The sequence below is a fragment of the Neolamprologus multifasciatus genome, chromosome 16 (genome assembly GCF_963576455.1).
Source record: "Neolamprologus multifasciatus chromosome 16, fNeoMul1.2, whole genome shotgun sequence".
NCBI classification, from domain to species: Eukaryota; Metazoa; Chordata; class Actinopteri; order Cichliformes; family Cichlidae; genus Neolamprologus; species Neolamprologus multifasciatus.
The window spans coordinates 22,407,116-22,551,294 of record NC_140454.1 but is presented as its reverse complement, the minus strand read 5'-3'; the positions used below and the strand labels follow the sequence as shown (position 1 = coordinate 22,551,294).

Genomic DNA, 144,179 nt, shown 5'->3' with positions numbered 1-144,179 from the left:
TACTACAGTAACTCCAAGCTATGAGGATGAAGAATGGAAACAATGTGTGTGATATCCCTGAATTGTTTGTAATGGAATCCCCACATGTGTGACTGTCTCATTAGAAGACCGAGCTGTCTAATGGGGGGCCAATTGTCTAAACACTCTACATGGAACCTAATGGGTACAGGGTGGGAATTAATAAACAATGCCCCCTGGCACATGGTCGGACAATTAATAGTGCTTAACAAGAAAGAATATAAATCACCCAACTCTGTCAACTCAGGTCCATCACCAGCAGCCCTCTTGGCTGCTGGTGATGGACCTGAGTTGACAGAGTTGGGTGATCAGGGCATCTCCTCTATCACACTGTTAAGGCAGACACATAACTTCACTTAGGGGCGAGAAGCTGAGGACAGAACGCTTAATCAGGAAGCATGCATTGGGGAAAATGCAGAGAAAAAAAAGCTTATTACACTTGTATATTATTTTAGGTTAAACTGCATCAATCATACCTTCTAGCTTGTTTTTATCCACATAGTAAGATGACTGTGTATCAAGATTAAGAATCTCTTAGAAACTTTCTTAAACTTCACTTTAGGCTGGTAAAAAGCTTTATGACACCATGGCATTTAATAGTCATTCATTGCTTTGTGATCCAATATAATAGATCTAATTCTAATATAGCTTAAGTGTAGTTATAGTAACTTGTATGGTTTTACACTGGTGCATCATATTGCTTCCTAGGGCATTTGTTTTCATTTGTTTGCTGCATCCGATATACATTTTCCATACTGCAATGTAGGGGAAAAGTTTAAGTTGGGGCACATGAAGCCCATTCATATTCATAGAGGAGGGTGAAGTGCATTACAAAATACAGAACCGTCTCTGAGTTTGGTGATTCAGCACTGAGCTTGTCTCTATCAGATAAGATGACAGACTAATATTGATGGGTCCTGTCCTTGCTCAGCCTGCTACTGTACGTTGTACACAGATGTTGTGACACGGCATTCCCCCGGGCTTCTGCTTGGCCTTGTTGTGTAGCCAGAGTGACAGCCAACTGCTCCAGGTGGATAATCCTCTGAGGAGCAGAACAGAATTAGTAATGAGATTCGAAGCAAGAAATGTGGCCACTGTGTTTAAAGCAATAATAACCAAGCACATTTTTCAATTACTGACCTGATCTAGGATCAGGAATAGGGCTGCAGTCTGTGATGAGTTGAAGCTTGTTCTATTTAATACAAAATGGAGAAGATTACACGCTTGCTTGATGCGAACTTGTTTACAAGAATATTGGCAGAGTGACAAACTGGATAACTCTTGAATTGATATGTGAAGAGATTTTTTTCTTCTCTTATTAAGGAAAATCATTTTTAAAAAATGGTTATGTATGTTTGTGCTAATCAGAAGATTTAATGACGCCACACATCATTTTGGGATTTGCTCTGCAAAATATTGTCAAACTCTTGCTTTCTTTTTCATCGTGAATGCTAGGGTAGTCTACTCAAGCCCTCTGAGAACAAAAAAGTCCACATTTACCAACAATTAACCAATTAAGCCAACTTAATGGGTGATGCTGGGGCAAACATGCTGACTAAGAACATTTTTTCTTCTTCCTCATATATACTGCAGCATTTAACACACTAAGCTGTGCTTCACTTCTGACTATCTTAAAGCTAGTGGCTATGTGTAGTGCAAAATCCAATATGTCTTCCAATAAGATCCTCTGAAAAGCCATTAGACCCACTGTGCTCCTTCTATCGAAAACCCTAATGGCCTTCTGCTTGGGACAGGTGCTCCACAAATTGCTTCCTCTAAATGATTAATGAGAGAAGATTTATAAGAGGACCAGTCCAACTGTGTGGGCTGTGTATGAGAGGAGTGGGTGTACATCAGTGATGATAGCTGACAGGATAGTGAGTATACACTCAAGTCTTTGAGTCGAGTCTCGATTCTTTTAAAATGTTGTAGTTCCATATTTACAGTTACCTTTTGCTCACCTTATTAAATATGTATAGTTCGTCCTACATTAAGAATAATGATAAAACCAAAGTTGTAACTGAAATATAACCTTTTCAAAGAATGCTATTCAAAAAGAATGTAATACAGTCAGGTCCATATGTATTTGTATAACAATGGTCAGGTGAGGCCTCTTCTCTTGGTATTTCATGACAAATAAGACAGATAAAATTGTTGATTCCAAGTGTTAAACTTGCATTTGGTAGTTCCCACTAGAATTCTGGATATATGGTCCAAAGAGGTGGCAATGTAAGTGAAGGAGGTCATTGTTAGACTTTATAACCAAAATAAACCTATGAGAGAGATAGGAATGGCCAAATCAACAATATGATATATTCTTAAAGATAATGAGCAGATAAATGAATAAATGCACTTACCAGCTCAACAGCACCAAAAGTGCCAAAAGAATTATTTCCTTGGTTAGGAAAACCTTCATCACAACATCTAATCAAGTGAAGAACATGCTTGGGGGGTAGGAGTATTATTGTCAATGTCTAAAATCGGGACACACCTCGTGATTGGAAATATACGGGGATTGCAAAGTGCAAACCACTGTTTAGACTCAAGAATAGAAAGCCCAGATAAGACATTACAATAAAACATCTGAAAGAGTCTGCTCTACGAAAAAACAAAAAATCTATGGACAGAAGAAACCAAGACTAACTTGCATCAGCATGATGGAAAGAGAAATGTATGGAGAATGAAAGAAATGGGTCATGATGTGAAACAACACACATTATTCATGAAACATGGTGAAATGTTATGGGTGGACATGTATGCATGTCCAGTGTCATGTGCTGGCAGAATAAGGTCACTTATGTTTATTGATGATGCCTATTACAGTTATGACCCAACCGCATATTGCTACGTAGCAGTAATTACATTTAGACATTGGTGAGCTTATCCTGCCAGGAATCTTCACATTACAATTTGACTCTCAAAAAAAGGCATTAAAGATAACACATGACACACAGTGCTTTCTCTTACTCCCTCAATAGCTGTAGGTCCAGAAACAGAGGCTATGTATTGCTGTCTAAAAAAATGTGAAATTAAAAAAAAAAGAAAAAAAAAGAATCTCATATAATATAGCTGTAATTATCTTGACCTACTATTCTCTTGCTGAGTTGGTTCTTGGGCACAGCGACATGTGGCCATAGTAATGGCTCCTGAATCATTTCCACTTTCACCACTGTCATGCTGAGATTTCAAATCACAGAAAGAAAGGCAAGGCACAAATTGTTTTGCAGATCAGCTGCTTATCCTGAACATCTTCCCTGCAAACTCCATGAGCACAAACCAGAAAGATAAAAGATTTCTTTGTGTTTATCTCAACAATGATATATAAAGGCCTACAAATTAAAAACATCCCAGTTTGAGATGCATTCATAATGGCTCTATTTTTCCTCAGGTGCAGCCATTATTGATTTGGACAGAAAGACTTTAAATTTTATGATAGAAATAAAATGTTATAAAGCAACATTACTGCTTGACTTTTGAACTAATTGCAACAAAGAACAACTGTTTGTTTGTTTTTTTCTTTATTATCATTATTTTTTTTATCAACATCTCAATATATTAAGCTTAGTAAAAGTTGGAACATTTTAAAATATAATGAGTAGTTTATGGATATTCATCAGAAAATCAGTAAGATCAGTAAAAATCAGTAAAAAAGTACGTTTTTATAGTAACTTAACAGGTGGGAAAGTCGAGTCTCATTTCAAGAAATGGGTGTTTCTTTGAATGAAAATGTGGAATTAATTACACACCTTAGTGATTTTGGTCTATACCTAATGGTTTCTTATTTGGAAATCCAGAGTGTGTGCACTATTTACTCTAAAAATTATTTGTTTAGAGTACTTGATTTGTTTTATACTAAGATTAGTCTCAGGTTTCAGTCAAGCCAGAGACTAAATCAGCTAACTGTATGTCTTGGTTGGACTGCTGTATCACCTAATGGCTTCAGTCTATCATGATTGAATAAACATTTATAATCAATTGTTTGGCGGCAAACCAGGAAATGATCAGACAGGAAAATCTGCCAGTTAAACGCAAAGCCAGTCCATCATCTTTCCCTTGGATTGCCAGGTCATTAATTCATCTTTAATCACCACTGTGTCCATTGGTTTTCCTCTTCTGGCTGTCAAAAAACCATTAGACTCTTTTTTAGATTGAGAGAAGTGACGTGCCCATCATTTGCACACTCACTTACTCCAAATGATTCACTGCTAAAAAGTGCTAAATAGGTTTCACCAAATGAGGCATGGATTGTGACATAATGACAGAATCTTTCCTCAAAAATTAGGTGTTGCACTCAGCATGTATTATACTGGTCTAAGGTGGTTTTCATAAAGCTACAGAAACATCAGAAAGATGTGTTGTGAAGGGTCCAGATGCTGGACAGAGACTCCAGAAAGCATTTTAGGTGCATCTATTGGTTATAGTCCATGCATACTGACTATCTGTAGTCAATATGTAATTACACTGTATTAGAAACATACAGTAAAGATTGGCTTACAGTTCAAAATGGTTATATTACCACTTGTTTAGAAGGCGTTTTAGAAGAAAAGACACACCAACAAACAAGAAAAGTGCTTTCTAGTTGGTCTAAGATTACAATAAATGGAAACTATTTCCTGATCACCTAGATGGCACTTCCCAAATTGCATGAATCATTATGTTGTTTTCTCTCCCTTACGTTCTCTGCTGGCTTAACCCCTGCTGCCTCAATGATTTTCCTATAGCAGAGGTCATCACCAGAGTTGAATGAACCTTGAGATTTTATTTTATTTTATTTTATTTTATTTTATTTTATTTTATTTTATTTTATTTTATTTTATTTTATCCATCCATCCATCCATCCATCCATCCATCCATCCATTCGCTTCCGCTTATCCTTTTCAGGGTCACGGGGGGCACTGGAGCCTATCCCAGCTGTCATAGGGCGAGAGGCTGGATACACCCTGGACAGGTCGCCAGTCTGTCTCAGGGCCAACACACAGGGACAGACAACCATTCACACTCACATTCATTCGCACATTCACACCTAGTGACAATTTGGATATATAATATACAATATTTTATTTTATTTTATTTTATGGGAAGACATCATATGTACAGGTTGTTTTTGTCTCATGGACATGCATGCACAAACACCAACATATTCAAAAGATTTCATTGATCTTCACACAGAGGAAAAATCAAATAAAGGCAGCAATACACAAGGAAATAGACCGAAGAAGATTGCAAGTTAACAGGGATGAAACTATTTGAGTGCAAATGCTCATGTTATGCTTGGCAAGTCTTTTATTGTAGCAACACTGCATTCAACATGCTTGTCTGTTACGTTTAATTCAAAATGTGGACCCATGAGGACCTGGATAAAGGCAGGTGAGGCAAACCGAGGGGACTTTTAATAAAATGTATTAAAGTAGAGAAGCAAAAAGCACTGCAGGCAGTCTAATAAATGTCTAAAAGATGATACACGCTGAGACATGAAGCTACGATGCTGGAAAACAGAGAAACTGACAGTTAATCATTGGAAGCATTGGGCTAAATACACAAAGATTTTAACTGGGAAACCAAATGCAAGTTCGAAAGAAAATGGGGAAGAGATTAAGAAAGGGAGAGAAAAAGACAGAGACAGATTGTTTTTGGATTGTCCACTTGTTCACAATCAAGCTTACCACTTAGCGATCAAGCCATTTTGTAGCATTGTTTGATTTCTCAACTGTAAATTTCCTCCACTTTATGCATGCATGTTTACAAATATCAGTCAGGCCTGCGACCAAACGTTCAAGAGTTTATGAATATATTCATTTTAAATTCTGAAATAAATACATGAGGGCATGACATTCCTTTAATTCACAGTGGTGACCATGCTTCAATTCATCTCACTGGTATCAAGTAAGTCAGTATATTTAGCACCATGTATAGGCCTTTAGTAATTAAAGAATAAAAAGACTCCAATAAATATGGAGATTGTGTGCTGTTTTTTTTTTCAGAGGTAATTATGAAAAGCTTCAACTACTGTCACTACCAAAATATTGGACGTCTTTTATCATAAATATAGAGTGAGTGAATGTGCAATCTTAAAGGGTCTACAGCCAGGTCGCTCAGCTAGAGACCATGTGTGGTTGTCTTCTCCCATATTTTCCCCACAGGCAGTTGACACAGAGTGGGCTCATCAGAGACACATATGACTGTGCCTGATGCCTGTGGAGTGGTCAGAAGAAAGGTCAGTAGGTTGACCCATGCTGGGACTGACCTAGGTGGGTTTTAGTGCCGGAAGCCCTTGTGTGCCCTGTGGGGCGTGTCCAGCACACAGTAGTTCATAACTGGGCATTGGCAGGATTGTGGCATGTGGTTTTGTACCTGCGGTATGCTCTGGAGATGAAGGTACCTATGCAGAGGTAACCCCATATTCTTGATAGATTAGCAGGCCAAATGCGCTACTGAGTAGAAAGGACATGGGCCCAGGGTGGCATTGAAGTATCCTTGAGTAACTGTCATCACGGTTTACCATGCATCAGCTGTCGACTCTGAGATGGTAAGTAGCGTGTGTTCAATAGGCCTGGGCATATCCACACACCGATGTGTCTGCATGTCGCACCTAAAGAGTGGTCCCCTCACCCTCATGCTTTGTCTGAAACAGTGGCACTGCAAGAAGATTGCAAAGGAGGTGGATTGTGGAGAAGCTGATGCATTGGCAAGGGAAGGCTTACTCCAAAGATAGTTCCCCTTTCACTGCAGGGATATCTGGACAGCTTATTTGGACCTGGTGGGTTAATCCTGCACTACAAAATATCAGCAAATACAAAGAAAGCAAAGCACTATTACTACAAAACTAAAGTTTTAGCACCTACACACAGATGGGAAAAAAATGTTGGTACTGACTAACACTTGTAGCAATTCTAGTCCAAACTTACCGTGTGGGCAACTGGGACACAACTTACTAAAATAAAACAAGAAACAACTATAACAGTAAGAAAAAATGTGCAGATTTATAACAGGAAGTCACAAACATGGAAGGACAGGAGAGAAAAAAAATACAAACTAAAAATACAAAGCTCAAAAAAATATACACAAGAACCTGAATTTTAACAAAACCTCCAAACCATGGCATTTATTACCTTCACCTCACCTCACCTCAAGTACCTAACTAATTAATAATTGAGGTGAATAGGCACTTCTTCTTTCTTTTTTTTACAAGTAGACTCCACAAGGAATCTATAACAACAATAGATAGGAAATAGTATAATGTTCTCTGCAGTCTGGACACCCATTTTGCCAAATCATTACTGATCTGTTGTTAAGATAAAATGTAAACTCTTCGATTCTGGGGAGGTCTAACATGACAAATTTAGGAGAGACTAATCCAAGTTAATAGCTTCCTAAAGGGATTTAGAGATTACAAGCATTTAAAGTAATCAGATGTGGAAAACAAAAATGTTTGGTAGCTGGTCATTTTTTAAAGAAGCTTGCAATTTTATATCAATGCCCCTTTTGTTTGCAGAGACTTGCTTTATTGTGTATTCAAGCTTTTAATAGCAAATATTAACAAAAACCATTATAGGTATTTAACATTTTATTATCACACCATCACACGTTTGTGATGGTGTTTATTTTATCAGTTTTTAATCTATTAGTTACAAGATTACAGTTTAAACAGATGATACTGGTGTACCTAATAGTTAGAGAACAATAATATATTCATTATAAGGTTATGCTGGTGTATGGTTGCCTTCAGTGGTACAACAGTCTTTATTCAGTGCTGTGGCTGTTTTATCAGAAGATAAATGGTTTCTGCAGAAACACTGGAGACTCAGACCCAAACTCCACAGTAAGTGGCAGCCCTGGACCTACCTGTAATAATCTGATACATCTACAACATGCAGGTGTAGTGTACTTTCACTGAGGAATGTAAACATGTAATGTAATGTAAATGTTTCTTATATTGTTAATCTGTTAATCTGTAGTGTTCAAGAATCACTGTCATCTGAAAATATTTTTCCCCAAATGAAACTCTTTTTTTATGGGGGTTTTTCTGAAAAAAAAAAATCAAAATGAAATGTGGTTGTTCAGTGGGAATGCTCATTTTCTTAAAAAAAAAAATGGCTGCAAACTGTGAAAATCTGTTGCTGAGAAACAGAGCGCTAATCTCATAGTTGTAACAATTTAATAAATTACACATTATGTGAGTTCATTTCCCTGTACAAATAACAAAATAGTGTTTTGCAAGTTTTTTTGTTTGGTCAGCATCAGTAGCTCAGAGCAGAAACATTAAAGTAATTTAAAACAATATGTTTGATTTGGAGCAGGACGGCGGTGCAGTGGTGATCACTGTTGCCTCACTGTAAGAGTTCAACTCGACCATCTGGCTGAGGATTTTGGGTGGGTTCTCTCCAGGTACTCTGACTTCCTCCCACAGTCCAAAGACATGCAATTAGTGGGGTTAGGTAAATTGCCCATATGTGTGAATGGCTGTCTGTCTCTCTGTGTTAGTCCTGCAATAGACTGGTGATCTGTTTGATGGGACTGAGTAAAATGGCCTGGATACTCTGCCACTTAAGCAATAACTTATGCATTAGTACAGTGTATAGCACCTCAACAGAGAGGGCAGAGATAGGTCTGTGATATTGAGCCATATATGTAATTTGCCGAGGTGAATGCTTTTTCTTTGTTTTTGTTTTTGAAGAAATGGTTTATATAATAATTGTGATCAGCAGCATCTTTCCTCCACAATGCAGCACTTTATATCCATCTCACAAGCTGGAATTTATAAACTGACACAGTCCTCCTTCCATCTGCAGCAACTACAGAAGTAAACAAAGCAGTGGGAGCTGTAGGCTGACAATGAGAAAATAAATAAACAACATATTTGTCCACCATCTTCACAGCTGCCACCCTCCCACACTGTGAATTAAAACGGCATGCAACATTTACAAAAGATACCAAGCATTCTGAAACACCATCTGCATTTACACATGTATGGCAGCAATTTTATAGAGTTATTAATTTATACAAATATTATTCTATAGCTTTATGAAATGGAGCTATGCCATAGCTCCATTTCATAAAGCTATAGAATAATATTTAATAGTCAGATGGACAGCATATCTACTTGAGTACAGACGTGGTTGAGAAAATGTGGGTTCAGAGTGTGGGTGATTCATGTACCCACACGAATGTGTGGCGGATGATTCATTTATGTCTCCCAGCAAAGGACACACTTTTACACTGATACATTAGTGACATTGAACATCTAACCATTTGAACAGCCATGCACACGTCTCATTAAGTTAAACACAGGGGTTTTTTTGGGTTTTTTTTATCTCTGACTGCTTTTCTGTCAACTGACTGGACTAGTGATCTAATTAGAATACCAGAAATGTCATAGCACTACCAAAAGGTGCATTAGATCTGACTGGAATATTTGCAGTACGTCAGACATCAAATAAACACTGATCTTAGAGAAGATGAAACATTTAATCAAAAAAGGTATATTACCGAGAAGGTCTTTCAGTTTACAATTGACAAGGACTACAATACAACTACACACAATAGAACTACAGCACAACATACAATTATATGGAGATGTTTGTTTTAATAAAGGTTTGCGTTAGCAAAATCTTGGTAAAATGTTAAAAGTGTTATCTTTTCTTGAAATATGAGCAAGATGATGTCATGTATTTTTTATATACAGTGGGGCAAAAAAGTATTTAGTCAGCCACCGATTGTGCAAGTTCCCCCACTTAAAATGATGACAGAGGTCAGTAATTTGCACCAGAGGTACACTTCAACTGTGAGAGACAGAATGTGAAAAAAAAATCCATGAATTCACATGGTAGGATTTGTAAAGAATTTATTCGTAAATCAGGGTGGAAAATAAGTATTTGGTCAATAACAAAAATACAACTCAATACTTTGTAACATAACCTTTGTTGGCAATAACAGAGGTCAAACGTTTACTATAGGTCTTTACCAGGTTTGCACACACAGTAGCTGGTATTTTGGCCCATTCCTCCATGCAGATCTTCTCAAGAGCAGTGATGTTTTGGGGCTGTCGCCAAGCAACACGGACTTTCAACTCCCGCCACAGATTTTCTATGGGGTTGAGATCTGGAGACTGGCTAGGCCACTCCAGGACTTTCAAATGCTTCTTACGGAGCCACTCCTTTGTTGCCCGGGCGGTGTGTTTTGGATCATTGTCATGTTGGAAGACCCAGCCTCGTTTCATCTTCAAAGTTCTCACTGATGGAAGGAGGTTTTGGCTCAAAATCTCACGATACTTGGCCCCATTCATTCTGTCCTTAACACGGATCAGTCGTCCTGTCCCCTTGGCAGAAAAACAGCCCCATAGCATGATGTTTCCACCCCCATGCTTCACAGTAGGTATGGTGTTCTTGGGATGCAACTCAGTATTCTTCTTCCTCCAAACACGACGAGTTGAGTTTATACCAAAAAGTTCTACTTTGGTTTCATCTGACCACATGACATTCTCCCAATCCTCTGCTGTATCATCCATGTGCTCTCTGGCAAACTTCAGACGGGCCTGGACATGCACTGGCTTCAGCAGCGGAACACGTCTGGCACTGCGGGATTTGATTCCCTGCCGTTGTAGTGTGTTACTGATGGTGACCTTTGTTACTTTGGTCCCAGCTCTCTGCAGGTCATTCACCAGGTCCCCCCGTGTGGTTCTGGGATCTTTGCTCACCGTTCTCATGATCATTTTGACCCCACGGGATGAGATCTTGCGTGGAGCCCCAGATCGAGGGAGATTATCAGTGGTCTTATATGTCTTCCATTTTCTGATGATTGCTCCCACAGTTGATTTTTTCACACCAAGCTGCTTGCCTATTGTAGATTCACTCTTCCCAGTCTGGTGCAGGTCTACAATTCTTTTCCTGGTGTCCTTCGAAAGCTCTTTGGTCTTGGCCATGGCGGAGTTTGGAGTCTGACTGGTTGAGGCTGTGGACAGGTGTCTTTTATACAGATGATGAGGTCAAACAGGTGCCATTCATACAGGTAACGAGTGGGGGACAGAAAAGCTTCTTACAGAAGACGTTACAGGTCTGTGAGAGCCAGGGATTTTCCTTGTTTGAGGTGACCAAATACTTATTTTCCACCCTGATTTCCGAATAAATTCTTTACAAATCCTACCATGTGAATTCATGGATTTTTTTTTCACATTCTGTCTCTCACAGTTGAAGTGTACCTCTGGTGCAAATTACTGACCTCTGTCATCATTTTAAGTGGGGGAACTTGCACAATCGGTGGCTGACTAAATACTTTTTTGCCCCACTGTATATATTTAATGTTCGCCCTGTGTATTTCATGTTTTGAATCATGGTTCAGAGGCAGCACTAAGTCAAATAAAGTGAGTCACTCTTGCATGGATGTAGGTGTAAATTTTGTGATTGACCTGAGTGGGTAAATTATAGTTATGAACAACAATAGGTAATGTTCTTTGGAAGCTCTCGACAGGCTGTGATGCAGTATTTTTGGTTTTGTTCCTAAAGCAAAGGGTTTTTGTTTTGTTTTTGAATGTTTTTGAAAATATAGCTGTTTTAGACCTGTTCAAAATAAAGTTGTTATAGTTTATTAGGTTAAAAAAAAAATAAAACTACTTACCTCCCTCTCACCTCCTGCCAGGGTTTATGTGTTACTCCTTAAAGCTCTGGTTCTTTATCTGAGGCCTGTGAGTTTGATGGTTATTGTGTAGTATCTTAGCTGTTGAAACTACACCCTTCTGGAAAGAGACCTCAAATAGGGTACCTAAAGTCTGGAACAGCTCTCCCAGCTAGGGTTGCTCTCCATATCCTGGTGCAAAGGCAGAGTCAGAGGTGTTACTATGTAGCTATACAACATGCTCCAAGAAAGATTGGATGGCCTGTTAGCTACTATTTGCAGTTATTATGAAATATAATAACCAAATATTTTCTCAGGATGACATTACACTGACATTTAATATCTTTTAAGTTACACATATAAGCCACTTTTTGGACTGCATTTTTCATCTGCACAGTGTGGTCAAATTTAAGAACACCCTAAAATTCTACTCCATGTATTTGTTGTTTCTCTGCTGGACTATTCCAAGTATATTCTCAGCCCTAATTACTTTCCGAGAAACCTCCAGTTGAAAAGGCTGCAGTGATAGTACTGACAGGACATAGAAAAGACAGATCACATTTCTTCCATGCCTCCTCTTCATTGCTTCCTTGTAAAATCCATCAGACAATTTAAAAACCTTCCTGTCACACACACAAAGCCCTGAATCATCATGCAATCATATCTAAGAGAGCTGGACCATGTTATTCCAATAAAGCTTTGCTTTTAGAATACAGACATATTTGTGGTTTCTACATTTCACAAGTACAATGGCAGGCAGAGCCTTCAGTTATTAGGCTTGTCTTTGGTGGTGTCAGTTTAGGTTTGGAAGGCAAGTATCTGTAATTTTAAGATTAAAGGTTTTGGTAACACTCGATCAGGTTATGCTGAACAGTCCCTGTGTTAGTTTGCTATAGAGCCATACATTTATATACTACTATCACATCTCATTAACATATTCTCTCTCCTAATAGTTTGTGCTTAGTCCTGTCTTTCATCTCTCTCACCATGAATCTTTCTAATGATATCTCTGGGGACAGAGTTTCTGATCATGTTTCTGATCTGCGGTTGCTGTCCATCCTGACCCTGAATCTGCTGCGAGTTTCTTCTGCAAAGATGATAATAGTAGTATAGACTGGACTGAGAGAGATGAGAGAGGACAAACCAACAAGCAGAAACTAGCTCAGCATAGCCCAGCCTCAGTCTTTTACCTTTTACACAGCCTTCACAGCCTTTAACTGTAAACAAAACTTAAAAACTAAAATAAAAGCTCAACCACTGCCATTAAGTGCTAACAAGATCTATAAATTCAATTCAATTCAATTCAATTTTATTTATATAGCGCCAAATCACAACAAAAGTCGCCTCAAGGCGCTTCATAGATACAGAGAAAAACCCAACAATCATATGACCCCCTATGAGCAAGCACTTTGGCGACAGTGGGAAGGAAAAACTCCCTTTTAACAGGAAGAAACCTCCGGCAGAACCAGGCTCAGGGAGGGGCGGCCATCTGCTGCGACCGGTTGGGGTGAGAGAAGGAAGACAGGATGAAAGACATGCTGTGGAGAGAGACAGAGATTAATAACAGATACGATTCAATACAGAGAGGTCTGTTAACACATAGTGAGTGAGAAAGGTGACTGGAAAGGAAAAACTCAATGCATCATGGGAATCCCCCGGCAGCCTATATCTATTGCAGCATAACTAAGGGAGGATTCAGGGTCACCTGGTCCAGCCCTAACTATATGCCTTAGCAAAAAGGAAAGTTTTAAGCCTAATCTTAAAAGTAGAGATAGTGTCTGTCTCCCGAATCCAAACTGGAAGCTGGTTCCACAGAAGAGGGGCCTGAAAACTGAAGGCTCTCCCTCCCATTCTACTTTTAAATACTGTAGGAACAACAAGTAGGCCTGCAGAGCGGGAGCGAAGTGCTCTAATAGGGTGATATGGTACTACAAGGTCATTAAGATAAGATGGGGCCTGATTATTTAAGACCTTGTATGTGAGGAGCAGGATTTTGAATTCAATTCTGGATTTAACAGGAAGCCAATGAAGGGAAGCCAAAACAGGAGAAATATGCTCTCTCTTTCTAGTCCCTGTCAGTACTCTTGCTGCAGCATTTTGGATTAACTGAAGGCTTTTCAGTGAGTTTTTTGGACATCCTGATAATAATGAATTGCAGTAGTCTAGCCTGGAAGTAATAAATGCATGAACTAGTTTTTCAGCATCACTCTGAGACAGGATATTTCTAATTTTAGAGATGTTGCGCAAATGGAAGAACGCAGTCTTACATATTTGTTTAATATGTGCGTTGAAGGACATATCCTGGTCAAAAATGACTCCAAGGTTCCTCACAGTGTTACTGGAGGCCAAGGTAATGCCATCCAGAGTAAGAATCTGGTTAGATACCATATTTCTAAGCTTTTCAGCGCCGAGTACAATGACCTCAGTTTTATCTGAGTTAAGAAGCAGAAAGTTAGTGGCCATCCAAGTCTTTATGTCTTTAAGACATTCCTGCAGTTTAACTAATTGGTGTGTGTTATCTGGCTTCATGGACAGATAGAGCTGGGTGTCATCTGCATAGCAGTGAAAATGTATGCTATGTCTTCTAATGATGCTGCCTAGGGGAAGCATGTATAATGTAAACAGAATTGGTCCTAGCACTGAACCCTGTGGAACTCCATAATTAACCTCAGTGTGTGAAGAGGACTCTCCATTTACATGCACAAATTGGAGTCTATTAGATAGATATGATACAAACCACTGCAGTGCAATACCTGTAATACCTACAGCATGTTCTAATCGCTCTAATAGGATATTATGGTCAACAGTATCGAATGCTGCACTAAGGTCAAGAAGGACAAGCACAGAGATGAGTCCACTGTCAGAGGCCATAAGAAGATCATTTGTAACCTTCACTAAAGCTGTTTCTGTGCTGTGATGAACTCTGAAACCTGACTGAAACTCTTCAAATAAACCATTCCTCTGCAGATGATCTGTTAGCTGTTTGACAACTACTCTTTCAAGGATTTTTGATATGAAAGGAAGGTTGGAGATTGGCCTATAATTAGCTAAGACTGCTGGGTCTAGAGATGGCTTTTTGAGTAAAGGTTTAACTGCAGCCACCTTGAAGGCCTGTGGTACATAGCCGATTATTAGAGATAGGTTGATCATATATAAGATCGAAGAATTAATCAATGGCAGGACTTCTTTGAGCAGTTAACGAGCCACCAGAAGCAAAAGCTGCTTTATGGAGAAAGCTGTTCGCGATCAGATGAATTTAAATCATTCTACATTTAAAAAAATGTCACTCAAAGTCGAAAGTAAATGACTCGCAATGCTCCAGATTTGTATCCTTATTTCTTCTAACACCTTCAAATGTCATACCGATAATAATTTTTAGGAAGTGCAATATTACATCCTAAATTTAGAAAACAGTATATGGTAAATATTAGGAAAAAACAAAAGGCCACAGGCTGGATAATGAAGTACTATCATACACCAATCTAACAAACTAGAACACAAAACATGCAAACAGCAGTGTCCCTTTGCATGTTTGTTGAAGCATAATGACAATTTTTCAGGAGCTTTCATTTTCCGTTGACAAATATGTCTTTTCTTGTCTGACGGATGGATCATTGCGAGTTAGAAGACAAAGTGAACTGGGGGTTGTGGGGAGAATGATGACTTTTAAAGGATAATAAAGAACCTCTAGGGGACAGCTCAGTAGAGTATTATTCAAAAGCATTTTAATTTATAGGGTAATTCTAAGGGAAGAGCTGTCCTTATCAATGAAATAGCTTCAGTCTGACTGTGAGCCTTCTGGCATTTAATTTAGTTCCCTTGGAGGTTCTTTGTTTTAAATAACAGCAGTGGCAAAATTCTCAAATATTATATTACTATCATGAGCAATATCACAATACCCTCAGTGAATCTTGACACTGATAACAAATTATTGCCCAAAATGAATAATTTTATATTTTATATTTATTATTATATAATAATAATAATAATAATAATATATAAAATCATATATATTACTTTATTTTCACATAGTTCATCTGACACTGATATTATTCACAGCTATATTTATTTTGGTGTAGTGCTTTGGTCTCAAACTGTCACCTCTATTAAAAGGAGATATATTATATAGGTCAGGTAGTGGCTAAATAACCCTCCAGGAAGGTGTTTCTGTTTAGCAATCAGCATAAAGCATATGAAGAATGAGTTGCATGTGGACATCAAGTGTACTGAAGCTTTCAAAACTTTACAACAGGATGAAAAAGAAAGAAAGAAAGATGCAAAAGAAATTTGCATTTTTATGGGTGCTCTCCATTCAGCATGACAAAAACACAACACAAGCCAAAGAGGCAAATGAAAAGCAGGAAGCGTAAAATCTCTACTGTATTTACAATATCTCTAGTCACCCCAAAAAGTTTTAAAATGACAAAGAAGTAACTGAAAAGCAGAGTAACTGAAAAGTAATTTAATTAAATGTTTAACAAACTCTTTAAAAAATATCATGTTATATAATATACTGCAATTTAGTTTTCTGAAGTCGGTATGACAATAACGCAACAGTTAGCAATTACAAATGATTGATATATGCACTGATGAAAATACTGAACATTCTTATTAATGTATTATACCATCTGGATAGTATAATACATTATGCTACTGCATTCTACTTCCTGTACTAAAGCAAGGTAGCATTTTTATGATATTGAAATTGACTGTCATGATTCTGTGGCATTTCTGAGCCTGTGAGCAAGCATGTTTCAAAGAAAGGACAGTTTTTATGAAAACTATTGGTGCTATGGCCAAAAATTGGCTCTTTACTTTTCAAGAACATGGTGACTCCTTCTTCTTTTACTCTATGAAGAACTACTCCTAACTCATTAATATTTTATATTCTACCTGTCAATCAGGTATAGCATGGAAGAAGGAAGCACTTTTCCTGTGATGCAACGCTAAATGTGCTTTTAGTGTCATAAATGCTTTCATAGTCAGCGGGTGACTGACAGTGACCTTGCCACAGCAGAGACAAGTATAACACCACTCAGAATGACAATGCTCACCACAGGCCTAATTAGTGATGTGCAGATGACAACTCTGAAGGAGAGGTCACTTTGGTGGTTAATGTAGCAAATACTTGGCAATATGGTTAGGCTCTCCTAAATATCTTTGCCTCTGGGAGGAACAAGATCGCATGACTTTCTATTATTCAAAGCTGTACCAGCCTTTGACCTACCTTTCATTACTGGAAGTACTGGAAACTTCCCACAATGTAGACGAGAGGAAGTGTGGTGGAGGTTATGAGATGTATAATGCCTTTCTTTTTTTCTTTTTTTTTCTTTTTTTTGTATGGTGACAAGCTGACAGTATTTGGCCTCCCCCTGATAAATGGGAAGACCATAATGCAGCAAGATACTGACACACTGATTTGACTTTTAAGTTATTTTAAATATCTTTTCAAGGTCTCTTATAAAGATGTAAAAAAGAAACAAAAACATATTTTAGAAGGTTCCCTTTTTTACCTTTCCCTGAAATTTTCAACATACAGCTTCAATCTTTAAAGATTTCACAGAGATGAGGTGAGACTCTCATTCTACAGAAACATCAGCATCAGCACAGTGGGTAGAGACTGCCGGGGGGTAGAAAAAGGGCAAGAAGAACCAAGTCCCTAAGTTTGTGGCATGAAAGAGAATGGAAGTTAATGAGCAGCTACCTGGATTTAATCTGCTCACTCAAGTTGCATGTTGTGTTTGTGCACACCAGACTTTGATGCCTTACTAAAAAGAAGTAAGACGGTGCTTGACTTATAAACAACATACAGTCAAGCTCTTTCAGGCCTATACTGAAAACTGCATCTCTTAGGAAACTAATTAAAATCAACTTTAAATTAACTTCCACTAGGGCAAAGTGAAGTTTATTATGTGACATGTATTATAATTAATGAGTTTGCTGTATGAGATCATTTGTCATGTCCTAAGTTCAGCTTTGAATTACAAACCTATTTCCAAGGACTTCTGCATAGCTTCAATTGGTTTTTTTCCAAAATTTTAATGTTTATTCGCCTCTGTCAGTGCGCCCCAGGGTGGCTGTGGCTACAATGTAGCTTGCCATCACCAGTGTGTGAATGTGTGTGTGAATGGGTGGATGACTGGATATGTAAAGCGTATTGGGGTCCGTAGGGACTAGTAAAGCGCTATATAAATACAGGCCATTTACCATTTTACCATTTATTCAATTCCATCCATATGTCATCCGATCTTTTGGAAAATAAGGAAACTATAAATGACGGGGAAATGACAGAAAGAAATATGAAGGAGTTGGTTGTAATTACGCCTACAGATTCTAATAAACCATGAGATAATTGCATAATTAATCCTCCATCATTCTCAAGTAAGCTTGTCCCTTTCTGTGACTGCCTCACACTTCCATGTTTATATTAGCACTGTATGAAAGACAAACCCAAAAATGTTCAAAGCCACTGTGTTAGCATGGAATAATTTCCAGAAAGCTCTGAAGAAGAAATAAATACCAGTAGCATCTAGCAAGAAAAAAAAAAAACCTTTTCAAAGTCAATATAATGCACAGGCCAGTGGAACACTTTCAAGAGCACATTCCCGGTAGATTAATTTCTAATGCAAAATCCACTGTTCCTTGAACTAACTTTAATGTGTTCCCTATAGGGTGCAGTAAGTGTTTCTGTTCTTGATGTCAAAAATGCACCAATGGAACGAATACAGGTATCGCGTTATTGCGCGTCTGCTAATGAAACACAAGCCTGTGAGTTATTAATTAGCAAATTAGACCAGTGTATAAATGACACCATTACTCTTTCCTTTAAATGTTCTGTGCTTCCTGACAAGAGGTCGTAGAGATATTATTGTGCCACAAGCATACTTCAAATTTGATTGCTTCAGCGGGAAATGAAATAAAAACATACACCATCAAACAGCATGTGATGGTGTATGGCTAAACATTAAATGCTAGGAAGAACTGAAATCTGAACCTTATTTCAGTTCTTTGCCCTTAACCATTTTAAACCTCCCTATGTTTTATACAAGGTCACTTTTCTTAAAACCTAAGTCAAAAGTTTTGTTCATAGAGTCTAAAAAGTTTAAAGTTCTCAGTCCTAATAAATTACGTCTTTTGGCTTGGTTGCTTTATTTAACCTACTCTGAGCTGTTTCAAAGGCTCTCTTCATATGTGGACTTTGTGATCATTATGTACACAAGATTAGTATCTATACAAATCTCATGGGCTAGTGCCCATAAACAGTTAAATATACAGTGTTTTTCAGGATTTGTCTGTTTATCTTCATCTTTCCTCTGCAGAAAATGCTCATCTGTCCCGTGAAGGTTTAGTATCCAGATATAGTACAGTAACTATTGGAGGCAATGTAGCTATGATTGTTTTCCAGTTGATGTATTTTATCAATATTATCAATTTCGTTTTATTCATATTAATTTGAGTCTGTCTCACTGGAATTTTATGGATGAATCTCCACCTATAACAGACAGATGTGACATAAAAAGGTGGATGAATGCTTGGACCACTGCATTTCCTGACCTAAATGACTGAGCAGGGATCAAGTATGAACTATAAATTAATTTGGACAGCATGGTCTATATTATATTTTAACACTTCTTTGCCACTGCTTGTAATACAAAAACAGTTCATTTCTAACACGACTAACCTCATGAATAGTACCAGCTAACTAACTGATAATAACATTCTTGTGATTTCTTGTCATATACCTGGGATGGAATTAGACCCTTATTTCAACTTCAGGGTTATTTTCTCTAACTTGCTTAGAGATAAATAAATAAAGAACATCTAGTCTCATAGAGATGCTAAAAACTAGTCCATGCATTCATTACTTCTAGACCTTACTATTATTATTCCCTGAATATCAGGATGTTTCAAAAACTGCAGTCGAAAATGCTTCATTGCGGGTACCAACAGGGACTGGCAAATAAGATTTCTTCCATTTCTTTTCATTGGCTTCCAATAAAAAGTCCTTATAGCACCATATTTTGTCATGTTCCCAATGCCTGCAGCCTGGTGAAGCTATAGAAAAACACATTAAAGAGTCTCTGGCCGCAGGTGTAAATCATGCATCATCCTTTCTTCTGGGTCCTGGCTTTTATTTTGTTGACCAAAAGGATAAGACATTAGGCCCCTGCATAGATTATGGAGAGTTCCGAATAAATTGTCAATGATAAATAGCGCCCACTGATGATTAGCTGCAGGGCGCTACCATCTTCACCAAATTTATGGCATTCCTTGTGAAATGGATTTTAATAGAGGTCTTCAATTTATGTCAACACTTTGGAAGATTTTCTGTAGTGCTCTTGGTTCTAAAGTTGGCTTAATGTATCAGTTCTATCCTCAAAGCAATGGTCAAACTAAGCAGGCAAATCAAAAGCTTGAAGCAGCCCTGTGTTGCACTGCCGTTACTAATTGAACCACCTGGAGCTCACAGCTTCCTTGCAAAAAGCAATAAAGGATGCAAATGTTTACAAGTCATTTATATCCTACTTCTTTTGTCAGTTGAATAAAGGGTTTAACTGGTACATTAATCATTGTATCCTGTTTCATTTACATATTAAACACTGTCCCAACATTTTTCTAAAGTATACTGTAATTAAATTTACAGCTTATTTATTTGCATAAATCACTTTAATTCACTGTGCAGAACTGCTTTTGTATTTTATATTTTTTGTGTGTCTGCTTGGTTTGTTTGACCATTGCAGAATGTTCTTTTTTCATATGCATCACCAAAGTTTATTTTAGATTTGAGGCAACATATTTCAGTTTTCTGTTTAGGTATCATAATGTTTCCCCCACTAATATTTTAAATAAAAGAGGCATTGTGCATTGACAGACACAATGTAACATGTAACTGCTCAGTGAGTGCAATACTTGCTAATGATTGACAGATCTATGAGTCCCAGTGAAGCTGTTAGCTTGGCTTCTCCTAATGGACAGCAGCATGGATGGATGTTCATGAGGTATTTACAAATTCATGCCCTAGTTTATTTTTAATTCCTGTTGATAAAAACTATTTGAAAAAGAGATATTTTGCAGAAGGGAAGACAGAACGAGAACATAAAACTTGGAAAAAAGTATACACATTGCAATATTAAAGTATGAAAACATACAACTCACCATCAGTGAATTATTCTTATACCATCAACTAACTTTGATGTGTAAGATAGTATTTTTAACTTCAATGTCTAATTAATATGGGAATTAATAACAAATACTGTGCAAACATCTTTTCATCTTTTCAGTTGAAGCTCTAATAAATCATGGACAATGAATATTACAGTTAAAACATCATTATGAACAAAGTTATCTCTGATGTGAATTAATGTCACACAGTCAGATGTATTATTTCAAGCATAAACCACTATTCAAAATCCAGAGTCATACCCTCATTTTTGGATGACTCATCCACAGTAGAGCTATCCCAAAGGCCCTCATTTCTCACTCTGGAATGAGGGCAATCCCTTAGCAACCACCTCTCTAAGCACTTTGTGACAATCCCTAAAGGCTACAGTCCAGCTTCCAGTGAACATTTTAAAGCACACGGTGAAGTTGATTTCAACTAAAGCTGCTGACCTCAGCTCTCTAACCTTCCCCATTAGCAGTCCAGATATCTCTTGCATTTACCATTCTGGGGCTAGCTCTAGGGGTGGTGCATAAATTTAGCGCTGGTGGTTGTTTGTTCTAATTAGATTTATGGGTAGGAACTGTTTGGAGAAGCAAGACAGCACTGTTTTGTTTTTTGTTTTTTAGCTCAGAATCAGGTCAGATGAAATGAGAAGCAATAAAATGCACTTTGGTATTAATGAGCTCTCAAAGTGACACATAGGTATAGCTGTAGTAAAGTTGAATATATGGTAATTGTGGAGGAAATAAAAACATTTTTACCAAACTTTCAAGACACAGCATAGTCATAAAAAGATCCATGACCACACAATCAAATTACCTATTCAACCCAAATTGGAATAGTGAAAATGTCTTACTAAGTTAGTGTAGAACACTGGATGAAGAATACAGGATATGTTCTGCAATACAAGCTCTCAGAAATTTCTGAATGTCTTTTTTCTGTACATTCTGTCCTGTAATAAAGTCTGATAGCAAATAAAATCCGTTGAAACTGCAATAACTGCACTAAATAAGGCTTGTGCAATTCCCTAATGATTAAATTTAATGTGCAGTAAGGCTGGCATGTATTTTGCTTGCAACAGTTTATTGGTTTCATACTCGCAGTGAAACATTTTATGTGTGTACTTAAAGCAGGACCCCTGCAGCAACTAATGAACTAATGTCTGTCAGGCTTTACTTGACTTGACATTACCTGATGGGCTCCAGGGGGGCTGTCATGCCGCAATAGGCAGGGTACACCCTACAGCTCACCAGTCCGTCACAAGCAACTACGCAGTCTCACATACCCACCTAATCTAGAATTAAAAGTCTTGGACTGTAGGAAAAAGCTGTAGTAAGCAGTGGAAATGGGGCAACATACAAACTCGACACATAAAAAGCAGCAGCCAAGAAGCGTGCTGTGCAGCAACAGTGCTAACAACCATATGCCCGCTATTTGACAACCCTGCAGATTATATACAAAGTGCTGTGTATTCTGTTCGATGATGTTTTTGCATGAATAAAATTCTCATATATTACAGTTTTCACTTTGCAAATGTAATCAACTGAAGTTATCATCATTGAGGAGAAATTTCATAAATAAATCTAATAACATTTGGGAAGCTTTGCCACAGTAACTACATACAGTGCTGTTTGCTGTGGTTGACTGAAATAGAATTACTCACTGAGTCCCACCTGGCTGGTGTGAGACTCAGAGGAGTTGGCTAATTAAATAAGCCAAACACTCCAATTGAGTCTTTCAATGTGACCTCTTACAGTCCATGGCACATCTATTTAGATTCCATCTGCTCTGAATTAAGGATGCACACATTCTCATTTTGTCCCGGCTGCTCTAAGCAAAACAACTACTGTTTATCAAATTCACATAAGTGCTGCCAAATGATTGCATGAGATGAGAACAGCTGCCAGTGAGTTGCAGGTGGAATCGTACTACATTATAGAGTTTTAAAGATCATCGCAGTTTTAACAGTGATCTTTAATATCTGTCTTACTATACATTACATCACTTGTGTCCTTATTTAATAGCTGGTAAGTTTGTGTGGATTACATCGTCTCTCTCACACACACAGATTTGTGGGTGTTAGTGTGGGTGGGTGATTGGTTGTGTGCGTGTGTGTGTAACTCAGCATCCAGCGAAAGCAATCATATCTCACTCTGACTGAGTTTTACAATTTATTTTCCTCCTCTTGGAGCTGAGAGCACAAACCCTTATTACCATTACACTATGAATTATGAATGACCACAGAACTGTGCATAAAGGCTTACGTTATTTGTGAACTGTATTATTAAACAGAAAGCTGTTTTGCATGCCAGGCAGAAGCAAGGCAGTATACTATCTTACTTATATAAATATACTATATATATAAAGTATATAGTATTGGGAAGGTACATGATTACTAGTTACCAGGGGAAATATACAGACAGACGGGGTTTTCTCCATACCTTCTAAAAGGCCAACACATTTTCAACATTTCTGATTGAAATTATTCTTTGAAGCAAACCAAACAAAATGCATCCTATGACTCCAAAGAACCATATGATTGTTAAATCATCACCTATGAGAAATAGTAATGACTTAGTCACAGTGTGGGGAAGTTGAAAGATCCTTTTTTACCTCAAGAACCTCCTGTTTTTAAAAGTTTTGAGTGTGCCATATTAGTATCTACCAATGCACCTATCAAAGTCATAATTATGATTTTTATTTATAACCAATTAAATTATTGATTTATAAAAAAATCATCCTTTAAAATTTTCAAATTAGCTTCCAGACAGTGCAACTACTTGTTTACATTTTTTCTGCATTAAAAAATAAAATAAAATAAAATAAAATAAAATAAAATAAATAAAAATCATAATTTCATGGTTAAGCGAGGAAAAAAGAGAAATTCATTTATTTGTTTTACATGGTTAAAAATAATTAAGTGTAAAATGAAGGACATTTTTTAGTTAAAAACATGCATATAATATATTAGTATTTTAATATGAGAACTGGGTATAAAAAAATAAGCTTTAGCTGTGACAAGAAATAGGTGAATGGACTTTATCTGGCTGTATGCAATAATATGCAATAATATCATGCAATAATATCATTGTTATTGTACAGGCTAGGTTTTGGGGGTTTTTTTGGTAAATGGACTGATTCTTATATAGCAATTTTCTACTCTCCTGGAGTGGGGCTGTATACAACATGCCTCATTCACTTCCTTCTGTACTCAAGTGCAATCTGAAGACATTCACACTCCAATGGACACATTAGCATCTTGCCCAAAGATACTTGGGGGAAGCAGAGGATCGAACCAACAACCTTCCAGTCAGTATCTGAGCTGCTCTACCGCCTGAGCCACAGCCACCCTAGTGTTGATAATGCGACTGGAACAAATTCCTGGATGGTGAGCCTGTGCCCAGACTGAACAGAAACATCAAAGTGGTAACAACTCAAACCACCAAACAATCAAAATTGAATGTGAATTACATACATATGTAACTGATCACTAAGAGAAACAACTGCAACTGCAAATTCCAAATATAAAGTTCAGTGAGTTTGTTTGAATGTTAAAGAATAAATGCAAGTGAAGGAATACTAGTCCGTTGATCACAAGGCTCCAACTTGGACAATTGCACAGAGTCTCTCTCCACAGGTACATATCCTCTCTCTAAGTAATTTATCTCTCTCTCTCTCTCTCTCTCTCTCTCTCTCTCTCTCTCTCACTGAGCCTATATTGTTTAATTTGTTGTTTTTTAAAAATATAATAATAATTCTTATTGTTGTATTTTCTCAGAATTACTCTGCAGAGCTTCATAGCTTAAATTCCAGCATTAAGAGGCTTTGATGTCTGATGGGATGTTGAACATATGGCAGTGTCAGGATAGTTATAGGAATGCAAATTTATTTGATTTAGTATTAGTAGAGTATTATACACTTGACATCTATTGTTACATTTACATGAGAACATGTCTTTGTTTTAGACTATTACTGATGCCAGAAAGCAAATCTGTATTTTATGCCTGACACAAGTCCTCACATCAAAAGTTACTTGAATTAGCCCGCTGCTGTTACAGATAAAATGCGGTGAATTATGCATTCCTTCCTCTCATCAGGATACCTATAGAACAAAATGGTATTGTTATTGTGCCTCTCATGCAGCATGTGTTCAGACAGGCTGCAGCTGAAGCAAGCTAAAACCACAGAGTTAAACTCCCCCTCCTTTTTCTACCTTTCTCTACTCAAGAGCTCATGCCAGTAGTGGTTGTGTACTCTCTCCCATATCTGACAGCTCCACTGGAGGACATTCTTTACTTTATGCTTGGGAGCAAAACATTGCACATTTTCAACGCCCTTGCCTCATTCATTTTGTTAACCAGCTTGTCAAGCCAGGTGCCAATGTAATGCATTGTGTGCTAGCAAAGACAGTGCTCTGGATATGTAGTTGACAAACAAACTGTAGACTGAATACCTGACCCCCAAACACACACATACACCAGGTCCCTTAGTAAATTTTGCTATACATAAAATGAATACTCCCTGAAAAGTACATTACCTGTACACATATCATGTACTTGTTCAGATATGCGCTAAAGTAGCCGCAGTGCAGTAAAGTTCTGCAGATAAGGCCAGGAGATAGATTCAGATAATGGTAAAACATCAGAATGTGAGTTATATACATATAGTATGTGACTTTACTACCCTTGAAGATGGCCAACAGGAACATGTTTGTAGCACATCAGTTTACTTTTATTTCTGGGTCCTGCTGAGTGCACTTAAGGCTGGTAACCCAAATTAACCAGTTTTCTATTTTACCTACCTTGGTGCTTGATCGCTGGAGTATTTTTTTCATGCCTTTTTAAGCAAAAAAGTACTTAAACTGCTCAAAATCTACAACGTAATTAACATTTAATTAAAGGAACATGAATTCTTAGCCAAGTCAAGAATCAGAGTCAAGCATCACTTTCAGAACCTCAGCCAACTGGGATACATACTTGTTTTGGGAGCTTAAATAGAGATTTCTTTTGGATGCCTAGTACAAACACCTCCTCTCAATAGCTTGTCACAACAAGAAGGATAAAAGGCACTTAGAATTTTTTAAGTTGCAGCACAATTAGATTTTTAGAGTTTGTTTTTGATATATCAAACACCTTAAATACCTCTGAGAACTCCTGGGAAAGCCCTGACAATGTGCACAGCTCTTCCACAACAAATGAAATTCCCATCACACTGATGCAGAGTGTGTGAGATGTTGTTGTGGAGAGAAAGAAAATGGAGACAGGAAGTTGGCTGGAGTTATCATTCAATGTTGCCACTGTAGCTTGAACATTACACTTCCTCTCATAGAGACACCAAGTTTAGAAGACACTTCCACTTACCCATGCAACTGGGTTAAGGAAACATGAATGCATCTTTCGGATAGAGACAAAGAGTAACAGAAACAAAAGAGATATACTGAGCACCACATTATAATTCTTGAGTATTTAAAAGAGAATGAAAGATTAAAAACTTTCTTGGCAGGAGATAGATATGTATAGAAAGTCCCACCATGGGTGTGCTTCACTAATAGTGTTGAGCCCCTGCTGTGCCATTTTCTGAAAATCTCAGTGTTAGGAAGGTAGCTGCCACATAAAAGTCAACATGCTATGAAATAGCATATTCTAATAGTGCTTTTAATACTCTGGCACATACTAATAAAAGGAAATACACCCAGTATCACTGACAGACAGATATATGAATTGGCTTAAACATTTTGAAAATGAACAGTAAGTCCCAAATAGTCAATTATATTCACATGGGTGTAGCGTATTCAGTGGGTGAAATGTTTTATCACATTACTCATCCTAGTGACTTCTTTAGTCTCAGCTAAATGCAGTTTTCCCCCACCTTATAAACTGTGCATCTGCATCATAACTTAAGCCATTACCACTGATGAACAATGGTCTGTGAGGTCAGTTTCTTGAGCACAAACTGGGTGCATTGTAAGTAGGGATTTCCTTACCTAGATAACTGAGCATGCATCAACACATATACTGTAAGGAAATTTCAAGAAAGGTTTTCAACACATTAAAAGTATCCACCAATCAGAGAGAGATGAGTGAGATTTGAATCACAAAATTGCTATTGATCTCTGTTAGCCAGTTAGATGTGCTCCAGTGTTATACAAAGACTTACCACTTATCTGTCAATTAGACAGGTTTACATTGCCAACATTACTAAGAACACTGAAAAGAATAACAGTGACATTTGAATTGCAGCTTAGGCTGTATGTTCCCCAATACCTAAGATAGATACAGATGGAATAAATAATAGAGAGGGATGGTTGTGCAAAGTTACAAAATTTGCTCAATATCGCACATTAGGCACCAGACCTTATGATCTCTGGAAGAGATGCTTTAGGTTGCAGTCAGCACTTACTCTATATCTAGTGTTGTTATATTCATAGACTGTCATTGATTCTGGCCAGACACAAGCACAAGGAAATGCACTCAAAAAATAAATAACCTTTTAGTGAGGCTTTATAGAAGTTTCAAAATCTATTGGGTTAATGTTGGCCTTATAATTTGTCCGACACACAGGGTCAAGAAATGAGGTCCGTCAAAAAGTTAAAAGCTTTACTGAAGACCCATGTGGCTATAAACAAGTTATTACTCAACATCAAACAATTTCAGAAAGAAAGAAGGAAAAAATACAAAAACTAAAGACAGAAGAAGAGTCAAAAATGTGAGTGTTGTGCAAGCAGAATGCTAGAAATGAATGAATGCATGAAATGAACAGACATATAACAGTACATTAAAAAATTAAATATGTATGGCTAGAAGGTGGTAAAACTTTTATTTAAACAAACATGTTGGTGATTTGAAAACATAGGCTGTAAAATATTGTCCAAGAAAGGATGACTCTTCAGGTGGCAAAATGAAGTCTGAAGTCCGGGATTAAAATGATATGACATGCATGTCAGAGTGAACGGAAACACAACAGTAAATGATTAAATAAATCTTACAGAGAAGAGTGATTTCTTTTCATATACTCATACCTTATAATTCCCCACTACTCAGAATATGCATCTGTGTAGTTTTTCAAAGCCTCTTCCCTTCAGTGACAATGCTTTGTGATGTCTGTGGTTAGTATGCAGTCCTCAATAGTTCTGATCACCAGGCTTTAATCCAAATACGCCTTTGATGTTCCCAGACATCTTGGACCCTGCTTCAAGATGAGTAGAACAAATAGCTAAATGTGATGACTGGTGTCTCTGTGGATCTTAAAGGACTGCTGAGGAAATGTCATTGCAGTTTAAATTACGCCTGATCTGATAAATCTTGTTATTTTTTTGTTTTTCACTAAAATATAAAACTACCCACCACTTTCTGGAAAAATACAGGACACCCAAAATCATGTTTTTGGAAATTGCACAGATTTGTGTGTGTGTGTGTGTGTGTGTGTGTGTGTGTGTGTGTGTGTGTGTGTGTGTGCGCGCGCGCGCCCGCTGTTACCTCTGATAGAAACCAACTAGAATTCCTCACTGATCAGATTTGATTTCTTCTAATTGTTTCATTCCTTAAAAAAACCTAAGGAAGACTAATTATATGAAAGAAACTCTTTAACTGACAATGCTTTTAAAGATACACTCTTTAATTACGCTTATGCAGTTATTCCAGGGTGGAATAACTTTCTGACACAATTTTCTGTAAGGCTTGATATATATATATATATATATATATATATATATATATATATATATATATATATATATATATGTTGTACCTCGTCAATCTCTAGCTGTGAGAGCAGTCCAGTGCAGCAGTGGTCCCCGTGGTAATCGGAGCACTAGGTGCGGTGACTCCCAAGCTAGGCGAGTGGCTCCAGCAGATCCCGGGAATAACATCGGAGATCTCTGTCCAGAAGAGCGCAGTCCTGGGAACAGCTAAGATACTGCGCAGGACCCTCAAGCTCCCAGGCCTCTGGTAGAGGACCCGAGCTTGAAGGATAAACCGCCCGCAGGGGCGTGCTGGGTGTTTTTATATATATATATATATATATATATATATATAATGTCCGGTTAAATTAAGCTGCATGTAGGCAGCCACAAATGTGAGTCGAGCTTGAAGGTTTTGGGGCAGAGGCTTCTTTATTGGCTGGCTTCCTTTCAGTCCATGTAAAAATCATTTTTCTGTGAACAGTGATGTTTATGTTCCAACTGTTTCCATTTCACGGCACGCTTAAGCCTTCATGGTTCCTTAACCACACTAACCAATTCAGTCTCATCTTAGGGAGATGTTTTGGATCTAACGTACTTATGATTGTTTCTTTTAATGAATTTGGAATCTGCATTTGTTTAGAGGCCTTACTAACGTGTGCAAATCTGCAATTCTCCTTCTTTGAGTTCCTTGTATTTTTCCATTGTTCTGAGCATTATTCAGTCCACTGAGTGCTGTCAAACAAATATTTTTATTTGGCAAAAAGAAAATATCAATTATACTACCAGTTGTACAGTTGACATTATGATCACTAACAAAAAGCATTGGCTTAAAAGACATTGTAGAACCTTCAGCACCACATATAATATATAATATACACATATATTATACACATATAATATAATATAATCAAACTTGTGAAAACAATTCTTATTTTTATAGTAATTAAAATATATGTTGTTTATTCATTTCTGAAATAAGGATGATTCAAATAAATATTAAAAGCTGCCATGCCTAACTCCACGACAACTATACATTTCTAAATGTAATAGGGTTTTACATTCAGCAAAATGTGATGCAGTTTTGAATGCTGACTTTGAAACACCACTCTAAACACTGGTAGTTGATTAGCATGACTGGCTGACTGTCTATTTGATAGCCACATTATTCACAGAACCAATATGAGTCACTATTATAGATTATTACCACATAAAAAGACTAAATCCCATGGCACTGAGAGCAGAGTACAAAAAGTCCATGGGAGAAAAGCTTCCATTGTACTAAAAGCATTAGCATTAGAAGTGTATACCTAGAGTAACAACTCTTACTTGCAAGTGATTAAAAAATAATTTCTTCACACATATCATCAGACATTTTGGTTTCCCTGGCAAAAATTCAACTAAAATATCCCATCTATGGGAAAACAGTCTTCTCACACTCTGATACTAATGAATTAACCCCCCAGCTCAATGCCTTGCTTTTATTTAGTCTACACTTCTGCTTAACAAAATGCTGAAATACATAGGGCCTTGCTTATTCAATTGAATCAAAATAAATTTATGACTTGATTCTTTCCAATTCGTTTACTTTTTAGGAGTGCCGCATCACTTTGAAATTACACACAGAAACACTGAGTCCAAATACTTTATCATGTCTAACATCAGTAACTACACTTTTCTCTACCCTTTTTTTTCCCGGCACTGTTGTCTGAGTTTCTCTAACAAGCTATCCAAGCAGGTGAGGTGAGGGGTGTTGTTTATAAATTGGTGATAAGTCAGTGCATCATTATGGCTGACAGTGTCCTCTACAGCACTGTGTATGTGATTCCAATCTAGCAGTTGGAATGAATACCTGTTATATTTTTATCCACAGAAAATACAAACAATGACGTTGTGAGATGATGAGTCGGTGCCTTTTATAATTCCTGATATTCATAAAGGAAACACAGAGTTATTCATGTATTTCATATTTGGTCATTTCTTTGGGTCAATGAAATAAAATAATAAAGAATTCCATGCATCGATCAGTTCTTTTCAGCCTATCCTTTTCAGGGCTGGGGGGCACTGGAGCCTATCCCAGCTGTCTTAGGGCAGGAGACAGGGTACACCCTGGTCAGGTCGCCAGTCTGTCGCAGGGCCATCATTAAATAAAAGTTAATGATGATAAATCACAGATTCACCATGAACAGACGTTTATATCTTTGGACAAACCAAATATAAGGTTTCCTAGAATAAAATGTCTACATAAAAATGTCATTCTATCAGCTGGACAATGCTATACTATGGAGAACACATGTGGGACCACAGCCGACTGTGCCAGCAGCTTGCGACTGTGAGATAAAACCCCTGCCAAAGTGGAATGGCAGAATTGACAAAACACTCACATTTGAGAAGAGACACATGCATAAAAATGGGGTAATGGTCAAAGTCTGCCCTCATGTTTCTTCAGAAATGAAGGTGTTCAGAAAAAAGGTGACAGCAGTAGTAATACACCTGCACTTTTTTTGCCCCCCCCCCCCCCCCCCCCCCCACCCCCCTCACCCCCCACCCCACACCTCCCACCCCGTTTGGTCGGATTCGTGCGTGTGCGCATGCGCGTTCAGATGTGCTCGGTGCATGCGCGTTCAGGTGTGAAAACACACCCTCTGGGCGGTATCGACTCCTCCTAGTGGGATGGCTTAGGTTATATAGGTATAAAAGTGATCCTTTCACATTCTAAGACCATCACCGCCACGGCCTAAGGAGCACAGACACATCGCGCTAAGGACCCCAACGACTCACCGACCTAAGGAGCACAGAATACCATCTGTATCAACCATGACACCCAGCCAGGACATCGCCCATGCCACAGCCGCTCTAGGTATGTCTACAGGAGTATGCAGCCGGGGTCCTCAACGTAAAAAGCAACGCTGTGAAAATGCCGTAGATGGGACTGTATTTAAGTTAGAATATCGCGGCGCTGAAGGGTATGTGTATACCATTAAATATACCGAAGGGACAGTTGTGCTTAGTGTAGATTGTGGCGAGGGATTGTTTTGGGGGGAACCCCAAAGCATCTCTACCAAAAACTGGAAGCTCTTCCGGACCGTAGTGTGTGCGGACCTGGACAATGTGGGCTTCCCAGAGGTGCTGTATGTTTCCCAGTGGAACAGTGCATCAGGCCCTGAGCTTTACAGGGTTGAGGCTGATCGTTTCAATCGCAACCCTGAAGACTTTATTTTTCTCAGTGCATGTGATGACAGGGATAGTCTTATTGCTTCCAGAGGGCTTGAAAACTGGAGGTTAAATCCTTACCCTCTAAACCTTGAAGAGCGCACAAGATGGTTTAAGGACTTGTTTTTTATACAGTGGTGCGACTGGAGAGGTTTGTCGCGTCTGTTTAGCCAGATTGACGACGCGATCAAGAGGGACAGACTCAACACTGCGTACGAGAGTATTAGAAAACGCCTTGTTTTTGACGATCTGGCGAGTTGTCCGAAGACTGGTTTGCCTGCTACCCTGTGCAAACCTAAAATCATAAGACCTTCCGACAACTAAACAATAAACTGGTAGGTTTAATGTGAGGGGTGTGTGTGGGGTTGCGTGTGTATCTATGTGACAAATTAAGAGCTTGTGGTTTTCATTTTACAGAGAATGACTCGCCGTCGTGGGACCTGTCAGAGTCACCATCAATAGGGCTGCTAATCCCGACCCCCCAGACTCCACCACCCTCACCATCATGCTCGCAGGACCCCCTCATATCAGACCTGTGGGAGGAAACTGTAATCGACATCAAACTCGCAACTCTCCACCTGTTGATGTTGGCGCTGAATGAGTTTCTACAAGAGACATGTTACGGATGCCAAACAGGCCACCCCAGTCAGGTGCAACACAGCTGCTTGCAGGAATTGTCTGAGTATTTCTTCGACACCTACTATGACGATGTGATGATAAGGCTCAAGACTGACCGATTCATCCCAGCCATCCAGCTGTTTGTACGCTCAAACACCACAGATGGGACTGGAACACAAATCCGCAGAGTTGCAGAACACCTCATGTGTGAACTGAGATCAGAGCGAAATATAGTATGCGCCATTAATGACAACATTGTGGACCTGCTAGAAGCAAGTACTTGCGCCCGACGTGTTAAACCAGCCATGCTCCGCATGATTGGAAACTACTGGGGTGGGAGACACCTGGTTTAATGTGTGCTGTTCAAGTATCCATTGTCTGTGATTGTGTCTGTGTGAAAATTAAATAAAAAGACGTGTTAACACCAACTTCTTAGTCATTTGTGGTTTGCACAGTCATGGAAAGCACATTGCATAAATATATCATGATCCAGCCCATCCTGCGGGGTTGGCCAGTTTAAATAAGCTACGTATAGCGGCAGGGGAGGCATCAGGTGTAACACCTCCAATATCTCAGGTCAAACATTATTTAGAACAAGACGACACTTACACACTCCATAAACCTGTGAGGATCCATTTCCCCAGAAATAGAGTATTGGTGACAGGGATCGACAAACAGTTTCAAGCCGATCTGGTTGACATGTGTGAATATGTGTCAGATAATGATAATGTGAGATATCTGCTAACATGTATAGATGTATTCTCAAAATACGCATGGGTTAGATGCCTAACAAACAAGACAGCGAATGTTGTATCAGCTGCTTTTGAGGATATACTTAGTGAGGGTAGGATCCCTGTGAAACTACAAACAGATGAAGGCAAAGAGTTTTATAATACAACCTTTAAACACCTAATGGAGCGATATAATATCAAACATTTCTCAACAGCTAGCGAGGTTAAATGCAGTATTGTCGAGAGATTCAATCGTAGCTTCAAGGGTAGAATGTGGAAGTACTTAACATCAGCCAACTCCCGGAGATATGTAGATGTCATACCAGATCTCACACAAGCATATAACAATGCTTATCACAGATCTATCCAAATGGCTCCGGCAGAGGTGAATAAGGATAATGAGAAGTCGGTGTTTAACGCGCTGTACAAAACGAGGCCTCAGAGGGAACTGTGCTTTAAATTTAATATTGGCGACACTGTACGAATATCAAAACTGAGAGGAAAGTTTCGAAAAGGATACGAGCAGACCTACACCGATGAGATTTTCACAGTCAAGGAACGTATAGGGAGACAGCCCCCAGTGTACAGACTAGCGGATCTAGCTGGAGAGGTATTGAAAGGGTCATTTTATGAGCCTGAGATACAACGTGTGGTTGTTGATGAAAACAAAACATTTAAAATTGAAAACATATTGGCTAGAAAAAAAGTGGGTCGGAAAAAGCATGTGCTAGTGAAATGGCTAGGATGGCCCGACAGCTTTAATTCGTGGATTCCAGAAAAAGACATCGTTGAGGCGTAATTAACTCAGATGACGCAGCTCTACACACATTCATTCAACACTGAGCATAGACGGAGAAAGCATGAATAAAAAGAACAACAACAATGCAGGCTTCTATGTAAGCCTCTTCTCGAATGCTTCGGCGCATGTTTACCCGGGTAATAAGATATCTAATTTTAGAACAAAGCTAGCAAAACCTATCGTTTTGGATCAGCCGTATGAGGTTGCTGTTATAGAGATACAGTACCCACGCATATGGATGTCTTTTCCACAATCAGATTCGCAAGTGGAAATTCATGACCCAGTCAAAGATGGAACCATCGCCGTAACCATGATCGAACTGTCTGTGGGTCATTATGCATCTGTGGAACAGATAATAAAAGAATTTAATTTTAAATGTCAGCAGTACCAAACCACTGGAGACCTTAAAATGCAATACAACACAGTTACTAACCATGCCTGTGTTATGGGACCTAGGGGCACTATTCTCACATTTAGAGGGAGACTGGCGGAAATCCTAGGATTCGAAACAGGAGAGCCGTTTGTACTTCATTATAAAAACACATATGCCCCGCACCCCGCAGACATATACGGGGGAAAATATAACATCTTTATTTATGCAGATATCGTTGATTACCAGCTTGTGGGTGACGCCCACGCGAGGCTATTAAGAGCTATAAATATCACGGACGATGACCGCCGCTTGCCTATTCTACAATTTGACAGCCCACACTACACACCTGTGTCAAAGACATTGATCGACGACATAGAAATTGATTTGAAAGACGATCGAAATCAACACATACCCTTTTTATACGGCAAGGTGTTTGTCAAGTTACACTTCCGACCGATAACCCACCATTTTTGAAAAAAAGGATGGCCGTCTACAACACTGATGACTCAAAATATGTAAAATACTACTTATCACAGGCTGGTGGAGAGCTCGGAGGGTATGTTGGGACCAGTACGCAATATGGGTCAGGGCTGGGTGGTTTGTTCCGCAGCTTGTTTAGATTTGCTGTACCACTGTTTAAAAAAGGAGTTAGCATAGTCAAACCACACCTAAAAACAGCCGCATCGGGCATAGTGTCTGATGTCATAACCAACATAACCAGACCCTCAACCACTAAGCAGGACGGTAGCGGATTGTATGTGTATACGCCCAGACCATCTAAGACCCCACCCCCAGGGCAACCGTTGTCTAAAAAGCGTAAAACCACAAAACCTAGCAGGAGAGCTAGCAAACGGACACCGTCACGCAGAGTGAAAAGACCCAGAACCAGTCGTTCTAAAACTGCAGAGTTTGACATATTCTAAATGGCACTGTTACACAGTCATTCTGGAGAATGTGTAAAAACAGAGCTGGACCTGTTTACTGTTCCCTACACACAGACTAGCATTGAGAAAAGTACATTTATCGAAATCCCACCTGTATCTGCAATCACTGATGGAGGGCCGATCGAGTTTTACATCTCATCGTCCGGTGAAGATTACCTGGATCTAAATGACTCATATATCTACACACGTGTGAGAATCACAAACGCTGATGGCTCAAACCTGGCTAGGGACGCTAATGTAGGATTTATTAATTATCCTGGATGCAGCATATTTAGTCAAGTTGATGTTAATTTGGGAGACCGCCTCATTAGTCAATCATCCAACACATATCCATACAGAGGTGTGATAGAATGTCTTATCAATTATAATAAGGACACTTTAGACACACAGTTCAGCACCGGGTTATTCTGTAAGGATACATCATCACACATGAATGACACATCTATAGAAGGAGAGAACCAGGGCCTGGTGACCAGAGGTGGCTACACAGCAAATAGCAGTATTGTTGAATTGATTGCACCAGTACATGCAGACCTGTTTTTTCAAGAAAAACTGTTACTTAATGGAATCGACCTGTCACTGAAATTTGTGCGCTCTAAAGACGAATTTGCTCTCATGACAGCGGATGCCAATGCATACAGAGTTAAAATTGTCTCAGCCAGTCTCTTTGTCAAGAAAGTTAGTGTATCACCGACCGTCAGACTTGCACACAGCAAGGCATTGCACCATGCAAACGCAAAATACACGGTAGACAGAGTGTCTTTAAAGACCTTCTCCATACCTGCAGGGGCTAGAATATCAACAAATGACAATTTATTTATGGGTAGGATACCTAAATTTGTGATCATTGCATTTATAGACAATGAAGCATACACTGGCTCCTACCAGCGTAATCCATTTCATTTTGAAAACTGCGATATAGAATTTATGTCTTTATATGCTGATAGTCAGGCTTATCCTGCTAAACCATTCCAGCCCAATTTCCAGAGAAAACACTATACCAGAGAATTTTACCAGCTGATACAAACCACAGGAAGACATTTAAAGGATAGATCTTTAGCTATTACGCGTGCGGACTTTGGTAACGGCTACACTTTATTCTGTTTCAATCTGGAAGCTGACGAAGGACATTCAGGGAATGTGTCGTTAATTAAAACAGGGAACGTGAGATTGGAAACCCGTTTCAGAAATCCACTACCCCGTACAGTGAACCTCTTGTGTTATTCGGTATTTGATTCAGTCATTGAAATATCTAACATGAGACAGGTGCTCTTGGACTACTATTGAGACAAAAACGGTCATGAACACTATAGAACTATCAGCCGTGATCGGCAGCATTATCAATAAAAACACACATTTCCTAGGCGTGTTAGCCTATGATCAGCTAACCACTGAACGGCTTCAAAGACTCCCTGCTATGAGTATTGTAAACACCCACCCTTCTACGATGCCCGGGGAACATTGGCTTGCTGTTTATATTTCGAGAGACAGACGCGGTTATTTTTTTGATAGTTTTGGTCACTCGTTAGACAGTTTTCCCCCAGCAATAAAGATGTTTCTTCTAAAAAACTGTTCCACTGTTTTATATTCAGGAAAACAAGTGCAGAACGACTTCTCCATCACATGCGGTCAACACTGTGTATTTTTTTTATATCATGTGCAAAATGGTGTATCTTATGAGCGTGTGCTTAACATGTATGGGTCTGATTTAATTTGTAATGATGCTATGGTGTGTCGATTTGTCAACAACATACAACCTGTTGCTGTATGCAGTGATTACGTGTGTGTGCAATGCGGATACTGACATGTACTAATGAGAATAATAAAAACAACATGAGAGCATGATAATCGAGTCAATGGTATTTATTATCAAATCTCGTATATAAATATATAGATTTACAACATACATTGTTTAAACATAAATAAAAGAAATCAAACATTAACCAGTAATAAAAAAGAAAAACATATATTTAACAGTAATAAAGACATAATATATTTAACAGTAATAAAATAAAACAAAACAAAACAATTTAGCAGCAATAAGTGAAAAAAACATTACAGTAGAAAAAACACCAAACAGCAAATATTTTTAGCAGAAAAACAATTTCAGGTGCAATAAGAAAAAACCTGAATTCAAAAATCCAACCACTCTACAGGACCCCCCTTTAATTTGTTTTTTTTATTCTTTATTTTTTTTAGTGTACTATGTCGCAGCGGTCCACCAGGGGTGATCTTTTTTGGTGTGTGTTTTAAAAAACCAGGGTCTTCAGACAGTGTGTGATCGGTTTTATACATGGCGACGGTCTTACGTATGCCTGTGTTAGATATGGCTGATAACGGTACGTTTAAATCTGAGACAGCTTTTAAAAACTCTGTCCAGCCGATAGGTCTCAAACCCTCAGAGGGTGTGTGTGTGGTTGTGACGCCTTTAATTAGATCATAAATGTGTGAACCAGGGATGGTGTGTTTATCAACAATAATTTCGCCTTTGTCGTTGTAAGAGATCAAGTGTGGCGAACGGCTCACCGCTGATAGAATAAGTTCTGCATTCCTCCTACACCTTTTAGGTATGTATGTTAAAACATTCTCCGCAACAAGATCCCTCACCCCTGCATCACCATGAACAGGCGATGTGTCCGTCGACTGGGGTTGCACATCCCTGTTAAATTGTTCAGGTAATGATAAAGACAATACATTCTTTTCACGGGCACCTTGTCTCACAAGGGTAAGGTATCTTTGGAGAATATCGCTGTATTTTTTAGCCTTCTCATACACATCTATGTCAGAATCTTGTAACACTTGTAACATCTCCTTGTCCAACTCGTTCTGAGACTGTTGTCTGATGCTGTCTGTTTGCTGCTGCTGCTGCTGCTGGTGCTGCTTTATTAAGTCCAACTGGTGTTGGGGTACCAAAAACATCTTTTGCACATGTTCCATTTTCACCTGTTTGCTATCAGACTGGTTATGAAAGGGATTGCAGCCCCTAATAGCGGCAGTAAAAACCCTCCAGATTGGTTGATTGTCTTTCTCTTTTTCAAAGTTTTTATTTTTTTGTCTGCAATCAGTCTGATTATTGATTTTTTCTTTTTCAGCTGTTTGTACTGCTGATTGGTCAGTGGTATGTTACCATGCAATACATTAAAGGCTATCTCACACAGCGCATTGATAAAATCTAAGTTTGAATTACTAATAATAACTCTGCGTAGAGTAGGAGGAGCCCTGTATATCATCTCCAACAGAGACAGATTCCTCCGCATGCGTGATGACATCCTTTCACCTCTTTGCTGATTTTTGTTTTGGAATGTAAACAACCGGACGCTCTGATAGTAAATTTGTTCTGAGTCTTAAATAGTCCGGGGTCTTAGCTTTATAGTCTATTAAAAGATACCCGTATGTTGTGGATGTGGCATCATTAAACGCTTCTATAAAATATTTAGTATTACCCGGAAACATTTGCCTACCTAAAAGCATAACCTGATATTTATCTCTCGGATTTTTAAACAATATTAGATAGTTAGTGTTCAAGGAAATGGTTCTACTGGATTTTCCTTGAATAAACAAATTCTGAACTAGATATATACAACTCAAATTCCTATGATGCACATACTTTGTGAACACATTTTGAACTTCTAAATTGTTAGCTGCATCGTTCATTACATCGTCTATAATTAACAAATTGTTCTTTTCTGCAGGAAGAAGGGTGTCATCAGCAAGAGATTCGGGTATACCGTTAACAAAGTTTATGCCTCTTATCTTAAGAAGCTGGTCATATAATGGCTGCCAGCATGAGTATATATATACAATATTGTCAATGCTGCATGATATAATCCGGGAAGAATTTTCAATTATGCTTTTAACAAAAAAAGTCTTGCCGCAGTTACTGGGACCGCTGACCACCATACTGAACGGGTGCTGCAACCGGGCGTCAAACCCCTGTTCTAATTTAAAATCCATAAGGTACGGTTGTATAGTCTGGGAGCACACGGCGCTTATTGTAAACAACTTTAACTTTTTTCACAATGGTTTTATTCTTCAAATGAAGCTTCTTTTTATCGCGTCTGATGCTATCAGACACGGCAACTAGGTGTGCGTCTGATGTCTGATTGGTTACAAACTTGTGGACTAAACCTTTCAAGGATTCATGGGTGACAACTTTTGAGTTTAGTGCGTTCAGTGTCACGCCTTTACATTTGACCTGGGTCTTGCCCAACGATGTGTGATACGCGTAGCATTTTGGCCCACCGGAAACAAATTCCGCTATGTAATCCTCCACACCACCCTCTCCACAGTCTAATTCGCTTGTGAGATCCCCCAGAAACGGACCTAGAGGAGGCATCCACTCGCCAGGGCGTGCCGTGAAAATGACACTGTCCGTGTCACAATACAGCACGCGCTGCTGCAAGTTGTCTAGCAAATCATACAGCATGAGTCTGGCGTGTGCAGTGGTCATGGCCCCGACAAAAACATTAACGTCCTTAACACGGGAAGCTCTACCATCAGCATGCCGCCACTGCACCATTGCGACGTCGTCAGAGATGAAACAAAACTGACGCACGTCGTACTGGTCGCTAAACATTAGCTGGCTAAATCTGGAAGGGTCTGTAATGAGCTCAGATGATGCCATATTTGACCTCATGCTGAAACGACCCCATAACGAGTTTAGCAACAGCTTGTTACAGTTACGAACAGCTTTATTTACACAAATCTTGGATGGGTCTAACATTATTCCCTCCTTCTCATAATACTCGTCTATGTACTTCTTCTGTTCGTCAGGTGTCTTGACGTGTTCAGGATACCCCGAGGCCTCCTGTTTGAGTTTTAGGAAGGCTTTCACATAGTCTTTAAACAATGTGTCGGTCTTATTGGGGAAATGCCACACCTCAACAATAGCAAGAACCTTGTATCCCTTCTCAACAGCTTTTTCAAGCTCAAATGAGACCCAAGTGCCTTTCAATACCCGCTCACTGTCCCTGTGCCCACATGCAGTATGCTGGTTTTGGTCTTCAGCACACATGCTGCAGAGTGGAAACATCAGTTTTCCGTGGCACCTGTAGGGAAGGACGGGGTGAAAAAGACCCTTAGGGGGGAGCACTGTGCATTTAACAAAGCCGAAATAATTTTCTAGCTTGTCAAAGTTGGTGTAAATGACTTGAGGGTGTCCTACAGGATAGTCTTTTTTAGACTGCACTGTGGGATAGAGACTGGTGAAGTCGTAGTAAAATATTTTTTCATCACAACCAGTCTTGTGGTACAGCTTTATAGCATTTGTGCGACCTCCAAAAAGAGCGTCTCGGGGATTCATGCGTTCTGGCTTTCTGTATGTGTGCATGAAAGCCACAACTGTAGGGTCTGTCTGCTTCAAGCCAGCCCATTCACATTCCCACATCACTATTACGCTCACACTGTGTTGTGATCTCAGTGCATCAACTTTGTCACAAAACATGCGATGCAGCAGTCCATAGGATGCTTTGCTGACAGGATTAACTTCGCTCTCGGGGTAACATTTAACACAGCCGTGGTGAAAACATCCTGCAAATTCATAAGCTGTATTACTTGTGGGGTCAAAACCGTCCACAAAATACGGTCCAACCCTCTGTTCGCCTCCTCTGAGAGCATGTTTTACCACTTTGTTGGTGGTATGGGACACGTATTGAAGCCATTCGATAGAGACGTTAGAAAACGTCTTATTCTGCTCAACGTATGCCCCGTCATACGTGAGAGCGAGCGTGTCTCTAGGCAGAAACAGCGTTTTATACACACCCATACTAAATGCAGCCAAGGTGGTATACATGAATGGATCAACTTGTGTACAACCCAGTAACGTGTCACGATAAATGCTGCATGCTTTACGCAGGACATCAACATCGTTAACACAGTAACGCCTGAGTTCAGCCTGAAAATCAAAGGGATTCTGTGAGGCAACCTGGTACCATTCCATGAATCGCACCTTATCGCTTTCAGACATGTACTCATAGCCGTAGAAGGAGGGGTCTGGGTACGGGCCCACATAATGCTCATTATCCCTCGTATTAAACCTGTGTGGGAAATGGCCCTTCTGCAGGTCTTGAAAACCTAAAGCAGAGGGTATTTTGGCAAGGCCCATGGGCAAAAAGCTGAACGAATCAATCCATCGCTGGTCATAGTCCCTGTCATACATCAAAATCACACGGCTGCCGCTCATTATGACACTAGGTGTTATGCACTGTCTGACAAAGTACTCGAGGAGTATGTAGTTGTCAAAGCCAGATGCATTATGTGCTATGAAAGTGTACCCACGAAACCTTGGGCGTCTGTAATGTTGCACAAACGCCTCCACACACTTTAATGTGTTAAATGTGAACTTATTGCCCTTCAGATCAGACGCACACACAAAGTTAGCCTCGTGTTTACCGTTGTGGTACCTAGTCTCGAAATCATATAAAATGTATTTATCGGTAGGCTTCTGTTTTTCAACAGGCTGTATGAAACACTGATGGTCGGAGTCTCCGGTTAATTTAGGCTCGCGGCAGTGCTCGCATCTAGGCTGGGCACATCTGTGTGGCGATTTCTTGGATTCTTTATATGTGGTGCCACAGTGCATGCAATGTTTCATATTATCACAGGGGATCATGTTGTGTTTTAATTCTGGTAATTTGTGTTGCTGGTAACAGTGTTGTGATTTGCAGATGCGGTTACAGTCGCTGCATTTCACTGTGGGACCCCTGTGGTGTTGACAGAGTGTATAACATGTGTTACATCTATGTTTACAGGAATGATGTAATGGTGAATTATATGTACTGTAACAGAAATTACACACATAGGATGCACCAAGAAAAGCGGTTGGGTTTAAAATCATGTGGTAATGTTGATTATGGAGATACATCATCAACGTGTTTGTGTTTGGCTCTTCATGTGTGAAAAAACATTCCAGGCGTTTACGCCCTTCTGTGTGGTAATAGATTACAATCTTAATGTTGAAGTGCTTCTCAAATTTACTGACATCTGTGAATGATACTTGCTGCTTGTCGCATAGACCTACTTCAGCATGCATCCGTTTAGCTGTAGCGAGTTTTTCTAGCTCAGAGGCTGATGAGTTTAATGAATGTGCTATACATAGGGAGAAGCACAAATTGTTGTGTGTGTTGTTTGGTGTGTATAAATGTCTGCCTTTCTTTGAGAGAATCTCATCATAAGGGATTTGTGCCAGTCTTAAGCGAGCCCCACCACTACTGTTCTGAGCTACCGTGACAATAAACTCTAATTCATCATCACCGATAGATTCATCATTACTCTGCATAACTTGTGCAATTCGATCGAGAAACAGCTCTGGATCATACCGATCATCAGCGTTTAAAACAGCCTGAACATCTGAAGCCAGCGAGGGGCCACGCAGGACTACGTTTAGAACGCTGCCCTGTTGAGATCCAGCCACAGCTCGGTCTACCACATTGGCTAAGCACTCGCGCACTCGCGCAGGTACTTGTTCTGGATGATCAAGACTTATACCCCTAAAATCAAGGCGCTCACGCAATTCGCGAGCATTAAAATTAGGTATCTCTCTAATGTGTGGCTGGGAGCGCCTGCCAGATCCAGATTGCACAACGGGCTCAATCACGATAGTATCACTTTGTGAGAAATTTACAATGACTGAGGGGGTGTGTGGTGTTGCAGCGGTGCCCGGACACGCATGTGCGTCTGTAGTACTAGTAGAAGCGGTAACAGACTCAATAACAGCAGCAGCAGCAGCAGCAATACGGTTAGCATCAGTAACAACAGTGGTCCGAGCATCACCTGATGTACTACCACTATTATTAACAACAACAATAGACCCATCAGCAATAGCAGGCGTAGGAACAGTCTGACGAGGATGTGTATCAGATGAGGCTGATGCAGGCACACTATTAAGTCTAGCTATAAAATTGTCTAATTTGTTATCTGTTTCTTCAGCCCACTGCATAAAAGCCTCTAAGTCAAAACATCTAACAGGACTGGAGGTTCCGTTATTATGTTTAAATAATTTATTTGGAGGGTCCATGGTCTGGATTTTAAAAGTCAGGGACTTGAAATTTTGCTGCAGATGATGTCTAATGTACTACACACTTTTTTTATGAATTTGATAAACTGTTGGTTTTGTATCTGTGCTTCTTGGTGGTATTGATTGAGTCTAGCTTCAATCAAACATAATTTATCAACTAATGAAGCTATATGACTCTGTTCAACAGGTTGAGCGTCTGAAACCTTCATGTAAGCATCATACGCCGCTGATATTTGAGAGTCTGTTATACCGTCGTCTTCAAAATCTACGTGTGAATCAATGCTATTTCTGACACATTCTGGTGGGGTGGGTATATGAACAAGATCGAAATCTGATATACTGTATTCAAAAACATCAGAGAAATCACGAGGCAAGCACTCACTCGGGGGTGTTGCAGGACCGCTGATGAAGATCGCTTCTGATTCTCCACTGTTGCACAAAGGTCCAGGTTTTTGTTGTTCTGGGAGGTCGATACTGCTTAAACATTCCAAAAACGTCTGGAGTACGGTGTCCTGATCATTATGTGGAGGGGTACTGTGCTGCAGTCTGTGAAGATAGATATGTGTTAAAACATTTATACAAGCACCCATTTCAAACAGAATAAGCGTGTCTCCCTCTCTATCTCTTTTTATCTAATTTATATATATATACCTTGTAGTGTGCGTTATTCCTGACGGCCCTGGTTCTCCGCACATAAGGTTCTCTGGCGTGGCTCTGTATGTGTAAAACGGTCGGTTTTAGAACATTTGGAATTGTTTAAACCCATTTGCTGTTTTTTAAATACACAATTATACACCCCGTTGTATACATACCTTTTGTAAGGATTGGCTCTGTGGTCGCGGTGTCTGAATGTTTTCCTGCTCAGTTTGTTAACCCTGGAACAAATCAAAGAAAAACTCTGTTATTATATAATTTAAAACAATCGCAACCTTAAAACATACATACGATTAAAAATCGCGTAATTCTGTACACACCTTGTGCCTGTTAGAGATGTTGTTCCATCTTTAAAATCCCCCGTTTCTAAAGAAAAGGGTGCTGTGCCGTTCTCCCGAACTCCTGAAAATTAAGCTTTTGTTTTAGGAAAAAGATAGTTTGAATATCCTATAATATGTTAACATAACACTTTTAAAAATACAATAATAGGTTTTGTTTTACTTACCGCTTAAGATGTCCATGTTATAAAGAACGATGATAGTTTTGATGGTCTCAAAGAAAGTAATGTTGTCGCGACGAATGGTGAGTTCACCCTGAGCTTCGCATAGGTCTCGGTTAAATACCTTCTCCAGGAACAATGCCAGTACACAACTGCTTCACACCTTAAGTTCACACTCCCATGATACTTCCCAGAGTTCTCGAAGAGACAAAAGACACCTAGTCTGGAGGTCCTGTTTCCCACCATCAACCTTACTACACCCCACCCTCCCCCCTACCATTTGTCTAGACAGGTTTGCCTTAGTTCATCATTGCGAAATCCCGATTTTTAAATAAAATGATCGCATCAACCCTGGAAAGAAAACTAGTTAAATTAAATAAAACGCTTGTGAACATGCCGACATTACCCATTCGGAAGAAATTCCCACTTGTGCCGTTTTCAAAATAAATTGCATGTATCGCAGCAAGCTGAGATATTGTCAGGTTTATAAAATTAGTCTAGCCTCAGTACACAACTGCTTCACACCTTAAGGTTCACACTCCCCAAGCTACTTCCCAGAGTTCTCGAAGAGACAAAAGACACCTAGTCTGGAGGTCCTGTTTCCCACCATCAACCTTACTACACCCCACCCCCTACCATTTGTCTAGACAGGTTTGCCTTAGTTCAACATTGCGAAATCCCGATTTTTAAATAAAATGATCGCATCAACCCTGGAAAGAAAACTAGTTAAATTAAATAAAACGCTTGTGAACATGCCGACATTACCCATTCGGAAGAAATTCCCACTTGTGCCGTTTTCAAAATAAATTGCATGCATCGCAGCAAGCTGAGATATTGTCAGATTTATAAAATTAGTCTAGCCTCAGTACACAACTGCTTCACACCTTAAGGTTCACACTCCCCAAGCTACTTCCCAGAGTTCTCGAAGAGACAAAAGACACCTAGTCTGGAGGTCCTGTTTCCTCAATGTCTGGGAGGTGTGGGGTGGGAGGTGTGGGGTGGGGGGGGGGGGGGGTGAGGGGGGTGGGGGGGGGGGGGGGGGGCAAAAAAAGTGCAGGTGTATTACTACTGACAGCCACTCCAGGAAAAAAATCACATCAATAGAAGTATCCATATGTCTCATACCCTTTGATGTATAGCACATTTAATGTAGTCTAAAAAGATATGTGAACTGGTTGGAACAGCTCAAAAATATATTTAAAAAATATTTTGTTTATTTGTAATTAATTATCAACTTTATCATTGTTGAACACTTATGATGATCCTTGAGTTTTAAAAGTGGTATTGGTCTTCTGGTTCTCATTACACTGTCTTTACACAATTATCCCCAACATGAACTGAGCTTCCCTTATCAATAATTTAGGTACAGGAATTTGCACAGCACCTGTCCCAAATTAGAGGGTATTAAAGTCCTCAGTGGAAGAGAATTCGAAGACTTAATGTTTGGATAGGATAAAGTGTGTTTGCACAGCGTTTTATTTTATTTTTTTTACAAAAGCGTGCATATGCTTTTGTTCGGGCATTTAGACATGGAATATGCAGACAAAGAAAAATGACTTATTTTACATGTGTTTTACTCCTTTTAAACTCGGCTGAAAAGGCCAAAAAGGAATTCTAAATAAAGACATTATTAATGAATATAATAACAAATGTTCTACTGGTGGCCAAACTAATACTAAAAACCTTAGTCTTTAGCATTTGTATTTTTCCAGCCACTTCCCTGCCGTCTCTCCATCCATTTCTTGACCACACCAAGTTAAAGGATTAAAATAAAGCAATAATGCAGATTCACAGTAATGCAGATTATGTTGCCTTGATGTGAACTCTGAGAAAAGATAGAATAGGTTTAGGATATGCAATATATTATACAGCAGTCCATTTCTTACTACTGTTCCAGTTGTGACAGCTGCTGAAAAGGTAGTTTATTTGTTACCAAAGGCTATGTCTAGAAACCTCTTTAGTAAACATACACTGTGTGTAGCTCTGCCTGCGATTTCCTAGTAACAAAGTACCAGGTTATCTGAATAGGGTCAAGGGATGGAGAACCTAGCAGCTGACATCTTCTGAAAATGACAAACTGTACTGAGTTAAAAGGAAATTATATATGTGTGTGATTTTAATTTAATTAGATACTGTCCCTGATTATTATTTGTATTTCACTCTATTTGGGGTTTATTAGATCAATATCAGTGTTAAAATGCTGCATTTATTGTGGGCGGGGGGAAATGATTCAACAGCAGAAACCCAGAGACAAATTGATGTTTTAGGAGCTTTTATTTTGACTGGATTCTCAGAGAGAGGTACGGGTTAAAATAAGTTTTCTTTAAGCACAGGGGCGATACCACCAGAGAACTGCCAGAGAAGAGAAGACAGATAAGTATTGAGGCAGCTGAGTATTTTGCCAAAATTGTTAAAAAACTTAAATTGAACTTACTTGTGATGCCCATGTGATTTGCAGGCGGGGGAGGCAGGCAAAGGCTTCGGGTGTCAGGGCTGGTGGAGAGTGAGAAGACGTGTGAGATTCCTGGGTGAGTCTGAATGAGATCAGCATGGGTTTATGGGAAATCCTTCCTTTGCAAGTGAACAAAGGGAGCCTTGCTTCTGACTTGAGTCTAGCCAAGGAACACACCAGGACAGAGCTAGCAGTGGAGAGAACAAGGTCAGGTAATAGAAGGTACAAGCAAAAACTACAAATGGTTGTGAGCCAAGCTACCACCACAAAGGTAACAAAAATCTGGCAAAGAGTAAAGGTTTCAGTTGGACCTCTACTTACAGGATATAATGAGCTAATGGTAGATAAGCTGTTCTGGCTGGACTGAGGGCAGGAACATCACACCCTAGAGCAGGGCTGGGCAACAAGGACTTCCTCTATACTGCCTGAGAGCAAAAGAGAGAGCAGGAAAGAAGAGAGAGTGAGAGAGAGAAGGCTAGCAACAGAAGCAGGTCTGCTGGGAGCATGACACACACACACATATATTGTCAAAGTTGTATATGTGGACTTGATTTTTTATTTTTTTTTACTGTTCTTACAAAAGACACAAAATATTTTGTAAAGTGTTGTTATCAGCTGGTATTGCTAGCCATGTCAAACTACAGCCAACCACCCAGCTGCGTTCAATGTGTGTCATGTGTGTGTGTTTCTAATTAGCATTTTTACTAATCCTGGAGAATTGGTAGCTGCAGAAAAACTAGGTAATCAAAAATGTTTTTTTCATCAACTTGAAAATCCGAAAATAATATCCAGTTGTATCATAAGGTTCAAGGTTCAAGGTTCTTTATTCGTCACATGCATAGTTATACAAGTATAACACACAGTGAAATGAAACCTGACACGCTCCACGACTTGTGCAAAGGAGGGGGGAGGGACATTATATATAATATATACATTAGGTGAGTGTGCAGTAGTAGCATGTATGCAGCAAGCAGGTGAAAGAAAGCAATACTCTGACCTTAAATAGCAGTTAAGGAACATTGACTGACACAAAGGGGGAACTTCAAAAGGTCCTTCAAAACGTTATTTGCATCAAAAAAAACCTTAAACTGAAAGAGCCTTCAGGAATGGGAAATACATAGCAGACAAAAGATATGCAAATATGTTCTGTTTTAATGACAAGCAATCAACTGTGTTAAGAGTAAAATATTTCCTGATAATATATCAATCTACATCAACAAGAATGGTATTCTGAACACATATATGCAGAACTGGTTTCAGCCATGTAAGCTGTAGCTGCTCATAAAGGCTGTCCTGCAATCATTTATGAATCACTGTGAGTCACTGCAAAGAGAAAAGCGGCGCCCTCCCAACACAGGGACTAAATGTCCAAGTTTTATCTGTGCACTTGTTTTCCTGTTTTAATAAAGAGTCACATTCATTACCCTTTGACTGACAGCACAGACCTTCTATTTCATTATTTCACAAGCACAAAGAATAATCAATTTTCCCAGCAAACATCAACGTTCCTGGCTGAAAATGGTCACAGACCAATGGCAAAAGGCAATGTGAGTAAAATTAGCCCACCTAATTTTCCTTTATTTTTTAAAAAAAGGCAAACTTATTACTATTATTATTATAACAACCATGCCTGTACAATTCTATCTATTTATGGCATGCCAGCTGGTTAAAAAAATCTCATTGTAGCACCTTGCTTTACTTTGTAAGTTATTTCTTCTTCTTAGTTTAAAGAAACTGTGGATAGAGGTCTTCAGCGGCCAACTATGAATTCAATCAAATATATTTCAAAACAACTTGAAGGCTGGCTCAGTATTCATCGGCTCAAAATTATACAAAAAGGAAATATTATAGAAAAATGATTTTATTTGTCTGAGGCGTACTTCAGATTATGTGAGCACTATCATGTTTGTAACACTAGTTCTTGTGTTAGGAACACAATTGGCTTCTTAATGAAGAATTAAGGACTGAAGATTTTACTGTCTGGGTAATTAAAGAGAAGACAGTGGCTTTAGAAAGCCTCATACAATTGGAAACAAAAGACAGAGAAAATTAGCAGCTAATAGACAACCCCAAATTCCATTTTACTGTCAGCTCTAAATGAGGTCTACAGTAAACCCATGTAATATTATAATCCACTAATGGAAAGAAGCACTTTAAAATCTGTTTTTTCCACCATTGTCTACATGATGTTGCAAGACTTGCTGAATGTTTGGTATTAATACAGTCTTTGGGAACTGAATTTGAAAAAGCTTTTGCCCTCAAATTAAAGTGGGCCAAAAACATCCAGAATGGTTTCTGTGGTACATATGTCTATAAGCTGTGCTTGCAGTACTTCACTATGTCACTAGTGCTACAGAATACGAGAAAGCATAAAGAGAGTAATGTTTTTTAAGTGGTTGGTAATTTCAAATGCAACACTATGACACGTAACCAGAGGGTGTTGATTCAATCATCCTCTTATGTTTTTTGGGGGGTTTTTTGTCACCCTCATTAACCTGTTTTCTCACGTCTTTGACTTATTCAAGGTTCTGATTGGTTGCTGAACGCTCCCAGCACAAATATAAACCAAAATAAGGCGGAGCATGGTGATTGGTAACTTTCTCTTTCTTCCAGTTTTCCAAATCTATTTTATTTTATTTATATACCCCTAAATCACAATTACAGTTCTCTCAACGTACTTTATATTGTAAAGTAAAGACCCTTCAATAGCAAAGAGAAAACTTCAGTAATCACATGACCCCATTTGAGCAAGCACAACAGGAAGAAACCTTCAGCAGAACCAGTATAACCCAGGGAGAATTCAGGGTCAGCTGATCCAGCCCTAACTATATGCTTTGTAAAGAAATTTAAGCCTAATCTTGAAAGTAGAGCAGTGTCTGTCTACCAAATCCAAACTGGGAACTGGTTCCACAGAACAGGGGCCTGAAACCTGAAGGCTCTGCCTCCCATTCTACCTTTAAATACTGTAAGAACCACAACCAAGCCATCGGTTTGACAACAACGTTCTCAATTAGGAAGACATGGTACAATGAGTTCTTTAAGATAACATGGGCTTGATTATTCAAGACCTTGAGGAGTATTGGATAGAAGAAATATGTTCTCTCTTTCTAGTCCCTGCCAGTACTCTTGCTGCAGCATTTTGGATCAACTGAAGGTTTTTCAGGCAGTTGTTAATAATAATAATAATAACACATTTTATTTAAAAGTGCCTTTAAAAACACTCAAGGACACTTTACAGAACAAATAAGACAAGCATAGTCAAAGGAGCTTGCAAAGAAAAGCGTCTGGACTTCTTTAAGTTACTTGAAGACGTTTCACCTCTCATCCGAGAAGCTTCTTCAGTTCTAAGGTCAAATGGTGGGGAGTCCCAGATATAAACCTAGTGGGAGTGCCCCCCCACAGAGGGACAAAAGGACCCCCTGATGATCCTCTAATTGCCTGAGCCAAGGTGTGGAAGTGGGTGTGGGTCCCAATCAGCCAGAGTTTCGGGTGAGTTTATTGTGAAACCTGGCCCCACCTTATCATGCGAATTCCTGAGGTCAGATGGCCCAGGATGTGAGTGGGCGTTAAGGCGTCTGGGAAGGGATCTCAAAACTGGATTATAGATGGCAGAGAGTTGGTGTCGTAAACCACCGCCTCTGTTCAAAGATGGTCGCTCACAGTGGACATACACCGGCTACATAGGGGATGACAATGTTGTCATCCCCATTGTCATCCCCTATGTAGCCGGTGTATCAGAAAAACTCAGGAGGGTTTTCTCCAAGCATGACATCCCGGTGCATTTCAGACCTAGCAACACGCTCAGACAAAAACTGGTTCACCCAAAAGACGAAACGCCAAAACACAGACTTAACAATGTGGTGTATGCCGTACAGTGCAGCGAGGAATGCCCAGACCTCTACATTGGAGAGACCAAACAGCCACTTCACAAGCACATGGCACAACACAGAAGAGCCACCTCCACAGGACAAGACTCAGCTGTCCATCTGCATCTTAAGGATAAAGGACACTCTTTCGAGGATGCCAATGTTCACATTTTGGACAGAGAGGACAGATGGTTTGAAAGAGGAGTGAAAGAAGCCATCTATGTCCACTGTGAGCGACCATCTTTGAACAGAGGCGGTGGTTTACGACACCAACTCTCTGCCATCTATAATCCAGTTTTGAGATCCCTTCCCAGACGCCTTAACGCCCACTCACATCCTGGGCCATCTGACCTCAGGAATTCGCATGATAAGGTGGGGCCAGGTTTCACAATAAACTCACCCGAAACTCTGGCTGATTGGGACCCACACCCACTTCCACACCTTGGCTCAGGCAATTAGAGGATCATCAAGGGGTCCTTTTGTCCCTCTGTGGGGGGACACTCCCACTAGGTTTATATCTGGGACTCCCCACCATTTGACCTTAGAACTGAAGAAGCTTCTCGGATGAGAGGTGAAACGTCTTCAAGTAACTTAAAGAAGTCCAGACGCTTTTCTTTGCAAGCTCCTTTGATTACGATGACCTGGATGACTGAGAACCTTCACAGACATAAGACAAGCATAAAAACAGGAAATGAACACAATAATAAAATAAAGTTTAAGAACATGGAGTAGTTATACAGAGTAGGCTATCTTGAACAGGTGGGTTTTGAGGGTGGACTTAAAAAGGGGAAAAGAACTGATGTTTCTGAGGTCAGGGGGTAATAAGGTAATAAGACGAAATGAAGGAACAGAAAGAAGAAGAGAAGAGGAGGATGTTAGGATGACTTGATGTTTCTAGTGGTCTAGTGTACCAAAACAAGCTTGGTAAGAAGCCTGAATCTGACAGCTCATTGTATGGTAGGTTCACGTTTTTTGGGTTTTTCTTCCATTTTTGTTTGCAAAGGGTAATTTTGGATTTAAGACAGCAATGTATACTTATGTCAGTGAAACACTCAGGACATCAAAACAGACACTAACATCATAAGGCCAAGTTAATGGATTTTTGTGCATTTAACAAACAACAAAATGAATTAAGATGACAAGCCCATCCTAATGAATATTGTTTTTTATTCAACATCATTGTCATTAACACACTCTAGACCAGACTGTTTTTAATCACAAAGGTGATAACGACTGGTTTGTTATGCACTGTTTTTTTTCCACATAGTGGCTTTGATGTTCTGCATAGTACTCAACACAAGTAGAGTGCTCAACACAACTTTTACAGAAAACTGGCAAGTTTTTCAGGCACTGTACAACCTCTCTTCCTACCTATCTACCACACTGATGTGTTATACTCTCATGTACTATTAATTAACACAGGCATTTTCTACTTACCATGCCTCTGCAGAATAGTTGCAGAGTACCAAAACCCAGAGTCAGCACAAAAAAGGACCATGTTGAAATTATTATTCTACAATTTCAAGGTTTACTATAATAATTTTTTTTTAAAGAGAAGAACTGGGGAATTGATATTAAATATAGACTAATGCTACAAAGTTTGAAATGTTATTGAAAGTTTTCATTAAAGCCAACTACACTTTTGCTTGTTTGCAAAGTAATAAAGTTTTTTCCTTTGTTAATTGTATTTTGCTGCACAAAAATCTCAGGAATATTTTTGAATTGTGTGTTAGGCTATGTAAATTTTCATTTATAAATCAAAATTAATAAGTTAATAATAAGAAAAGTTCCAAAGGGAGCTAAAGCCATTTCCTTTGAGATGGCTTTCTCATCACAAGGCCATCTCAATGGATTTTGTTTGTTATTTAGCATGTTCGACATCTTCGTATGCTCCTAAGAGCCCTGTGGACTTTAATAGACAGTCCTCTTGTAAGTCCAAAATAAGCCTTTGTTAGGCATTAACAGCTAATGCAGATATGTTAGTGTCACATTTTCAAGTAATACCCAGTCTGCAGAGCCAGACCTATCATCTTTCCTGCAGACAGAAACCGGACACAGCCCAAAGGATGGGGAATATTAATTCACCACCCAGCACACTGCCAAGCTGTCATTAATCTCCATGCAGTGGTATCAAACATTTATCCCATTTGCATCCAAATCAGAATCCCAACAAAATCTAATGTCAAAGCCAAGGCTGCAGTAAAAAACTTTTCTTTAAACATCCTTGGGGCTAAAGCTGAGGTTGATGTGTGGCTCGTTCATTTGGGGCAGTGATTGAGAATGAGGTCAGTGGCATCTTTTCTTCTGCTCAGCCCTTATATTAAAATGAGGGGTGGGAATTGCAGATTAAGTCGGGATACAAAAGTATCGCTATACATTATCTACCATCAGTGTTGGGAAGGTTACTTTTAAAATGTATTCCATTACAGAATACAGAATACATGCCCCAAAATGTATTTGTTACTCAATGAGAGTAACGTATTCTGAATACTTTGGATTACCCAATATATTATCATGCTGTTTACAACTACATGAATGTACTATTGCTGTGATTTATTACTGTTACTGAAGGTCCGCGGCTCCGAACCGTAGTAAAGGGACCTCTGGTTAATATGGCGAGTTAGCTGAAAACTAGCTTTACTTTGGGGGACGATCGTGGCTCAAGAGTTGGGAGTTCGCCTTGTAATCGGAAGGTTGCCGGTTCGAGCCCCGGCTCGGACAGTCTCGGTCGTTGTGTCCTTGGGCAAGACACTTCACCCGTTGCCTACTGGTGGTGGTCAGAGGGCCCGGTGGCGCCAGTGTCCGGCAGCCTCGCCTCTGTCAGTGCGCCCCAGGGTGGCTGTGGCTACAATGTAGCTTGCCATCACCAGTGTGTGAATGTGTGTGTGAATGGGTGGATGACTGGATATGTAAAGCGCTTTGGGGTCCTTAGGGACTAGTAAAGCGCTATATAAATACAGGCCATTTACCATTTACCATTTGTTGTCTGGGTCAACTTTGCTAGCAGAGACAGAGAGAGGCGTTGAAAGGCTGCTCCAACGAACTTATTGTTTTTGGAGGAAAACACGAACACGGTGTACAGTCGAGTCTTAATAGCTTACTTACAACTGGGCTCGTCAGGCTCTCTTCTTGGCTGCAGTGATTATTATATTTACATGCTTCCAGCTCCCATTTTTGCTCGATGACAGCTCGTACTTTTCCTTTTTCTCCCTCCCTCGCTCACAGACACATAACGTGTATGGCAGTCCATTCTCCCTGCAGCACGGACTACACTGCCTATGATGCTACATTCTTTAGAGCTATACCTGTAGCATTCTGCCTGTTAGCTTAGCACAACAATAACAACAGGCGCTCTCTCACCCAGGAAACACGCAGAGAGACAGCGTCGCCCTGTAACCATGGCAACCGCAACGCTGCCGCCGGGAACAACCGAACGTAACTGTCAAACAAAACCCAAACAGTCCTGACCCGCCACAATATGAAACAGGGAAGTACCGCCGTGTAATCCATTTATTTCAACAAAGTAACTGTATTCTAAATACCACCTTTTTAAACGGTAACTGTAACGGAATACAGTTACTCATATTTTGTATTTTAAATACGTAACGGCGGTACATGTATTCCGTTACTCCCCAACACTGTCTACCATAACAGTGTTATTACTGTCAGTTTGACCAGCAATACTTTTTCAGCCTATCAGCCACACTTTCTCTGTACTAAATGTCTTAAACAGGTGATTGGTCTTCCTTCACACGTTGTGTCATGCACCACTGTGGACTACTACTAGTAGTAGTGAGAAGTGAGTACTGCTAATATTATAATTTGTATATTATTACTTGACTTACTGTTTGTGAAAAGACAGACCACAGAAGTACAATCTCACTTAATGACACAAAATAATACTTGTGTGTTTTGGTGCAGTTTTCCTTTTCCTGTTCACTAAATGAGGAGCACTATTCTGTGTTAAGTTATTGGTGAGAACAAATCTCCTTACAGAACCAGGATATTTTAAGAAAAGTACTTGTATTGAAGGAGGAAATAATTTTATAAATTACTGTATCAGTATTTTGTCCTAACATTAAAAAATAGTCAAACTGAAACTGTCCTAAAGAACATGAATTGGTTTGCCCAAATTTGGATATATAACATCATAGTCTAATGACCATTAATATTACTTAGCATTCGACAGAAGGTTGATGGATGTGTTTTGCGCATAGCAGCTCATACTGAATACACACATGGATAATGAAGTCCTCCCTTTAAGATATTTTTAACACCCCAGCAATGTCAATGACAGACTGTTCCTCGAGTCAAGAAGTAGGTTATGGGTTCAGAAACCTAACAAATGTCACAGGTCTCCCAAGAGTGTTAACATTGCAGTCTGCAGTCTTGGCCTGTAAGCAGAGGCCTGGCCACTGGAGAGAGGGGTGACAAATGTGTAGGCTACCATTGGAGGAAAATTGCACAAACACATCAGGGCAAACAGAGGGCAAAAGGCTGCGATATTCCTGTGTGCTGCTGAAACGCCGGGCCAGTGACCTATATAAATTGGATATGCAGCTTTCCAAAGCTTTGCAAAAACTTCTTTTGGTTTAGGTGCACAAGTAAAAGGAGAATTTTTTTGTTTGTTTGTTTTATTAAAGAAATTTTGTACACAGTGCTAATCACAAAAAAACTCTTTTCTCTGTTTGGCAGTCTCCAAATCCTGTCTCGGAAAAAAACCCTCAAATTTCTGTGAAATAAGAAAAACATCAATATTTATTATTTACTTTTGTTACCAGTAATCACACACATTTACATAAAGAAAATATTGGTTTGAAAAAAAAAAACGTTGATTTTGGAGATCTGGCCACAAAACAGTACCTTTAGTGTTCAGGTTTTTAAATTTACCCATGTGAAGATACCCATGTGCTGATTGGTCAGGCTGCTATTACTTTGCAATTGAATGGGGTCTGAAATTACATGCTGTCTGTGATAATAGTGTGAAATTCAAAAATCTACACAGACATTCACATAAAACATAAACTGACATTAATTAATCACATCCAAAGTCCATTCAGAACCTTATTGGTTTGACACAGAAATTCCTCAACAAATAGTGACATAGTTGCTGCAGGGTGATGATTTAACTGTAAAATGGCAGGGGTGCTCGACAACCTCACTTTTATATAGTTATAGAACTAGTATAAAGAATACAACTAATTGGCAACCAGTTGAATCAAATCCTCTATTCAAATAGATGTTTCACAGACAGTTTGCACTCATTGCCACAGATTGACTCAGACTGACTGCAAGATTTTGGTAAACTGTATTTATAAATTAGACACATTTAGCTTCGCCACTCTGTCTGAGAGCGATTGCAGTCAGGTTGAGTTGCACAACGATTGTTTGCTGGCCTGGAGCACCACCCTACTGACCTACTGCTGGACTTGAAATTGCACAGCCCATTAGACTTCATCTGTCTTAAGGCTGCATAATGTATTGGTAGCAATAGGTAAGGGGTAGGTAAGACACGTAAAATACTTATCCATAAGGGAAAGATGAAAGAAGAGTAAATTAAAATGATCTTTTATAATAACAATATAACTTTGATATAATCATTTAGATTGATTTTTGATCAGCAGCTGCAGTATCTGAAGCACACTATGTAAATTTACTTTGTTTTTTTTTCTCTCCTGAATTCCACATATAGTTAAAGTATATGCACAAGGGCTTTGTACTGTCCTCTTGTAACAATGCTGATTTTTTTGAGTCTGAGTGATATGTTTTTATTGATTAGCATTCAAATATCTCAGTGAAGACAGAACAAAGATTTATCACAAAGCAAGAAAGCATGAGACAAGGCTAATCAAAAGGTATTGGCTGAAGCATTTGCTTATTACGCCAACCCTTTTAACAAAAGATCTTTTAGCATGCAGCTCCTGTACACAGGGCTCGAAGCAAATAATAAAATTCAATTCAATTCAATTTCATTTATATAGCGCCAAATCACAACAAATGTTGCCTCAAGGCGCTTCATAGATACAGAGAAAGAGAAAAGCCCAACAATCATATGACCCCCTATGAGCAAGCACTTTGGCGACAGTGGGAAGGAAAAACTCCCTTTTAACAGGAAGAAACCTCCAGCAGAACCAGGCTCAGGGAGGGGCGGCCATCTGCTGCGACCGGTTGGGGTGAGAGAAGGCAAACAAAGCAAAAACAAAACAAACAAACAAACAAACAAGAAAAAAACAAAAAAACAGAAAACTTTCCACCTTAGTAAGTAACTACATCAAAGCAAAAGAATCAAGAGGTTTTTTTGTTTTTTGTTTTTGTTTTTTTTCTGCTCTTTTCATTCTTGATATATATATTTTTCTAATACTCTATTTTTAAACATATTTTTAAACAAGGAAAATGAACTACACCTTTTTAAATCACTGTCATAACTATTCCACAGGTTAACTCCTCTAACAGAAACACATCTCTGCTTTATATTTGTCCTTATCTTGTTTTTTTTTAAAGAAATCTGTTCCCCTTAAGTCATATTGACTCTCTCTGACTTTGAACAGCTTCTGAGTACTGGGGCAAAGCAAGTTATTTTGTGCTTTATACATTATCTGTGCCATTTTATATTCAACTAAATCATAAAATTTCAGGGTATTCAGATTAATAAACAAAATGTTAGTTGGTTCTATATAGTTTGATTGGTTTATAATTCTTATAGCTCTTCTTTGCAACTTGAAAATAGGAAGAGTGTTCGTTTTATATGCATTAACCCATATCTCCAGACAGTAAGTCATATATGGAAGCAACAGAGTACAATAGAGTGTGTATAATGATTTTTTGTTCAGGACATGCTTTGTTTTATAGAGAATAGCAATGGTTTTGACATTTTTGTTTTCACATGGTTTATATGAGACTTCCAACTCAGCTTATCATCAATTATCACTCCAAGAAATTTATTTTCGTACACTCTTTCAATTTCAATTCCATTAACCCTGATTTTAGATACATTTTTCATTTGTCTAGTGCCAAAAATAATCAATTTTGTTTTCTTTATATTTAATGATAACTTATTTACATCAAACCAGTTTTTTAATATATTTAACTCCTTTTCCGCTGTAGTCAGAAGCTGTTCTAGGTTTTTACCTGAGCAATACAGAGTGGTATCATCAGCAAACAATACACATTTTAACAGTTTGGAAATGCTACATATGTCATTTATGTATAATATAAATAATTTAGGGCCCAGCACAGAGCCCTGAGGAACACCACAAGTTACCTTCAACTGCTTAGATTTTACATTATTGAATTCGACATATTGATATCTGTCATCCAGGTAACTTTTCATCCACTTGTATGCTAACCCTCTTATGCCATATCTCTCTAGTTTATTCATTAATATAGAATGATCAATCGTATCAAACGCCTTTTTTAAGTCTATAAAAACACCAACAGTATATTCCTTATTATCTATAGCATTAGATATCCCTTCTACAAGTTCCATCACTGCCATCGAAGTGGACCTTTTCACTCTAAAGCCATATTGGTTATCACTTAGGAGATTATGCTTCTCAATATATTTATCAAGTCTATTAACAAATAACTTTTCTAAAATTTTTGAGAACTGTGGGAGCAGTGATATTGGCCTATAATTGGTAAACTGACTTCTCTCTCCGTTTTTATGGATTGGAATAACTTTTGCTATTTTCATTTGTGAGGGAAATACACCAGTTTGAAAGGACAGATTACAAATGTATGCGAAAGGTTGCACTATATATTCTATAATACTTTTAACTAATATCATGTCAATACCAAAACAGTCAGTGGACTTTTTATTTTTAAATGTCTTCACAATGTTAATTATTTCTCTATGAGTTACAACACCAATAAACATGGAGGACACATTCTGAGTAATATGTTTATTTAGGTCGTTATTATTTCTTGACTCTGGAATTTCTTTTGCTAAATTAAAGCCAACATTTACAAAGAAATCATTAAATTCATTTGCAATGTCTTTAGTTTTATCAAGCACAATATCTTTATCTTTTTTAAAATAATCTGGATAATTCTTATTTTTTGAGCCCTTTTTGATTATACTATTTAATATCCTCCATGTTTCTTGTGTGTTACTTCTACTTTGCTCCAATAATTTGTGGTAATATTCTTTCTTACTTGTTCTTATAATATTTACTAATCTATTTTTATATAACTTGTACTTTATTTCAGCATCTTTTGTCCTCTGTTTTATGAATCTCTTATATAGATTATTTTTCTTTTCACATGCATCTTCTATCCCTTTTGTGATCCATGGCTTATTTGATCTGTGATGCTTTCTAGTGATTTTCATTAAAGGACAATGTTTTTCATATAGTGAAATTACAGTTGATAAGAATGCATCATATGCACTATTTGAATCTTCATTTGCAAAAACCTCATTCCAATTGTGTTCCTTTAAGTCCACCTGGAGGGCAGCAATGGCTCTTGTTGTTCTAAGTCGTATCATATCAAATATTTGATTCTTTTGTTTAGTTTTAATCCCAAAATAATTTTGAAAAATTGCAAAAACAGGAAGATGATCTACATTCATGATGCAATTTTCATGGACCTAAAAAAGCATTTTCAATGTGCATCACTGGAAAAAGAATTATTCTAAAATAGGGAATATATTTTTACTGGCAAACCCCGTGAAAATAATCTGTTTTCAGAATTAGATCAGTTCAATGTAGAAAAAAAAGTAAAGTGTGATTATTTTTATTTTTACCCCAGGTTTTGTATGTTCAACAGAACCTCTGCTGTCACAGCCAGCAGAACTCTTAGAACTGAATGTAGACATTTTGACTATGCATGTTGTATAGGGAAATATGTTGATAGTGCAGCCTTGCAGGGTTTTAAAGACTCTAATAAAAAAAAAAACAATACCCAAACATCTATGTATATTTCAAATTAGGTAAAAACAAAAATCCCTTTTTAATCGGAAGTTAACTAAAAAGCATCATCCATGGCACATCAAAAGAGACCAGAGCTACATAATTGATTATCACATATGACATGAACACACTTTCCCCTCTCCTCAGAAATAACTCTAAAATTGTTGTATATATTTTTTTATTCTTGCACTGATTTCAGATTTACATTACAGTTTAAGATCAGAAATTTCAAAAGCGAATACAGAAATATCATGTTTTATTTTTACTTTAATTTGTCATCACACTGTACAACTAATCGGTACAGTTTTTAATTATTAATGTATTTATTTGTATAAAATGTATAATTTTCGCTACATAATAAAAGTCACATAACAGCATAAAACTTTTAAATCCTCCTCAAAAAAAGGACATGAACGGCAACAATTTCAAGCTCCCTCTCATTAGTGTTTTAATCAGAACATGATAATGAAGGAAGTAGAGAAAGGAAATGACAGGATGCAGCAAGTCATGAAGATAATTTAGTGAGCCTCCAAACAGCAGCATTGCCCTGCAAAGTCTAAAACAAATTTATGGGACAAAAAAGGTAATAGGCTCAGATTAACAGACCCATTCTGTTCAGCAACCAGCTTTGACAAGCAAAAGTAACATTAGGAACTAAAAATAATAAATACAGCAATACCGTATTAGTATGTAGGGCCTTAGTATAGTAAATTTTGCTTCAGGTGCTCCACATAATTTCTGGGTGGGTTACCATATGTCAGCTAAAGGAAGCTCTAGAGCGCTAGAATAGTAATTTACACCTTTAATATTTACTGATTTGGATAATCAGCAACAGATGATCTCTCTAGAGGCTCACACATGATGCTATGGGATGAAAACATCTGCATTTTTCATTCCTTTTCAACGTTCTTTTCAGATTCTTTTAGGGTAACACACATGCACACACATAATTCATAAATCTGCATTGCTTAGAATTTTCTTGATTGTGCATGTTATTATACAAAATTTTAAGACTGAATTGAGAATTTTGACCAGCCTCAGACTCTGTATTTTCGTCATCAAAATATGTATGCCTGCAATTGTCTGGGAATAATGTATGCATGAGGTTCTTTGGTAGGACCAGAATACAAAATAAAAGAATACTTGGAACACAAAGGTCTTCACTGAAAATCACAGTGGGATGGAGCAGTTGCAGGCACACAGTGATGAGACTTCTAATAAGGGCTGTATTACATCAGCTCTGCTCTTCGTGCAGAGATGTTGCATGATAAGTCAAAGTGGCTTTGACACAAAATAAACAAGGCGATTTTCTCTGACACTGTTTCCTCCTCTGTATGAGAAATCAGCCCCGACTGCACTGAAACAAAATTACTTTAATATATTTAAAGACATTCAATTTATAAGGTGATGTACAATGATGGGGTATTTTTCATGCAGACTGCTAAGGTGTATGAGGCTCAAACCTGTCAATTATCGGTATGTACCTGTAATCTTAGAATAGAATAGAATAGAATAGAATAGAATATTGCTTAATTGTCATTGTACATTTACATGTGGATGCTTCACACCAATTGTGATGGAATAAAATATAAATAGTAGACAGCAGGAATAAATAGCAAACAGGAGAAATGTATACAATCAAGAGGGATATATACAAAACAAGAGAAATATATACAAAAATACGCTGTATATGGGTTCATTCATCTAGTAGCTGCATGGCCACATGCATTATTTTCCAGTGACTGAAAGACAGACAAGACTAGTTTCTCAGCATTTTTAGACTTTTGAGTACAATAGATTTTCATTTCATTTCAGGCTAAGCCTTGGCCTTGAGGAATTACATTTTATCAAGGCAGTCTTATCATGCCTTATGCCTGACTCATGCCTGTTACAAAGATTGTTGCACACAGTTCACTTGCTACACCAAACCCAGCTGAAGTGTTAGCTCAACTGTCCGGCCAGAAGGAATTGTACATGATTGGAGACGAGCCCTGTTTGAACTGATTTAAGAGGTCACACACTTGTTTACTGATGATTATTAAAAAGATGCATTGACAAAATTTCACAAATAGCATGTTTGCACTTTGGAAGGTTTTCTACTATGCACTGGTTTTTACAGATTCATCCCAGAAAAAGAAGATGCAGGATGAGGGCAGTCAGCTGGGAAAGATGCAGCAGTGCATGTTCCTTCAACACTTAAACCCACATCAATCTGGCATCAGATGTGAGCGCTTTATATGAAATATATAAAAAGTACTGTGGTATGCTATCACATGATAATGCTATTGCAGTGGTTGGTGTTGCCGTTAGGGGATTTACTTTTTTGTAACACTCAATAACTCTTTGCTGAATTGGATTGACTTAGAATTTTAATACTCTTACATACAGTGCAGACAGCCTTCAGGGTTTGCGGTTTTCCTAATCTAAGTGCATGTTTTCTTTAGAAGCGGATGTTAAATGAGACAGCCAAGATCCAGCAAACAATTTGGTAATTTTTGACTTAATTTAAAAATGTATATAAACCTTTTTTTTTTTAGTAAAGTTGCATTTTTTGTTTTCAAAGAACTCCAAAAAATAGAGTAGAGCCATAGTAACTACTGATTTGATTATGTTTTTCAAGCATAAAAAAGAAGTTTCCAATGCTTTAGAAATAAACCTGTTTCATCTGTATGATTGTATATATTATTTTCTTATACATTACAGCAAACTTGTGTGGCTTGTGTGGTTTGTACCTCCTGCAGTGATGTGTTGCATGTAATTATAACTTAGGACTGGTATAAAGAAGGCATTGTGCAGCATCTATTCATAGCTGGGCAGTCCTGCTGACAGAATTGCAGGAGTGTGATTGGCATCTATTCATTTCCTCGGAACCAGGAACAGGCGGAATCAGAGTCAATCATTGACCCTTTCAGACAGATACCAAGGACTGAATGATGCAGAGGATTAGCACTCTCATGCCATTGCCTTGTTTGCTTCATCATCTCTTCATCTTTAAGGCAGAAAATGACTGCATAAATTTCATAAAACCATTATTAAGAGCATACAATGTTCTCCCCCAAATGTAACCCCTTCTCATGCAAAAAGCTTTCATTTCCTGTTCAGTCTCTTGACAAAATTCCAATCAGGAATGGATCATAATTTATTCACATGTGGAGAAAGAATACACTTCAAATATATAAAGACATCTCATTATGTTACTACACATACACAAGAAGGAAAAAGCCCTGCATTAGCAGGTTACAAACAGGGATTGCATTTTGAGCTTGATTGACAGAAAAGTATGGATATTAGAATAATTGTCAAGCAAATGCCCATTGGTTTAAAAAGTTGCTATCAGTTGCTAACTGATAGCTGCTCATTCACGATAATGCGAGTATTGAACAAGAACAAAAAGCTAATGGATGAACATGTGCTGTTGTCTATGAAATGTGCTACTGTGTTTGACAGCAGACTTTAATTAAAATGATCATTTTCCCCTGAAGTTGCATAGTAGTCAAGTGGTTTATTTCTGCAGCTCTAATCTATAAAATAGGGATATAATTTACATTTGTATCCAATCTCTGTATTTTTTAATTTTTTTGTTATTAGGCGTTAGGTTTGAGAACAGAGAATTGGCTTCAAGCCAAGTGACAAATGGCTGGTATGCAGGGCAGTCAGTTTTAATAGATGACTGTTGGCTGTTTTGGCACCTGCTACTTGCTTTAAAATAGAAAAGTGTACAGGTAGATTGGCACAGCTGTAGCCATTTTATTCTTTCTTGTTAACATTTCAAATAAGAATACAGCCATAGCTGCGTGTAGTGCATATTACATTTTCTTACATATTTCTGAGTGGCCTGCCATGTCAGGGCAAAAGTAAATTACTGTCTTTGTTTTCCTTTACATATCTGCTTTAGACATTTGCTCAGCAGCCACTTCATCCTGCTAGTACTGCATTGGACCCTTCAGAACTGTTCTTTGTGGCATAGATTCAATAAGATGCTGGAAACATTCCTCTGACATTTTGATACATATTGACATGATAGCATCACACACTTGCTACAGATTTATTGGCTGCGCATCCATTATGTGAAACTCCTCTTGTGTTATTGGATTGAGATCTGGTGACTGTGGAGCACAATGAACTCATTGTCTTCATCAAGAAACCAGTTTAAATTGATCAATTGATTAATTATCATGGAGCAGCCATCTTAATTTGGATGACCATGCAATTTAACCAATCCTGAGCTGGTACTTAGGGGCACAAAGTATTGCCAAGAAGAATATCTCCCACATCATGACACTACCAGCAGCATCAACGACTGATACAATGTAGGATGGATGCATCCATTCAGATCATTTTCACCAAATGACCCTGAATGTTGCAGCAGAAGCCTCATCAGATCAGGTACCATTTTTCCAGTCTTTTATTATCCAATTATGGTATATTTATGCAAACTGTAACTTCACTTTCCTGTTCTCAGGTGACAGAAGTTGCACTTGGTGTGGTCTTCTGCTGATATAGCCGATCTGCTTCAAGGTTCTGCATTCAGGGATGCTCTTCTGCATACCTCTGTTATTATTTGAGTTACTATTGCATTCTTATCAGCTCAAAGCAGTCTGGCCATTCTCCTTTGACCCCTTGCATTAACAAAGCTTTTTCACCCAAACAGCTGCCACTTTTCTCCTTTTCAGACCATTCTCTGTAAACGATAGAGACAGCTTTATGAGGAAATCCCAGTGTATCCACAGTCTCTGAAATACACAAACAAGCTCATCTAGCACCAATAAGCACATACAGTCACCTTTCTTCCTCATTCTGATGCATTTCTGATGTTTGAACTTCAGCAGAACATTCTGATTATGTCTACATAAAAAAACAGCATAGTTGCTGCGGTGTGATTGACTGATTAGATATTCACATTAATAAAAGCTGAACAGGTACTTTAAGTTGGCAATGTTAAACTGTTTTGGTAAACTTAGAGCTGTGTCTAATAGTGTGTTTATGGACCTGTGTCTAAGCAAAATATAGACTTCTTGCATGTTGTGAATAATCTGAGCTAAGAAGTTATTTGCTTCTTTTTCTTTCATCTCTCTCTCTCTCTCTCTCTCTCTCTCTCGTTCTTTCTTCCAGGTTCCTCATCAGCATGAGTAATGATCTTGTATGTGTTTGATAAGAGCATTTGCTGTACCTCTGGAATTAAAAAATCAACTGATGCATGAAATAAACAAAAGAGAGACTATGATAAGGTATTGCTTTCCCAACAGTTACCAGGCAATGAAATGTAAGATTCATAATTTTATAGATGCAGACACACAACACTAGCCTTTCATAGTTCAAACCCTTTAATATATTGTAAAGAATCCAAAATTAGCACTAATTATTCCGCTACTGTGACAAAATGAAAAATCTCTACATGTGTATCAGACGGATTCCAATATTTTTACTGCCAAGTAAACGTTTCTGTTGCCAAACTGTGAGCTGTTATTTTACATTAAATTTTACATTGATCATATAGTAAAATGACAAAAAGAAAGATTAATGTGTATTAAATACTGAAGCCTTCTCATCCTTTCATTTAAGTTGAACATTTCAAGAGAACAAGAGATCAGAGATTGTATGCTTCCAGTTTACGCGCAAATAGGATCCATCTCTTTGCTCTGCAAAAAGTATAACTATACTGTGAAATAGCAAGAATGCTTCTGCAATTGAATTGTGTGTCTCCATTGAGCTACAACATAGAGAGGAAGGAAACTGAAAACAGTTTAAAGTCACACCTCTATTGATTTATCTTTTATTGCTTGGGATTTATGAATTATTGTAAATCTGACAGTGTCTCTCATGATACTGCCACCGGGTTTTTAAATCAAGCTGACAAGCTTATTATTGAGCTCTGGTGGAAAAAGCAGAATAGCATAGAGGAATGTACCATCCCTGATCCAAGAGAAAGATAAAATATTACCTCACACTCCCTGGTGGTGAGAAGTTGTAGCAACCAAACTACATCCCCACACATTTGCCATGACACTCTAAATCACTCATATCAGTGAAACAGCATCAACCTAACAATAATGACATCTTGAGCCACTAACTATATTATATTTTAATAATATAATACATAATACATAATACATCTCCCTCCTCAAAACACACATCCTTAGGAATCTTCCTTTGTCAATCTATATGGATATAAGTAATCCATGCAAATTAATACACAGCATAATGGAAACAAAGTGGCAATCGTTGGAGTTATGGCCAATTGTTGCCTACAGCATGACTACCAGGAGCTTATTTTAGCCAGTTCGGAATGTGGACAAACTGTTGGCATGACCACAAATTATTCAGTTCTTCAGAGCAGTTGCTGAATTGGTTGTCACAGCAACACATCCAAGTCAAATGTTTTCCGGAGCAGGTTTACTCAGTATAAACTGGATTGGATGAGGGCTTTAAGGAGTGCCACCAAACTATGGCAGAGGCTTTGGCTTACTTTAGCAAACATAATGTACACCTCATCCTGCAGAGGAAGAGGTTCAGCTACCAACTGGTCTCCCAGTGGTTAGGCCCTCGATTACAAGCCAACTGCACAGGTTACTTGATGGAAAGCCACAAAATAAATAAATAAATACATAAATCAAAATAATTCAAAAAGTCTGCAGAGATTACTGCAGACTTTTTGACTGTTGTTTTCTGGTTATATGCCTATAAAAAAACCAAGGTTGCTGATTGCCATTGTTATTTAGCAGTTATGTCATCGTCCTAAAGCAACTCTGTCACTATTTGTGGATAAATTTCTTTTTAATGGGAATTTCCGTGTATGTAGATGGCAACAGTATGCAACAGATGGCAGAAGATTTGCAATTCCTGCCGATTTATCACAGTTAGTTGCCATATTATGACAACTAGATTGCATCTAATTGTCATTTTGACCCCTTTCAATCACAGACTGATAGCAAACTCATTCTATATTATTGCCATTTTATCAATGTCTTGATCCATCAAATTAAGAAATTAGATCTTGGTGTGGATGGGGGGAAAATACATGCAATCATCAATGTTTAAAGAACAAGGACTGTGACTCTCTTACGCAGGCCATTTCATTGTACTTGGAAATCCCCATACAATGTAGGTGCTCATCTTAACTCAGAGGAACAGCTTAAGCTGCATGCTTCATGAATATAACTGCGGTCTTTAAAATGTCCTCTCTTCATTGCCCTCTGTGCTTCTATTCTACATTTTATGAAGTATTTTTTTTAAACTGCCATTATGCTGAAGTAGAAGAAATATGCCTTGAATTCTAAAGCACCAAATCTACTCGATATACTGCATCTCAGATTTATCTCTGGCAGTACCAAAAATGAAAATGTGTCTCCATTTGTGTGAACTGCCACTCATTTTTATCTGAAGCACTCAGCTGCCCTGACAAAACTCCATTGTCCACATTGTTTGATAATAAATTGTGCTTTTTTTTTTTTCAGTTCTAATTCAAGAGCTCAGACTGAGATTAAATAGATTCAAAGTGTCCAAGATTCACATTCCAATTTAGAAAACACAACAGATAAGATAAGGCAGTGTAGAGAGAATAACTTTAAACAATTTGGACAAAGCTGAAAGGCCTTATTTCCTATTATGAGCATATAATACTGTGGCATGCCTATATAGTATAAAATGATCTATGAATTTATACAGTTCTTTGGTATAAGTGTGACATTTTCTGACAAATGCTTTTTGAGGCCCGTGGACTTGAAATTACTTATATCTCCACTATGTACTTCACATCTGCTATAAGAATAAGGAACTATAACAAGAACAGGGCAGGACTGTTGCAGAGTCTACATGACTAAAGCCTTTGGACAAAGATTCTCAAAAGGCCTGTGCATTTTTCTGTAAATGGATAAACAAGCATGCAAATCAATCATGTGTCATGCTGATAATATCATAGATTAGATTTCTCTCCAGCCTTTGTCATTTCATTTTGCTGAAGCATTCTCTGATTTGACTCACGATGTCCTTAACAGTTTCAGAAGGCTGTACTGCAAATAGCCTTTTTATTCCTCATAGTCATCTATTGTGTTGGAATCTTGGTTTTTCGGCTTTCGTCCACGCTAAAATATCTCGATAAGTTCTGGAAAAGAGCATTTTAAATGCATAGTTCAAAGTTGTATTTGATAAATTCAAATGGAGTCTTACAAAACTGTTTTAAGAAACAAAAACAACTTCAGCTGTTGATTTTGTTACTCTATTAAAACCTGTTATAAATAGCCTCTTTATTCATCATAGTCATATATTGTGTTCATATGTTGATAGTTGGGGTGTTGTCTGTCTTTTTCATATTATTGCAGAGTCTTTGACTTACATTATAAAGCGCCTTGAGGCAACTGTTGTCCTGATTTGGCGCTATATAAATAAAATTTAATTAAATTGAATAGAATTGAACCACTAATGTTACCTGGTTCTTTCTAATAGTACTACATTAATTTTTGCTGTGAAGTATTTTGCAATTTCCAGTGATGTTGCAGAGGAGAATTTTGTGTGAATATGCTGCTCCCGATTGTTCTGGGCTCCATCTCTAATGTAAGAGTTGGTACAAAACAAACAAACAAACAACAGGTATTTAGCATCTTACTAAAAACAAAATTGTAAAGATTAAAAAAAAGGCTCTACATTGCAGCACCATTGTGAGGATGGCGACATGCTGTGCTTAAGTAGATCTTCACAAAGCGGTTAGCATAGTTACAGACTCTTAGTCTTGTTGTGTTTAATGGCAGGTTCGTAACACTTAGCAGTAATCGCAATAATTCAATATGCCATACACCTATTTACTGCCATTTTAGTACCTATCTAGTACTTGTGATAACTACTGTGTAACTGTGTTGATTTGCACGCTGACACGTACAGTTAAAGAGCAGTTTCTGATATACATCATGAAGGGACCTAAGTTTATGCAGACAGCTCAGTGAGTCACACACTATCCTAAAAGACAACATGTTACAGCTGTATCTTTAATTAGGTACAATTGGCATTGACTTTTAGAAAGAAGCTTTCAGATGGGTTGCGTGTGCTCCTTTTATCCTTTCTTGCAGAGATAATTATGTTTAGAAGGAAACCTACTCGGTTATTGAAAGGCTTTCTGTGTGCATCAGTAATCACGCTGTCCTTTTTTCCCTGGGTCAGCCACAATGCTGGGGGTAAAGCAGCTAAATGCTGATGGGACCAAGCAACAGCCGCAATACCATTTGAGCAGCCATTGGTACTTTGCCTTAAATGCTTTTCAATCTGCTGAAGATCACATTAGGCGGCTGCTTCTTATCGACTCATCTAAAGAGTTTGTCTTCATCTAATTAAGGACAGTGCTTCCTTAATAGCCCCATGCTTAGGTTGAGTTATTTCATAAGTGCATATATAGGCTAGTAGTCCAGCATCTTCTACTTCACTGTCAGCTTAAACTCATATTTTTACTTTACCCAGGTCTGTCTTGTCTCATGGTAATAAACTGTGGTTATAGCCAAAACAGTGAACATGTCACAGATGGTGACAAACAAATTCTAGTCAATATAAGCTTTAAGCATTTCAGTAATTATAGCCTGGTTGCTCTCCGTATGGACTGTGGGCTTACAGCAGTGCATGTCAGTTTCTTGATATATTGTATCGCATACCTGTGAGGCTTACAAGAGGTTGACAAGATCACAGTTCAAGCATATATTAGATAGATCCAAGGTGTCCACTGCCAAGGCCTGCCAGCTCAGCCCGTTTCCATGCTGCTCTGCGTGCCATGAGGGCAAGCCTCCTATTTAGACAAGGGAATGAAAGATGGAGCTGAAATGTATAATGCATGCGAAAGCAGGGGAGGCAGGCATCTGCTCTAACAAGCCACTTCACTTTCACTCACGTGTCTTCGCCTTTCACCAAAATAGATTAAACCGTTGTAGATACTGAAGATTATTCTTTCAGTGTTTTCTAATGTTAGAGAAATAATTTGCAACATTTTCAACGTTATATAAGCCGCATATTTGCCACAAGGAAATATGACAAGGAATTTGAATTGCATTTTACAACATATTCTGCATTGTTGTCCAAGAGAGGTCTTAGGTCTTCGGAAAAACCAAATGATGAACAAAACATATCCAACATACCATACAAGTCATATTTAACTTCATTTATACTGCATAGATTTTAATTATTTCCTTTCTATACATTTTCTTTTGGCAGTATTTTCCACCTATGAACTGAATCTGAAGTTAATGCAAACCCAAAGACAATGACAAAAGCAATGTGAACTTAATTTGCCAGTGTAATTACGCCTGCCGGCATTAAAGAAAGAAAAAAAAAACCCTTTCTGCTGTATATGCACATTCTCGAACCAGTAGGTGTAGAGATCAAGTATAAACCTGAGGGCAGTGTGCATATTTATAAACAATATGAAGCATTATGTAAAGTAGGTGTTTTACTGGTGGCTTCAATTTAATTGTTAAGTACTGAATTTTTTGCTCACACTGACTATGTTATTTATAGTTAAGTCAGTAAAAATGAAATTCAAGAGTGAGCCAAAGAGCTTTTACAGTTCATATACAACATCTGTATTTTTTAATCACTTATCTGAACTTGCTTTTGGATGGCTTCCATCAAGAATGATGAAATTCTCCCAGATAGGTACCTTTGCAAAGTGTAGAGTCAAACGTGTCCACTCAGCAGCTTTCTTTCAAATGAATTACAGGAGCTTCTGCTGTCAGCCAATCTCGTCCACTATTGCGATTTTGCCTAGGAGAGTTCGGTTGGTCAAAACATTTATATAATTAATAGCCCTTCAAGCTGAACTAAATTTGTCTGAAAAATGGGCCATGTCCCAGTGAAAGCTGTTGAGAATAAAAGCTGCAATAAACCATCATGTCTGTCATTGAGAGATTGTTCAGGAAAAGAGCCAATCTTCTCTTTCTCTTTGTTGTTTTGATGAGCTTATTGCTTGTGTTGTGCGCCCAGTCAGTTGTTTGAAGACGAGCTTCTGTCAAAACACTCTCTTATTTTGTTCCTTATCTTTAATCTTCATGGTTTACATGTACAAAAAAAAGAAAGCCCCAGGAAACGTTAGATGGCACACAAAAAAAATCCAAGTCAAATAACACATTAATGTTGGAATGAAAAATTGTATCATCTTTATATAAATGTTAGTGAACATAAAGTAAAGGACTTTATAATGATTTGCTTTCATTCCAGTTGTGCAAATATCATTGGGTGTTGTGAAAATGAGTGTAAGGAATGTGCAGGGTGTTAAATCAGCTATGTAGCTGTGCTATCTTTAAAATAACATATTCCTCATTTTAGCATTTCACTGTGAAGCAATATTTTTTACGCACCTGACTTATACAACCTTTCTCTTTTGCGGTACTTATTGTGTATTTATCACTCATGCATGCTGATGTTTTAGCGATCCTCTTCCTAAAATAATTCTAAAGGGAACAATTGGTTCATTTCTTTTCATTGCTACCATATAGACAGAGTACTGCGTGCTTTATTTCATTATGGTGATAATGTTGTGAATAATTAAGCAGCCAGGCTGGCTTTTATAACATGCATACTCATTTCAAGTGACTTCAAAACATTAGACTGGCCCTATTCACAGAAAGACCTCATAGTGAAGCCTTGTTAATGGCTCTGCATTAATTTATTCACAAGACCTGTGGAATGCTAAAATATGAATTAAGAATTAATTTGTGGGATAATTGAGATGCAAATTAAAGCAGATGTCTACCCCAAAATAAAATTCACGTTTGGTATTCTTGTGATCTTGAGGCAGCGTCCCAGTTGCTGAGAGTATTAGAGTTTATGACTAACAGAAACAGCATTCTTCCTAGCAGCATCAGTGGTGATTTTTAGCAAACATTTTAGTGAACATTTTTTTTTAAAGCCCATTAGTGTCAGAGAAGGTTTGAAATAACCCAAAACTCAGCTTTATCTAGAAATTCTTTACATTCCGAAAACAAAAACATCAATTATATTTTCAGATGGACTTCTGATGAATATTCTCGATTTCGGAAAAAAAGTCTTTCTCATATCACATTAGTATTCAAGTCATGCGTGACAGATACACCACAGGAGACAGCATTAGGAATGCCTTGCACAGCCAAGTGAAAAATTAAACTCCATGTCCACTCTATTAGCTGTTCTAATAACATGTGCAGACAAATTTATTGTACAAACAACATCAATTAATGGTATCCGTGTTGCACGGTACGATGATTGGAAAAAGTAAACTACTAAGAATGATTAGAAATGGTTTCCCGTAAATGAACAAAATCAGAAATGTGTTGTATCTTTTTTCAAAGTCCTAAAATCAACCAGTAGAGATCAAACCTTTGGAAGCTACATTTGCAGTCAATGGAAAAGGGACTGGAGTTTACATAACTATATAGACTTACTCACCATTTAAAATTGATTTAAAAGTTCATATATTCATTCTTATACCGCTTTAACATATGCTATACACTGCATTTGCATTCAGCATTTAATTTCTCTCTATCTCAGACACAGCTGAATGCTTTGGGAGCATTGTCTTACCCAGGAGCACTTCAACATATGGACTGCCCTCTCACCTATAAGAAAAAGATAGAGGAACTGAATTTATAACAAAGGTTTGAGAAATTTAAGCAGTGCAGTGCCCAACAGTTGAACTGCATGATAAGGTAATGTCTGCAAAAATGTTAGATCAACTTTCTATGATTTTAACTTGTTTCCCATGAACTGTTTTTCACGTTTATATCTTTAAAATTAAAAATATATAGCAATCAAACTGATTAATAGCTAGTTTACCCTTGTCAAAGCACGTGCATTTTTTTAATAAATTGCTCCGCTATGCACAGCGTCCTTCATGTTGTTTATATTCACCCATATTTTAACTTCATTCATTCAAAAGACAAAATGTCCTGTTACAATAAAGATGTGCTCATGCTGTAGCAGTAACAGAATACAGTCAGACGATGCAATCTAAGAAATCATTTCTTAGATAATGATCAAGTTTTATTTTTTCACTTGGCACAAAATAGATGAAACTCTTGATAAGCCTAGAGTTTTCAGCTAAGGGATTTTTGCCACAGGATGCAGTTTGATCTCACATATGTGATATCACATATCATTTTTCAGCTTGGGGGTCACAGATGGATAAAAATATATTGTCAAAGGGTATTCTACACTGAAATTATTTTTAACCCTGTATTTGATTGTGAGGTAAGTCACGGGTACGTCAAAATTGTAATCATCTGCATGTTGTGAATGTGAAAAGATGTAAATATTTATTTCGTTGTCAAATCCTGGAGTAAAAACTCTGTGTTTTTGATTGCATTGTCTGATAGCACAAAGCTGCACTATTGAAATGCTATAAAATTGTTTTAAGATAACAATACGACAGCAGGAGCAGTATTTCCTCACTTTGTCATAAGAATACACATGCAGTTACCTTTGCTGTCATTCTATACTTTCTTAATATCTGTGCTGCGTATTTTAGCCATTTGACACTTTTTTTGTTTCGTTTTAATAAAAAGCATTTTTTTTCATTACTTGTGTAATGATTTTGTTTAGTTCAATTCAATTAAATATATTTAAATAGCAGCAAATCCTAGTTTGCTTTACATTGTAAGGTAAACCCACAATACCCTACAATAATACAGAGTATATGGAGATGGCCCTTTTTGAGCAAGCACTTGGTAACTGTGGGAAAGAAAAACTCCCTTTTAATAAGAAGAAACCTTGAGGTTCAGAGAGGGGCAGACATCTGCCATGACTGGTCAGGGGTCTGATAATTAATAATAACTAATGATTAAATCCAAAGTTGTATAAAAACACATAGAGAGTTGTGTGAAGAAAAAAACTCTCAGAGCATCACTGGGACCCCAGGTAGCCTAGCTCGACTGCAGCATAACCATTGGAGAGTCAGGATCATCTGAGCTAAATCTACTTAAATACTTTATCATAGGAACGACAAGTTGGGGTGATACGGTCTTTGAGATAAGATGGGACCTAATTATTCTAGACTTTGTATGTGAGGAGGAGGATTTGAGATTTGGTTCTGGATTTAACAGGGAACCAATAAACAGAAGCCACTATGGGATAAACGTGCCCTCTCTAATGAATTACAATAGTCCAGGCTAGAATTAATAAAGGCATGAGTTTAAAAAAAATTATGAATCATCTTGGTGCAGTGTTATGTACCAATGAGCCATTTCAATTGATTCTTTGCAAAACCAAAAGAAATACAGATAATTAAATACAAATAAATAGGATAGAAATGTGGAAACAAGAAGGCAGTTAAAGTTAAACACTAAATTATTACCACAAAATTACCAAAGTAATATCCAAGTAATGATTATTTAATTCTCTTGTTGAAAATGTTTTAACTGAGTAATATTGCACTGTGATATATGTAAGTGGGTAATAATTGTTCAGAAACTGTAGGAATAATGTGGAAAGCATTTCTCTATGAGGGAAAAACCCACTAGCATAATTTCATAACTTTTTAGCAATGACATGATCAAATCTCTGCATTTGACTTTTTTATATTATGACTTTAAATTGGTAGTAACGCATGATAATAAGTTAATATTGATTGTGCTATCTCAATATGTTAAAGCGTCAACCAATATTGCCTAATTAGCATGAAGTTACTGCAACTTTAAAGTCAGTTTATACAATTTCTACTACACAACTGGAAACGGTGTATTTCTAGTAAGCTATCATTTTATCAGTATATTACTATAGCCTTACTAATTGGTTTTTCCTCATATGTTTATGTTCTACATTATCACAACCAGGTGCTGGCCCTTATTATCAAATGACATCAGTTCCAGTGGAACAATATTCAGCTCCAACTATTGCTTTGACACAGATATTTTGGTAATTAAGTGCAATAACGGTATTTCCATATTATTGCCTTGTTACTTTTCCACAGTTTCCAGATCCTTACTGAGCTGTAACATCCTATCATCATGTCTTTAAAACAATATTGACCTAATTGTTGGTTTTTAATCATGGTATTTGCATAGATTTGCTGCTGCAAACACCAAAACAAATTTTGAACCATACCATTTGAGGTGTCTCTATAATTTTTGTTCTAAGAGAGCACGCTATAATAAAAGTTGTATCTCAATTTTTAAATCTCATTTACATATAGCGATAACACCAGTGAAATATGTCAGTAGAAGAAACGTCCACTTTAATAGGGACAGATGTTATGAAACTGAAATCACTGAAGCAAAGCGCCCCGCCCTGATCTCCATGAATGTTAACCCTTCATGCTAAAAGCTAAAGCATTAAAACTATTTTTTCTTTTCGCCACCTGGAGCAGTGATAATAATTGGTGAACAAAACACTGGCATCGTCACCTTTCAATTTAATAAAGCAGAGCTGCTGGAAAAGGGCATAATTGCGCATTCCTTATTTACCGAGTAACATACTCATTATCATTCAGTATTATCATTCATTTGGAAGACTTTTGATCTCTTTCAAGGGAAATATGTCTCCCTTTATGTAAAGGAATGTAAAGCCAAAGGAAACTGTAGATGTGGGCTATAATCCTCTGTGGTTTACTACTACAAGTGATTTTATCCTTGGATACATTATCATTGCTAAAATATAGCCACTTTGATTAATAGCATATACATGACAGTAATTACAGCTTAATAACATTGTACTTATTGACTCATGTAAGGAGTGTGTTAAAAGTATTGCATGATAACAGCACTGAAAACCTGTTCAACAGTTATTAAACTACTTGTTTCATAAGACATAAATCAGGAGGCCTGCTGACCTTGTTCATCATGTAGAAAGAGTACAGTGTGCCTAGAGAAGTTTTATTCGTCATAGTTTTCTCACTAGTTCTTGTCATCGCTCCACTTCCTAAACAATTAGTCAACAAGTCAGGAATCAGTGGGCGTGTGTGTTTAGAAAGTGCTTTTATAAATGGAGAAGGGCATGAATATTAAATGCATCCCAGATGCTAGGCTTTCTGCACCTTGCACACACTTAACAGTTAAATGGCTTTGCATTTCATTTGCTGTCCCATTTAAAATGCACTGTCTCTCATGGTGAAACACCTGGTCTTATTAGTATAGTGCAAAAATCCACATTCTGCCATCTGCAGCCGTGATGTCAGCACCTCAGTGGGTAACAATTCCCACTTCTACATCTCCCTGAATCAGTGGTGTTAGATGGAAGAAAGAGAGCTGATGAAGAAGGGAGCACGCAGAACGAAAGATAGAGAAGATAAAAATCCCTGTGGTGAAAGGGTTTTGAAATTGCTGGAAGCCAGCGCTCCCTTGAGAAGCAGTCTGTGAGTAGCAGAAATGAGGATGGAGAGGGGCCATGTGCAGTAACTCTTTTGTATACTACTGACTAATTATCAGTCCAGCAAGGAACAACCAGCTGTTCACGTCCACCACACACCATTAGACTAATATCACGCATTAGCATCAAAACTGTTCAACTACAAACTTGGAAAATAGGGTAAATGAAGATCGCATCTTGAAATAGGTTTTAGAGGTAAGATATTCCTGTGTAAAAGCAAATAAGTGGCATTACAAATATTTGTGATCTAGAAATGGTGAGTAGCAGCCACAAGCATCTGCTATTACAGTTTTCAGCTTTAATGTCAATTTCTAGTCTGATAAGCTGATAGAACATTTGAATGTCAGAATCCTATAGATTTGCAGGTATTTGATGAGAGATGATGAGATGAGATAGCCTTTATTTGTCAGTTGCAGGTCTTTTGCCCACAACCGAGATGACAGACCTTGCCGACCGTACATACAATACAAACATCACATTGGGGAGACAGGTCAGGCTAAGTAGTGAGGAAAAAAACATTGAAATGTGTAACACAAAAGGATAATACAGGAATGCACAGGTATCAACACACCATAACACAATAAACACAGACAAGCAACATGGGAAACATTTATATAATAGTTGCAATTTTCTTATTTTTATGCACATTAATTGATTAAATTCAACCTTGTTTGTTTGCCTGCTTGCTTGTATTTTTCAGATCAATATTGATGACCTTTTAACTAACAGACCGTATCACAATAGACTGATTTTGTATTTAAATTGCTACGGACTATTTGTGGCCCCTGTGGCCAATAGTTGCAGGGTTGTGCATTATTTCACAGCTAACAGAAACCACAGGTCTAATGCTGTCATCTTATTAGAGGACCCATATGGACATGCAAATTGATCAGCTGTCAGTTGACTGTGAGGTCACGAACAGTCCCATATGGCAAGGGTAGCAGTAAAGAAAACATGTAGAGTACAAGATAAAATGTCACACAGATTTTTTATTAGTCTTTATTCTTCCCTATAATTAATATGAATTAATACACACACAAACACATATGTGTATATATATTTATATAGAGAGAGACATTAAAAACCTGCTTAGGCTCTATTTTTTTTTCTCTCTGGCAGACATCGCACATTTCTTCTTTCAAAAACAGTGACAATCCTGTTACAGACACCAAGGCCACAACTCAGTAGTTCATATCCTCAGGGGTTTAGAGTAATTGTCAAGGATTACAGTTGAATACATTACTCTCATGACTGACACCCTTTGTATGTAGTGACAATCAGTTTAATTGGTTGTAAAATGCTGGGTAGCACTATACCTCCCTAGTGCTTTATGAGTATTGAACTGGAGGAAGTTCATGTTGTATCACATCATGTCACCGTGTAAAGTTGACGCAAAGCAGAATAATTTAATACCTGACGTAAAGCAGTTAATACCAGGAATCATGATTTGTCCCAGTGCAGTAGCAGAAGCTGTCAGAGTCTACGCTGAGTGGATGTAGGGTGTCTCCCATGCAAATGCATTTAAATTATTGTCAAAAAAATGATTAGAGTGAAGTACGCACACAGCATATATACACTCTAAGTAAAATGGAGGCAATTGTAAACAGTGAAAAATAGCTCGCTGTGATATTTTGTGATAATACTTTGAGTATTAGTCATCTACCATACGCAATTTTCAATTTGATATTTGCACTGGCAAACAATTTAGTAACAGCAAGTGTACGCATGTGGACTACTGCTTACATTAGAAACTGCCAAATGGGTTTTATATATGTAAACAAAATCGGCTCAGAATGGACAAAATACATATTCACAAACACCGAAATGTAGGAGTCTTACTTTTTTCTTTTCAAAGCCATTTACAGAGCAAAAAAGTAAAAGCCACCACAATGGAATTTTAAAATGCTTGTGTGACTAAAATCTAAGCCAGGAGAGAGCATTAATATTCCCAAGGGGCCACATGAGGAACTGGGACCATTATGGGGGAAGCCCCAGCAAGCCTATAAAGAGATTTAAAAAATAATAATAATAATAATATTGAGCAGAACTGAGTTCATCTAACTCCTGCTGCCCTCTGCGACAGTCCCAGTTTTTCATATGGCCTCTTCAGAAAATTAAATCACCCCACCCCTGCCCTAACCTAAGGTTGGCTATATAGTTGGCATTCCCATTAATTTGTTTTCAGAAGAATACATCACAACAATTGCTACACAGACTTCCATTTCTTTTTTGATATTGCCCCCAGAGATGAATCCCTAAATAATGAAAACCTCAGTCAGTCAGTCTACTTGTGAAATTATGGCTGATATGTTGCAGCAGCAGAATACGGTTGGGCTCGGCATGTGAGCTCAAGCGTATCACTCCCTGTAAAAGTGGTACTTAAAAGGTTGGAGAGTAATAAGTAATTATCCCTCCAGCACCTAAGGTTGATGTTGGGGTCCGCACAGGGTGGGTTTTAGAATATGATGTGAGGAGAGTGAGGCATAGATAGATAGATAGATAGATAGATAATAGATAGATAGATAGATAGATAGATAGATAGATAGATAGATAGATAGATAGATAGATAGATAGATAGATAGATAGATAGATAGATAGATAGGATTTTGCATTTATTTCTGCTTCTTTTGTGTTTTATTCACCTTCTAATGTGTTTTTGAAGCATTTTTCTAGTTGCTGGTATTTTCCTAAGTTGCACTGCATTTGACCTCTCAGGACCAACAGTCTTCTAAGCCATCATATATGGACACATGTAAATGATCCTGTTGTGTCACACTTGAATGAACTGGGTAGTAGCAAGGGTTAATACCAAAAGGTATTATTTTCTTGACCAAAACCTGTTTCAACAACAAACCACATTGTTTTGGTGAGTAAACCAAATCCCAGAGGACACCTCCTCGTGTGTTTTCTGTCACCCCAGCAGCATCTAACAGAAGGGTCATACATATTGGTCAGGGATGGCATCCTAAAGAATTTCCCAAAGACAGCCTTTCCAAAGTGCAATTCAGACTATTGTGACCAGAATTATTATTACAGAAATAAAAACTTCATCCTAACAAAACAACGAGCAAAGGACACTTTCAACTTTGCTTTTTCTTCCCGTTTTGCTAACCTGGAAAAACTATCTCTTGCTCCCCAGGGATTCCTGAGAAGCAAGATGTACCTTTTCTCCAAAGGCCTTTCTTCAGCCTTTGGAAAAAAGGTACATCAGACTGATGATATTCTCATTTTAGCTACAAAGAAAAGATTAGGTGCAGTCAAACTTTTCACTGTCCCCCCAAAAATGTTCTTAAAAATGTTCATAAGCCTAAGGTGGGAAATATTTCTCACATGAATGCTTCTTATAATCATATTACCCATGATGAACACTGGTGTTTTTGGTATTCAATTAATACATTCATTCATACAGCCTAGTCTCATGTTACACCCTTAAAATCCAGCATATTGCATTTGATCCATATGCCAAAGTGTCCCTCCAGGCTTCCTCTCCACTTCAGCTCTATTTGCATGTCTAAAGCAGCAGAGTCATTAAAAGGCAACCAACCACAGCAGCACAGTCTCAGTGCTGAGTACCTCCCTGGAGCTGCTGAAGCATCGTCAGCCTTTGGAGAAAGCGAATCAGAGAGTCACTACAGGTCCCCTATGGGAGGAGAAAAGAGCTCTTATTCTAACTTGGTGGAAAATGCTAGCACCCATAGGGGCACTGTTACACACAGCTGAGATAATAAGTATCACAGGGAGACCCACGATCTACCAGCGAAATTAGACCAGCACATGGATTTCTTCCCCTATTCACCAAAGCCACCAAGCTGACTCATCCCAAAATACCAATGAATATATCCCCCCTTGCTGTAGCAGGGGCTATTTGAATGTCTGAATCAGTGTGGTGTGTAATACAGGATGTGGATTATAGGACCACAGAGTAAAGTGGATGAGGTGAAGCAGTCTGGGCCTGTGAGATGCACTCTCTGGACAGCAGGCTGGAATTGAAACACTTAAGCATACAATTCACACTGCACCCATTTTACAAAAGACTTACTAGTTCCAGGTTTTTTACACTGTTTTATACCTTCCTAAATCACTTACCACACAATTACATTTTCAGCTCCTCTTTACAGCTACATAGCTTCACACATCTTTCTCCACAGTATTTGACATTGTTATTTCCCCAAAACATGACATGCATTTTTTTATTTTAATTTCAGGATCAAAAATGTTATAGATTTTTTTTTTTAAATGGCATCAAGAAATCAAATCAACCTTTTTGTTTCCCCAATACTGCTACTACTATGAATCCTTTGTATACTGAGACATACCCTACCCCAGAGGTGGCAAACTCCAGGCCTCGAGAGCCGATGTCCTGCAGGTTTTTGATAACACCCTGGGTCAACACACCTGAGTCAAATGATTAGTTCATTACCGGGCTCCTGGAGAACTACAGCTGTATCCCAATTCAGGGTCTGCAGCCTTAAAGTACGCAGCCTCAACGATCCTCAAGGGCCGCGTACTTAAAGACCACTAAGGCCGGAAGTGCGAGGCTTGTGAAATGGGACGGTCTAGCCTCCGTTGCGCTGCCCAGGTTGCCTAGCAACCATGATACTAACAGCTGGAAACGTTTCATACAGCTTTGTTTGACAGAAATGAAGGAGAAAATCTTTTGTTCATTTGTTTGTTTGTTTCTACATGAGCTTTGATCATTCTCTGTAAGATTAAGGTCAGCTATTGAACGGCGTATATTTTAAAGTAAAGGCTTTAAAGTTAGTTAGTACAAACGTCACTAATGTCACATAACTTTGCCGACATGTGGCCAACAGTAATGTTTTAATGTTCTTCGTTATTAAACATTTGCACATAAATAAGTGACATAATATTCAGTACTTGCTTAAAGTTTACTCTTCGGGCACCCCTCATCCGCCGTTTTTTTGGGCAAAATTATCCACACCCACCGCTGCGCTATGCATTCTGGGATATGTTGGGCCACGAAGTCTACACCGCCACGTCCTTAAAATTCAGGGAAATTAAGGACGCATTTGAGGGCCGCATTTCGAGCAGCCTTCGAATTGGGACAACCTTCGTCACGTCGTGGTGACGTAATCGGCCTTAAAATGCGGCCTTTAAGGCTGCAGACCCTGAATTGGGATACAGCCTACAAGAAATGTTGGGGAGGTAATTTAGCCATTTAAATCAGCTGTGATAAATCAAGGACACATCCAAAACCTGCAGGACATCAGCCCTCAAGGCCTGGAGTTTGCCACCCCTGCCCTACCCTATATACAAAAACTGTTCTTATATAGGGTTTCTTGAAAATCAAGAAATGTGAGCTAATACATTCATTACAATAAGATGACTAAATTACTTCACCGACTCAGAGCAGATTCTGCAAGAATTTTTTTAAGTAATGCATGGATCAGCCAGAGAGTCATGGATTCACATTGTTATGTAGTCAAATCAGTAGCGGATTGCAGCGGATTGGAGCTCAAGCCAAGGATTACATTTGTCACAGTAAAATTGTACTACCAATGTTAATTTCAAGCCATGAGCATAAGACTCAGCAAGTGAGAGGCATATTGCATTGTTATGTTCAAAAAACCCTGCTAGAGATATTAATGCAATGCCTTTATCAAGAATAAGCATTATTTCTGTGTAAGAGGACAAATATATGCTTCACTTACACAAAAGTCTTGAAAGCCCCCTTCCTTACTCCTAGTGGTTTCTTGTCTTTTTTCCCCTATCTCACAAGCTCAGTCCCCTTTCTCCCTCTCTGCCATTCAGTTTAATAGGTTAGCATGAATAGCTGTGACCGAATATAATGCCTAAGACCTGCTTGCAGGCTATAAATGCAGCCCTAATGGCAAAACCATTATACCATTTGGTAGACTCTGCTGTAGTGAATGTGTTGCTGCAGGAAAACTGAGGTGGTGGAGGGCACGAGGTGCGGTGGGGGATGAAGAGCTCGTTTTTTCCATTAGCTGATTGAACTGGAACCACGTCATGTGGGCTGCCAGTTGTTTGCCTCGCATCGAATACTGCTAAGATGTAAACACCTCAGTTAGGGTGTTCTGGAAAGTGTCATATAAAAGAACTGTCTTGCCAAGAAGAGCACGTCTCCATCCAGCAGTAAGACACAGGTAGTCTGTTAAGTGGTTGCTCTAGTACATCTTTCAGAATGATGTTTTGTATCATCCACCCCATGTTTTCATGAGCCAGAGTGAAGGCCTAATGGACCATAGCGTGCTGGAGTAGCTGGCTGGCTGTCTTAAACAACACATCTCATATTAGGCGCCAACATTTACTGAAGTGCAATGTCAGATTTAATAAATGATATATATAGTTGTGCTGACTCTATTGCTGGAAGTGGTGTGAGAAGAGGAAGGAAGATGAGAGGCTTTATAAAACATGTTCCTTTTCTTTTTAACCAGGTCAACAGCCAAGATGGTACTATACAAAGAGTGGGGGAAGGGTTGTGGGCAAGAGGTGGTTTGTGCTGCATAGTAAAGAACATAAAGTAGTTCATGCTGGGTAAAACAGCATATTTTTTTCCCAGGATAAAGATGTTTGTTTTGGACAGTCTGTGGAAAAGACATGCACTCTGAAACCATGAGAAAATGTTTGGTAACATGAGCGTAAAACAGTTTGTGAAGGAAGCAGAATTTAAAGAGGAAACAGCCAAAAGAAAAAAGTAGTGGAGAAATGTTTTCCGCCAGAAGTAGCTTTCATTTATTAATCTACAGCCAATGTCAAATGCAGATTGATGACAATGAGATGTTAAACATGTTAGATGTTAAAGGAAATTGTATACAAGTTAACAGTGTAACCTTAGTTTGCCCTCACGTGTTTTCCTAAATGTTTCAGCTGATACAGTAATTATCCACTTTGCCAGGGTTTCCAAGAGTAACCACTTGCCATGGGTTTTGTTGTGATTTGCACCTTCGCTTGTATCTGCATTTCAAAGACCTGCCACCTTTAAGAGATAACTAAACATCGCACGAGCCCTGTCAATGGCTGTGGCAGTACTGTCTCACAACCTGAGTGACAAAGCTTTGCTCTCAGATACTCTGTTATTTAGTCTAATCACAGAGATCTTATGCAGAATCTGAGTCAAACATTTGAGCCATTAGATTCTCTAGTATTAGAAAATAATTACTTCAGTTTCACTGACAGGAGCGGGCAAACAGAATGCTCTCTAAATGGATTTTTTCTTGTGCAGGGCAAAATATTATCAAGCTTGATGATTGATGCTGAATTTTCTTGAGTTACGTTACCAGAGATATATTTAGAAGAGAAGAGGCCCAGCACAAGCCAGTGCATTAATGAGCATAAACACTTGATTTATTTAGACTACCTCTTCATGTTGAGCTGTAGCATTTCTTGCACAGTTCTTATCTTTTCAGTACTCCAAACATTCACCAATTTCACAGTTTTCCTCTCAGTCCTCCTCCCCTGTGATTAGTGAATACTTAATGAAGAGAGCCAGCGTGGGATGGTGAGCTAAACTAGGTTCACCTCATCTGAGGAAGAAGTGTCCCTGCGTCTTCATACCTCATATAGTCACATACATAGACATAAACACCGTTTTCTTTTTCTAAACATATGTGAACAAGCAAACACTTAAACCTCTTTTGAAAAGAACCTTAAATTTAAAAGATGACTTTGTTGTACAAATATGAAACATAATATTGATATATTTTTGAGATCAGTTTTGCAACTACCACACCTGAAAATTCATAAATCTATAAAAATGAACACCTTCAATGGGTGAAAGGTGGAATCTGCCACGCATAAAGCAACCCATGACATCTCGGGTCTGGTGTTCTCTTTGCTATTAAAATATTTGTTTTGCTCATGTCACAATCCCAAGATTGTGATCCCCAATGCACTTTATATTGTTAGGTAAAGACCCTTGAATAACACAGAAAAAGTAGAAATCCACAAAAAACAAGGCCAATTTCTCCAGGACTGGCTGAACAAGAACCCCCAAAAAAATGCATCACGTGATCTGCAGGTAAGTCATCAAAAGAGCATGTGTCTACAATCAGAAAGACACAGCAGACATTTGACCTTCATGCCAGCAAGAAGCCTTTGCTGACCAAAAAGAGCACAAGAGGAAAACAAACATTTTTAGTCTATGAGCGAGCCATATGTGGTCTGAATAGACAAACCAAAGCCAGAGTTGTTCGACCACAGGACCCCTGGACATGTTTGGCACAGTTTTTCAGAGAAATAACTTATACTAACTCTGAATCATGGTTGTGGATATGTTAGGGTTTTTGGATGGCTTTGCTGCCTTGGGGACAGGGCAGCTTTTAGTCACTGATTCAGCGATTAATTCTGCATCATATCAAAAAGTGCTTCAAGATAATGTGAAGCCATCTGTCCAAGAGTAGAAGTTGGACAGGAAATGGAGCTTTTAGTGTGATAATAATCCTTAGCACTGCAGCAGATCCATTAAGGAATGAATCAAAATGAAAATTAAAGGGTTATGGAATGGCCCAGGCGAGAAAAAAACTGATTTGAATCCATGTGAAATGTTGCTGGGGAATATCTGAAATTGGCAAGAAAATCATCAAATACAGTGCAACTGAAAGGATTTTGCATGGTGGAGTCGCTAGAAATTTCAGCAGGCCGATGTCAGAGACTGGTGGACAATTATGCAAAATACCTACAAGAAGTTATTTCAGCTAAAAGAGGGGCAGTACTAGCTACTGTGGCCAAGGATATACCTACTTTTTCCTCAAAAGAATATTCTATCTAGCAATATTTTTTCTTGAATAAATATTTGAAATGTCAAAAAGACACAGTGTGAAATGCTTACTTGTACAAATATGTCATGGAGTATATTTGCACATGACTTTGTACCAAGTAAACACCTAAACATACATGCAGGTGTCATGTAGGTTATGAAACCCTGCAGTTAAAGTTAATGCGTGAAAATATATCTGCAGCAGTATCAGTCAAAAGTTGCTGTTATGTATAGTTAAATACATTCTGTGAATTAGCCTTATCCCATTAGATTTGACCTTCCATGATGTCTGCAGCAGATGTAAATATATAGTTAAAGTTGAAGAACACAAGTTTTTGACAGTCTCACTCACCCTGAGGACTAACAAGTATTAATTACATGTCCATTACTCAGAAATGACCATAAATGCATAGTACGTTGCTGCTGACAAGGTGTTTATGAGTCTTTGTGGGAATGTCTAATTAAGTGCTGGTCTTCTAGCTCTTAGTCCTCTACCCTTAGACTGACTGTAGTCGGGCAGTGGCCCCTATAGGCTACCATTTGTAAAACAAAGCTGGTGTTGCTCTGCAAAGCCGTACTGTACTTTTCAGTTAATGTGGTGGTGTTTGGGGGGGGGGGGGGGGGGGGGGGGGGGGGGGTGCTGAGAAGTCAGACTCCCTTTTGCAGTGCACCATTGAATACAAATAGGTCTCCGTAAACTGCGCTAGAAATGAGTGACTCAGAGAAACATGCTGCGGGTCATGTGTGAAGACACTGTCACGCGCTGGAACTCTCGCGCACGCATGGAGACATATATTCACAGGCGTATAATGAGGCAGGCGTGCACATAGGCGCACCCGTTTACAGACAGGGGGAAGGCTCGCACACATATTTAACTGATCTAGCATACCTCCTCAATTTACCAGCTGCTCCTGTCGGAACCAGTCTTGACTAATGACCACCTATTTGATCGTTTTACTTCGTCCCAGCTTTTAACCCTTGCAGTAATGCAGTCATACTTGTCCTCGGATCGTGGGAGGTGAGTGTTGTTGTGACTGTGGTTGGCAGAGGGGATTGGGGGGGGGGGGCGCTCTGCTCGGCGCAGGACGCAGAAGATAGTCGCTCTCCAAGGTGCTGAAAGTCGGAGCGCTCCCTCGTCAGTCTCGCCTGCTGATGATGAACGTGACCTCGGCCACAAATTCAAAAAATGACTGGCTTCAGCCGCGAATGGGTCGATTTTTTATACTCTTTAACTTCTACCCATGTGGATTTTTTATTTTCCGCACAACTGCTGGATGTATACACACATGTGCAACAAGACTGGCTGCTGCTTTCTAATATTCACCTCCATCGTGGGGAAATACTGAATTGACTCCGGATTCTCAGGGAACGCTATAGAGGATTTCTCGAGCAGTTTCTTTTTTTAGTCTCTCTTTCTCTGTCTGTAACGCATGCAGTTGGACTTGAACTGCGATATTGTCTCGAAAAGGTGAGTCCAATGAGGATAATCATGAAGAAGACCTACTTTTACGCGGATGTCTTTTTCTCTGCAAGGGGGAAAAGGGGAGCAAACCTCCAAAAGGCTGTTGTTTAGTTGCTTTTAAGCACATCATCACGACAAGAGGGCGGATTACAGTATCTCATGGAGACTGGTGATTTCACCCTGTGGATAGAGTGAAGTTTCCAATAGGCAAGGCGACTATTTGTAATCTGTCTCCGCTCTCTGTATTGGGGATCCTACCTTCACACTTAGTGGATATCAGTCTTATTCAAAGCGGTGAGTGAGTTAGAGCTGTCGCTTAATACACATCATAGAGATATTTATCTTCAGCTATATATTTCCCAACTGTCTGGATTGTCGATGTGTGTGTTTCCCCTTCCAAACGGTTGACGCATTCTGGGCTAAATCATTGCGCATATATATCTCAATATTTGCATGTATCTGCATGGAACATGGTTAATATAATAAGAGGTGGTTACAAGAAACCCAGAGTCGGAGAAGTCATTACTATCATTACTGGCCTGGGGGAGAATTGAAAGCGTTAATGCTACCTGTTGTCTCTGAAGCCTCTCATAAAGTTTCAAATTGTAATATTTGATTCGATTTTATTTAATGGGGAGAAGACGACCGTGGGGAGCTCACTCCACCCACTTTAGACAATCAGTGTTATAACCCTTCCCTCTGTTGATGGTCGTAGCTGTTGCTGTGATTTTGAAAGAGGAGACTAATTTGCATCTAATGCACCACCACACTAACGCATATAGACTGCATGCTTCTTATGTTAGCAAATGTATTTCTATTTGTTTTCACCATCCGTGGCTTTAGCTTTATGTGTAAGATATTTTCTTTTGTGACAGAGCAATGATAAAGAATTCCGAATGATCTCTATTGAAACATTGGTGCTGCATATGTGCACCGTAAATAAAAGATACCCATACACAGGCCTAAGCCAAACCAAAAAGAGAAAAAAGGGGAAAGTATTTAAAAGGTGTTTTGGGTTTGTAAGGATGTGCAAACCAGCAGCTGGAGAGTCATCATCCATCATGTCATCTTCTATTTTTTCCACTGCAGCTCATTTCCTTACGTGATGGTGGTGATAATGAAGCCCTGGACAGATCCGGTGAGGATACAGAGAGGCTAAGGATGACATCCACACAGCCGTTTTGAACGTGGATGTCAATGCCGCGGCAAAGGATGGGCCTTCTCCTCTTGACTGCCTTCGTCCCCCTGTTGGCCCTGAGCGCTGTGTCACCGGCCACGGTGGGTAACCCCGAGGATTACGCCGCAGACGAGGCGGAGCGGACCGTCGGTGAGAACATTGTGTTTGATGACTACCGGGGCAAGGGATGCGTGGATGACAGCGGCTTCGTCTACAAACTCGGGGAACGTTTCTATCCGGGACACTCGAACTGCCCGTGCGTGTGCACAGAGGACGGGCCTGTGTGCGACCAACCCGAGTGCCCGAAACTGCATCCAAAGTGCACCAAAGTGGAACACAATGGATGCTGCCCTGAGTGCAAAGAGGTGAAAAACTTTTGCGAGTACCGAGGGAAAACCTATAAAATTCTGGAAGAATTCAAGGTAAGCAATGAGTTAGAAGATTGTAATTCAGCCTTTAAAAAAATATCTGTTTACCAGAATCCACTAGAAAAACTCTAGCACTGAACATGAATATTCCACCAACAATCACCACTCTGCATCTTATTTATCTTTATTAAAGACTAACTGAGGCTCAAGACTCTAATCCAGTTCATTTGGTGAAACACAATCAAGTCACACGCAAGTGTAGATGTTATTAAAACAAAACAGGTCTGTGACAATCATATGCATTCACAGCAACACCTCTATGGTCGTGGTCACTTCAAACATAATGTAAAAACCACCATGTCTCATATTTTTATTTCCTTTTTAGTCTGTTAACTTGTTGACAGCAATCATCTTTGATCACATTTACTGATGAAAATAACCAAACGTAACACAACAGTGGTGCAGATGTAATCTGGTGGGGCTGTTAGGGTTCGAATTAGTGAGGCTTTGTATTTGGGTTTAGATCAGTCCTTGGCATAATGTGAAAGTAAGCTCAAAATGTGTTTATTGGCCAAGGGCACCAAGATGGCTGCCACCCAGAGTGATATCATCCTTCGGCCTGCTTCATCAAATGAACATTCATCCAGCATTAACCAAACTGACAGATGCTATAACAGTATTTTAATACTGTGATTTGTGGACACTGAGTCATCACTGGCAGCTCCAGCTTCCCTGTGTTTGTTGAAAAAAAAGGTTTCTACCCATCAGAAGAAACCTTCTGAGGGGTAGTAACAACCAGTGTCTCCGTGGTTGTTACAGAGCATGACAGTACTGCCTGATTATAAATGACACTGGGAGCATGACAACTACAGTCTGTGTTTAAATTGTTGCTGCCCATGAGGAAACCTCCTCATTCACATTTCTCACAACTGGATTGAGGCAGTAAGTGACTGAAATATAATATGACACGTAATAGCCAAAACAAGGGTATAGCTCTGTGGTTAATCATAGCATTTGTTCATGTCTGTGCAAATGTATCAGCTACCATTTAAGATAAGTGCATCCATTGCGGTTGTCAGACAAATGCTATGAGCCTCCAATGGTAAACTGAATTTTTTGCGGGCTCCACTTTAGTGACATAAATTAGCTTTTGAATGATGCAACTGATCAAATTTTTTGTCGCTTTACATAATAGCTGTAAATTTATCCCATTGTGGAGTTACCAGTTACACAGTAGAAACTGATGTTAGAGGTATGTTCTCATCATCATCAGTAACATGAAAAACTTTCTCTCAATTTTGTGAACATCTGCCAAAATTGTAAAATAAGACAAAACTAGATAGGCTATTTATTATAACAGATGTACTTGGAAGATAATTCCTGCAGTAAGATTCTTTTTTTCAAAACCAACTACCAGCATTTGCAGATCAAAAAATCAGAAGACATTAGAAGAAAAAAACCTGCAATAGCTCCTTAGACAAGGGTTCTTGTATTCAGGTAGGATTTATGACCCCAGCAAATATCTGTTTGACTGGGCCACAGCTGGGGAAACACAAGTTGTTGGTTACCCTTTTAAAGACACATAAAAGGTACTCAAGAGCTAAATGAATAATTGAAAATAGCCTTTCAAAAGCTCAAAAGCATCTTCAAAGCTTACTTTGTCAGTTGTAGTTTGCAGGAGTGGGTGGACTACATGTGTGTGCGTGTGTGTGTGTGCTTATACAGTCCAATAAGTCTGACTATTTCTCATAAGGTTTCCCTTTGCAGGGTTAAAATAAATATTGATCTTATGCTGTCAAATACGCAGTGGAATGCACAATATCTATGTATCATTAAAACTGTTTTCTAAGATGAAGACTGCATTTGAAAAATGTAAAGTATCACACATAAAATTAAATTTGTGCATAGCTTTAATTATGCTTTTTGGTAACTTAAAGGAAGTGAATCCAGGTGTGCACACAACATAGAATATCACATTATGAAGTGTTTACATCTATAATAGCTCTGTAGGTCTGTTTTAGGTATTTGACCCGGTTAAGTACCAGATGATCATCTTTTTGTATTTACAGCAACTTCTAGTGAATATAGTCACTACGGTATATTTCCTTTTGTCTTCCTTTTTTGCTTGCTGTCCAAAACTCCAAGAAAACAGGAGGTGTTTTAGTGTAGTTTTACAACAGCTTTAAGGTAAAACAAACAAAGCTTCCTGCAATGTCAGAACATTTTGCATAAGAAAATAATTAGCATGCCACTTGAACGGAAAGAAAAAGAAAAACTGAGGGGCTAAAGAGTGAGTTAAGCAAAGCAGGTGTGTAGACAGGCCATCATAATTAACTTTTCTGCTACAGTTTCTCTGGAAATGCTTTTTTTTTGGGGGGGGGGGTGGCAAATCACAAGAAATCAAACAGCACAAGGAGGGAAAATAGTGTGCTAATGTTTATTCATCAGTTTTTAATGTAAAACCTTTTAGCGGCTGTGGGATTCATCTGCATTATCAGCTAGAGGTGCAAAGAGGCATTGCATTGGAGTTTATGCCTTTGTTCAGAACTGTTACAATACATCTCTATTAGGTGCCATTCTGTCAACAAATCTGTCAACAATATTAATATACAAATATCCATTCAAAGATCTTAAATATTCAGGTGTTCTTTTGCCGTTGTAAACAGAATGACATTAAGATTTCAAATGTTAAAATAAAAAAAACAAAATGATACTGAAAGAATTGAAAAATGTTTTGCATTAGTAGGCAACCACAACTCTTGGTGGCATGAAAGTGACATAGTGTTCCCATTAGCAAGGGGTGTGAGAGATTAGCCCATTTGAAACCCATGTACTTAATCTGTAATGATTGGTGTGTTTGCACGTCAGACACAATCAAGCTCCTGCAGCCCCACAGATTTCTGTGATTTTGTAAGGGCTACTTTAAGGGCAAAAGCTTCGCAGTCTGATGTAACATCTGATCTATCAATAGTGCATTGAGGAGCAAGAGAAGGGAAGGACATTTCAACATTACTTCAAGGTGAAGAACAAAATCATTTGTTTTTATAGATTGTCTCAGTAGAAATTGCACTATGGTTCATAATGATCATCTTTTTTAAAAAAAAATTGAGTTTCTTCAGTGAAGACATGAAAGCCTCAGAACCCCGCAGTGTTAAAGGAAATCAGTGTTTGATATGCAGACCACTGTTTAAAGATGCCGACAGGTTAACCTTTGGTTTGGGCTTTGTTGGCATTTCATTTGAGGTGATTGTGTTGCATTGTGTAGAGGTGTGCATTTATATTCAGTAGCAGATGATGGAGAAGAGAAGAGAGAAGAGAAGAGTCAGTATTTTGGGAAGATAACAAGAGAGATGCGGGCTGTTTATAGCTTCTGGGAAACTGGGATGTCTGGCTATGAAGAACTGTTTTTGGCATCCACCAACACTTCATATTTCCACTTTCCTTATGCTGAAAACCTCATTATACTGTAGGCTGATCATTAAGTATATTGCACCTAATGTATGCAATCATGATCATGCAAGTAGTATTGGGCATTCCTTCAACACAAAGCAGCTGACTCCAGCGAAATGTCAGCCTATCATTTGTGAATCTAATGCTGGCATAACTCGTGCATCAGCAAATTGACAAATAGGTCCAAACTATATTTCCCACTACAGCTCATCCACTTAAAAGTTTTTGCTTGTAGCAACAAAGAATTTAATACTGATACTGTTGATTCAGCTTTAAATTCTTTGTAAAAGTAGATGCAGTAATTTCCAATATCTTGTTTTATTGCCATGTGAGTGAGTCATGCCACTCAACCATAGTAGGTGTTTCACCTACAGGGTTTTCCATCTGATGAGGAAGGGACCAGTCCACCCAGCATGGCTGCCGGTGTGCCTCTGGCCTCAGCGCAGCTGCAATCAAGAACCAGGAGGTATAGGGTGAGTTCAGATCCCAGATCTTCAGGCTAGTGCTGGGATGTGAACTCAGATGTGAAGAATCCCATCCATGCTTCTTATGACCACCCTCCCCCCTAGGGAAGGGATGCAGATTTGACAAAGGTGGGAGGGCTCTAATATGTTCAGTAACAAAGGTACACACAGTGCAAATCAGCCACCAGATCTTGAATAAGTTCTCATTTAAAGGCAAACAATTTTAATTCGTGACTAATAGCCTTAATGATTGAGTTCTGCTCACCTTTCACTTAATCCGCATGAGACAAGTACTATTCAGTGGAGTGCAATTAAGCCCTGTATCAGATTTAAATGATGAGGAAATCTCATAAATGAATTACTCCAATCAATGTAAATCAAACACTGTGGTTGGATTTTTTTCATGTCTCTGTTTTTTTGGTAACTTTTGTTTATTATATCTGTACTTTTCTATCACTGCAGTGATGTGGCAAAGTCACAGAAGTATTCTGTGAAAACATGTCTGCAGACAATTACAATAATTTGTTTAAAATTGCTCTCACACACACACACACACACACACACACACACACACACACACACACACACACACACACACAGTAAGTTGTTTTGCTTTTAACATACCTATGTGAGAAAACATCCACAAAAGCTGTTAAAATTATTGCTCAAATTGATTTTCTTATCCAATTTGCTGGAGGCAACAATAGTCGCAATTAGGGGAAAAAATTGTTAAGTGCAAACAATTTGACCGCAGAGAATGTCAAACACGTTTTTATGGTTTTGACATATTTGCACTTGCAGAATTGGTGTGCAAGTGTTAGTACTGCATGTTTTCCATCCTCATTCTCAAGTCCTTTCTGTCTATTCTCTGTGTTATTTGACCACTGGTAAAACATTGTTTTGACTTGAACAACAGAGCATGCAGTTTGACTGTCAACTCATTCCTGTCACTGCTTTTAACAGCATGAGTATATTTCCTGTGATCCTGTCGTCCAGTCTCAGAGTATTTTGCATTGCCATTTTGCCCTGCTGAAGGTTACTTGACTATTCATTGCTTCCCTGCCCTGTCTCTGTTTGTCTCAGTGTGCGAATGAAAAGCATGGCAATCGATTGACTCTAATAGCCAGCCAGAAAGATGGGGACAACAGGCGTCTTTTCTTCACCAAAACATCTGGCAGCAAGTCTAAATTTGGTACTAGTGCTCCCTTTTCTTTTGTAAGTCTGGGCTTAGGCATGACTGATCCTCTTCACGGTAGACCTCACACAAAAGGACGCATTGAAAGCACCAAGCATGGCTGAATACATTGAAGGATTCTTCAGCAATGTGTTAAAGGTGCATGAAGAAGTTTTCTTTTCCAATTGCATTTTTAATATACTTTTTCCCGTAAAGCATCTGAACTAGCAGGCTGCATTACAGGCCCATCTGGCAGATTAACCTACAGAGAAATACTACTTTCAAATTAATTTATTTTAAAGGTCAGTTGTGATAGTGAATAAAAACTGCTGTCTCTCATAGCCACAATCTCCAGTCTGTACTTTAATACAACTTGTTACATCTAGAAACACCTAGGGATTAAATACATGCACATATATTATAGTAAGAACCCAGTTCCCTCTTCTGAGTCAGTTTTTGGATGATTTCTTGTTCAAAAATATTTATTCCCATTTGTGTCGCATTTGTACCTACCCACTCACGTTATCCATTGTTTTTATTATACATGATTTCATGCAAGTTTCTGTCTGAATGGATTTCAAGTAGCTCCTCTACAGCATCTACTCTGGTATCTGTACCAACTGAGCTTTTTCAGCAATTAAGACTGAGTCCACTTTTATTTCTGCCTGCTCAAGCTCTGCTGCATTCTGGTTGCAGTTCCTCCCATCTTATCAGTGACGTTAAAGGAGGAGAAAACAATGGCATTTATCAGGACTCCTGCTTGTAACTTCCACTTTCATTTGAGCATATCATGCAACAACCACCCACATTGACCTGAGAGACAAATTATGTGAAAGACATTGTTGGGAAAAGTAGATAAAGTATTTATGTGCCACAGTGGAAACGCATTCCTACACTCTTCTGTGGAGCTGTTGAATCCACTTTTCAGGCTCACAGCTTCACTTCAGGATTATCCCTAAAGGTTTATTGTTTCATTGTGAATATGTATCATATAACGTTATATCTAAATTGATTATCTAAATGGATCTGTTCTCATTGTAAAATTCACAATTAGATTCATATGTTTTGTTTTGGTTAAGATTGGATTTGGGGTTTTTTTTTTGGTCAATGATAATGAAAAAAAATCTATCAGTTAAGATTTGGTTTTTCATACTTGGATAAAAAATCATTTACAGTCTGTGACTGCAAAAATGTTGCATTTCCTCCCTTGAGATGTTCTGCCTGGCCTTTGCTGCTTGTTCTTGGTTCTTTCTCCCTCCAGGGTTGTCTTCAGTAACTGAAAGGCATGCTCTATTAGGTTCGGATCAGGTGACAGGCTTTGCCGTTGAAGAATACCCCATTTTTTTGAGAAAGCTCCTAGGCTGCCTGTGGAGTTGTTTTAGGTCAAAAGCCAAATACTGCAAAAAACGTTCTGTTTGTTTTGTAGCATTTGGCTGAATCTGAGCAGAAAGTAAAGCCCTGTAAACTTCAAGATTCATCCTACTATCAGTACTTCTATCAGCAGTCACATCATCAATAAACAGTAGTGGCCCGGTTCTGGTGGCAGCCATAGATGTGCATACCATGCTATAACATTACTTCTACCAGATAAAGTGGTATGGTACTGCTGTTTCTCATCCTTTTGCATACTTTTCTATTCCTATCATTCTGGTAAAAGTTAATCTTGACTTCATCCATCCAGAGACCTTTTTTTTGTCAGAAATGTGAAGGCTCTGTCAGAAGTGTCCAAGACACAGACTAATCTGGCCTTCATGTTCTTTACACCACATTGTAAACCTACAATATGAATGTGCCTCTTGAAGTTTTAGACAACGATGCACCTACCTGCCTTATAGTGTTCTTGCTTGGCTAAATGTTGTAAAGGATTTTCCTTAACAAAAAGTGGACTTTGGTGCTGTTGAGCTGGTCAGTGCATTCCTTCATTTTAAGAATTTCCAAGCATGGCCACATCTAAAGATTTTGATATCTGTCTAATAAGCAGAGGTAGGTGGATTGATGCAATATCAATAGTATTGGTATTGGATTGATGTTTGTTTCTAAACTCTAAGCTCAGCAGATTTTTCTTTTTGGGAAATGAAAAATATGCCTCAAACATGCACTATGAAAAATGCCTGAACTTTGTGTTGACTGTCACATCTATTTCATTTCCTAAAGTGCTTTAGAGACTAGCACATTTAAATTCCAGCTCTCCGAAAAACCCAGTTTAAAAACACTTGAAAGACTGAAAAGTTTTTTGTTGTTGTTGTATTAACTAAAAAAACATTTGTACAGAATATGCAAAATATTGATGATTCATTTTATAAATCATGATACACTGCTCTCCTCTAAATAAGGGGCCTTTGCAGGTCAAAAGCATCAGTATTAGTATTCTTAGCTGCAATACTAGCCCAATTTACTTGGTATCAGATCAATACCAAAATTTGCAGTATCCCACAACACTACTAATAGGCTTATTTTGGTTTTTCAGTCTAATGATGACCTTTACTTCTATTGGCATCTCTTTGCATTTCATATTGAGAATTCCAGTGGATAGATGCAAGTTTAACACACAGAACAAACTCTTTAATCGGCTTAACTTGTCATGGAATAACGAGGGAACAGGCTTCACCTGGACTTGAAACTGCTTGTCCATCAACTGATTCAATACTTTTGCACCTGGGGGACTACAGTGGGGGAAATATTTTTTGATGCTGTGCTGAATTTGTAAATTCCCTCACTTTCAAAGAAAGGAACAGCCTATTTTACACAGTTTCATTTTAATGGAGAGACAGAATATTGTCTAGAAAACAAACATAAAAGTTATGAACTGATTTGCATGTCATTACTTGAAAGTACTTGAAGTAATTGATCCTCTAAACCCAGCCAGAATTTTGGCTCTCACAGATTGCCTGTGGTCCCATAGATTACAGTCAATCAGGCAGTTTATCAGTTACAGACACTACTGATCTCAATACTTTATGTGTATAAAGCACATTACAAGTTGTCGACAGAATCACTTAATTTTCTATCCACACAACAAATTTCTTTCAATCTAACATCTCCACCACTGTGAGCAAGACCAAAGAGCTGCCAAAGGATCTCAGGGACAAAACTGTAGACCAGAACAAGGCTAGCATGAAATACAAAACCATCTGCGAGAAGCTTGATGAGAAGGTGACAACTGCTGGTGCAGTTACTTGGAAATGGAAGAAATGTAAAATGGCCAACATCTGGAGCTTGTGCAAGATCTTGGCTCCTGGGGTGAGGATAATCATGAGGAAGGTGATGGATCAGGCCAAAACGACACAGTAGGAGCTTGTTCATGATCTGAAGGCAGTTAGGACCACAGTAACCAAGAACTCTATTGGTAACACACTGGTCCCATTGCTCAAGAAGGCACTTTTTGTGTTTGCCAGTGAACATTTAAATGATTAAGAGAAGGCTTGGGAGAAAGTGCTGTGGTCAGATAAAACCAAAATCTAGCTATCTGGCATCAACTCAATCCACCGTGTTTGGAGGAAGAGAAATGCTGAGTATAAAGAAAAGAAGACCATCCCCATACAGACATTATTTGCCTTTGGGCCTGTTTTTCTGCTAAGGATACAGGATGACTTAAAGTCTCCAGACCTCAATCCTATTTAAAATCTGTGGAGGGAACTGAAACCTCCAAAAGTTGATTCTGTTCATCTGGACGTAACGTTTTGTGGGAGAAACGTTTCGTCACTCATTCGTCACCTCCCAGCCCATTGTTCCTTCACTGGGTTTCAGTGATTATGCAATGTACTGTTTATAAGATTGGGGAAACCTGCAGTCAGCTGAGACTGAAGAAGTCACTTGGATGAGTGACGAAATGTTTCTCCCACAAAACGCTACGTCCAGATGAACAGAATCAACTTTTGGAGATTTACTTACCTGGATGATTGAGCATGCATCAAGACGAGGGAACTGAAACTTTGAGTTGCAAAGCAACACCCAAGAAACCTAAAGGATTTCGAGAATTTCTGGAAAAATCCCTCTTGAGTGAACCTGGTGACCAAGTACAAGAGATATCTTACCCCTGTGCTTGCCAGGGAAGGTTTATCCATCAAGTACTAAGTCATGTATTGTTTGGAGATCAAGCACTAATTTCACTCAATGACCTGGAAATCATTTTATAACCTCTTTTGGGTTTTTTCTGCATTATTGGTTAATATTCTGTCTCTCCATTACAATGAAATCACCATAAACTCATTGAATTAAAGTAAGAAAATCTGCGCTTCAGTTGCATCCAGATATAAAATCCGCACTAGTGCTTTACAGAGGCAAGGTTACAATAATGGTGTCGGTGTCCAAATAAATATGAACACAACTGCACACTGTATGCAAAGCAAGTAATTTACATAATTAATAACTTCAATGAGTGTGGTCAGATTAAGAGCATTCTTTTGTATGGCACTTAAATTGAGTTATAAAATCACTAAAACATGATAATATCATAGTAACCAAAATATTTATTTGAGCAAGAGAGAATTTTACTTCCTCATATAATTTATATCATCATATTTAACTTTTTGTTTGTTTGTTTCTTTCTTTTCACTGGAATTCTACTTAAACAATTTTTATCCTGCGTGTTGTCTCTGGGTACTTGGAGACACAGTTCTGCATGTTAATTAGTGATTCTAAATATACTGTAGCTGTGGATGTGAACATAAATGGTTGTCTGCATCTCTTTGTTAGCTTTGTAATGGACTGTTTATTGTGCTCCTCACCCAGTGTCAGCTGGCAAAGGCTCGAGTCATCAGCAGCCCTAGTTAGATAAACAGATTAAAACAAAGGATGGATAGATATCATGTCAGCTGGATTCTGTAGGCCTCATTAAATTTCAGTATGAGATGGTGCAAAGCTATATATTCACACAGGACAGCACAATGCCATGATGTATAAATAGATGCAAAATACTATAATATGGTGATATTCTTTTCAAGATCTAAACACTTTTGGCAGTACACTATAGCTGAGTACATCTGCAGAAGCACTGCCATGTTCCTGTTTTTATATTTACTCTGTATTTTGAATGCGGTTATCTGTGCCCACAAACTTTGAGCATCAGTTTGGTTTTATATGCCAGATATGTCAGAAGTTTAGATCTTTGCTTGATGTCTTGGGACTTTCTTTCAAAAGCATCCCATAATTTCTTTTTAGTCTGATCATTTGAGCTAGTTTGATAAGTTTATTCAAGGGGTTTTAACATTTTCTGGGCCATGTTTATGCACCACATCCACGCATAATATTCATTTGGAATATTCTCTTCTAAACATTGTAATAAACCCATGGAATGTAGTTCATTATTGCAAACGAATCTCGCTTTAATATCCCCAATGAAACATATTACCCAATATAATCTTGATTTAACCTAAGCTTCTTCTGTTGCCAGTGTTTTTGCATTTTTATTCGTAAGTCATAAATGTGATGGACTACAGTGCAACATCGGCGTTAAATATTTAATCAGTCTTCTCATAGTAATATGTTAGAGATAAAGACTTTGTTATTTGCCATGATTTACAGCTTTATTCTTATATTGCAAATGCATATAAGATATTAGTGATGATTTTCATCTACATTCATCAGAATTACAGCATATGTAATGCAAAGTTATCAGATGTTCTATCATGAGGAGAGAAAGTTTAATAAGAGGAAGTAGTCAAAGGAGCTTGCAAAGAAAAGCGTCTGGACTTCTTTAAGTTACTTGAAGACGTTTCACCTCTCATCCGAGAGGCTTCTTCAGTTCTAAGGTCAAATGGTGGAGAGTCCCAGATATAACCCTAGTGGGAGTGTCCCCCCACAGAGGGACAAAAGGACCCCCTGATGATCCTCTAATCGCCTGAGCCAAGGTGTGGAACTGGGTGTGGGTCCCAATCAGCCAGAGTTTCGGGTGAGTTCATTGTGAAACCTGGCCCCACCTTATCATGCGAATTCCTGAGGTCAGATGGCCCAGGGTGTGAGTGGGCGTTAAGGCGTCTGGGAAGGGATCTCAAAACTGGATTATAGATGGCAGAGAGTTGGTGTCGTAAACCACCGCCTCTGTTCAAAGATGGTCGCTCACAGTGGACATAGATGGCTTCTTTCACTCCTCTTTCAAACCATCTGTCCTCTCTGTCCAAAATGTGAACATTGGCATCCTCGAAAGAGTGTCCTTTATCCTTAAGATGCAGATGGACAGCTGAATCTTGTCCTGTGGAGGTGGCTCTTCTGTGTTGTGCCATGCGCTTGTGAAGTGGCTGTTTGGTCTCTCCAATGTAGAGGTCTGGGCATTCCTCGCTGCACTGTACGGCATACACCACATTGTTAAGTCTGTGTTTTGGCGTTTTGTCTTTCGGGTGAACCAGTTTTTGTCTGAGTGTGTTGCTGGGTCTGAAGTACACCGGGATGTCATGCTTGGAGAAAACCCTCCTGAGTTTCTCTGATACACCGGCTACATAGGGGATGACAATGTTGTTGCGCCGGTCCTTCTTATCCTCCCTCGCTGGTGTCTGATCTTCTTTTCTGTGCCTCTTTGCTGACTTTAAAAACGCCCATTTAGGATAGCCGCACGTTTTGAGTGCTTCCTTTACATGTGTGTGTTCCTTCTTTTTCCCTTCAGGCTTAGAGGGAACATGTTCTGCCCGGTGGTGTAGGGTCCTAATTACTCCAAGTTTGTGTTCCAGAGGGTGATGGGAGTCAAACAGGAGGTACTGGTCCGTGTGTGTGGGCTTCCGGTAAACTTCGATGTTGAGGTTGCCGTTCTCTTCAATGTGCACATTGAAGAGAACGGCAATATGTGGTGGTGAGGCAGAGGTCACCTCTGCCTCACCACCACATATTTCAAATACAACGAAGGCTATTACAGACAAAAACATGGCTGTGCCATGGGCTCCCCCGTGTCACCTATTGTAGCCAACCTTTACATGGAGGAAGTGGAAAGGAAGGCTCTTGGCTCTTTCAAAGGAAGAGTACCCAGCCACTGGTACAGATATGTAGACGACACCTGGGTCAAAATCAAGACACAAGAAGTGGAATCCTTCACTGCGCACATCAACGCTGTGGATAAAAACATCAAGTTCACCAGGGAAGACACGAAGGATGACTGTTTGCCTTTCCTGGACTGCGCTGTGCACATTGAAGAGAACGGCAACCTCAACATCGAAGTTTACCGGAAGCCCACACACACGGACCAGTACCTCCTGTTTGACTCCCATCACCCTCTGGAACACAAACTTGGAGTAATTAGGACCCTACACCACCGGGCAGAACATGTTCCCTCTAAGCCTGAAGGGAAAAAGAAGGAACACACACATGTAAAGGAAGCACTCAAAACGTGCGGCTATCCTAAATGGGCGTTTTTAAAGTCAGCAAAGAGGCACAGAAAAGAAGATCAGAGGGAGGGAGGATAAGAAGGACCGGCGCAACAACATTGTCATCCCCTATGTAGCCGGTGTATCAGAGAAACTCAGGAGGGTTTTCTCCAAGCATGACATCCCGGTGTACTTCAGACCCAGCAACACACTCAGACAAAAACTGGTTCACCCGAAAGACAAAACGCCAAAACACAGACTTAACAATGTGGTGTATGCCGTACAGTGCAGCGAGGAATGCCCAGACCTCTACATTGGAGAGACCAAACAGCCACTTCACAAGCGCATGGCACAACACAGAAGAGCCACCTCCACAGGACAAGATTCAGCTGTCCATCTGCATCTTAAGGATAAAGGACACTCTTTCGAGGATGCCAATGTTCACATTTTGGACAGAGAGGACAGATGGTTTGAAAGAGGAGTGAAAGAAGCCATCTATGTCCACTGTGAGCGACCATCTTTGAACAGAGGCGGTGGTTTACGACACCAACTCTCTGCCATCTATAATCCAGTTTTGAGATCCCTTCCCAGACGCCTTAACGCCCACTCACACCCTGGGCCATCTGACCTCAGGAATTCGCATGATAAGGTGGGGCCAGGTTTCACAATGAACTCACCCGAAACTCTGGCTGATTGGGACCCACACCCAGTTCCACACCTTGGCTCAGGCGATTAGAGGATCATCAGGGGGTCCTTTTGTCCCTCTGTGGGGGGACACTCCCACTAGGGTTATATCTGGGACTCTCCACCATTTGACCTTAGAACTGAAGAAGCCTCTCGGATGAGAGGTGAAACGTCTTCAAGTAACTTAAAGAAGTCCAGACGCTTTTCTTTGCAAGCTCCTTTGACTACGATGACCTGGATGACTGAGAACCTTCACAGACAATAAGAGGAAGTAACATTTTCGATTTTTTTTTTATCCATTATTTATTTTGCATTGATTCAGAGAACTTTTTCTACATGGTCTTGCGAATAGCTAATGCTATATATCCTATATCTCTTAATGTGCATGCTGACTCCCATAAACTTCAATAAAAACAAAAGGAGTTTTGACACTTTGATTATGTGTCACTTAATGCGATCTGCCCAGAAGAGATGGTAAAAGTAACACATATACATCTTGAAATACCTTAGCCCTTTCACCTGTCTCTGTACAAAAACAAACTGTGGAGCCGCTGTTGTCGTGGCAATAAATCCATATATTTTGGGAACAAATGCAGCTCAGATATTTGATGACACAGTTCCAAAGTACTACATTAATCATTTAAAGAAATCAGAAAAAAATGAATGACTTAAGTGCAGGCATGAACTGGTTAGCTTAGCATACTATAAAAAATGGAAAAAGTCCATCCAAAGAAAATAAAACGTACCTATTATATTAGCCTACACTGTAAATTTTCCATTGTATAGAGAAATCCTATTAAGCAAACCCACACCAGTGGGAAAAACGATGTATAAACAGACAGCTGTGGATCTCCTTTTTTTAATGCATGAAAGTTAATTGAATTTGCTGGAAAAAAGAAAAAAAAATATTGCAAGTTGGAATGCAACACTTGACCAACTGGGTAAATACCAATGAACTAATCATTTAAAAGGTGCCACCACACAGTTCACAGGAAATTCTGTGGTAGCAAATTAAAGGATGAGGGTGTAATTGATATGTTATGAATTAAAATTATTGACTGCTGCAATAAGTGACGTTTTATCCTTCAAATGAATAAATCATGAAGATTAGAATCATAATGTGAAGCTTGTTGTTTATGTTGCACTGGCTGCTGTCCACATAGATCAGCTTTCCCACCAAAAAAGTTAAGACCGCAAAAGGGGTTATCAAATATGAAATATTATTACTGTCTAAGCCCGACACCAAACTGCTGATACAGCAGTGCAGAGACACACTCAAAAGGCTGTTTACTATGATGAGCAAAAAGAAAATCTAATATGATGAACAGCTGACCTTTTGTGATTTGGAAACAGTTTGTATTTTTCCACTCCATGAAATTGCATTACAGTTCATTTTCCGGTCAAGAGACTTTGTAAAGATAGAGTCAAGTATGAGGCAGCTGCACAGGGAGCTCCATAGTAGCTACTGATTTACATGTTGCAGAGGTGGTGAGATAAGTCTCTGAACTGTTTCCTGAGGCAGGCCACAGCAGAATGCAGCAAAACATTAAATATCATGAACATTACCTTATAGACTCCCTTAGTTATTTCTAGAGATTTTGTTGTAAGCCAGCAGTAGTATAGGCTGTTTTTGTTAAGGCAAAAGTACCCTAATAAAACTGGGGATGTGAATAATTTATTAACTTGTGTCTTTGTTTATCACAAAACATTTTTTTCACGCATCTGAAACTATTAAGAATGTGCATATGAGAAAAACACAAGCATGCATGGACATGCACACACACATACACACAAGGTGAAAGCTACTGAGTCATCTAACCCAGATTCCCTGTCTCTTTCCTCCTCTGCCCACAGCCGTCACCCTGTGAGTGGTGCCGCTGCGAACCAAATAATGAAGTGCATTGTGTGGTGTCCGATTGCGCCGTCCCAGAGTGTGTCAACCCTGTGTACGAGCCAGAGCAATGCTGCCCCATCTGTAAAAACGGTAAACACTCATCTCCCCTGGAAGTCAATTCAGATTCCTTAGAAGTCATTAAATTTTCATTAAACCAATGACAGCAAGTTTATCGGTGGTATCACCATATGATGGCCGTGCCTTTAGATCAGGATGAGGATGTAATTGATGCTTTATGAATTAAAATTATTACCTTGGGCCCGTTGGACACTAATGAGCAGTACTAGTTTTAATTATAAATGACACACTAAGCAGAGTAAACATTAGCCCATTGATTAAAGGGATGGTAGGAGGGACTAATGGGTCCTCAGAGAGCCTTTTATTTCCCAGTGCCCTGGAGACCTTGTCACACGCAACCAATCCCTAAATTAGAATTATAGGATTCCAATGGTTCATTGACTATTTACAAGGCGAGGTGAGAGATTTCCCTTTGCCAGCACCAGTCCTGAGGGACAGATGGAGCTTTATGAGTAAAGTACAGTAAGTGCACTTTTGCAGTGTGAACCTGGGGTAATATCAAATTCAAAGTCTAAACTTGACGTTGCATTCACTAAACAAAATGTTTTTGCATTCTTGTTGAACTTAAATGACAAACTAATGAAAAAAGAAAGTGTATATGTATATATGTATATATTTAACTGCTGCTTACCTACAGGTTAAAAGTAAAGGGAATAACTTAGTTGGAGGCAGATGCTAAATGCCTGCAGTGGCACAACTACAAACATTTTCTTCCTTGTATTTTTTTATTTCTCACCATTGCTTGTTTTCTTCTGTTTCAACACATAGACACACATAGAGTGACACACACACACACACAGTAACAAGGCTACAGAAGCTGCTAGGAGAGAACTAATCCAGGCTGACAGGACACAGTGACACCCTTGGCATTTCAGTGGTAGGCCTGCTGTTTCTAGGTTACCCAAGGGTTCCTCGTCAGTCTCTGGTACCAGATAAATCTTTACAGGAGTGGATAGCTGAGGGCTGCGAAGAGAGGACAATGAACGAATGCTATTTAGCTCTCATTTTTGGCCAAGGGACAATGAAAAGCAGACACCCAAATGTCCTCAGTTCAGTTACATATAGTCAGAGAGACAGATATTTGTGTTTTTCTTTATCCATTACAGGTTTTAGTTTTAAATAAAAATACAGTTATAGAAATCATTGCACTTAAAACAGGGGCAAAAATTGTGCAACTAGGATGTGCAGTTAGGTTCATCACAGTGGAATTTATTGAAGTGAAGTACAAACTTTCAGCCTTAATTCAAGGGATTTTACATAAGTATCGCAATAACTGGTTAGGAATTACAGCCATTTTAATACATAATCAACCCCCCATTTTTAGAGGCTCAAAATTAATTGGACAATTCACTAACCAGCAGTTTTATGGCCAGGTGAGTCCTGCCCCCTTGTTACTTCATGGCAGTTAAAGAATACTTATTATCTGAAGCTGATTTAAAGCATTTGATTTTAATTGTATAGCTTTTCCCCCACTATATTTAAATACGAGCCCCAAAGAAATATCAGTACAATTGAAGGAGGCTAACATTAGGCTGAAAAACCAAAATAAACCTATCAGAGAAAGACAGAGATAGAAAGAGCAAAACCGTTAGGAGGGTCCAAATCACCAATCTGATAAATCATTACACATAAATGAACTCACTGGCCAGCTCAGCAACACCAAAAGGCCTGAAAGACCACAGAAGACATTTGTGTATGATCACACAATTATTTATGTGGTTAAGAAAGAACAACACAACACAAGGTCACAAGATCATTGTCAAGGTGTACAAGTTTAACTTATACTAAAATTATCGCAAGAGAAAAGCATGGAGAGAAACAGCTAATGATCTGAAGCCGACCACATCATCTGTCAAACGTGGTGGGGGGCACTGTTATGGCATGAACCCATATGGCTGCCATTAGAACCAGGAGACAAGCATTTATTGATAATGTCACTGCTGATTGAAGCAGAATTAATTCTGAAGTGTACAGGGCTATACTCTGCTCAGATAATCAATAATAATTGGACAAATAATAATTGGACAGCACTTTATAGTACAAATGGATAATTATCCAAAGCAAACAGCAAAAGCAATCCAATCGTTTTCTCAAAGCAAAGAAATCTGGTATTTTATCAGTCACGTGATCACAATCCAATAGCCCATGTTATTCAGTTGTTTGCATAATTGAAAGGAGAGAGACCTATAAACAAGTAGCATCTAAAAGCATTTGAGGTAAAAGTCCACAGCACAAAAAACCCCACAGCACATAACATCAAATGCACAGACTCTATATCTCTATGTGGTTGACATTTAAATCTAGCTTTGAACAGGGAGGTCTACAGGTCACCATAGTTCAACTGTAATCTGGTTTACCAAAGGTCGTATGTGATCATCATCTCTTACTTTATAGCGCTGCTTGCTGACTTAGAATGCAAATTATATTTAAAGGAAGCGTGAAGTAAATATCAGTGAGACTAAACTGTGATGATATGAGCCCATTCACAGCAACAGTTTGAACTCTCAGTTAGACATACTTTGAAGCAGCAGTAAGCAGAAAGCAGCATATTTAATAAGATGTTGACATCATCAGAATATATAATGTGCTGGGTCTTAGAAGCAGTTCCTGACCTCATCTGATAGACATATTATCCCAGCTGAAGCCACTTAGCTGTAACACTTTTAAGTTTAGATCAACAAGCCAGCTTTGTTTTAATTGAGTAGTTATTATAATCAGATAGTTGCTATGCTTATGGCTGTATGACGTTCTAGGTATAATGTTTATCATCTATACAAGTTAGACTGGATGACAACCAGTCGTTGTGTAAACAAATGCTAATTACCACTAAAGACAAAGTACATCTGAGAACAATAGGTCATATGAACAGGACTAAAGCATGACTGCTGTGCCTGGAAGGCATTATTGTCTTCCAGCAAGCCATATAATTGTAAGATGACTAATGGCTCTAGGATTTTGGACAGACAGGTCATGTTGACTGTAGGCAGGGCTGAATCTGATTACCTTGAAAGTTCCTTGGTTACTAAATACAGATCCCGTGGAATTTTAATAATATTAAATTGATCCACTGGAATATCACAAAAGCATGATGTGACTCCAAAATGAAGAACTGGAAACACTGCACCTTTTTCTCTTTAAACATAAAGAATCAGTGTTAATAAAATGCATTTTGCAAGTTCCACATTTGCTGTCAAATTACATTCCCTTTAGAAACATGTCTACAATATCCAGCTTTTTGTTGTGTTATTTATTTATTTATTTATCTTTATAGCTGCTCTCTCTTTTTTCTTTAATCCAAAAATTATGTAGAGGGCTTTGGTCTTATAATACAAAAATAATTGTATCTTTTTTATATAGGTTTACTTTATTGTGGCATAAATGATTAGGAGAGGCATAATTATAATATTTTATGAATGCAAACAATACTAAATAATACTCTTCTTAAGAATCTAACAGTGTGAGATGTATATGGGAACAGCTTTAATCTCTATAAAAACAATCTTCTTACTGAACAAGCAAAACTCTCCAGGTAAATGCTAGTGTAAGTATACTACAGTAGCTTGTCATGGTAAAGCTTTGGGTTAACTTTGTGTATAAAACCTGCACATCCTGCTAAAATACTTTAAAGGGAAGAAAGTCACAGAAAGCGCAGTGAGAACATTTTCTTTAAACTGTACTCAAATGCTTGAAAGTACTTGAAAACGATTCTCTCTGTTATCTATCAACATGTTTACATTCACTACTTTTTACCTCCCTCAGAGATTTAGAAGGTAAATGGAAATTAATACTGAACAGATATACATTTGAAAGGTTTATTTAAATTAATAATTGAATTACACTAAGGTTACATAAAAAACAAACCATCTCAACAGTCTCTGAAAATGAGTAATGCTTATTTCACAGATTACAAGACAACTGAATTTAATTAAATGGCCCTTGATAAGGCTTTATACAATTCTTAATACAATTTTGTGCCTAAAATGAGCTGCCTAAATTACTAGTTTGAGTTCTGACTGTATCTCCATACACCACATTTACAATTCCAGCTCAGGTAAAAGGTCCAGATTAACTTATTCTAGTGAAAGAAAGGTTTTAGGGTTGCTTTGTAAACAGAATTGTGCAGCGATGACCTAATTGCCAGTGGCTAAAATGTTACTGAGGAATATTTGACTCATTTAGTCCAATTAGTCACTGACTTAGGACTTTAAATTGAGCTATATGTGCGTACACAGTGAAAAACAAGATTAATCACCCATGTTCCAGTGTCTTAACTATATTTCAGACTTTAAAAAAAGCAACTTTGAACTAAACTGATATGACCTTGATATCTGGATGTCTTTCAGCTCACAAATCAGCGAATCAGTGCTTATGGTTGCCAAACGTTTGTCAGAGCTTTCTATTATTAGGCTGTAGCTTTTCAGCTTGGCACCTTTTTGGTGTTCCTTCCTGAAAACACCAGCAGAGAGGAAGAGGCAGCACAATAGAATAGTAGGCCAGTGGCAGTGCTCATTTCTGAGCTCCGTATTCATTGAGCCCATCTGATTCAGCTCTAATCTTTATCATGAATTATATAGGCTACTGTAAATTAATCAGGGAATATGTAATTATGTAATTCTCAAAAAGAAAAGAGTAGTATCCTGAAAATGGCTAATGGTTCCTCAGTATAACAAGATTAAACCAACTACAGATCTGCCACTTCTTATCTGTCAGAATGCCGTCATTGTGGTCTTTTAACAGACATATCATAGAGGAGCAGTGCCATGGAGCTGGATACGGTTCAGGAACATATTCGCTTTGGCATATTCTCTGAACAAGCTGCAGTTTACACTGTAATCCTTAGGCAGTAGTCAGAGAAAGTATGATGTGCTGAGACAGTTTTGACACAGGACAAACATTTTCTGACTTCACCAGATTTTATTGGCCACGAATTGATCACATGCTCGGACGAGTGACCGCACGCCCTTCACATGGTGACAGGAAGCTCAGACTGTGTCCTTGTGTCTCCCTATCTATCGGGCTATAAACAATCACACTTGGCAGCAGCACGGGTCACCCTCCTCCCTCATCAACCTCTGCCGAGTTTGTCCCGTGACCTGTGCCAGCTGTCCAGAGGCAGATCATTGCGGGTTAAGACTTGGCAAGTGCTCTCTATGTCTAAGATCAGATCCCATGCTCTTTTCCCTTTTTTTTTCTTTTTCTTTCTTTCTTTTTTTAAAATAGAGCATAGGACCCATCTATGCTAAGGCAAAGGATGGGGGTAGCAGGTAGCCAGCAGCTCCCTTTGTCAATGTCACATGGAAATTTATGGCTTCCTGCATCTTTTATTTCTTGTACAAGCACTACCTGGAATTAAACCTAATTCCTTCGATGCATAAAGCAAGAATTTGTAAAATATTGGGAGATGTCCCTCTGTAGACCATTCCAGCATTTTTACCCTTGAGGTAAGGTAATGCTCTTGAAGATTTAAAAAGTCAGTGTTCCCTGTGTCATGCTGCGAGTCAGCGTGACGTTTTAAATATTTAACCACAATCCTGATCTTTAGCTAACCTTAATCTAATGCCCTGAGTTACTTTTCCATAAAGCATTAACAAGCCTTTTTTTTTTTTAAAAAAAAAAAAAAAGGAAAACAGAGGTGTTACTAATAATATTACTGATGGCAACATTGTTCCTGAAAGCCGTGACAGTGAGACGATGAGCCAGCATGCACAAATGCAGGACCTTGAAATTGAAGCTGATAAATGAAATTCGCTCTTTATTTATTTTATTACTGATACCTGTGCTTGTGTGTTAAAATGTAGGTGTGAAAAAGGCTCAAATTGTGTGACAGGTGAGAAATTCTACAGTGTACCAGAAATGTACCTTTGAACTTTAGGTTGACTATCTTGACACATTTACATTGCTATCATTAAGCTACCAGACCCTAAATCATATTCACAGGATACCAAGATGTTTCGTGAATATCAGGCGTGAAAGCTACTGTGTCTTCAAGAGTTATGGGACATATGATTTTTTATGACTGCTCGTAGAGGAGTCTTGAATCTGGCAGGTTTTACCGAGCCGAACACTGAGAGCAATCCAAAGTCACCGTCACACCAATTGAGCTGCTGATTGCTTCATTTTAAATGATTAAAACTAGGATGAACTCATAGCACCTTCTGGCTCTCCTGTCTCTAGAGGTAGAGAAAGAGATGCACTACCTCCAATATCTCTGAGGCAAAGAGAAAAACAAATTAGATGTAATAATTTCAGGTGGTAATACAGATAAATCTTACAAATGTAATACCGTTCTTTGGCGTCCTGGAAAACAGATCCTAAAATTTACCCAGGATAATCTGTCTATCTGGTGAGATTATTAGAAACGCCGATGTAAGGTGTTCTAGTCGTACACAGCACGTTTTAGAATTAAAGGAATCCTCTCAACATCCACACAACTGAATCCTACAGTGTTTAACGGATAAATCAGATGTCAAAATTAATCTGAGTTCTTTATTGGTTTAACAGTCAGCGTGTGTGAATGTGTGGAATGAAGCTGTGTAAGGAATTGCTAAGGAGTTCTGTGGCCTTTTCATACAGACCGAAGTGATTAACACCATCCTCCCTACTGCCTCTAAAAGCAGCTTTCTCTCTCTTCCTCTGTCTCTCTCTGTACTCCAGCCTCTCTGTACTGCCAAGCCAGTGCCTGGCAGGCTTCTCTGCTTGCGGCGCATTAGGATGCAAAGCGCTCCATGTCGAGGGAGAAGGAGAGACTAACAAAAGCGCTTTAGTGTTGCAAAAACAAGCCCATCGGTGCATGCCCGTGAAAAGATCTGTACGTCTGCTCTGACTCCCCTAACTCCCTGCAGCTCTCTGCATCACTCCACCACCCCACTGCAAAGAGAAGCTCTCAGGAGAGACACATCCATTTCTTGTCGTTCTCATTCCCTCTTCTTCTGTCTCTCTCTTCCCTTCCTTTCCTTCCCTCCCTTCCCATGCGGCAGGTCCAAATTGCTTTGCTGGAACGACGATCATCCCGGCTGGAATTGAAGTAAAGGTGGACGACTGCACCATCTGCCGCTGCCACAACGGAGACTGGTGGAAGCCGGCGCAGTGCTTGCGGCGAGAATGCCTCAACGGCCAGTCATTGTCATAGACGGACTCCTACGGGGATGGTAGAAAAGCTCAGGCAAGGCTCTGCCTACTGTGCCATTTTGTATGATTGACAGGGCAGGAGCACAATTCCTATAAATCCTGAGACAGCATACAGTAGGATCGAAGAGGTGATCTCGCAGGCTTCACACAAATGTAGCCAGCGAGAAGAAGATGGAACTTGTCTCAGTTGTTTCCACACTCCGGTTTTAATGGTCCTATATATTTTCAGAAGTTGACTTGCTTGACTTGCTGCTCTCTCTCTCACTCACACACACACACACACACACACACACACACACACACAAAGTTTCTTAGCTCCCTGAACTCTTTCCTAACCATCGGCAATGTTGAATTGCTCAAATTAATTTCTGTACGTATGTCATCAGCTTGTTGTGCGTGCCAGTCACAATCACACAGGTGTTCCAGCAGAACAAACCGTAAGCACACTTAGCAGCGCTTCTTTTGGCATACAAGGATTAGCACTGATGAAAACACGGCAAAGATGTGCTTGAGTTACACGACTTCACTCTAAGAGCTTGTTTACAAGATGTGCATCACACATAAATGTCTGCCTCTTCATGAGACTTTATCGCTGCGGCAGGAGCTCGCTCCTAACATACATGATGCAACTTGCAACTGTCATATACCATTAACAGCTATGGAACCTCAAAGGCTGACTTTATTGATCAACACACCGTGGTTTTGAGTCATGTCTCACAGGCAGGATAGCTTTGTACCACCTGGAGCTGTGGGGGAATGAAATGTAGTTTTTCAAAGAAGAAAAAGAAAAAAAAACCCTGCATCCCCAAGAAGAGCCATGCTGCATCAACCCCCCCAAAGAAAAAAAAACAAAAACAACAACTTTGGGCAACCCTTTCCAGTTCAATTGGCTTTATTGTTTTCTCTCAGAGGTCCATATCCTCCAAAATATTCCCACTAAGTAACTGCTTGAACTTGTTATCAAAGCAATTTGCAAGCCAGTAGCAGCCTGCTTTAATTTTCTTTAATCAAGGAGTATTCTGTGATAAATCATCCAGCTGGGTGCTTGGCGCTGCTGCAGCCTGCATGCTGGGCACATCCAGTGAGAACCAACAGACAAAAGGCGGGAACGTGCATATGTCTAAGTGTTTGCAGCATTCACGAGCATATTGTGCATTTGAGTATGCACAAGCGCGCCATTCATAAACAAACTTGGGCATAGCATGATACACACAGTTAAATTATATCGCTCGTTTAGCTAATGTAATACATTTTCAGTTCCTACTCTTCTCGATATGTTGAAATGGCTCAGGCGGTGTGGTGGAGCCACAGCCATGGCGCTAACATAAAGATAAGCTAATGTATTGCTTTGACATTTTTTTTTCATATCAGCGTGGTCCTCGAGCAGTCCAGTTTGAAAGAAGAAAAACAAAAAGCACCCAAGCAGTGCCCAACACACAATGTTTTTGAAATGATAAATACAAGTCATTAATTCAAAGGTGAATTTCCGTAAGCTAATGCCATTCATCACTAGAATTTTTTCCATTTCCAGAAAATCCGTTCCCGTTAACCTTTTACACCCTATTCCTGGGCGGTGATGGATGAGCTGCTTAATAGCAGCTCCCAGCACTCTGTAATGAGACAGAAATGAACATAGGATAAAGACCAATGACTAAAGAGGTGCATTACCTTAAAAGGAACTAAAACTAATTTTAGAGGAATCGCATAGTCTGCAGAGTTGCTGGTTGCAGCATATGGGTGATGAAGAAATCTCCGAGTCAGAAGATCTGCAAGGCTCAGTCTTAGGTGGAACAAAGGAGCTTGGTTCATTTTTATCAGCAAGTTACAGTGATGTAGTATGTTTCAGACGACCTAATCTATCTGGTCTGAGGTCTGAAGGCTCATAAAACAAAAATGACATGAATGGTTTATCAGTCACAGCCTCAGTGCTCCACACATTTTAGAATTATTAAACAAGCTTCATTCATCTTAATTAAGTTAAATGCCACATAATTTTTCAGCCTATACATGCATCCCCCCAAAAATGAGAGTTGCTCGGATATTTTGGGTCGCAACAAAGAAAGACTAAAGTGAACGTGCCAGCTGACAAGGCTCAAAGGCATTGCTGCCACCACAGATGCCTTATTGCTACTGTTCCAGATAAGATTCACAAAGCATGGCCTTTGGCATCATACAGTATGAACAGCTGACTGCTTCAAGTGCTACTTTGTTTCACTTCTGTGTGCAGTGGTTACTGCTCTGTTTTACCCCAAACTATTTATTGTCTTATCCTACGACATTCCAGAAACAGTCAGCAGGATGAATAAAAGAACAAGGACGAGTGCAGTTCAATCACAGAGAGTGCAGAACTGAACCCAGAGATGGCTCTAAAAATATACCGTCACTTGATAGTGGTAAAGACAGAAGCTCAAGGAAGAAACTAAAGAAGGAACTTGATCTCTGTAGAAAAGTGACATTGTAAGTCATTGTACTGGTTGTTCTAATACGGATTCCTCCAATGCTTCTTATCAAACTAAACTAGGTGAGCAGCGGCTGCTCATTTTTATGATGTTTCAAGCTGCTTTCATTACCTGAGTTTGAAAGTTGGAACAAAGAGAGTGAAAAGGTTGTCAACAAAAAGCTGAAAAGTTAAAAGGTGTGATCCAGAGTGCTAGTGAAAAGAGGGCTTGGGAGATATGACATCAAATAGAAAATCATGCATTCTAAGTTGGTCGTAAAGTTAAAGAAAAACCGTGAAAGAATTTAGTTTCACTGCACCAGAGCTCGCAAGCAGAAATGTGCTAGCGCATACTTTGCATTTTAAATAACAAGCAAGATGGATTTGAAACCACACAGATCATCCCGAAATCTTGCCTACGTTGTCATTTGAAAGAATAGGATGTCTGCTAAAAACACAAAGTGGTACTGTGGCACACATCCACTCTACACCGCACGTGAGAGTGGCATCCCAGGAAATCAGACGAAATTACATTTCCCCTTCCAAACACATGAAGCTGCAAGGTTTCCAGGACAGATTAGCTGCACACTGTCTTTCTTCATCTCCTGCCAAGAAACTTGAGTCTCTATGTATGTCTGTGAAGGTTTATTAAATGACCCCAATGTCTCCTCCCTCTTGTCATTAAAACCACAAGCTTGTACATGGGCATTTTTGTAAAGGTGCATCATTTGCTTTTTTCCATGAGACACCGACTTACTGTAGCTGGAAACAATGAAAGATTGTTTTATCTATTATTTTTTTTGCTCCATTTGTAATTTTCTTTCAGCAACAAAACTGTTACATGAAGTGTGCCTGAAAAACAACACAAAGTATCGGTAGAGAAAGAGAGAAACACTGTTATTATACAATCAACTGTATTATTTTTTTGGTGCACCGAGGGTCTGTTCACGTGGGGCTCAAATATGGGATAGTACAATTTCTATAACAAATTGTAATTTTATGTTTAAATAAAGTTGATTGTATGTGAATTCATGCTCACTCGGGTTCACCCTAAACTGCAAAGCAAAGAGTCCAGTTTTCAAATAGTCAAACAACCCTTGGTGCTCCACATGTTGTACATATGTAAATATCTTCAAACATAATTAATGTGTTTCCTGAAATCTGAGGTGGAGTTAAAAAGAAAAAAGAAAAAAAAAAAGAAAGGAAAATGACTCAAGAAATAAGAAATGTGTATTATTCATCAAGACGAAAATATTTTGTTAAATAGAATTCAAAAGAAGTGTTATTCGGCAAAAAGTGAGTGTGGATTTCTTTTTTCCTTAATCCTTTTTACATTCTTTGGAGACGTTTCTTGACACAAAATCACTTAGGATGGCACGAAAACACAACATGACCTTCTAAAAAAACAAAAAACAAATGTGCATTTCTCCTCTGCAAAAAGCACAGCACAGCATTTTTTGGTTCTTAAATCAATGACAGGTGCAAATTCAATATAAGCCAAGAGGATGCTGCAGGACAAGTCTGTTTAAATTCAGGTACATGCGCTTAAAAAGAGGGACACAGACAAACTCTTAGTAATGGTGTATATAAACAGAGCATTTCAGAATAAATGCAAGCACAATATTTTCCTGGCTCGTGGTCATGTGAGGGGTAGAATAAGAAGATACTGGTGCTTAATGGTTTTGTAATGCTCCCCAAGTTCAAGGGCATTACTCACCGGTTTATTCCTCCATTCCATTTCATTACAAGTCAGTCTGGGCTTCTATCTCGTCCGCACTGCTAATTGCCTTCTCCCACCTCCCACCGTGGACAAGAAAAGGGAAGCAATTTTATGCAGCACATAGCAATCAATAGCAATTAGGTGCATCCCTGACTAATCCTGTTGAAAATGGCATCTTGGGAGATGGCCAGCAGAAGAACTCTTAAAGCACACATACCTGCAAAAGTTTTCCTTTTTCTTCACAGCAAGTGCCAGCACTGTGACGGAACAATTAATTGCTTTGTTTTCCCGTTCTACACTTAGTATTGAATTTCCATCAATCTTTCTCTAGGAGCACAGTCTGCTATTGTATCAAACAGATATCTTCAATTAGATAATTGTCTCTTCCTGGTAAAGCCCAGGAATGCATTTCCACTCTAAAAAAGAAGGCAGAAGATAACCAAATGATTTCAGTTCGACACAATAGGAAAAAAAGAACGCCACAATCTGAACTCGAATGGTGTGAAAAAGATGAAAAGGCTTACAATGAGGTTGTTGCATCTGCAGTGATGTCTATGTTGCACTGGAGTGTTGTTGTGAAGAGGGAGCAAATTACAATCTAATTCAATCTAATTTCAGTCAATCTATATTCCAACATCACTTATTTGGATTCTGGGCTCATTCTTTTAGATTGGGTGAGAAGTCTGGAGAAGAACTGCTGCTCCTTCACATTAAAAGGTCAGTCAGTAAAGGAGTTTTGTGGCATCTCATTAGGATTATTCCTGGACGCCTCCCTGTGGAGGTTTTCAAGGCAAGGCAGACTTGATGAGAATGCTTGTGCAGGGCCAGTACACTTTGGAGGGATTATATATTACAATGTAGTCCAGAGATGCCTTTGAGTTTCCCCGGGAAGAGCTTATGGACATCAAAGAGGTGAGAGGCATCAGAGCTACCTTACTGAACCTGCAATGAAGGTGAAAAACCTCCACTGCAATTCAGTAGGCTGACGCAATCAGACGTGTCAAGTAGCCTAGTTATCATTTCTAAACAGTTACTGTATTTTGTGCAAACTACATAGACTGAAGCTGTAAAGGGCCATGCCATATCTTACCAGTTACAATACTAATATAAATTTTGACACGATAAACAAGTGACACATTGTGTTTACTTCCCATAGTACACACAATGACACAAGAACAGATACACCATATTGCCAAAAAAAGATTTGTTCATCTGCCTTCACACACATTTGAACTTGAATGACATTCCATTCTTAATCCATACTTTTAATATGATGTCGGCCCACCCGTTGCAGCTACAACAGCTTCAACTCTTCTAGGAAGGCAGGTTTAGGAGTGTGTTTATGAGACTTTTTGACTATTCCTTTAGACACTGATGTTGGACGAGAAGGCCTGGCTACAGTCTCCATTCTAATTCATCCCAAAGGTGTTTAGTTGGGTTGAGGTGCAGGCCAGTCAAGTTCTTCCACAACAAACTCGCTGATCCATGTCTTCATGGACCTTGCTTTGTGCACCGGTGTGCAGTCATGTTGGAAAAGGATAGAACCATCCCCAAACTGTTCTCATAAAGTTTTGAGCAAAAAATTGTCCAACATGTCTTGGAATGCTGAAGCGTTCCTTCCACTGGGACCAAGCCCAAACAATGAAAAGCAACCCCACCAAACTTTATACTTGGCACAATGCAGTCAGTACCCAGACTCGTACAGTAGCAGTGTGCTTTACACCACTTCATCCGATGCTTTACATTGCACTTAGTGATGTAAGGCTTGGATTCAGCTGCTTGGCCATGGAAACCCATTCGTTGAAGCTCTCTGTAAACTGTTGTTGAGTTAATCTGAAGGGCACATGACGTTTGGAGGTCTGTAGCGATCGACTCTGCAGAAAGTTGGTGACCTCTGCACACTATGCACCTCAGCATCTGCTGACCTCACTCCATGACTTTACGTAGCCCATCACTTCAAGATTCCGCCATTCTCAGTGACTTCTGCTTTGCTAGAATACCACTAACAGTTGACTGTGGAATATTTAGAAGTGAGGAAATTTCACCACTGGACTTGTTGCACAGGTGGCATCCTATCACGGTACCACACTGGAATTAACTGAGCTCATGGGAGTGACCCATTCTTTCACAAATGTTCTTAGAAGCAGCATGCATGCTGGGGTGCTTGATTTTATACACCTGTGGCCATGGAAGTCATTGGAACACCTGAATGCAATGATTTGGATGGGTGAGGGAATACTTTTAGCAATATAATGCGTCTGAGAGTGGGGTTAGATGGTGTCAGATGACTGAACAAAGAACAGTACTTTGCAAATTATGTAAGTAAAATATTCCTGCTAAAGGTGAAAACAACAAACTTGTTTTATAACCTGAGGCAAAAACACAGTGAAGGCACGTGAGGAGGAGATACAAGCAGCCGGTGATGTGTGACCTGAATGTAAACAAATGAGTTGACAAAGCATCACTGGAGCACTCACTCCATATGACAAGAAAAGCCAAATGTGGATGGAAATTACTGATGTGTTTACATGGTAACTGCTTCAAGCAACTAGTTAAGCTTGACCTGAAGATGAGTCCCAGATAGAAACTTATACTTTTAATTTCAATTTTAGGGGCCTTCAGGTGTTACAGATTTGTTTCATTTACTGTTAAACTAAAGTATAAATCAGTTATTTTACACTTTTACTTTAAATCTCCAGGGATAATACTACCTAGGCTACTTTTGTGCTTACATTTGACTTATGCTGTGTATACAATTGGACTACAGTGCTGTCTACTCATTTCAGGAATAGATTCATACTCCAGATCAGATAGTCTGTCATCGGTGACAGTAGGTCAATAAAACATTTCCTTGAAATATTGACTTTGAGGCTGTATCACTGACCCCAATCTGTAAATCCAGACTCTGTTCTTTGGCATGTTTGATTCATATATACAGCTCCCAAGCTTTTTATCTTTTAAATGCTGGTAAATAATTTGTTCATTTATGAAGTCTTGTCACTTGGATAAAGAAAAGAAATAATTTCATCAACAACTTTTAATAACAAAAGTTAATTTCAAGAGTTTTTTGTTTTTGTTTTTTTAAATACAGCATTATAACCAGCAATAACTGTTAATTACGCCAAAAAGCAAACAAAGAAAAACAGTTATGTTAAAATGGCTATGTCCATGTTTTCTAATATGACCTCTTTCCCTCTCTTTTTATTTTTCATTTATTTTTATTTGTGTGCAACACAACTTTGTTTAATCACTTTTTTGCATCAATTAGTGTCAAATCTTCTATTGTAAAGTTCAATCATACTGTATATAAGTCAGATTCTCAGACTTGTGAAAAAACAATCTATATCTATCCATCTAGCTCTAGACAGATTTGTACTTTATTTTTACATTGTATGTATGGACCATTAAAATTAGCAACATTATTGTTTTATTATTCTGTATATGACTCACTATATCCACTTAATCTGCATAGATTAAACAACAACAACAAGACATACATACACATTATGGCCATGCTTATGGGTAAGTTGTTTAGTGCAAACATAATTATTTAACAAATTTAGACCAATAGTTCAGGGTCTGGTACAGGGAGGAGGCTGAAGGCAGTGATGCAATTGATGACCCAGGTGGTGGGAGCTGACCACACCTTGCCTCGTCTCACTACTGACGGCTTGTGAGGGCCTTGAGGGTCATAGATGATGTAATGTGTGCAAAGGGCCTGGTCGGACCCTGGCAGGGCATGATAGGCTGTGGCATTCACAGTTTGAGTCACATCACTGTCTGGCTTGGGTTGCCGGTTCAGTAGCTGAGCTCCTCCCTCCCGGAGTAGTTTTGTGAGCTCATCTTTGGTAGGCGTCTTAAAAGAGCCAAGAAGGAAGAAGAAACATCCATCGAACAGTGGTGGAAGCTGTGAAATACGACGGGAACAGACATTAGTGAAAACTTTGAAGACCGCCTCAACCCTTGAAGAGTCCAAGGCTCGTCCAAACTAAAACTGTCTTGCTGAGAAGACGTCTCTATTATCATCCTTCATTAAAAACTTTTAAAAAATGAGCTTAGTGGCAGAATGAGTAAAGTCTTCTCTTTTGTTTATGGTGAAGATAAATGGTAAATAATTGTCTTTGCTACTAAATCTAGGCAAGCGCCTGTGTGGATGCTTTGTGTTCATTTCTTTGCTGCAGCGCCAGAAGACATTTTTATAAGCACTGTTCTCCAGACAAGCTCTGAACCACTTGGCATTACTGTTTAAAGCAGCAGTGAATTAGGCCACTGGAGACTGTTCTATTCACAGCATCAAGGAACTCGGCTGTTTGGCGTTGTAAATTAGCACTCTCAAGTCTTTAGAGTAGAAAGATTATTTTATTATACGCTGGCAGGGTTTTACTTTTGCTTCTGCATGTCCTTTATTTAGGATTTTGATCGATGGTTTTTACTGTTTTTCAAGAATGAACATTTATTTTGCATCAGAGAAAAAAAAGAGTTATAAAAGAGTGGGGGAACATGTGTCTCCTTGTGGTTATGACCAGAACATGCTGAAAATACCTTACTGTATATGTACTTTATCAGGTACATATACAGTGCATAGACTTTTGTTTTTGCACAAATGAATCTGAACAAAGCAGACTAAAGCACCTTTAGAAGCAAATGCAGCTTCTAAAGAGTCTTTTGCCAGTATTAGCTTTGACAATGCAGTGCCCCCATTCTCTAAAAACAGCACAAGCTCCATCGGGTTTCATGCTGATTGGTTGGGGGAAAGCAATTTTCAAGCCCTGCCAAAATATCTTCTTTAAACTGAGGTCATGACAGACTTGGCCACTGTAAGTCATTCATGTTGTGTTAGAAACAATGTCAGTGTAATTTTGGCTTTGTGGTAAGCTGCTGTCTTTCAGAAACAGTTGGCTGCAAAATCAAACATGTGGGTGAGAGAACAATTTTTTTTGAATACTTAGCTTAATTAAGACTAATTTCAATTGAAGAAATTAAAAATTTAATTATATTTATATTGATCTGTGTCTAAAATAAGCAAATATGTTATGATTCATGACAGAAAACAGATATATACAAAAAAAAAAAAAAATCAACTATCACCATATGCCACTGCCTGGAAAAACAAATTTTTCCCAAGGAGAGAGAGCTTAAACAACGCATATTCATCAATTTCATATCTTTGTTTTTGTGCTTCTCGCTTACCAAGCTGCATCTGTTGATGCGACTTCGCTGGGGGCCTTCTCCTGCTTCCTGCTCAGCTTCAGGCGCCCACTTCCCCGCCTGGAGACATGCCTCCACCCCTGGCATCAAAGAGAGAGAACAAAGAAAATTAAAGCTACAGCTAATTATGTTGACTTTGAGGGAATGTGACAAGGCTGTGTTGCACACTAAGGATGACAGTCTGTTTTATCACAAGAAGATTTCATGTATTGGCATAGCTGCCGTTGTTGACAGAGAAAGATGCCCACAGCATGATGGAGTTAATGATGCAACCCCCGTTTAAAGTATTAAGCAGAATTCGAGCATCATCTCTTTCTGTCTCTTGAGGTTTTACGGAGTCAAAATAAAACCGTGTGACAGTCAGCATCCAGGCATTTTTTGTGTTAGAGATACAGCTTTTGTTAAAAATCCTTAGGAAGAAAATCTTAAAAAGGCAGACAACTTTTTAAAAGTAAAGGCAGATAAAGGGGAGGGAAAAAACACAAAAACATGCACATTTTAATGACCCCTCACTGTCACAGATAAAAATGCTTCAGAAGATGTCACAGATCAAACTGCTGCTGTTCTCAGTAAGTGTTCTATTACTGAGCATTATTTTGGGGATATATTAAAAGAAACCCAAAATCCACAGTTTATAAGTGGCATATCTAAACATTAAAGCTAGATTAGGTGGGAAATATGACACATTGCTGTGTCGGGATGGGAAGATAGGAAATACACCTGAGCATACGCCTTGGCTTGAATACCTTTTTTCATTACAAACACACTGAGTTTTCTCATTACACTTCTAACTGTTAGAGATGCAAACTATTCCACAGACACATTTGCAAGATATATACACAACACTTTGCCTCAAGTTCTCTCTTACAAACATTCCACCTTCCAAATATGTGATTAAGGTGACAGGAACAGATCAGTGTGTGTACACAGTGACAGCACCATTACAAGGGGTGAGGAGTAGTAACATTCCTTCACCCCCCTTAATTACAGACTTCTTTCAGGAGGACCCCGCTAAAGAGTTGGGCAGAGATACAGGGGTTAATCTCTCTCTGGACAATAGCACTTAGTTTCTTAGAGTCATTAGCATATTTGTTAATCATACTCCAAAAGAGAGCATAAAACATCTCAATCCCCATCCTTACTGAGTGAACAGTAAGATGAACCAGCCCTCTTGACTAACCGTGAGACCAAACTGTTACTGCGATCTCATTATAAAGACAAAAGCTGACAAAAACGTGTCCTCTTATAATGAGACAAGAATTGTATTGGCATTTCGAATGGATAAGAAGTTCTAAAGGCCAATACAGACGCTTTGGGAGTGAGACAGGATACAACATTGCACTCATGGTCATTATACCAAAAGTCAGTATGAAGCCATACTAATCAAAATTGAAAATTTCTCCTCTTCAGAAGCACCTCCACATCTGACATCAACTCCTAGGGAAAATAGCACGTCCTGAATTTCCTCCATTGTTATGTAATTTATCGTTATGATGAACACCAGGACCTACAGAAATGCTCTTGTGGCATATGCTAGTTTTGTGCACCTATCTAAGTTCTGTAAAAGTTCTTGTGATCAAAGAATGACCTGCCAACCAGTCTTTCTTGAGAACAGACTGTAAGCAACCAGACTTTGTAGGCTTTTATTGATACTAAACAGGCAACTCTGCATCCTACACTTCCAATCTCATATCTTTAAGTAGAAAAGCTGACCCCAAGAAGTTTTCTGAGACCTGCAATGAGAGTTGTACTTTTTTCAGGCTGCACTGATTGCTTAGAGCATTCAGTAACGTTAAGTAAAACTGTATGTGCTTTATTAGTTTAGCTTTTCTGTGTAAATTCAGCCACCTATGTATAGGTGAACTCTAATGACTAGGGACTGTGCATTGAAATGTCTTCATGAAATACGCAATGGAAAAATGTTGTAAAGTTAATGTTTAAACACATAAGATGAAAAAACAAAAACAATAAGTGGACATTTTCTAGCTATAGGTTGCCAGACACAGCTGGTGGATGCAAGATTTAAAAAAGGTTTACAAGCGAGCTAATTAAGATTAGATTGAGGTAAATAATAGTCTCATTTTACTCTAGCAAAAACGTTTGTGTGTTTCCCCCATGCTGGTCAAAACCATTTCAACTGTTCTGAACATGTCTTTTAGTTTTAAATGAAACCCTAATAAAAGGCTTTTAGTTCGAATATAACCTTGTTAGGCACACAGAGACTGTGCATTTCAATCAAAATGCAATGCACTGAAACAAGTCTGATAAAGAAGTAAGCCGGGGCTCGGCTTAGCTGACAGGGATGGCATACAAAGTCAGGTGACAGTGAAAATGCAGCTCCTTGTGTGTGCTCACATACACAAGGAAAAGAAACAGATAGGATGCCACAGTGACTGTCACAAGGGAGACAAGAAGTGTCAAGTGCTCAGCCTGTGTGGAGAAAAGAAAAGGGGAGGGGGGATAAATATGGTCCAAACACTCAAAACGTTACAGTGACACAACTACACACATTCAACGTTGAACTGGCTTACTTGCAGAGACAGAAACAGGAATGCACGGCACTGTATTGTAACACTCACACATTCCCACACATACAACAGTCAAGGGCATGCCAAGGTGCCAGAAAACTCTTTGACTGTCTCTTTCTGCTTCCTGTGAAGCTGATTGTCTCTGAACATATGCTTGCTGACTTAGTCCAAGGATACCAGAGAGACTAGCCAAGAATAGGAAATTTTTTACAAGGTATTTATTTTGGTAAAAAGGAAAAAAAGAGTTGACAAACTTTTTATCACTAGTCTATATTGTGGCCTTGTGATATATTGATTCCCACCTACTTCACTTGGCCGTCAGACATAAGTAGTTGTGTGCACACAGAGCAACAGGCACAAACAATCTGATATGAAAACTGCTTGTTGCTAAATGTTCTTTAAATCTTCCCATAGAGACCGGATGTGCTGGTAAATAATTTGCATGAAAAAAAAAATCCTGTATATTTTATTTGGACTTTTCCCAAAAAAACCCAAAACAGTATAATTCACTTAAAAGTTTACAAAATGAGAGAAGTTAACACCATAATATTGTAGCACTAAGTAACACATCAGCAATTTTAATGGTTTACATGTCCCTTAATGTAGCCGCATAAAAATATTATCTAAAACAGTCCTATGGAAAATCACAAACAGCCCACTGTTTCAAACAAACACCGCTGTTAAAATGTTCTCTGAGACTGAGCAGGAGGCTAATCTGTTATCTCAAATTGTTTTGTTTTGTTTTTTCTCTGTTGAAGCATCTGGGAAGTCTTCCTTGGAAATGTTAAGAAAGGGCAGGCAATTAAAAAAAAATACTCAGCAGGTGACTGGATGAATCATGCTTGTAGCAGTGACCTTACTGCTGCAGGCTTATAGGTTAAAGCCGATTAGAATGGATTCCCTTGCAATCAGCAACCTCAGTATTTCTGCTGTCTTGTAAGGTAAGCAGAGGGCGTGCTACCAACATTTGTGCTGTACTTTTGGGAGATAAATGACTAACTGTGCCAGCAACCTGAGCAACTACAAGAAACATAACTTCTATGTAAATGGAAATACTGTTTCTATATCTAGAAACTCTCTGAAAGACCTATATTTATCAGGTACGGTATATAAATATTTACATGTAATTTTGCCACTCAGCACAAATAGCCATCTAGCACTTACTTCTGGATTAAAGGTATTTAAGTATATTGCAAACAAAACTTACAATGTACAAATGTAATAGTGGAGCATGTGAGGAAACTAAAGCAAATTAAAGTTCTTTCTATTTTTGGGCAAGAAGCCCAGTCAATACTGAACTTTTTATTAAAAGCAATATATAACAGGACAGATTTAGTAACTGTAATTACATTGCTTTTGCTAAATTATAATGATACTACTCTAAATGTCCAAGACTTTTCAACATATTAAATTCTAATGCTATTAGAGCTGTCGGAGCTAGAAGATCATAGAACAAATTATTCATTTATGCTTTATACAGAGTCATGACATCAGTAAATCTAAAAATATTTAATTCACAATTCTGGATTCATTTTCCAACAGTGACACTTACACATTAAATGAATTAATGTGAATTAAAGTCTGTTAAAGTTGACAGCCTTCTCTGTACTTACATTTGTATCTAACAATCCAGCAGCCAGCAAGAAGACCCATGAGGGTGGAGTAGGTGGTGGGCATTTGCCCTTCCGGCACCACAATGTGACTCACTGGAAAAAGAAAACAGACACACAACAGTCCATTTGGGTCCACATTTTGCCTGTGACACAAATTTTGGTAATTTTGTACCAATGTATCTGAAAGGATGCAGTCAGTGTGTAGTTTAATTCGGGGGCTTTGCAATAGTGAAATTCTAAATGTTTGGCAATTTGGCCTTTCATACATGTTTATATATCACGTTTTCCATATTTTATACATCTTGTATCTTTATATATACAGTTATTCGCCTTAGAGTCTTGAGTCAAAAACCATTGCTTTTGCAGTAAGTTCTGGGACATTATCCCACAATACTATCAGTGTCAAAGTTTAGATTTAAACATGAGTGCAGCTTTATACGCTTCAAATTCCATACTGCTATTTTTAACAGTAGTAGAAGTAGCAGTGGCAGCATGAATAAGCACAAGTGATCCACTTCCATTGGAAGCCAAATGTCCAAGACATAACACAGCTTCCACCATGTTTGACAGATAACACATTACGCTTCAGATCACAAGCTCTCATTTTCTCTCTCCATACTTTACTCTTCCAATCAATTTAGAACAAGAATATGTTGGTTTCATCTGTGCATTGAATCTCGCTCTCGGCATGGTCAGGTTATTTTTTAAGGTTCAAGGTTCTTTATTCGTCACATGCATAGTTATACAAGTATAACACGCAGTGAAATGTAACCTGACACGCTCCTTGAGGGGATGGGAGAAAGAAAGAACATTATGTTAGGTGAATGTGCAGTAGTAGCATTGTATGCTGCACTACAGCTTTTGTTTGTGCCAAATTCTAAGCTGACCATTCTGTTTTTGCATATTGGCCCATTGGTTAAAAAAAAAACAAAAAACAAAAACACTTTAATAATCCAATCCCTGTCTACAATAGGTCTAAACAAAATTAGCAAATATGTTTGACAGATTTTTTGACCCATCTAAAGAGACAAACAAAATATAACTACAGAGAGTTTATCTTAAACAGTATAGTGTTTTTCATCTCAGCTCAAGTTTATCTCTAAACTTTTTGTTTTTTGACACATTTATTATGTCAGTTTTCATGAGTTCAGCACTACCTTTAAGGAAAAAAATATCAATTTTCCCCTCTCCACTTTCTTTTTGACAGTGTGTTTTTCACTTTGCCTTCCAGCATTTCCCCCCCAAACAGTATTATAGATTATACAATAAATTTTATACTACATGTAGGCATGTTATGCATTTTATGAGACAGAGCCATTTGCATGTGAATCTTTTATGAAATCATTTGTAAAAGGGTAAACCAATGTAATTTGTAATTTGATTTAGCAACACAAACCCAACTGGGTGAAATAGTTTTTATTCCAGGTTAGTCACTGCCCTACACTTCCCTAATGTCCCTTAACTTTGAGTGGGTGAAAAGTAAGCTTACTGAAAACCTGTCAAACACTTCATGGCAACACAATAGGCCAACTGTTAGTTTATTGTATAAAAGAAAGGGACACATAATTACAGTTAATTAAAATTTAAATACAAGCTTATTGCCTCTTCAATCAACAATTGAGCACAGTTGAAAATTCAAAGTGAACATAATTATATCTCCAGGGTGAAACCTTTTTACATTGTGCATTGACCATGAATTTGGTGGATTTGCAGGCTTCAGTTCAAAATGTGAGAAATGTTCATTGGAAGCTCCTACTCTCAGCCCTCAAGCCAGATGAGGGAGAATTGTGAGACACACTTGTGTTTTTCATTAGTGAGTATTCATCACTCTGACAGTACCTCCAAACATTTTATGAGGAATGATTTCAATTACTTTTGTTCTCTTGTGTTCTTTCAGCTATAAACTATGCAGCAGTGAAGGAGCTGCTGTATCACAATGATGTATACAGCTCTAAAAGTGTTTGTTAGTTACTGTTGAACCTTCACGAGTGATAATGCTCAAGCACCTGAAGTTGGCTTTTACAATAAAATGGATTTGTGTTAGACAGTAAAGCCTATGAAGCTTGGCTCAGTAGCAAAAGGACCATTTGGGATTGTGAACCATCTCTAAGGTTGATGAAGTAGCCGCATTATGTAATCTTTAGTAAATGTTTGGATGAGGCCAAGAGACAACCTTTTAGTTACTGAATAACTCAGGAGGTTCAGCCTGGAATTTATCCTTCAGATATATATTTTGACTGCACGTAGAAGCTCTTGGCAGTTAAACAAGCTTCTGTACAAGCAGTTCGCTGGCAGTTGCATTTAATTCATGATGCTGTTAAGAGCCCATCACCAATAACGCTGAAAGCAGTCATGCAGCTAGTATTGTAAGGGGCTTGGACTGGAACGTTGATCCCCTAGAGTACAAACAAACAATACCTGAGCCAGAAAATGTGTCAGCCATCCTCCCTCCCAGTAGCTGTCCCAGTTTGACCAGTTGATGCCGTTTAGCTGGTGAGAGCTTGCTGGACAAAAGCACTATGGTTTGTTCCCTCCTCACACAGTCATTTACCTACAACAAGCAGAAATTTAAAAGGTTTCGAGGCTTTTAATGCAAGAATATGTAGTATGGTTCACTAAATGTAATCTGAAAATGAAAACCAACTGTAGGAAAACGATAATTTTCCAGAAAAAAATGACTGGAAATATCTCTGCCTTTAGTATCTGTTAATTTTGTTAAATTAATCAACACAGCCAGCTTCAGGAGGCACTGGTCACTGCCATGTTGCATTTTTGTATTGTTCTGAACTTCTTAAATCTTGACCCTGACAATCACCAACCATTACATAATACAGACAAATTTCAACTAACACTGATACAAACTAAATTGAAATGAGAAAACCATTGTGGAAACTAACTGAAATGAAGATGAATCAAAAACATTTTAAGCAATATGAGTAAACATAGTCATTCTAACAACTCTGCTCCAGAGTTGATCATTTCAAGGGAAAAAGGGCTAGTCACATCATGGCAACATACCACGGAGAGACTGGCTGAGGGGCTATGAGATATACGAGCATTTGCATATTGAGTTCCTTCTGAGGCTTCTTGGAAAATCTCCAGCATCTCCAGACTCACTGCATAATCTGCAGGCCGCTTTCCATACAGATTTCTATGAAGAGGAACAAAGATAAAAGGTGTAAGTATCTAACAATATGCACACACTTATATATTTATTCACTTGCAGTGCTGCAGACCATCTGGTGACCACCGGGAAGGTCAGACACTATTAACACTGAAAAATATGTCAACACACGCAATCTAAATCCCACGAAACACCACCAACAACAAGATATTTTGCTGTGTAATCCTGCATCACTTGTGGGTTATTTAGTCATGATGGATCAGTGCAAGCATTAAATAGACTGTTGGTTTTCACAGGAACATTGCTTGGGATCCAAGGAAGTGAAGTGCTGAGTCTGAAGTCATTTGGATGAGTGGTTCAGCTTGCACTTTAATCAGTCATGTTGTTTGCTCATCTTGAGAAAGCTGTAAGTCATGATATACCTTTACAGTCACATTTTGAATGAGCAATGCACTAGTAGATTTCCATTAGGAAACAAAAACAGCCCAAGAAAATATATTACATGCAATATTGTAAACGCATATTATTATAAAAATGATTCAGACTCAGCTGGCTGCACTTCCTTAGCCAGGAGCTCTAGAGTCTTGGGAACCTGCTCTGAAGGCTCCATCCACAGTATCGTACCTTTTAAAGGATCCTTTTAATACTTGTTTTAAGTTTTTAAGGAGATCTTGTTTTCAAATCAGATCATCCCTTTTCATCATTTAGTCCCAATCTGTGCAAATTCAGTTTCAAATATTTGCTACTACATAGATGTAAAAAAAATAAAAATAAAAAAAATAAAAAACTATTTGGCAATGCCACATCCTGCTTGCTCTGTGAACTCTGTGCAACGGTGTGTGTCATTCACTCGTTAGTGCGTAACAGTTCGATAAGGTTAAGCTGAAGTCTGTCCTATACTTCAAGCATAGGTCACATCATAACACTCACTAAATGCAAAGCAATTAATATCAAAAGGCTGCATACTGAATGTGTTTTAATTTTGATACATGGTAACCTTCTAGAACAGCATGTCTAATGGAGGCTTTGCATCTCAAAAAGCACTATTATGTGCAGAGACTCAAAGACGATGAAACAGCCTCCCTTGGTTACAAAGGGGACAGCTTTAAAGTATGCGTCTTTACGTATGAGGAAATCTGCATGAAACAAGACTTGGGTCACCTTGATGAGAAGGGGGGCAGAGAAAGGAATCACGAAAGGCACAGGAGGAGGAAAGGAGACAAAGAAGAACCAAGCCCAGCAGGTCGTCTCTAAAAGATTAGGCGTCAGCAAAGATAACACCTGGGGGACAATTAATAGGTCCACTGGTCCATAAAATATTTCATTTGGATTCATACCCCCAGCTCCATATGCACACAAATACAAACAAACATAAAATGTCCCTGACACTTAAACATACGCACACACACAAGCTGGTTTAAGCAGCAGCACGTGAGAAGAATATCTACAAATAAAACAAAAAGTAGAGAAGGAGGTAAAGTCACAAATACTCTTCCACAGGCCGCTGCTCAAGCACACAAGTGGGTGGAAGGTGATGGTGGTTCTAGTAGGCGTCCTCTATACCTGTGACTATCTAATATAGTCACAGGTATAGTGGTAGGTTATCCTAGAAAGTTTCAAGTTAAAGTGGATCCTTTCAACCACAGCAACCATTTTTCATTTATGAGCTGAATACATAAAATGCGTTGCATGCTACAAATGGTTCATCCCTGACATTCTGAGCCTTTCTACAAAACACATTTTTCATTCCTAACTCCATTTTGGTAAAACAACACAAACACTGATAAAAGCTTTTTAACCCATCTACTTCTTGATATAAACCTTAAAAGCCTTACTTGGTATCTACAGTTTCTATACAGTTTAAACCATTTCTGCCCAAAATCACATTAGCAGCAAGTATGAAGAGTGAAATGAAGAGGCAGTATTTTTTTTTTTTTCAAATCCAAGATAATTAGTTAAATTTCCATCTTTGAAATTTGTCCTGATGCTAAGATCACCTTACAGCCAACACTGCTATGTTAGACTTCCCAAACACTTTCACTTAACTTTTTAAAAGTACCACACTGTGATTTTATTTTATTTTTTGCAAATGCCCTTGATTAACACCAAACCATAATCACAAATAATGTCGAGTACAGCTTTAAGAGTTTTCTTGATGCTCTTAGCTAGACCCTTCTTCAAACTGCTAACAATATTTCAAACTTTGTGACTGCACAAAAACGATAGTCCAGTGCATAAAAGCCAAAACAGTATCGGAGCAATGCACTTTGTTATGACAAGAGAATGCCACTGAAAAGACTATGCATTATGGAGTACATTTCAAAGAGCAAGAAAATGACATCCATTAACTGGAAGCTGTCATGTCAAAGGTGCCCTCTGAGGTCTTCTTGTAAACAAGCAACGCTTCTTTTCACACTTAGTTCAACTCACCAAATCAGTCTCCTTGAGGGCTAACAAAAATGATGAATTACCTTCCGTCCCATTAAAACGGCTGAAAAGCTGTTTTTGGAACACTGTGACCTGCATTCTTTACATTGTTTGCTATCTTCCTGACTTTTCTGACTGGTGTATTACTGTAGTCCTTAATGATTTATAACCACCAGTTTTTGGTTTGCCGATACGAACATCACCATACTTGTGCACCTGCATCATAATTTCAGTGCAAAATATCTAAACAACATTAATATGATTAATTTTAATTAACTTTAATTTAGCTATATTAAAATCACAACAATCTGTATAAAACCAAAAAAAAGTCAGTATATAAACTGTATGGATACATACATACACATACATACTATATCCTATAATAGTAAGTGTAAAGCGTGACAAAGAGTGATGTAATGACTAATTACTAGCATTTGATGAATGTCATTGCTAGTTTGTCGTACACCTGTGTATTTAATTATACCCAATGGCATGTTAGTACAAGGCTTCTAGGTGATGTTAATTAATGTCTGTATGGATTCAGTGCTTCCGGCTTAATGTGGTCATTACGACTTAGTCAATTTAAATATATCGGGTACCTTGCTGCCCATGTCTCATTAGTACAAATTTATTTTCACACTGCATTGACCTAAACATAAACAGTGAAATCTAAAAGCTTATTGTATGCTAAGCAAAATTCTTCAGGCCTCCTCTTAAGTGTACAGATGTCCTGCCCTGGTATACATTTAGAAGCTCATACTTTAAAGCGATCTCAGAAAATACATGTTGTGACAAAGCAGATATCGCTTGAATATATTAAAAGGTACTCAATTGATAGTTTGTCTCTTTTAAGACTTCCTTCAGCATTTCAGACTTCAGTCAGATTAATCAAAAGTTGAGCTAGATATAAAGTGGAGTCTGGCACCAAGTGATTTATAGAACTGTGACTAAACAACAACAAAATGCAGCTGAATCATTCAAGCTCTACTTGCACACAAACATCAACGGAGGAAAAACGAAGATCTGCAAAATCTGTGCCTCTAAACCCCGAGCTGTGTGCCAGTCAGTCCATTAGGGACTGCACTGGCAGATGTCTTAGCTTGTGTCCTCTGTGCATGTGTGTGATTCTGCATGGTAGGGAAGAGAAGCTAGGACAGGAACTGTATTGATCTCGGATCCTGAATAGGAATGAATATTGATAACAGTTTCTGGATGCCAATGCCAACATGGCTTCATGGATTCACTTATTGTCTAATGTAGGCCTGCATTATTATTTAACACTGAAGTGCCTGTTTAATTACACTGCAATACAGAGATCAGACCAGTAGAACAAAGGCTTACATTTTCTTTATCCGAGAAGTCCAAACATCTTGAGGTTGTAAACTATTATATTAATTAAAAAAAAACAAAAAACAACTCTTAAATAAAACCTTTCAACTTACAGTCTTTATTTAAAGAACCAATCAGGGATCACAGAAACCCTCGTACTAAAGTTAATGACATGGAGATTAACAGTGACTCAGAGTTTCTTTCTTAGTCTTGCTTGATCTCACAGCTGCCTACGACACTGGTAATCGTGACATTTTAATTCTGGCTTTATGATTCAGTTGGTTACTCAGAGGCCTTCCAGGTAAGAGGAAATTTGACCATATTACCCCAGTACTGAATTCACTTCACTGGCTCACAGTACAATAAAGGAATACTCTTAAAATCCTTTTATTAGTTCACAAAGCTTTCGATGGTTTGCCCCCCAGCACATCTGTGAATGGCTCACTGTTTATAACCCAATCACACCTCTCAGGTCATCAGGTGCAGATCTTTTAAATGTTCCTAGAATTACATTCAAGTATGCTGAGGGTGCTTTCAGTTATTGTGGTAACCTGCTTGCTGACCTGAAAACAATTACATTTGTACTGACATTCAAAAAATAAACCTAAAACCTCACAGAATATCCGTGCCCGTTTTGCCTTGCAGACAAGTAATAAGGCAAAAAAGAACAAATGTAAATCAAAGTTATGAGACAAAAACAAACAAACAAAGTATGATAGGTATTCATTGATTATAAGACTGTAAAAGAGCTGATCATCTGATCAAAGTACCGAGTCTGATTAATTAGTCATCATAAGGATTAGTCAGTTCCCTTCCTCATTATTGACAATGTACTTTCACAAGCCAGAAAAGCTCATATGGCATCAACTGATTAACAAACAATCAGCACTGAATTTTACATCTGTCCACCTATGTACTATGTAACTCCCAAAAAGCTGAATGTCTTGTATGATGACTGAGAAACAAGTCTTTGAAAATTTATTGAGGAAGTGGGGGAGGGGAAAAAAAAAAAAAAAAGCAGTGGTCCAGTAAGACAGAAACACCACAATGATGTAATGCCAGGAAACACAATAGGCATGCAGTAAATATTAACTTGGTGTAAATGTTCTGTTTCTTTTGAGATTTATGCTTCAGTAGTGTGTGTGTGTGTGTGTGTATGTTCAATGAGAGATCATACCATCAAAAGATGATGTCTCTGTCCAGGAACACTATATAGCTGTGATTTAATTTGTCAAAGGCATTGATTCTCTAACTTTTTTTCTTTATCCATTCACAAAAAAAAAAAAAAAAAAGCATATCGTAAATAATATTTGCCTAAATTGTTTTAGTCATCATCAACAATTAAATTAGGACTGTAGTTCACTTTTAACAAAATGAATGTCACAGTTTAACACAAAGTTAGTTCAACTTCTTCTGTCCAGTTAGGATGCATTAATCACTGTGAATCCATATGATCTGCTTTGGTGCAAATGAACACGACAAGGGATCCACAGGAGAGGCGAGAAGGGAAAAAGGGAATGATTTTGTAGGTTGTGGCATAAATCATTGCTCTTCTCTTATCCCTCCTGACTGACTTTTCTCTAGTTTTGCGTTTTGCTAGTGTTCTTTCACTAGTGGTAGCATTCGATGGTACCTGCAGCCCATTCATGTTGCACAGGAACTCTATCTACTTCAAGATGGCACGTCCACATGAGCCATCCCAAGAAGGTCTGCTGTGTCTGCCAGCATATTGTCAAGTGTATGGAGGAGATGTGGCCCATTACATGAGGAGAGCTGGAAAAGACTACAGTGAGGCACAAATCAGCAGCCATATGAGTATCTGCTCCTTTGTGCAAGGAGGAAAATGAGGAGCAATGCCACAGTTCTGCAAAATAACCTCCAGCTGGCTACTTTTATACATGTTTCTGACCAAACTGTCAAAAAACAGACTGCATAAACATGGAATGAAGTGCTGACGTCCTTTAGTGGGACCTGTGCTCACGACTCCGGACCGTGCTACTCAACTGGCATTCACCAAGGATATGCCTTCCCAGACCATTACTGATCCACTACCAAACTGGTCATGCCGGATAATGCTACAGGCAGCAAAATATCTAAATATTCACCACTGCAATGACATCTCCACACTCTTAATGCTTCCTAACTTGATTAAGATGAATTGCTCTGAAGTTTAACCAACTTTAGGTTATACTATGAATAATTGAGTGCTCCTTTTTTAAGAGCAGTCTATTTTTTATTTTATTTTAATATTAATTCAACTTAATTTTATTACATACCTTCAACAGGTAACACACACTGTGCACTGGCTCTACGATACATTAGGAGGGACCATTAGGAGGTTTCACAACTACTCTAGAGGACACTGCTGCCAATAAGAGTTTAAAAAATAACTTCCATCTTGTTGTAAATGCAGTTAAAAAGTGGCCAAAATGTGTTTAAATATGAGGTTAAAAGTTTGGCTTTGAAGACAAGACTAGAAACTCTTGTTTTCATGTCAAACCTTCGGGCCACTGAAAAAGAATTCAACAAAAAATAAAAAGTCCTCACAACTGTGGGGCTTTAGTTTTCACTCATTCATGGCACTTAAATAAAAGTGAGATTTTGAGCTCCACTGCTTTTCATTGGGCCTTTAGGTCAGAACTTAAAACACTGTTACAAAAAACAGTGTTGCACAAAATAATCTACTTTCAGTTTCTCTTGTGCTGCAAGAGGACTGAAGCGCTGACCCACATTAGATGTAGAGGCCTCATCATTTATAGTCACCACTGTTTGTGTGGTATAAAGTATAAAAAAAAAACTTTCTAAAAGTACAACCATAGTTGCAGTGTAATAAAACAAAGTCAATGTAACAATGGACACCCAAATGAAAACGCAGTATTGTGAAACACTTAAAGCAACTTACAATACGTTCTGTGAGGCGCCAAGCTGCAATAGTAGTTTTACAATAGATGAATGTCCATTCCTGACAGCATCGTGTAGTGGGGAGTCGTTCTCATACCCAGGCGTGTTCAAAAGGGCTCCCATTGAGACCAGTAGTTCCACAACTGCCAGATGACCCAGGTTACAAGCTTCATGCTGAAACAAAGTAGTAAAGCTCAAAAGTTATACTGCTTCTTTTCGATCTGACAATATGCCTCAGATCTTACAGTGTAATAAAGCATTTTCTTTTTTAAGCAAAATAAGTCTTGCTGAGTAATAGCATCTGGGAAGTATGCATAAATATGTCCTGCCCCAGTTTTCTGCTTTCTAAAATTAAGAAGAGGTGTGCCTTAATGTTCGTCTGTTTTTAAGTCTTCGCCTTTGCAAAGGATTAATTTGACAAAGTTAAAGTTCAGGCTGAGAATTTCACCAGAAATGCAATTAAGACACACTCAAACAACTGCAGAGTGATTAAACACAGCATTATGCTTTAAATAACTTGAGCAGCTAAGGCATTTATTAAGAAACTGGCTTTTTGTTCCAGTTTATTTTTATTTTGGTCAGGTAGTCTAAGCTATTAAGCCAAGGGCTGTGCTGTTATTTCTCCTCAATGACTGTAAAAATGATTTGCCACCTGAATGAGCAAATATTAAGAAGAATATACATCATCTATCATCATTTTAATCATCATCATCATCATCATCATCATCAGGGACTAGAAATGAAAACATGCCTCTTATTTGTGACAACTGTTTCATGTATTGCTGGGACACTTCCAAGTTTTGTAGTACTGGCCATCTGGACAAATGTTTATTTTACACCCAGTTTGGAACCAAATCCATGGATTCGTAAACTGCATGCTGAAATCGGCTTCATTTTGTTTGTTCTAAACTTCACAAATACAGAGAGAAACATGTAACAAGCTGAAATGCTCTGGCTCTACAATTGGCTAGGTTAAAAACTACAATGGTGCTAACAATGGTGGCTGTAGCATATCAAGGCTTATAGCTACCAACCTTCCCACATATATACAAACACACAAATTTGAATATTTTTAGCATTAAGCTTACTGGTAGGCATTTGAATGATCAGCTGAGAACTGTCAAAACTCAAATTGAAAACTCAAGTTTGAGTGGAACATCTTGACATAAAGTGCTGCAATAAAGATGCAAACACACAGTCTCGAGCAGCTGTCGAGGCGTTTCCAGCTTATCATGTGGCAGCAACTTGAGGTTAAACTGATAAAATAACATGCCTGTGATTGTTGCTGAGGAGGTACCACCACAAAAATAGCCCCTTGTGTCATCAGAACATATTACTTTTCAAAGAACTATATTCTTCTATCTTGAAGGATGAAAAAGTCAACCCTGGTAGAGGAACTAATGCAATATTGGCAGCAACAAAAGGTCTGCCACCCTGCCATTTGGAATCTGGACCCATTCCTGAAGTCATGCAGGGCTTTACTTTCAAGTGTCGCATAGCTTCATCTCATAAGCACACTAAAAACAAAAGAAATCTTCAGGTTAATGATATTTAAATTTCCAATTTAGTGTCTGCACAATGTTTCACCAGATTTCAGAGTTTGACATAAAAAAAAAATTAAACTTCTGCAAAAGTGCCTCCCCCCTTATTTAATCTTAATCAGAGTTTTGTTCCAGAGGCTGGTTGTTGTCATTTTTTGTGACTTTTACAACCACATTCTCCTTACACTGGGCTGGTGTTTCCTGAAAGAAACAAATCCATAGAAGCTAAAAACTTTTCTTGTATTATGTTTGATTCAATTAACAAGCTGTGCTTGTGCTGTTACTAGATTACTTGTAACCTTATCAGGTCTGGTTGTTTGTGACTCCATGCCAATTTGCACTGCTCTTGGTAGACTTCCGATTATTATTATTATAATGAACTCACTGTGCTTTTGATCATAAATTTATGCATTGTTTAACATCACCATCTGAAATTTCCACTCCTATCTGTGCTTTTCTCTGATTGCAAACTAGTGCCAATTTGCCCTGCTTAGTAAATCTGGCCCTTATTATCCCAGTCACACAAACAGTGCAGATGCTTACATTTTAAAAAATGAGTTTAAAAACAAACAGAAAATAGAGATAGCAAAAGAGGGCCATTCATATAGTAGAAATATGAGTAACCAAGGAGGAAGAAATCCAAATATTTAGCTTTAATAATAATAATAATAAGTAGCAAACATTATAGAAGTAACGTTAAAGTCTATACGAAAACCTATGTGGAAAAAGTCACTGTAGTGACACCAATTATTTGTCATCAAAATAAGTTAAAAAAACAAAACACGATTGTGTGCAAACAAATGCTACATTGCTGAAGAAACAGTGTAACAACAAATGAGACTAACAAATTCATCACCTACCAGAGGTGTCCACCCCGCATTATCTTTTAGATTGGGGTCAGCCCCCTGGTCCAGAAGATCCTTGACAGCCTCTACATCTCCCTGCAAAGACCAAAAGATAACAACAAACCTGGGGTCAGAACTACAGACCTGTAAATGCAAACCTTTAAACACAGCAGCTGATCTCAGTAAACCAAAGCTCTCTGGTTTATCAATCACTCAACAGTGGGCCATTGATTGCTTTGTCTGGGATCCAGGGAAGGATTACAGCTATGTTTACAAGGATTACTGTAAGACAGTTTAGTCTCAATAGAGTGGAATATGGCTGCCTGATCTAATACAGCCAAATATGTTCAACTCCACAGTAAGGGAGAATATTTAATTATATATCTGTAATTGTTTATTTTTTTAAAGAAGAAAAAATAAACAGGAAATGCCAGGTTTGCTCCTTACACTCACTAATTTTCATGATTTTTATTTCTGCAAAATGTCCTAACCCAAGAACAGCATTACTGAGCTAAAATGAATGAAATTATAATTGTTTACCATTTTAATATCTCATTTTTTAGGAACACTGTGCACAGATTTTATTCTTGCAGTCTCCTGCAGATATTTTCACACCTAGAGTATAACAGAAAATTGAGTAAATAAAGTGAATCATGCCAACACTTTATGACCTTGATTGCAGCTAGATGAAGCAGGGTCTCTCCCTTGTGGTTCCTCTTCATAACTGCAGGGCTTCCTGGACTGGACCGTCCAACAGAGGCACCATTAAAACAGGAAGATCTCTTGTAACTTTCTGTGGAGGGGCTGGCTTGAACAGAGGGGCTGACTCTGCCCTCTTTTCTGAACTTTCTGGTGCTCTTAGGGGTAGTCGGAGATGGAGGATTTAGCACAACTGGAGAGATCGGACTCAATGATTTTCTCCCCCTTCTGCCTGGAGAAGGTCTTGGTCTTTTTGGAGTGTTGTCCAAAGTGCTGTTTCTGTCTTCGGTCCTAGATCTTTTTGAGGAATGCTCAGAAGGAGACACGTTCTTGTGATTTTTGGGGTTATCATTTGATTTGGGTACATCTGCAGATAGCTGGTCATGCTGAAAGGCACTTTCCGGCAAGGGTTGAACAAGTTCAGTTTGGCAATTCAGTACAGTCTCGCTGCCTTCTGAGAGACTCTCTCTCACTGTGCTCCTGGCAGGACTGAGTTTGTCAGTGCTCCGCTGTGCCATCTCAGGCTGAGGCCCATCAGAAGTGACAACAGGGCTTAGGAAAGAAACCCTTTTACTGGACCTTCTTGCTCCATCAGCACACACCTGCTCATTTTCAGAGAGATGAGCCTCTTCTGAGATGCCCCATTGCTGGTTTATGGCTTCCAACCTTTTCTTCTTCAGATTTTGCTTCGTCCGTTTTCGTGTGGTTCTGGTGGCTCCTTGCACCGGCACATTCCTGCTGGTAGCATTTTTCTTAGTTGACCTCTTCTTCCTGTTGTTTTTTGTTTCACCATTGAATCTTTGAGAAGAAGAGGAGCCGGAGTCTTGGGAGGACGAGGTGAAATTGAAAACTGACAGGTCCTGGCATTGAGCAGTGAGGGTGTCTTGCTGTGCTGCAGATGTTTCTCCAGGAGACCTGGTGTCCGGTACGGCGATCTCTGCAGCCTTTTCGACTGTGCAGCGTACCTTGCGGCTGCGGGGACTGAACCAGATTTTAAAATTCTTCTTGTTGTTTTTAAGTACAGGGCCATCAGGCTGAATCTCAGCCACAGATGAGTCTACAATGAAGTATGAAAAACAAAAAAAAAGAAATATATGTGAAAACACAGTGTTAACAAAATTATCACATGGAACTATTCAAGCTAATTAAGAATAATTTATATACTGAAATCTTGAAAGTTTAACATTAATCTTTGAGGAACTGTTCTTAATGTATAATTTGGGGTGGTTTGATGGTGACCTTTTTTCCATGCTTTCTTTTAATTGAACTTCAGTATTAGTTGCATTTCAAGGCTGGTCGTTTAGAGTGTTACAGTGGTTACATACGAGTACATAAACATACACATATTAATGAATAAAGGGCTCAAGGTAAAATAGCAAACACTAACGCTACTGCTAATGGGATCCTAATAAAATGCAAGAAAGCAAAAGAAAAAAAATAGCAGAAAAAAATCCCTCATAAACAGAAACTGCACAGCTTATTAGGTGTAGTGAAATAATAATGCTAACATATGAAAGACATGGTGGAGCACCTCGTTTGCTTTCTACATCTTTAGTTGTTTTCGTGAACACTGACAACAAAGTGTAGATTTGTTCCCATATTAACTACATGGCTTTGAAAGCCCTTCTGAAATTCTTCTTCAAAGCTGAGATCTACTTGCAAACTAAACACTAACATGGATAATTGCACTGCATAATTAGTGCCATTACGTGGATGCCAGATGGGCAATAAATATAATAAACCAAAGGAACAAGCCACTAACCCTGTCAATCAGAGATCAGATTAGTGGAGAAAAATGTTTGAACATTTCAGTCAACAAGTGATAGAGGGGGGTGTGGAAGGATGAGCGTGGTGAGAAAGATAACGAACCAAACACATGGATTTCGAAAGATAAATTGTCAATTATGCTTCTAGCCTGCTATATTTTTATATATAGCTTCCCTCTACCTGGATTTTTAATAGGAGTGAGCAGGGACTCTAAGCCACAGAAGAGTTCTATGATGCTGCTGAGCTGCCTGTTGATTTGGATGTCCTTCACCCACGCAGGGCTGTGACACACCACACAGCCATCTCCTGCACGTGGCCCAGCACAGGACCTGAGGAATAAATATATCCCATATTAGGAGTCCACACTACAGCTCAGTAAGAAGAAATACAGAGTGGTTATTCCTTCACTTTTAAAGAACATCCAGTCATGAAGAGAAGAATCAAAATCCAGGCTGTTGTTTAAGCATGCAGACATTAATTCACTCAGTAGCCACTTTCACACATCTGCTCCAGACAATTTCAGGGGAATTAGGTTGGGATATTGTCGACATTTCAACTTTCCAACATGTACCACACAGAAAAAAAAAAGCCTGTTTGAGATGGACTGGAACTACTTGAAATACTTTTTGTGTTAGCATGAAGGAGGGAACACATTATGCCCACTCACTAGCAATAAAGGCACCAGACTACTACCTGCATTATTCGCACAGTGGCATAAACCATCATCACATAGGTTTTTGTATTGGGCACCTGCCAGCTTAAACTGTGGAAAATCCAGCTGCTTTGGATATGTGTGTTTTGTCCACTAACTCGAATAACTGACGTCTAAAACTTCAAGGCTACAGTGCATGTGTGAAAAGCACTATAGTATCTGAGAGGGGAGGCAAGACTATGCTCACATTGTAATCTGTGATGAAGGCAAAACATACTACAGGTGTTAAAAACCATTTAGGTGTACCAAATGAAATTGACCCATTAGTCTTATTAGCTAAAGCTGTCTATTGGTGTCCTATTGGTGTTTAATTGGTTAGAATACACTTAAGTTCATACATTACCTGCACAGCATATGCTCACATAAACCTAAGCAAACAGGTTCCTTCATCAAATCTGAACTGGGGGGAAAAAGAGAACAAAACAGACAGAAAAGTAGTCAGTTGGACATCGGTTGTATACCCCCAAGACCCACAAATTAATTTAAAGTGGGATTAAAAAAAACGTAAGGCAAGTTTGCATAAGTGCCTTTACAATAGCCTTTTTAGGAATGCAGGGTGCTGCAATATGGAACGCCAGGACTGCCATAATGAATTAATTAAATACACCATTAAATAATTAATTAAATGTGTCAATAATTAATTAAAATGGGAAATAATTAATTAAATAAATAGTTATGACACATGTAATTAATTAATTATTGACACATTTAATTAATTATTTATGTATTTCACATTTTAATTAATTATTGACACATTTAATTAATTATTGACACATTTAATTAATTATTTATTGACACATTTAATTAATTATTTATGTATTTCACATTTTAATTAATTATTGACACATTTAATTAATTATTTAATGATATATTTATTTATTTCATTTTGGCAGTCCTGGCGCCTGGCTCTCATCATGAAATAATTTTATCTGTCAACCTCACCCGTCAAACTCAGGGGGCGGGGTTAACGCTGATCGACTCAAAACCATTGCTTTGGCCTGGTGGCCATTGTTTTTAGAACACAACAACCAGCATGTGGAAACTAACAGAACTGAACTTTGAAAAACCCTGTTTGTGTGTGTCACCAAATACAGTTTTAATATTTTTTTAGCCGAGAATGTAGTGGTTTAATCTTCATGTGTCTGGTCGGTTTCTCAAGATACAGCCTCTTTGCAAAAGTGCTTCGATGATTTCGGAGATGTCTGCCCAGTCTCACGGCAAAGCGTGGATAGACCCGCTCGCCTCGCAAGCAATCGAGCTGTTATTACCACCGAAAAGGCTCAGGCCCCGGTACACAGCTGTAATAACCCCCGCTGACACGGACTTCTTTTACTGAGGTTATATTTATCAGGGTTTTATTTCCTGATGTTCTTATGTGTCCTACGTGTTTCAGTCGCCAATTCTGAATTATAACTAACATTAAAAACATGTTTAAGGAGGAGAGAGAGCAAATAAATTCGATTAACAGCTGATCTTTGGGTTTTTGTTCAGTAATCAGCGTGACCTGCGTATAAACGCATAAAAGAGATAACGTTGGTGTTTCCTCATGTAGTAACTGCTGGCTTTAACTGTACAAAGGTTGTTCGAAACTATGACACACATACAGACTTCATGATGTTCGGCTAATATTTTTATTGTGAATATTAATCATGAGGGTAAATGGACCTGTACACCACAGAGCGAGGTCAGCATATCCACGATATCTTCAGCTCTCTGAGGTAACACAGAGTTTCCCAGCTGACTAATCTAACTGTCATCTACGAATAATTCACGGGTCATATCAATATGATTTTACAGAAAAGCATCCTTAATACTGCCAACTATTCCAGAGACGTGAAAATCTACAGCATAAAGAACACAAAAATATAGCAGTCTGACGCAACACTGTAAATGAACCGTCAGTTTGTCAAAGTGGAATGAAAGCGATTGGTTGAACAGGTGTTCGTGATCTGTGTTTTCTGCATTTTCATCAGCGTAAGAGACTCAGCAGCAGATTAGAATAACAGTTATACATTTAATAAATTACCAAATGAACGCAAGAAACGAGCAACCCTGTTCCGACAATTTGAGTTTGTGTTCCCTCAGCTGCAGACTGTTTAAATGTTTGAGAGGAAGATTAGATATAAAGCAATCGTCAAACATAGACTCAGTCTGCGTTCACATTTGATATGAGGCCAGGACGGATAATGGCTGTGTCCTGTTTTAAGATCATACATGTAAAATTGTTGTCTGACCTCCGTCGATCCAGCCGCTCAGAGTTAACTGAAGTTAACCTGGATAAATTATAGTTAAGGAGTATCACAGATAACACCCACGTGAGCTGTGTGACTGTTCACTACTACACTGAAATCAGTAGGCTATTACTGAAATACACGTGCTATTTCATAAACTATGATGTAAAGTCCTACTAACATGTTTAGTTTTAAAGGACACCTTCCTGCCTTATTAGCAGTATTAGTTTTCTTCTAACATCCAGAAGTCTGCACCATGTGTTTCATAGTTTGTAACAAACCTTTGACAGTTAAACATAACATGACCGAAAAAGCAAAAAAAATGAATAAAAAGAGAGAGAGAGAGAGAAAAATCACACAAATTATATGTTAACCTCATTTATTTTTAGTTAAGTAAACTCTAAAAATTCTAACAGATCGCTGGTGCTTAGAAAACCTATTAAAAAACAGATGATATAATATTTCTGTCCAGGTTGCAGTCTGCATTATGAACATGTAGTTGGAAACTCTGCTCCTCTCGGTGGAAATGCGCCTTCTCTTTCCTCTTTGTATAAAAACATTTTAAAAGTCAGTTTAATCTCAAAATTTACTGTTAAATCCAAAACACACCAGATAAAGAAAAGCGAATGGTTCAGTCTAACACAGTGAACCATTAAACGTCTGTAAAACTGTGCAGTTCTGAAACGTAACTTTAACCTCAGCCAAACCGATTTGCTCAGTTGTAAATAAAACAGCGAAGTAAACGTGACCCGACAGACAAAACCTGAGTGAATTAAGTCCAGCGTTTAACACTGAGAGCTAAAACTCAGCTCAGGTTTCAAAGCTGTGTGCCGGTGATTGGACATCAGCCGCTGATAAAGTGGGTTCGTGCTCTGTTGGGAAACAAGCTCCAGCAGCTCTGCGCTCGGGAAAAACTATATTTACTTATCTTGTCCAGAAAAATGTGCTGAGGTTGCGTAATATCTAGCACCGGCTGCCCAGTTAAACTGTGACTATCACCAGGTAACGTGGGCGTGTTTCTTGAATTAGCAGCAGGTGTTAAACAGCTGACAGGTGAGGAGGAGGATGCATGCAGGTAAACTGAGGGCCTGTTGAGCTGATCGCTGGTTTCGTGAGAAAAATGTCAGCTCGTCCTTTATGTTACAGAAGCACAGAGACACAAGACCAGGTGGAAAGAGACGATCGTTCGGTGAAAATGAGAATCTGCGAATGCAACACATGGAACACGGAGAGTGGAATATGTAAACAAACCGGTTAACGTAACCCCCTCGGTGCACTCTGCATGCTGACTGTTAGCAGAGCTACTGAAATCTCTGAAAACATCTGAGCACCTTTGCAAACATGTTCTATGTTGACAACCTGACCCATGTGAAGATTACAGCGCGACATTCGCAGCTAAAACACAGTTAAAAGTGTAGTTGGTGACAGAAAAACGGGGTATTTTAAAACTACACCACCAACATTGCTGCCTGTGATTTGAAATGCATTCTGGGATACCTGGCTGCCCCAAGTCTACACAAGCAATCGATTATCTAGGATCGACCTGTTTTGACTTACTTTGCACGGCAACCAATCAAATGTTAGAGAAGCTGCATGGGCAGCGTTAACCCCGCCCCCTGCGTTTGACGGGTGAGGTTGACAGATAAAATTATTTCATGATGAGAGCCAGGCGCCAGGACTGCCAAAATGAAATAAATAAATATATCATTAAATAATTAATTAAATGTGTCAATAATTAATTAAAATGTGAAATACATAAATAATTAATTAAATGTGTCAATAAATAATTAATTAAATGTGTCAATAATTAATTAAATGTGTCAATAATTAATTAAAATGTGAAATACATAAATAATTAATTAAATGTGTCAATAATTAATTAATTACATGTGTCATAACTATTTATTTAATTAATTATTTCCCATTTTAATTAATTATTGACACATTTAATTAATTATTTAATGGTGTATTTAATTAATTCATTATGGCAGTCCTGGCGTTCCATACTGCAATGCTTTTTGAGACAAATGTGTAAAATCTGAACTTTAGAAGACCCTGAAAATCTTAACACAAAGTGCACTACCATCATAAAAACAAAAGCACATAGTCCTGGATGTTTAGCAACTTACACTCTGGGGCAGTCCGACCGGGACCTTGCGATATGCAAAAATAATCACCCGAACTCCATCACAGCTACAAGTACAGTCAAATACAATTTTAAGCAGCACACCACTCTCTGTTTTTACTACGCTTTGTGCTGTTGTCTGTCACTTATTCGGCGCCAGATCGCTTAGCAAAACCTGCCAGTGTGTTCATTGGCAGGTGCTGTAGGCGTTATCGCCGCTATACCGTAATTTGTTGAGCCCGAGTTACAGGTTTATTATCTGTGGTTTATTGTGATGACAGGGTTAACCAGATTATATTTTGGAAGCTTTCATCGTTGAAGTGCAGGCTGCGTGGTGTTTTCTCATTGCTCCACAGAGGTCTTCAACATTTCATGGCATTGCCGCACGTGTGTTAATTAAGGATGAATTGAAAGTGAGGTTTCAAATGAAAAGTTAACGATAATGGACAAGACTAGAGGCACAGTTAAGTTTTTTCCACGTTGCTTTGCATTTCTCTATAAGCATCAGGCCACTGTTCGACTAAACAAACATACCAAACTAACATTTACATATTTGTAAATGTTTACATATGTGTACCGCTTTAAGTGTAAGACAACACTTCGTTACTTTTGCTGCTACCTAAACACATAAAACAAGACCCAGTTTAGCCTGACTTCCAGTACTCGTAGACGACGCAGGGTTAGCTTGCCACTCTGTACTGCACTTAACGTTTACATACCATTTGGAACAAAGTAGCAACCGTCGGAAGTTTGCCACCGCCTCTTTAGTCTTCTTCCAGTCCACTGTTTGCACGGAACTGTGCTCATCCATTCTTAGAATAGGAGTGTTGCTCTTTTGTTGTTGTTTTATTAATCAAACAGCAAAAACAAGTACAATTTCCTCTCTTACTTCTTACATCTCCCGCCAAATATTTACGGAAGCGAGCAAAGCGCATTGCCACAGTGGATTGGTCGACGCGAATACCGGTGATGACGTAAACCCTGACGCAGGGTTTTTTTGTTTTGTTTTTTTGAGAATCGGACGTGTGAAATGGACAGTGATGAATGAATACCAATAAATATGTTAAGACTGAACATTATTTTGTGGTATATCTATGGATGATATCTTATATACAGTGGATGATCTAAACGTCCCTATTTTGTTAGAGTGACAGTCCAACTTCTTTAATTTCTTCCTTCGGCTGCTTCCTTGTGGATTATCTGCCCCATCTCACCCTATGT

General features: G+C 38.6%; 3 protein-coding genes across 8 annotated transcripts; 1 reads left to right on the top strand and 2 right to left on the bottom strand.

Annotated features, from left to right (window-relative positions):
* Positions 1–38,595: 38,595 nt before the first annotated feature.
* LOC146500842 (uncharacterized) lies at positions 38,596–44,558 on the bottom strand. 2 transcript variants are annotated; one of them, XM_085136577.1, is made up of 4 exons: positions 44,133–44,558; positions 43,971–44,033; positions 43,810–43,872; positions 38,596–43,704 (listed from the first exon to the last, which is right to left on the bottom strand). In XM_085136577.1, the coding sequence occupies exon 4, from the start codon at positions 43,156–43,158 to the stop codon at positions 39,088–39,090; it is 4,071 nt and encodes a 1,356-aa protein (XP_084992703.1). In that variant the 5' UTR covers positions 43,159–43,704; positions 43,810–43,872; positions 43,971–44,033; positions 44,133–44,558; the 3' UTR covers positions 38,596–39,087. The 2 variants fall into 2 exon arrangements, with proteins under 2 accessions (XP_084992703.1, XP_084992704.1); XM_085136578.1 differs by lacking the exons at positions 43,971–44,033; positions 44,133–44,558 and having other exon boundaries at positions 43,810–43,941.
* Positions 44,559–85,240: 40,682 nt separating this feature from the next.
* Positions 85,241–110,019, top strand: vwc2l (von Willebrand factor C domain containing 2 like). Of its 3 annotated transcripts, none has more exons than XM_085134761.1 (5): positions 85,241–86,051; positions 87,135–87,644; positions 91,415–91,513; positions 102,506–102,635; positions 109,601–110,019. In XM_085134761.1, the coding sequence occupies exons 2-5, from the start codon at positions 87,237–87,239 to the stop codon at positions 109,750–109,752; spliced, it is 789 nt and encodes a 262-aa protein (XP_084990887.1). In that variant the 5' UTR covers positions 85,241–86,051; positions 87,135–87,236; the 3' UTR covers positions 109,753–110,019. The 3 variants fall into 3 exon arrangements, with proteins under 3 accessions (XP_084990887.1, XP_084990886.1, XP_084990888.1); XM_085134760.1 differs by having other exon boundaries at positions 85,241–86,339; XM_085134762.1 differs by lacking the exon at positions 91,415–91,513 and having other exon boundaries at positions 85,248–86,339.
* On the bottom strand, positions 108,237–143,908 carry bard1 (BRCA1 associated RING domain 1). 3 transcript variants are annotated; one of them, XM_085134751.1, is made up of 12 exons: positions 143,678–143,908; positions 138,946–138,997; positions 138,071–138,219; positions 136,096–137,180; positions 135,440–135,520; positions 133,040–133,212; positions 126,276–126,408; positions 125,676–125,808; positions 123,258–123,350; positions 119,099–119,196; positions 110,033–117,815; positions 108,237–110,000 (listed from the first exon to the last, which is right to left on the bottom strand). In XM_085134751.1, exons 1-11 carry the CDS (start codon positions 143,763–143,765, stop codon positions 117,468–117,470), a joined length of 2,433 nt encoding a protein of 810 aa, XP_084990877.1. In that variant the 5' UTR covers positions 143,766–143,908; the 3' UTR covers positions 108,237–110,000; positions 110,033–117,467. The 3 variants fall into 3 exon arrangements, with proteins under 3 accessions (XP_084990877.1, XP_084990876.1, XP_084990878.1); XM_085134750.1 differs by having other exon boundaries at positions 138,946–139,002; positions 143,678–143,906; XM_085134752.1 differs by lacking the exon at positions 143,678–143,908 and adding an exon at positions 143,247–143,653 and having other exon boundaries at positions 138,946–139,002.
* Positions 143,909–144,179: the final 271 nt, after the last annotated feature.

Bases quoted from the DNA above. Each gene is read 5' to 3' on its own strand.
- LOC146500842 (XM_085136577.1), bottom strand. From the start codon at position 43,158: ATGGACCCTCCAAATAAATTATTTAAACATAATAACGGAACCTCCAGT.
- vwc2l (XM_085134761.1), top strand. From the start codon at position 87,237: ATGTCAATGCCGCGGCAAAGGATGGGCCTTCTCCTCTTGACTGCCTTC. The intron at 87,645-91,414 runs GTAAGCAATGAG...TTTCACCTACAG, and splicing joins AAATTCTGGAAGAATTCAAG to GGTTTTCCATCTGATGAGGA. The intron at 91,514-102,505 runs GTGAGTTCAGAT...CTCTGCCCACAG, and splicing joins CAAGAACCAGGAGGTATAGG to CCGTCACCCTGTGAGTGGTG.
- bard1 (XM_085134750.1), bottom strand. From the start codon at position 143,769: ATGGATGAGCACAGTTCCGTGCAAACAGTGGACTGGAAGAAGACTAAA. The intron at 137,181-138,070 runs GTAGAGGGAAGC...ACTTCATTGTAG, and splicing joins CACTCCTATTAAAAATCCAG to ACTCATCTGTGGCTGAGATT. The intron at 135,521-136,095 runs GTCATAAAGTGT...TGGTCTTTGCAG, and splicing joins TTCATCTAGCTGCAATCAAG to GGAGATGTAGAGGCTGTCAA.